This window comes from Schistocerca americana, chromosome 3, assembly GCF_021461395.2.
Source record: "Schistocerca americana isolate TAMUIC-IGC-003095 chromosome 3, iqSchAmer2.1, whole genome shotgun sequence".
NCBI lineage: Eukaryota > Metazoa > Arthropoda > Insecta > Orthoptera > Acrididae > Schistocerca > Schistocerca americana.
Genome location: NC_060121.1, coordinates 75,624,475 through 75,768,653, shown reverse-complemented (window position 1 = coordinate 75,768,653; position 144,179 = coordinate 75,624,475).

Genomic DNA, 144,179 nt, shown 5'->3' with positions numbered 1-144,179 from the left:
CCGAAATTAATACAAAAGGCACAATGCCGACTTAAGTACAAGAGGAATGACACTCTAACTTTCGATGATTTGAACCTCCCCTGCGAGTCCAGTGTTAGATTCCGATGCTACACTTCAGTTTTACTGTAATCCTAGGACCTTCTAATTGACGATGAAACACAGAAATTGCATCCGAATTTAATACAAAAGGCTCAATGACGACATAAGTACAAGAGAACTGACACTCTAACTTTCTATGATTTGAACCTCTCCTGTGAGTGCAGTTTTAGATTCCGATGCTTCACTTCAGGTTTTATGTAATGCTAGGACCTTCTTCTTGACTATGAAACACAGAAATTGCATCCGAATTTAATACTAAAGGCACAATGCCGACTTAAGTACAAGAGGACAGACACTCTAACTTTCGACGATTTGAACCTCTCCTGTGAGTCCAGTTTTAGATTCCGATGCTACACTTCAGGTTTTATGTAATGCTAGGACCTTATTATTGACGATGAAACACAGAAATTGCATCCGAATTTAATACAAAAGGCACAATGTCGCCTTAAGTACAAGAGGACTGACACTCTAACTTTCTGTGGTTTGAACCTCTCCTGTGGGTCCAGTTTTAGATTCCGATGCTTCACTTCAGGTTTACTGTATACCTTGGACATTTTTATTGACGATGAAACACAGAAATAGCATCCGAATTTAATACAAAAGGCACAATGCCGACTTAAGTACAAGAGGACTGGCACTCTAACTTTCTGTGATTTGAACCTCTCCTGTGAGTCCAGTCTTAGATTCCGATGCTTCACTTCAGGTTTACTGTATACCTTGGACCTTCTTATTGACGATGTAACACAGAAATTGCATCCGAATTTAAAACAAAAGGCACAATGCCGACTTAAGTACAAGAGGACTGACACTCTAACATTCGATGATTTGAACCTCCCCTGTGAGTCCAGTGTTAGATTCCAATGCTACACTTCAGTTTTACTGTAGTCCTAGGACCTTCTTATTGACGATGAAACACAGAAATTTCATCCGTATTAAATAAAAAAGGCACAATGATGACTTAAATACAATAGGACTGACACTCTAACTTTCTGTGATTTGAACCTCTCCTGTGAGTCCAGTTTTAGATTCCGATGCTTCACTTCAGGTTAACTGTATCCCTTGGACCTTCTTCTTGACTATGAAACACAGAAATTGCATCCGAATTTAATACTAAAGGCAAAATGCCGACTTAAGTACAAGAGTACTAACACTCTAACTTTCTATGATTTGAACCTCTCCTGTGAGTCCAGTTTTAGATTCCGATGCTTCACTTCAGGTATACTGTATACCTTGGACCTTCTTATTGACGATGAAACACAGAAATAGCATCCGAATTTAATACAAAAGGCACAATGCCGACTTAAGTACAAGATGACTGATCCTCTAACTTTCTATCATTTGAACCTCTCCTGTGAGTCCAGTTTTAGATTCCGATGCTTCAATTCAGGTTTACTGTATCCCTTGGACCTTCTTATTGACGATGAAACACAGAAATTGCATCCGAATTTAAAACAAAAGGCACAATGCCGACTCAAGTACAAGAGGACTGACACTCTAATTTTCTATGATTTGAACCTCTCCTGTGAGTCCAGTTTTAGATTCCGATGCTTCACTTCAGGGTTACTGTATACCTTGGACCTTCTTATTGACGATGAAATACAGAAATAGCATCCGAATTTATTGGAAAAGGCACAGTGCCGACTTAAGTACAAGATGACTGACGCTGTAACTTTCTGTAATTTGAACCTCTTCTGTGAGTGCAGTTTTAGATTCCGATGCTTCACTTCAGGATTACTGTATACCTTGGACCTTCTTATTGACGATGAAACACAGAAATTGCATCCGAATTTAATACAAAAGGCACAATGACGACATAAGTGCAAGAGGTCTGACACTCTAATTTTCTATGATTTGAACCTCTCCTGTGAGTGCAGTTTTAGATTCCGATGCTTCACTTCAGGTTTACTGTATACCTTGGACCTTATTATTGACGATGAAGCGCAGAAATTGTATCGGAATTAAATTGAAAAGGCACAATGCCGACTTAAGTACAAGAGGACTGACACTCTAACTTTCAATGATTTGAACCTCTCCTGTGAGTCCAGTTTTACATTCCGATGCTTCACTTCAGGTTTACAGTATACCTTGGACCTTCTTATTGACGATGTAACACAGAAATTGCATCCGAATTTAATACAAAAGGCACAATGCCGACTTAAGTACAAGATGACTGACCCCCTAACTTTCTATGATTTGAACCTCTCCTGTGAGTCCAGTTTTAGATTCCGATGCTTCAATTCAGGTTTACTGTATCCCTTGGACCTTCTTATTGACGATGAAACACAGAAATTGCATCCGAATTTAAAACAAAAGGCACAATGCCGACTTAAGTACAAGAGGACTGACACTCTAACTTTCTATGATTTGAACCTCTCCTGTGAATCCAGTTTTAGATTCCGATGCTTCACTTCAGGTTTACTGTATCCCTTGGACCTTCTTCTTGACTATGAAATACAGAAATTGCATCCGAATTTAATACTAAAGGCACAATGCCGACTTAAGTACAAGAGGACTGACACTCTAATTTTCTATGATTTGAACCTCTCCTGTGAGTCCAGTTTTAGATTCCGATGCTTCACTTCAGGCTTACTGTATACCTTGGACCTTCTTGTTGACGATGAAATACAGAAATAGCATCCGAATTTATTGGAAAAGGCACAGTGCCGACTTAAGTACAAGATGACTGACGCTGTAACTTTCTGTAATTTGAACCTCTTCTGTGAGTGCAGTTTTAGATTCCGATGCTTCACTTCAGGTTTACTGTATACCTTGGACCTTCTTATTGACGATGAAACACAGAAATTGCATCCGAATTTAATACAAAAGCACAATGCCGACATAAGTACAAGAGGACTGACACTCTAACTTTCTATGATGTGAACCTCTCCTGTGTGTGCAGTTTTAGATTCCGATGCTTCACTTCAGGTTTACTGTATACCTTGTACCTTCTTATTGACGATGAAACACAGAAATTGCATCCGAATTTAATACAAAAGGCACAATGCCGACTTAAGTACAAGAGGACTAACACTCCAACTTTCTATGATTTTAACCTCTCCTGTGAGACCAGTTATAGATTCCGATGCTTCACTTCAGGTTTACTGTATCCCTTGGACCTTCGTATTGACGATGAAACACAGAAATTACATCCGAATTTAATACAAAAGGCACAATTTCGACTTAAGTACAAGAGGTCTAACACTCTAACTTTGTATGATTTGAAACTCTCCTGTGAGTCCAGTTTTAGATTCCGATGCTTCAATTCAGGTTTACTGTTTGCCTTGACCTTCATATTGACGATGAGATACAGAAATTGCATCCGAATTTAATACAAAAGGCACAAGCCGGCTTAAGTACAAGAGAACTGACACTCTAACTTTCGATGATTTGAACGTCCCCTGTGAGTCCAGTGTTAGGTTCCGATGCTACACTTCAGGTTTACTGTAATCCTAGGACCTTCTTATTGACGATGAAACACAGAAATTGCATCCGAATTTAATACAAAAGGCACAATGCCGAATTAAGTACAAGAGTACTAACACTCTAACTTTCTATGATTTGAACCTCTCCTGTGAGTCCAGTTTTAGATTCCGATGCTTCACTTCAGGTTTACTGTATACCTTGGACCTTCTTATTGACGATGAAACACAGAAATTGCATCCGAATTTAAAACAAAAGGCACAATGCCGACTTAAGTACAAGAGGACTGACACTCTAACTTTCTATGATTTGAACCTCTCCTGTGAATCCAGTTTTAGATTCCGATGCTTCACTTCAGGTTTACTGTATCCCTTGGACCTTCTTATTGACGATGTAACACAGAAATTGCATCCGAAATTAATACAAAAGGCACAATGCCGACTTAAGTACAAGAGGATTGACACTCTAACTTTCGATAATTTGAACCTCCCCTGCGAGTCCAGTGTTAGATTCCGATGCTACACTTCAGTTTTACTGTAATCCTAGGACCTTCTAATTGACGATGAAACACAGAAATTGCATCCGAATTTAATACAAAAGGCTCAATGACGACATAAGTACAAGAGAACTGACACTCTAACTTTCTATGATTTGAACCTCTCCTGTGAGTGCAGTTTTAGATTCCGATGCTTCACTTCAGGTTTTATGTAATGCTAGGACCTTCTTCTTGACTATGAAACACAGAAATTGCATCCGAATTTAATACTAAAGGCACAATGCCGACTTAAGTACAAGAGGACAGACACTCTAACTTTCGACGATTTGAACCTCTCCTGTGAGTCCAGTTTTAGATTCCGATGCTACACTTCAGGTTTTATGTAATGCTAGGACCTTATTATTGACGATGAAACACAGAAATTGCATCCGAATTTAATACAAAAGGCACAATGTCGCCTTAAGTACAAGAGGACTGACACTCTAACTTTCTGTGGTTTGAACCTCTCCTGTGGGTCCAGTTTTAGATTCCGATGCTTCACTTCAGGTTTACTGTATACCTTGGACATTTTTATTGACGATGAAACACAGAAATAGCATCCGAATTTAATACAAAAGGCACAATGCCGACTTAAGTACAAGAGGACTGGCACTCTAACTTTCTGTGATTTGAACCTCTCCTGTGAGTCCAGTCTTAGATTCCGATGCTTCACTTCAGGTTTACTGTATACCTTGGACCTTCTTATTGACGATGTAACACAGAAATTGCATCCGAATTTAAAACAAAAGGCACAATGCCGACTTAAGTACAAGAGGACTGACACTCTAACATTCGATGATTTGAACCTCCCCTGTGAGTCCAGTGTTAGATTCCAATGCTACACTTCAGTTTTACTGTAGTCCTAGGACCTTCTTATTGACGATGAAACACAGAAATTTCATCCGTATTAAATAAAAAAGGCACAATGATGACTTAAATACAATAGGACTGACACTCTAACTTTCTGTGATTTGAACCTCTCCTGTGAGTCCAGTTTTAGATTCCGATGCTTCACTTCAGGTTAACTGTATCCCTTGGACCTTCTTCTTGACTATGAAACACAGAAATTGCATCCGAATTTAATACTAAAGGCAAAATGCCGACTTAAGTACAAGAGTACTAACACTCTAACTTTCTATGATTTGAACCTCTCCTGTGAGTCCAGTTTTAGATTCCGATGCTTCACTTCAGGTATACTGTATACCTTGGACCTTCTTATTGACGATGAAACACAGAAATAGCATCCGAATTTAATACAAAAGGCACAATGCCGACTTAAGTACAAGATGACTGATCCTCTAACTTTCTATCATTTGAACCTCTCCTGTGAGTCCAGTTTTGGATTCCGATGCTTCAATTCAGGTTTACTGTATCCCTTGGACCTTCTTATTGACGATGAAACACAGAAATTGCATCCGAATTTAAAACAAAAGGCACAATGCCGACTCAAGTACAAGAGGACTGACACTCTAATTTTCTATGATTTGAACCTCTCCTGTGAGGCCAGTTTTAGATTCCGATGCTTCACTTCAGGCTTACTGTATACCTTGGACCTTCTTGTTGACGATGAAATACAGAAATAGCATCCGAATGTATTGGAAAAGGCACAGTGCCGACTTAAGTACAAGATGACTGACGCTGTAACTTTCTGTAATTTGAACCTCTTCTGTGAGTGCAGTTTTAGATTCCGATGCTTCACTTCAGGTTTACTGTATACCTTGGACCTTCTTATTGACGATGAAACACAGAAATTGCATCCGAATTTAATACAAAAGCACAATGCCGACATAAGTACATGAGGACTGACACTCTAACTTTCTATGATGTGAACCTCTCCTGTGTGTGCAGTTTTAGATTCCGATGCTTCACTTCAGGTTTACTGTATACCTTGTACCTTCTTATTGACGATGAAACACAGAAATTGCATCCGAATTTAATACAAAAGGCACAATGCCGACTTAAGTACAAGAGGACTAACACTCCAACTTTCTATGATTTTAACCTCTCCTGTGAGACCAGTTATAGATTCCGATGCTTCACTTCAGGTTTACTGTATCCCTTGGACCTTCGTATTGACGATGAAACACAGAAATTACATCCGAATTTAATACAAAAGGCACAATTTCGACTTAAGTACAAGAGGTCTAACACTCTAACTTTGTATGATTTGAAACTCTCCTGTGAGTCCAGTTTTAGATTCCGATGCTTCAATTCAGGTTTACTGTTTGCCTTGACCTTCATATTGACGATGAAATACAGAAATTGCATCCGAATTTAATACAAAAGGCACAAGCCGGCTTAAGTACAAGAGAACTGACACTCTAAATTTCGATGATTTGAACGTCCCCTGTGAGTACAGTGTTAGATTCCGATGCTACACTTCAGGTTTACTGTAATCCTAGGACCTTCTTATTGACGATGAAACACAGAAATTGCATCCGAATTTAATACAAAAGGCACAATGCCGAATTAAATACAAGAGTACTAACACTCTAACTTTCTATGATTTGAACCTCTCCTGTGAGTCCAGTTTTACATTCCGATGCTTCACTTCAGGTATACTGTATACCTTGGACCTTCTTATTGACGATGAAACACAGAAATAGCATCCGAATTTAATACAAAAGGCACAATGCCGACTTAAGTACAAGATGACTGACCCTCTAACTTTCTATGATTTGAACCTCTCCTGTGAGTCCAGTTTTAGATTCCGGTGCTTCAATTCAGGTTTACTGTATCCCTTGGACCTTCTTATTGACGATGAAACACAGAAATTGCATCCGAATTTAAAACAAAAGGCACAATGCCGACTTAAGTACAAGAGGACTGACACTCTAATTTTCTATGATTTGAACCTCTCCTGTGAGTCCAGTTTTAGATTCCGATGCTTCACTTCAGGCTTACTGTATACCTTGGACCTTCTTATTGACGATGAAATACAGAAATAGCATCCGAATTTATTGGAAAAGGCACAGTGCCGACTTAAGTACAAGATGACTGACGCTGTAACTTTCTGTAATTTGAACCTCTTCTGTGAGTGCAGTTTTAGATTCCGATGCTTCACTTCAGGTTTACTGTATACCTTGGACCTTCTTACTGACGATGAAACACAGAAATTGCATCCGAATTTAATACAAAAGCACAATGCCGACATAAGTACAAGAGGACTGACACTCTAACTTTCTATGATGTGAACCTCTCCTGTGAGTGCAGTTTTAGATTCCGATGCTTCACTTCAGGTTTTCTGTATACCTTGGACCTTCTTATAGACGATGAAACACAGAAATTGCATCCGAATTTAATACAAAAGGCACAATGCCGACTAAGTACAAGAGGACTAACACTCCAACTTTCTATGATTTTAACCTCTCCTGTGAGACCAGTTATAGATTCCGTTGCTTCACTTCAGGTTTACTGTATCCCTTGGACCTTCGTATTGACGATGAAACACAGAAATTACATCCGAATTTAATACAAAAGGCACAATTTCGACTTAAGTACAAGAGGTCTAACACTCTAACTTTGTATGATTTGAAACTCTCCTGTGAGTCCAGTTTTAGATTCCGATGCTTCAATTCAGGTTTACTGTTTGCCCTGACCTTCATATTGACGATGAAATACAGAAATTGCATCCGAATTTAATACAAAAGGCACAATGCCGACTTAAGTACAAGATGACTGACCCTCTAACTTTCTATGATTTGAACCTCTCCTGTGAGTCCAGTTTTAGATTCCGATGCTTCAATTCAGGTTTACTGTATCCCTTGGACATTCTTATTGACGATGAAACACAGAAATTGCATCCGAATTTAAAACAAAAGGCACAATGCCGACTTAAGTACAAGAGGACTGACACTCTAATTTTCTATGATTTGAACCTCTCCTGTGAGTCCAGTTTTAGATTCCGATGCTTCACTTCAGGCTTACTGTATACCTTGGACCTTCTTATTGACGATGAAATACAGAAATAGCATCCGAATTTATTGGAAAAGGCACAGTGCCGACTTAAGTACAAGATGACTGACGCTGTAACTTTCTGTAATTTGAACCTCTTCTGTGAGTGCAGTTTTAGATTCCGATGCTTCACTTCAGGTTTACTGTATACCTTGGACCTTCTTACTGACGATGAAACACAGAAATTGCATCCGAATTTAATACAAAAGCACAATGCCGACATAAGTACAAGAGGACTGACACTCTAACTTTCTATGATGTGAACCTCTCCTGTGAGTGCAGTTTTAGATTCCGATGCTTCACTTCAGGTTTACTGTTTGCCTTGGACCTTCATATTGACGATGAGATACAGAAATTGCATCCGAATTTAATACAAAAGGCACAAGCCGGCTTAAGTACAAGAGAACTGACACTCTAACTTTCGATGATTTGAACGTCCCCTGTGAGTCCAGTGTTAGATTCCGATGCTACACTTCGGGTTTACTGTAATCCTAGGACCTTCTTATTGACGATGAAACACAGAAATTGCATCCGAATTTAATACAAAAGGCACAATGCCGAATTAATTACAAGAGTACTAACACTCTAACTTTCTATGATTTGAACCTCTCCTGTGAGTCCAGTTTTAGATTCCGATGCTTCACTTCAGGTTTACTGTATACCTTGGACCTTCTTATTGACGATGAAACACAGAAATTGCATCCGAATTTAAAACAAAAGGCACAATGCCGACTTAAGTACAAGAGGACTGACACTCTAACTTTCTATGATTTGAACCTCTCCTGTGAATCCAGTTTTAGATTCCGATGCTTCACTTCAGGTTTACTGTATCCCTTGGACCTTCTTATTGACGATGTAACACAGAAATTGCATCCGAATTTAATACAAAAGGCACAATGCCGACTTAAGTACAAGAGGATTGACACTCTAACTTTCGATGATTTGAACCTCCCCTGTGAGTCCAGTGTTAGATTCCGATGCTACACTTCAGTTTTACTGTAATCCTAGGACCTTCTAATTGACGATGAAACACAGAAATTGCATCCGAATTTAATACAAAAGGCTCAATGACGACATAAGTACAAGAGGACTGACACTCTAACTTTCTATGATTTGAACCTCTCCTGTGTGTGCAGTTTTAGATTCCGATGCTTCACTTCAGGTTTTATGTAATGCTAGGACCTTCTTCTTGACTATGAAACACAGAAATTGCATCCGAATTTAATACTAAAGGCACAATGCCGACTTAAGTACAAGAGGACAGACACTCTAACTTTCGACGATTTGAACCTCTCCTGTGAGTCCAGTTTTGATTCCGATGCTACACTTCAGGTTTTATGTAATGCTAGGACCTTATTATTGACGATGAAACACAGAAATTGCATCCGAATTTAATACAAAAGGCACAATGTCGCCTTAAGTACAAGAGGACTGACACTCTAACTTTCTGTGGTTTGAACCTCTCCTGTGGGTCCAGTTTTAGATTCCGATGCTTCACTTCAGGTTTACTGTATACCTTGGACATTTTTATTGACGATGAAACACAGAAATAGCATCCGAATTTAATACAAAAGGCACAATGCCGACTTAAGTACAAGAGGACTGCCACTCTAACTTTCTGTGATTTGAACCGCTCCTGTGAGTCCAGTTTTAGATTCCGATGCTTCACTTCAGGTTTACTGTATACCTTGGACCTTCTTATTGACGATGAAACACAGAAATTGCATCCGAATTTAAAACAAAAGGCACAATGCCGACTTAAGTACAAGAGGACTGACACTCTAACATTCGATGATTTGAACCTCCCCTGTGAGTCCAGTGTTAGATTCCGATGCTACACTTCAGTTTTACTGTAATCCTAGGACCTTCTTATTGACGATGAAACACAGAAATTGCATCCGTATTTAATACAAAATGCACAATGATGACTTAAATACAATAGGACTGACACTCTAACTTTCTGTGATTTGAACCTCTCCTGTGAGTACAGTTTTAGATTCCGATGCTTCACTTCAGGTTAACTGTATCCCTTGGACCTTCTTCTTGACTATGAAACACAGAAATTGCATCCGAATTTAATACTAAAGGCAAAATGCCGACTTAAGTACAAGAGTACTAACACTCTAACTTTCTATGATTTGAACCTCTCCTGTGAGTCCAGTTTTAGATTCCGATGCTTCACTTCAGGTATACTGTATACCTTGGACCTTCTTATTGACGATGAAACACAGAAATAGCATCCGAATTTAATACAAAAGGCACAATGCCGACTTACGTACAAGATGACTGACCCTCTAACTTTCTATCATTTGAACCTCTCCTGTGAGTCCAGTTTTAGATTCCGATGCTTCAATTCTGGTTTACTGTATCCCTTGGACCTTCTTATTGACGATGAAACACAGAAATTGCATCCGAATTTAAAACAAAAGGCACAATGCCGACTCAAGTACAAGAGGACTGACACTCTAATTTTCTATGATATGAACCTCTCCTGTGAGTCCAGTTTTAGATTCCGATGCTTCACTTCAGGGTTACTGTATACCTTGGACCTTCTTATTGACGATGAAATACAGAAATAGCATCCGAATTTATTGGAAAAGGCACAGTGCCGACTTAAGTACAAGATGACTGACGCTGTAACTTTCTGTAATTTGAACCTCTTCTGTGAGTGCAGTTTTAGATTCCGATGCTTCACTTCAGGATTACTGTATACCTTGGACCTTCTTATTGACGATGAAACACAGAAATTGCATCCGAATTTAATACAAAAGGCACAATGACGACATAAGTACATGAGGACTGACACTCTAACTTTCTATGATGTGAACCTCTCCTGTGTGTGCAGTTTTAGATTCCGATGCTTCACTTCAGGTTTACTGTATACCTTGTACCTTCTTATTGACGATGAAACACAGAAATTGCATCCGAATTTAATACAAAAGGCACAATGCCGACTTAAGTACAAGAGAACTAACACTCCAACTTTCTATGATTTTAACCTCTCCTGTGAGACCAGTTATAGATTCCGATGCTTCACTTCAGGTTTACTGTATCCCTTGGACCTTCGTATTGACGATGAAACACAGAAATTACATCCGAATTTAATACAAAAGGCACAATTTCGACTTAAGTACAAGAGGTCTAACACTCTAACTTTGTATGATTTGAAACTCTCCTGTGAGTCCAGTTTTAGATTCCGATGCTTCAATTCAGGTTTACTGTTTGCCTTGACCTTCATATTGACGATGAAATACAGAAATTGCATCCGAATTTAATACAAAAGGCACAAGCCGGCTTAAGTACAAGAGAACTGACACTCTAAATTTCGATGATTTGAACGTCCCCTGTGAGTACAGTGTTAGATTCCGATGCTACACTTCAGGTTTACTGTAATCCTAGGACCTTCTTATTGACGATGAAACACAGAAATTGCATCCGAATTTAACACAAAAGGCACAATGATGACTTAAATACAATAGGACTGACACTCTAACTTTCTGTGATTTGAACCTCTCCTGTGAGTACAGTTTTAGATTCCGATGCTTCACTTCAGGTTAACTGTATCCCTTGGACCTTCTTCTTGACTATGAAACACAGAAATTGCATCCGAATTTAATACTAAAGGCAAAATGCCGACTTAAGTACAAGAGTACTAACACTCTAACTTTCTATGATTTGAACCTCTCCTGTGAGTCCAGTTTTAGATTCCGATGCTTCACTTCAGGTATACTGTATACCTTGGACCTTCTTATTGACGATGAAACACAGAAATAGCATCCGAATTTAATACAAAAGGCACAATGCCGACTTAAGTACAAGATGACTGACCCTCTAACTTTCTATCATTTGAACCTCTCCTGTGAGTCCAGTTTTAGATTCCGATGCTTCAATTCAGGTTTACTGTATTCCTTGGACCTTCTTATTGACGATGAAACACAGAAATTGCATCCGAATTTAAAACAAAAGGCACAATGCCGACTCAAGTACAAGAGGACTGACACTCTAATTTTCTATGATTTGAACCTCTCCTGTGAGTCCAGTTTTAGATTCCGATGCTTCACTTCAGGGTTACTGTATACCTTGGACCTTCTTATTGACGATGAAATACAGAAATAGCATCCGAATTTATTGGAAAAGGCACAGTGCCGACTTAAGTACAAGATGACTGACGCTGTAACTTTCTGTAATTTGAACCTCTTCTGTGAGTGCAGTTTTAGATTCCGATGCTTCACTTCAGGATTACTGTATACCTTGGACCTTCTTATTGACGATGAAACACAGAAATTGCATCCGAATTTAATACAAAAGGCACAATGACGACATAAGTACAAGAGGTCTGACACTCTAACTTTCTATGATTTGAACCTCTCCTGTGAGTGCAGTTTTAGATTCCGATGCTTCACTTCAGGTTTACTGTATACCTTGGACCTTCTTATTGACGATGAAGCGCAGAAATTGTATCGGAATTAAATTGAAAAGGCACAATGCCGACTTAAGTACAAGAGGACTGACACTCTAACTTTCAATGATTTGAACCTCTCCTGTGAGTCCAGTTTTAGATTCCGATGCTTCACTTCAGGTTTACAGTATACCTTGGACCTTCTTATTGACGATGTAACACAAAAATTGCATCCGAATTTAATACAAAAGGCACAATGCCGACTTATGTACAAGATGACTGACCCTCTAACTTTCTATGATTTGAACCTTTCCTGTGAGTCCAGTTTTAGATTCCGATGCTTCAATTCAGGTTTACTGTATCCCTTGGACCTTCTTATTGACGATGAAACACAGAAATTGCATCCGAATTTAAAACAAAAGGCACAATGCCGACTTAAGTACAAGAGGACTGACACTCTAATTTTCTATGATTTGAACCTCTCCTGTGAGGCCAGTTTTAGATTCCGATGCTTCACTTCAGGCTTACTGTATACCTTGGACCTTCTTGTTGACGATGAAATACAGAAATAGCATCCGAATTTATTGGAAAAGGCACAGTGCCGACTTAAGTACATGATGACTAACGCTGTAACTTTCTGTAATTTGAACCTCTTCTGTGAGTGTAGTTTTAGATTCCGATGCTTCACTTCAGGTTTACTGTATACCTTGGACCTTCTTATTGACGATGAAACACAGAAATTGCATCCGAATTTAATACAAAAGCACAATGCCGACATAAGTACATGAGGACTGACACTCTAACTTTCTATGATGTGAACCTCTCCTGTGTGTGCAGTTTTAGATTCCGATGCTTCACTTCAGGTTTACTGTATACCTTGTACCTTCTTATTGACGATGAAACACAGAAATTGCATCCGAATTTAATACAAAAATCACAATGCCGACTTAAGTACAAGAGAACTAACACTCCAACTTTCTATGATTTTAACCTCTCCTGTGAGACCAGTTATAGATTCCGATGCTTCACTTCAGGTTTACTGTATCCCTTGGACCTTCGTATTGACGATGAAACACAGAAATTACATCCGAATTTAATACAAAAGGCACAATTTCGTCTTAAGTACAAGAGGTCTAACACTCTAACTTTGTATGATTTGAAACTCTCCTGTGAGTCCAGTTTTAGATTCCGATGCTTCAATTCAGGTTTACTGTTTGCCTTGACCTTCATATTGACGATGAAATACAGAAATTGCATCCGAATTTAATACAAAAGGCACAAGCCAGCTTAAGTACAAGAGAACTGACACTCTAAATTTCGATGATTTGAACGTCCCCTGTGAGTACAGTGTTAGATTCCGATGCTACACTTCAGGTTTACTGTAATCCTAGGACCTTCTTATTGACGATGAAACACAGAAATTGCATCCGAATTTAATACAAAAGGCACAATGCCGAATTAAGTACAAGAGTACTAACACCCTAACTTTCTATGATTTGAACCTCTCCTGTGAGTCCAGTTTTACATTCCGATGCTTCACTTCAGGTATACTGTATACCTTGGACCTTCTTATTGACGATGAAACACAGAAATAGCATCCGAATTTAATACAAAATGCACAATGCCGACTTAAGTACAAGATGACTGACCCTCTAACTTTCTATGATTTGAACCTCTCCTGTGAGTCCAGTTTTAGATTCCGATGCTTCAATTCAGGTTTACTGTATCCCTTGGACCTTCTTATTGACGATGAAACACAGAAATTGCATCCGAATTTAAAACAAAAGGCACAATGCCGACTTAAGTACAAGAGGACTGACACTCTAATTTTCTATGATTTGAACCTCTCCTGTGAGTCCAGTTTTAGATTCCGATGCTTCAGTTCAGGCTTACTGTATACCTTGGACCTTCTTATTGACGATGAAATACAGAAATAGCATCCGAATTTATTGGAAAAGGCACAGTGCCGACTTAAGTACAAGATGACTGACGCTGTAACTTTCTGTAATTTGAACCTCTTCTGTGAGTGCAGTTTTAGATTCCGATGCTTCACTTCAGGTTTACTGTATACCTTGGACCTTCTTACTGACGATGAAACACAGAAATTGCATCCGAATTTAATACAAAAGCACAATGCCGACATAAGTACAAGAGGACTGACACTCTAACTTTCTATGATGTGAACCTCTCCTGTGAGTGCAGTTTTAGATTCCGATGCTTCACTTCAGGTTTTCTGTATACCTTGGACCTTCTTATAGACGATGAAACACAGAAATTGCATCCGAATTTAATACAAAAGGCACAATGCCGACTAAGTACAAGAGGACTAACACTCCAACTTTCTATGATTTTAACCTCTCCTGTGAGACCAGTTATAGATTCCATTGCTTCACTTCAGGTTTACTGTATCCCTTGGACCTTCGTATTGACGATGAAACACAGAAATTACATCCGAATTTAATACAAAAGGCACAATTCTGACTTAAGTACAAGAGGACTAACACTCTAACTTTGTATGATTTGAACCTCTCCTGTGAGTCCAGTTTTAGATTCCGATGCTTCACTTCAGGTTTACTGTTTGCCTTGGACCTTCATATTGACGATGAAATACAGAAATTGCATCCGAATTTAATACAAAAGGCACAAGCCGGCTTAAGTACAAGAGAACTGACACTCTAACTTTCGATGATTTGAACGTCCCCTGTGAGTCCAGTGTTAGATTCCGATGCTACACTTCAGGTTTACTGTAATCCTAGGACCTTCTTATTGACGATGAAACACAGAAAATGCATCCTAATTTAATACAAAAGGCACAATGCCGAATTAAGTACAAGAGTACTAACACTCTAACTTTCTATGATTTGAACCTCTCCTGTGAGTCCAGTTTTAGATTCCGATGCTTCACTTCAGGTTTACTGTATACCTTGTACCTTCTTATTGACGATGAAACACAGAAATTGCATCCGAATTTAAAACAAAAGGCACAATGCCGACTGAAGTACAAGAGGACTGACACTCTAACTTTCTATGATTTGAACCTCTCCTGTGAATCCAGTTTTAGATTCCGATGCTTCACTTCAGGTTTACTGTATCCCTTGGACCTTCTTATTGACGATGTAACACAGAAATTGCATCCGAATTTAATACAAAAGGCACAATGCCGACTTAAGTACAAGAGGATTGACACTCTAACTTTCGATGATTTGAACCTCCCCTGTGAGTCCAGTGTTAGATTCCGATGCTACACTTCAGTTTTACTGTAATCCTAAGACCTTCTAATTGACGATGAAACACAGAAATTGCATCCGAATTTAATAAAAAAATCTCAATGACGACATAAGTACAAGAGGACTGACACTCTAACTTTCTATGATTTGAACCTCTCCTGTGAGTGCAGTTTTAGATTCCGATGCTTCACTTCAGGTTTTATGTAATGCTAGGACCTTTTTCTTGACTATGAAACACAGAAATTGCATCCGAATTTAATACTAAAGGCACAATGCCGACTTAAGTACAAGAGGACAGACACTCTAACTTTCGACGATTTGAACCTCTCCTGTGAGTCCAGTTTTAGATTCCGATGCAACACTTCAGGTTTTATGTAATGCTAGGACCTTATTATTGACGATGAAACACAGAAATTGCATCCGAATTTAATACAAAAGGCACAATGTCGCCTTAAGTACAAGAGGACTGACACTCTAACTTTCTGTGGTTTGAACCTCTCCTGTGGGTCCAGTTTTAGATTCCGATGCTTCACTTCAGGTTTACTGTATACCTTGGACATTTTTATTGACGATGAAACACAGAAATAGCATCCGAATTTAATACAAAAGGCACAATGCCGACTTAAGTACAAGAGGACTGGCACTCTAACTTTCTGTGATTTGAACCTCTCCTGTGAGTCCAGTTTTTGATTCCGATGCTTCACTTCAGGTTTACTGTATACCTTGGACCTTCTTATTGACGATGTAACACAGAAATTGCATCCGAATTTAAAACAAAAGGCACAATGCCGACTTAAGTACAAGAGGACTGACACTCTAACATTCGATGATTTGAACCTCCCCTGTGAGTCCAGTGTTAGATTCCGATGCTACACTTCAGTTTTACTGTAATCCTAGGACCTTCTTATTGACGATGAAACACAGAAATTGCATCCGAATTTAATACAAAAGGCACAATGATGACTTAAATACAATAGGACTGACACTCTAACTTTCTGTGATTTGAACCTCTCCTGTGAGTCCAGTTTTAGATTCCGATGCTTCACTTCAGGTTAACTGTATCCCTTGGACCTTCTTCTTGACTATGAAACACAGAAATTGCATCCGAATTTAATACTAAAGGCAAAATGCCGACTTAAGTACAAGAGTACTAACACTCTAACTTTCTATGATTTGAACCTCTCCTGTGAGTCCAGTTTTAGATTCCGATGCTTCACTTCAGGTATACTGTATACCTTGGACCTTCTTATTGACGATGAAACACAGAAATAGCATCTGAATTTAATACAAAAGGCACAATGCCGACTTAAGTACAAGATGACTGACCCTCTAACTTTCTATCATTTGAACCTCTCCTGTGAGTCCAGTTTTAGATTCCGATGCTTCAATTCAGGTTTACTGTATCCCTTGGACCTTCTTATTGACGATGAAACACAGAAATTGCATCCGAATTTAAAACAAAAGGCACAATGCCGACTCAAGTACAAGAGGACTGACACTCTAATTTTCTATGATTTGAACCTCTCCTGTGAGTCCAGTTTTAGATTCCGATGCTTCACTTCAGGGTTACTGTATACCTTGGACCTTCTTATTGACGATGAAATACAGAAATAGCATCCGAATTGATTGGAAAAGGCACAGTGCCGACTTAAGTACAAGATGACTGACGCTGTAACTTTCTGTAATTTGAACCTCTTCTGTGAGTGCAGTTTTAGATTCCGATGCTTCACTTCAGGATTACTGTATACCTTGGACCTTCTTATTGACGATGAAACACAGAAATTGCATCCGAATTTAATACAAAAGGCACAATGACGACATAAGTACAAGAGGTCTGACACTCTAACTTTCTATGATTTGAACCTCTCCTGTGAGTGCAGTTTTAGATTCCGATGCTTCACTTCAGGTTTACTGTATACCTTGGACCTTCTTATTGACGATGAAACACAGAAATTGCATCCGAATCTAATACAGAAGCACAATGCCGACTTAAGTATAAGAGGACTAACACTCTAACTTTCTATGATTTGAACCTCTCCTGTGAGTCCAGTTTTAGATTCCGATGCTACACTTCAGGTTTACTGTATACCTTGGACCTTCTTATTGACGATGAAACACAGAAATTGCATGCGAATTTAGTACAAAGGACACAATGCCGACTTAAGTACAAGAGTACTAACACTCTAACTTTCTATGATTTGAACCTCTCCTGTGAGTCCAGTTTTAGATTCCGATGCTTCACTTCAGGTTTACTGTATACCTTGGACCTTCTTATTGACGATGAAACACAGAAATAGCATCCGAATTTAATACAAAAGGCACAATGCCGACTTAAGTACAAGATGACTGACCCTCTAACTTTCTATGATTTGAACCTCTCCTGTGAGTCCAGTTTTAGATTCCGATGCTTCACTTCAGGTTTACTGTATACCTTGGACCTTCTTATTGACGATGAAACACAGAAATTGCATCCGAATTTAAAACAAAAGGCACATTGCCGACTTAAGGACAAGAGAGATGACACTCTAACTTTCTATGATTTGAACCTCTCCTGTGAGTCCAGTTTTAGATTCCGATGCTTCACTTCAGGTTTACTGTATACCTTGGACCTTCTTATTGACGATGAAACACAGAAATAGCATCCGAATTTAATACAAAAGGCACAATGCCGACTTAAGTACAAGATGACTGACCCTCTAACTTTCTATGATTTGAACCTCTCCTGTAAGTCCAGTTTTAGATTCCGATGCTTCACTTCAGGTTTACTGTATCCCTTGGACCTTCTTATTGACGATGTAACACAGAAATTGCATCCGAATTTAATACAAATGGCACAGTGCCGACTTAAGTACAAGAGGACTGACACTCTAATTTTCTGTGATTGAACCTCTTCTGTGAGTGCAGTTTTGGATTCCGATGCTTCACTTCAGGTTTACTGTATACCTTGTACCTTCTTACTGACGATGAAACACAGAAATTGCATCCGAATTTAATACAAAAGACACAATGACGACATAAGTACAAGAGGACTGACACTCTAACTTTCTATGATTTGAACCTCTCCTGTGAGTGCAGTTTTAGATTCCGATGCTTCACTTCAGGGTTACTGTATCCCTTGGACCTTCTTCTTGACTATGAAACACAGAAATTGCATCGGAATTTAATACTAAAGGCACAATGCCGACTTAAGTACAAGAGGACAGACACTCTAACTTTCGATGATTTGAACCTCTCCTGTGAGTCCAGTTTTAGATTCCGATGCTTCACTTCAGGTTTACTGTATATCTTGGACATTTTTATTGACGATGAAACACAGAAATTGCATCCGAATTTAATACTAAAGGCAAAATGCCGACTTAAGTACAATAGTACTAACACTCTAACTTTCTATGATTTGAACCTCTCCTGTGAGTCCAGTTTTAGATTCCGATGCTTCACTTCAGGTATACTGTATACCTTGGACCTTCTTATTGACGATGAAACACAGAAATAGCATCCGAATTTAATACAAAAGGCACAATGCCGACTTAAGTACAAGATGACTGACCCTCTAACTTTCTACCATTTGAACCTCTCCTGTGAGTCCAGTTTTAGATTCCGATGCTTCAATTCAGGTTTACTGTATCCCTTGGACCTTCTTATTGACGATGAAACACAGAAATTGCATCCGAATTTAAAACAAAAGGCACAATGCCGACTCAAGTACAAGAGGACTGACACTCTAATTTTCTATGATTTGAACCTCTCCTGTGAGTCCAGTTTTAGATTCCGATGCTTCACTTCAGGCTTACTGTATACCTTGGACCTTCTTATTGACGATGAAATACAGAAATAGCATCCGAATTTATTGGAAGAGGCACAGTGCCGACTTAAGTACAAGATGACTGACGCTGTAACTTTCTGTAATTTGAACCTCTTCTGTGAGTGCAGTTTTAGATTCCGATGCTTCACTTCAGGATTACTGTATACCTTGGACCTTCTTGTTGACGATGAAACACAGAAATTGCATCCGAATTTAATACAAAAGGCACAATGACGACATAAGTACAAGAGGTCTGACACTCTAACTTTCTATGATTTGAACCTCTCCTGTGAGTGCAGTTTTAGATTCCGATGCTTCACTTCAGGTTTACTGTATACCTTGGACCTTCTTATTGACGATGAAACACAGAAATTGCATCCGAATCTAATACAAAAGCACAATGCCGACTTAAGTATAAGAGGACTAACACTCTAACTTTCTATGATTTGAACCTCTCCTGTGAGTCCAGTTTTAGATTCCGATGCTTCACTTCAGGTTTACTGTATACCTTGGACCTTCTTATTGACGATGAAACACAGAAATTGCATGCGAATTTAGTACAAAGGACACAATGCCGACTTAAGTACAAGAGTACTAACACTCTAACTTTCTATGATTTGAACCTCTCCTGTGAGTCCAGTTTTAGATTCCGATGCTTCACTTCAGGTTTACTGTATACCTTGGACCTTCTTATTGACGATGAAACACAGAAATAGCATCCGAATTTAATACAAAAGGCACAATGCCGACTTAAGTACAAGATGACTGACCCTCTAACTTTCTATGATTTGAACCTCTCCTGTGAGTCCAGTTGTAGATTCCGATGCTTCACTTCAGGTTTACTGTATACCTTGGACCTTCTTTTTGACGATGAAACACAGAAATTGCATCCGAATTTAAAACAAAAGGCACAATGCCGACTTAAGGAAAAGAGAGATGACACTCTATCTTTCTATGATTTGAACCTCTCCTGTGAGTCCAGTTTTAGATTCCGATGCTTCACTCCAGGTTTACTGTATACCTTGGACCTTTTTATTGACGATGAAACACAGAAATAGCATCCGAATTTAATACAAAAGGCACAATGCCGACTTAAGTACAAGATGACTGACCCTCTAACTTTCTATGATTTGAACCTCTCCTGTAAGTCCAGTTTTAGATTCCGATGCTTCACTTCAGGTTTACTGTATCCCTTGGACCTTCTTATTGACGATGTATCACAGAAATTGCATCCGAATTCAATACAAATGGCACAGTGCCGACTTAAGTACAAGAGGACTGACACTCTAATTTTCTGTGATTGAACCTCTTCTGTGAGTGCAGTTTTTTACTCAGATGCTTCACTTCAGGTTTACTGTATACCTTGGACCTTCTTACTGTCGATGAAACACAGAAATTGCATCCGAATTTAATACAAAAGGCACAATGACGACATAAGTCCAAGAGGACTGACACTCTAACTTTCTATGATTTGAACCTCTCCTGTGAGTGCAGTTTTAGATTCCGATGCTTCACTTCAGGGTTACTGTATCCCTTGGACCTTCTTCTTGACTATGAAACACAGAAATTGCATCCGAATTTAATACTAAAGGCACAATGCCGACTTAAGTACAAGAGGACAGACACTCTAACTTTCGATGATTTGAACCTCTCCTGTGAGTCCAGTTTTATATTCAGATGCTACACTTCAGGTTTACTGTTATGCTAGGACCTTCTTATTGACGATGAAACACAGAAATTGCATCCGAATTTAATACAAAAGGCACAATGTCGACTTAAGTACAAGAGGACTGACACTCTAACTTTCTGTGGTTTGAACCTCTCCTGTGAGTCCAGTTTTAGATTCCGATGCTTCACTTCAGGTTTACTGTATACCTTGGACATTTTTATTGACGATGAAACACAGAAATTGCATCCGAATTTAATACAAAAGGCACAATGCCGACTTAAGTACAAGAGGACTGACACTCTAACTTTCTGTGATTTGAACCTGTCCTGTGTGTCCAGTTTTAGATTCCGATGCTTCACTTCAGGTTTACTGTATACCTTGGACCTTCTTATTGACGATGAAACACGGAAATTGCATCCGAATTTAATACAAAAGGCACAATGACGACATAAGTACAAGAGGTCTGACACTCTAACTTTCTAAGATTTGAACCTCTCCTGTGAGTGCAGTTTTAGATTCCGATGCTTCACTTCAGGTTTACTGTATACCTTATACCTTCTTATTGACGATGAAACACAGAAATTGCATCCGAATCTAATACAAAAGCACAATGCAGACTTAAGTACAAGTGGACTAACACTCTAACTTTCTATGATTTGAACCTCTCCTGTGAGTCCAGTTTTAGATTCCGATGCTTCACTTCAGGTTTACTGTATACCTTGGACCTTCTTATTGACGATGAAACACAGAAATAGCATCCGAATTCAATACAAATGGCACAATGCCGACTTAAGTACAAGATGACTGACCCTCTAACTTTCTTTGATTTGAACCTCTCCTGTGAGTCCAGTTTTAGATTCCGATGCTTCACTTCAGGTTTACTGTATACCTTGGACCTTCTTATTGACGATGAAACACAGAAATTGCATCCGAATTTAAAACAAAAGGCACAATGCCGACTTAAGGACAAGAGAGATGACACTCTAACTTTCTATGATTTGAACCTCTCCTGTGAGTCCAGTTTTAGATTCCGATGCTTCACTTCAGGTTTACTGTATACCTTGGACCTTCTTATTGACGATGAAACACAGAAATAGCATCCGAATTTAATACAAAAGGCACAATGCCGACTTAAGTACAAGATGACTGACCCTCTAACTTTCTATGATTTGAACCTCTCCTGTAAGTCCAGTTTTAGATTCCGATGCTTCACTTCAGGTTTACTGTATCCCTTGGACCTTCTTATTGACGATGTATCACAGAAATTGCATCCGAATTTAATACAAATGGCACAGTGCCGACTTAAGTACAAGAGGACTGACACTCTAATTTTCTGTGATTGAACCTCTTCTGTGAGTGCAGTTTTGGACTCCGATGCTTCACTTCAGGTTTACTGTATACCTTGGACCTTCTTACTGACGATGAAACACAGAAATTGCATCCGAATTTAATACAAAAGGCACAATGACGACATAAGTACAAGAGGACTGACACTCTAACTTTCTATGATTTGATCCTCTCCTGTGAGTGCAGTTTTAGATTCCGATGCTTCACTTCAGGGTTACTGTATCCCTTGGACCTTCTTCTTGACTATGAAACACAGAAATTGCATCCGAATTTAATACTAAAGGCACAATGCCGACTTAAGTACAAGAGGACAGACACTCTAACTTTCGATGATTTGAAAATCTCCTGTGAGTCCAGTTTTAGATTCAGATGCTACACTTCAGGTTTACTGTAATGCTAGGACCTTCTTATTGACGATGAAACACAGAAATTGCATCCGAATTTAATACAATAGGCACAATGTCGACTTAAGTACAAGAGGACTGACACTCTAACTTTCTGTGGTTTTAACCTCTCCTGTGAGTCCAGTTTTAGATTCCGATGCTTCACTTCAGGTTTACTGTATACCTTGGACATTTTTATTGACGATGAAACACAGAAATTGCATCCGAATTTAATACAAAAGGCACAATGCCGACTTAAGTACAAGAGGACTGACACTCTAACTTTCTGTGATTTGAACCTGTCCTGTGTGTCCAGTTTTAGATTCCGATGCTTCACTTCAGGTTTACTGTATACCTTGAACCTTCTTATTGACGATGAAACACGGAAATTGCATCCGAATTTAATACAAAAGGCACAATGACGACATAAGTACAAGAGGTCTGACACTCTAACTTTCTATGATTTGAACGTCTCCTGTGAGTGCAGTTTTAGATTCCGATGCTTCACTTCAGGTTTACTGTATACCTTGGACCTTCTTATTGACGATGAAACACAGAAATTGCATCCGAATCTAATACAAAAGCACAATGCAGACTTAAGTACAAGAGGACTAACACTCTAACTTTCTATGATTTGAACCTCTCCTGTGTGTCCAGTTTTAGATTCCGATGCTTCACTTCAGGTTTACTGTATACCTTGGACCTTCTTATTGACGATGAAACACAGAAATTGCATGGGAATTTAGTACAAAGGACACAATGCCGACTTTAGTACAAGAGTACTAACACTCTAACTTTCTATGATTTGAACCTCTCCTGTGAGTCCAGTTTTAGATTCCGATGCTTCACTTCAGGTTTACTGTATACCTTGGACCTTCTTATTGACGTTGAAACACAGAAACAGCATCCGAATTTAATACAAAAGTCTCAAAGCCGACTTAAGTACAAGATGACCGACCCTCTAACTTTCTATGATTTGAACCTCTCCTGTGAGTCCAGTTTTAGATTGCGATGCTTCACTTCAGGTTTACTGTATACCTTGGATCGTCTTATTGGCGATGAAACACAGAAATTGCATCCGAATTTAAAACAAAAGGCACAATGCCGACTTAAGTACAAGAGGACTGACACTCTAACTTTCGATGATTTGAACCTCTCCTGTGAGTCCACTTTTAGATTCCGATGCTACACTTCAGGTTTACTGTAATCCTAGGACCTTCTTATTGACGATGAAACACAGAAATAGCATCCGAATTTAATACAAAAGGCACAATGCCGACTTAAGTACAAGATGACTGACCCTCTAACTTTCTATGATTTGAACATCTCCTGTGAGTCCAGTTTTAGATTCCGATGCTTCACTTCAGGTTTACTGTATCCCTTGGACCTTATTATTGACGATGTAACACAGAAATTGCATCCGAATTTAATACAAAAGGCACAGTGCCGACTTAAGTACAAGAGGACTGACACTCTAACTTTCGATGATTTGAACGTCCCCTGTGAGTCCAGTGTTAGATTCCGATGCTACACTTCAGGTTTATTGTAGTCCTAGGACCTTCTTATTGACGATGAAACACAGAAATTGCATCCGAATTTAATACAAAAGGCACAATGCCGAATTAAGTACAAGAGTACTAACACTCTAACTTTCTATGATTTGAACCTCTCCTGTGAGTCCAGTTTTAGATTCCGATGCTTCACTTCAGGTTTACTGTATACCTTGGACCTTCTTATTGACGATGAAACACAGAAATTGCATCCGAATTTAAAACAAAAGGCACAATGCCGACTTAAGTACAAGAGGACTGACACTCTAACTTTCTATGATTTGAACCTCTCCTGTGAATCCAGTTTTAGATTCCGATGCTTCACTTCAGGTTTACTGTATCCATTGGACCTTCTTATTGACGATGCAACACAGAAATTGCATCCGAATTTAATACAAAAGGCACAATGCCGACTTAAGTACAAGAGGACTGACACTCTAACTTTCGATGATTTGAACCTCCCCTGTGAGTCCAGTGTTAGATTCCGATGCTACACTTCAGTTTTACTGTAATCCTAGGACCTTCTTATTGACGATGAAACACAGAAATTGCATCCGAATTTAATACAAAAGGCACAATGACGACATAAGTACAAGAGGACTGAAACTCTAACTTTCTATGATTTGAACCTCTCTTGTGAGTGCAGTTTTAGATTCCGATGCTTCACTTCAGGTTTACTGTATCCCTTGGACCTTCTTCTTGACTATGAAACACAGAAGTTGCATCCGAATTTAATACTAAAGGCACAATGCCGACTTAAGTACAAGAGGACAGAAACTCTAACTTTCGATGATTTGAACCTCTCCTGTGAGTCCAGTTTTAGATTCCGATGCTACACTTCAGGTTTAATGTAATGCTAGGACCTTATTATTGACGATGAAACACAGAAATTGCATCCGAATTTAATTTAAAAGGCACAATGTCGCCTTAAGTACAAGAGGACTGACACTCTAACTTTCTGTGGTTTGAACCTCTCCTGTGAGTCCAGTTTTAGATTCCGATGCTTCACTTCAGGTTTACTGTATACCTTGGACATTTTTATTGACGATGAAACACAGAAATAGCATCCGAATTTAATACAAAAGGCACAATGCCGACTTAAGTACAAGAGGACTGACACTCTAACTTTCTGTGATTTGAACCTCTCCTGTGAGTCCAGTTTTAGATTCCGATGCTTCACTTCAGGTTTACCGTATACCTTGGACCTTCTTATTGACGAAGTAACACAGAAATAGCATCCGAATTTAAAACAAAAGGCACAATGCTGGTTTAAGTACAAGAGGACTGACACTCTAACTTTTGATGATTTGAACCTCCCCTGTGAGTCCAGTGTTAGATTCCGATGCTACCCTTCAGTTTTACTGTAATCCTAGGACCTTCTTATTGACGATGAAACACAGAAATTGCATCCGAATTTAATACAAAAGGCACAATGATGACTTGAATACAATAGGACTGACACTCTAACTTTCTGTGATTTGAACCTCTCCTGTGAGTCCAGTTTTAGATTCCGATGCTTCACTTCAGGTTAACTGTATCCCTTGGACCTTCTTCTTGACTATGAAACACAGAAATTGCATCCAAATTTAATACTAAAGGCAAAATGCCGACAAAAGTACAAGAGTACTAACACTCTAACTTTCTATGATTTGAACCTCTCCTGTGAGTCCAGTTTTAGATTCCGATGCTTCACTTCAGGTATACTGCATACCTTGGACCTTCTTATTGACGATGAAACACAGAAATAGCATCCGAATTTAATACAAAAGGCACAATGCCGACTTAAGTACAAGATGACTGACCCTCTAACTTTCTATCATTTGAACCTCTCCTGTGAGTCCAGTTTTAGATTCCGATGCTTCAATTCAGGTTTACTGTATCCCTTGGACCTTCTTATTGACGATGAAACACAGAAATTGCATAAGAATCTAATACAAAAGCACAATGCCGACTTAAGTATAAGAGGACTAACACTCTAACTTTCTATGATTTGAACCTCTCCTGTGAGTCCAGTTTTAGATTCCGATGCTTCACTTCAGGTTTAGTGTATACCTTGGACCTTCTTATTGACGATGAAACACAGAAATTGCATGCGAATTTAGTACAAAGGACACAATGCCGACTTAAGTACAAGAGTACTAACACTCTAACTTTCTATGATTTGAACCTCTCCTGTGAGTCCAGTTTTAGATTCCGATGCTTCACTTCAGGTTTACTGTATACCTTGGACCTTCTTATTGACGATGAAACACAGAAATAGCATCCGAATTTAATACAAAAGGCACAATGCCGACTTAAGTACAAGATGACTGACCCTCTAACTTTCTATGATTTGAACCTCTCCTGTGAGTCCAGTTTTAGATTCCGATGCTTCACTTCAGGTTTACTGAATACCTTGGACCTTCTTATTGACGATGAAACACAGAAATTGCATCCGAATTTAAAACAAAAGGCACAATGCCGACTTAAGGACAAGAGGACTGACACTCTAACTTTCTATGATTTGAACCTCTCCTGTGAGTCCAGTTTTACATTCCGATGCTTCACTTCAGGTTTACTGTATACCTTGGACCTTCTTATTGACGATGAAACACAGAAATAGCATCCGAATTTAATACAAAAGGCACAATGCCGACTTAAGTACAAGATGACTGACCCTCTAACTTTCTATGATTTGAACCTCTCCTGTAGTCCAGTTTTAGATTCCGATGCTTCACTTCAGGTTTACTGTATCCCTTGGACCTTCTTATTGACGATGTAACACAGAAATTGCATCCGAATTTAATACAAATGGCACAGTGCCGACTTAAGTACAAGAGGACTGACACTCTAATTTTCTGTGATTGAACCTCTTCTGTGAGTGCAGTTTTGGATTCCGATGCTTCACTTCAGGTTAACTGTAATACTAGGACCTTCTTATTGACGATGAATCACAGAAATTGCATCCGAATTTAATACAAAAGGCACAATGATGACTTGAATACAATAGGACTGACACTCTAACTTTCTGTGATTTTAACCTCTCCTGTGAGTCCAGTTTTAGATTCCGATGCTTCACTTCAGGTTAACTGTATCCCTTGGACCTTCTTCTTGACTATGAAACACAGAAATTGCATCCGAATTTAATACTAAAGGCAAAATGCCGACTTAAGTACAAGAGTACTAACACTCTAACTTTCTATGATTTGAACCTCTCCTGTGAGTCCAGTTTTAGATTCCGATGCTTCACTTTAGGTATACTGTATACCTTGGACCTTCTTATTGACGATGAAACACAGAAATAGCATCCGAATTTAATACAAAAGGCACAATGCCGACTTAAGTACAAGATGACTGACCCTCTAACTTTCTATCATTTGAACCTCTCCTGTGAGTCCAGTTTTAGATTCCGATGCTTCAATTCAGGTTTACTGTATCCCTTGGACCTTCTTATTGACGATGAAACACAGAAATTGCATCCGAATTTAAAACAAAAGGCACAATGCCGACTTAAGTACAAGAGAACTGACACTCTAATTTTCTATGATTTGAACCTCTCCTGTGAGTCCAGTTTTAGACTCCGATTTTTCACTTCAGGCTTACTGTATACCTTGGACCTTCTTATTGACGATGAAATACAGAAATAGCAACCGAATTTATTGGAAAAGGCACAGTGCCGACTTAAGTACAAGATGACTGACGCTGTAACTTTCTGTAATTTGAACCTCTTCTGTGAGTGCAGTTTTAGATTCCGATGCTTCACTTCAGGTTTACTGTATACCTTGGACCTTCTTATTGACGATGAAACACAGAAATTGCGTCCGAATTTAATACAAAAGGCACAATGACGACATAAGTACAAGAGGTCTGACGCTCTAACTTTCTATGATTTGAACCTCTCCTGTGAGTGCAGTTTTAGATTCCGATGCTTCACTTCAGGTTTACTGTATACCTTGGACCTTCTTATAGACGATGAAACACAGAAATTGCATCCGAATCTAATACAAAAGCACAATGCCGACTTAAGTATAAGAGGACTAACACTCTAACTTTCTATGATTTGAACCTCTCCTGTGAGTCCAGTTTTACATTCCGATGCTTCACTTCAGGTTTACTGTATACCTTGGACCTTCTTATTGACGATGAAACACAGAAATTGCATGCGAATTTAGTTCAAAGGACACAATGCCGACTTAAGTACAAGAGTACTAACACTCTAATTTTCTATGATTTGAACCTCTCCTGTGAGTCCAGTTTTAGATTCCGATGCTTCACTTCAGGTTTACTGAATACCTTGGACCTTCTTATTGACGATGAAACACAGAAATAGCATACAAATTTAATACAAAAGGCACAATGCCGACTTAAGTACAAGATGACTGACCCTCTAAGTTTCTATGATTTGAACCTCTCCTGTGAGTCCAGTTTTAGATTCCGATGCTTCACTTCAGGTTTACTGAATACCTTGGACCTTCTTATAGACGATGAAACACAGAAATTGCATCCGAATCTAATACAAAAGCACAATGCCGAATTAAGTATAAGAGGACTAACACTCTAACTTTCTATGATTTGAACCTCTCCTGTGAGTCCAGTTTTACATTCCGATGCTTCACTTCAGGTTTACTGTATACCTTGGACCTTCTTATTGACGATGAAACACAGAAATTGCATGCGAATTTAGTTCAAAGGACACAATGCCGACTTAAGTACAAGAGGACTGACACTCTAACTTTCTGTGATTTGAACCTCTCCTGTGAGTCCAGTTTTAGATTCCGATGCTTCACTTCAGGTTTACCGTATACCTTGGACCTTCTTATTGACGAAGTAACACAGAAATAGCATCCGAATTTAAAACAAAAGGCACAATGCTGGTTTAAGTACAAGAGGACTGACACTCTAACTTTTGATGATTTGAACCTCCCCTGTGAGTCCAGTGTTAGATTCCGATGCTACCCTTCAGTTTTACTGTAATCCTAGGACCTTCTTATTGACGATGAAACACAGAAATTGCATCCGAATTTAATACAAAAGGCACAATGATGACTTGAATACAATAGGACTGACACTCTAACTTTCTGTGATTTGAACCTCTCCTGTGAGTCCAGTTTTAGATTCCGATGCTTCACTTCAGGTTAACTGTATCCCTTGGACCTTCTTCTTGACTATGAAACACAGAAATTGCATCCGAATTTAATACTAAAGGCAAAATGCCGACAAAAGTACAAGAGTACTAACACTCTAACTTTCTATGATTTGAACCTCTCCTGTGAGTCCAGTTTTAGATTCCGATGCTTCACTTCAGGTATACTGCATACCTTGGACCTTCTTATTGACGATGAAACACAGAAATAGCATCCGAATTTAATACAAAAGGCACAATGCCGACTTAAGTACAAGATGACTGACCCTCTAACTTTCTATCATTTGAACCTCTCCTGTGAGTCCAGTTTTAGATTCCGATGCTTCAATTCAGGTTTACTGTATCCCTTGGACCTTCTTATTGACGATGAAACACAGAAATTGCATAAGAATCTAATACAAAAGCACAATGCCGACTTAAGTATAAGAGGACTAACACTCTAACTTTCTATGATTTGAACCTCTCCTGTGAGTCCAGTTTTAGGTTCCGATGCTTCACTTCAGGTTTAGTGTATACCTTGGACCTTCTTATTGACGATGAAACACAGAAATTGCATGCGAATTTAGTACAAAGGACACAATGCCGACTTAAGTACAAGAGTACTAACACTCTAACTTTCTATGATTTGAACCTCTCCTGTGAGTCCAGTTTTAGATTCCGATGCTTCACTTCAGGTTTACTGTATACCTTGGACCTTCTTATTAACGATGAAACACAGAAATAGCATCCGAATTTAATACAAAAGGCACAATGCCGACTTAAGTACAAGAGGACTGACCCTCTAACTTTCTATGATTTGAACCTCTCCTGTGAGTCCAGTTTTAGATTCCGATGCTTCACTTCAGGTTTACTGAATACCTTGGACCTTCTTATTGACGATGAAACACAGAAATTGCATCCGAATTTAAAACAAAAGGCACAATGCCGACTTAAGGACAAGAGGACTGACACTCTAACTTTCTATGATTTGAACCTCTCCTGTGAGTCCAGTTTTACATTCCGATGCTTCACTTCAGGTTTACTGTATACCTTGGACCTTCTTATTGACGATGAAACACAGAAATAGCATCCGAATTTAATACAAAAGGCACAATGCCGACTTAAGTACAAGATGACTGACCCTCTAACTTTCTATGATTTGAACCTCTCCTGTAGTCCAGTTTTAGATTCCGATGCTTCACTTCAGGTTTACTGTATCCCTTGGACCTTCTTATTGACGATGTAACACAGAAATTGCATCCGAATTTAATACAAATGGCACAGTGCCGACTTAAGTACAAGAGGACTGACACTCTAATTTTCTGTGATTGAACCTCTTCTGTGAGTGCAGTTTTGGATTCCGATGCTTCACTTCAGGTTAACTGTAATACTAGGACCTTCTTATTGACGATGAATCACAGAAATTGCATCCGAATTTAATACAAAAGGCACAATGTTGACTTGAATACAATAGGACTGACACTCTAACTTTCTGTGATTTTAACCTCTCCTGTGAGTCCAGTTTTAGATTCCGATGCTTCACTTCAGGTTAACTGTATCCCTTGGACCTTCTTCTTGACTATGAAACACAGAAATTGCATCCGAATTTAATACTAAAGGCAAAATGCCGACTTAAGTACAAGAGTACTAACACTCTAACTTTCTATGATTTGAACCTCTCCTGTGAGTCCAGTTTTAGATTCCGATGCTTCACTTTAGGTATACTGTATACCTTGGACCTTCTTATTGACGATGAAACACAGAAATAGCATCCGAATTTAATACAAAAGGCACAATGCCGACTTAAGTACAAGATGACTGACCCTCTAACTTTCTATCATTTGAACCTCTCCTGTGAGTCCAGTTTTAGATTCCGATGCTTCAATTCAGGTTTACTGTATCCCTTGGACCTTCTTACTGACGATGAAACACAGAAATTGCATCCGAATTTAAAACAAAAGGCACAATGCCGACTTAAGTACAAGAGAACTGACACTCTAATTTTCTATGATTTGAACCTCTCCTGTGAGTCCAGTTTTAGACTCCGATTTTTCACTTCAGGCTTACTGTATACCTTGGACCTTCTTATTGACGATGAAATACAGAAATAGCAACCGAATTTATTGGAAAAGGCACAGTGCCGACTTAAGTACAAGATGACTGACGCTGTAACTTTCTGTAATTTGAACCTCTTCTGTGAGTGCAGTTTTAGATTCCGATGCTTCACTTCAGGTTTACTGTATACCTTGGACCTTCTTATTGACGATGAAACACAGAAATTGCGTCCGAATTTAATACAAAAGGCACAATGACGACATAAGTACAAGAGGTCTGACGCTCTAACTTTCTATGATTTGAACCTCTCCTGTGAGTGCAGTTTTAGATTCCGATGCTTCACTTCAGGTTTACTGTATACCTTGGACCTTCTTATAGACGATGAAACACAGAAATTGCATCCGAATCTAATACAAAAGCACAATGCCGACTTAAGTATAAGAGGACTAACACTCTAACTTTCTATGATTTGAAACTCTCCTGTGAGTCCAGTTTTACATTCCGATGCTTCACTTCAGGTTTACTGTATACCTTGGACCTTCTTATTGACGATGAAACACAGAAATTGCATGCGAATTTAGTTCAAAGGACACAATGCCGACTTAAGTACAAGAGTACTAACACTCTAACTTTCTATGATTTGAACCTCTCCTGTGAGTCCAGTTTTAGATTCCGATGCTTCACTTCAGGTTTACTGTATACCTTGGACCTTCTTATTGACGATGAAACACAGAAATAGCATACAAATTTAATACAAAAGGCACAATGCCGACTTAAGTACAAGATGACTGACCCTCTAAGTTTCTATGATTTGAACCTCTCCTGTGAGTCCAGTTTTAGATTCCGATGCTTCACTTCAGGTTTACTGAATACCTTGGACCTTCTTATTGACGATGAAACACAGAAATTGCATCCGAATTTAAAACAAAAGGCACAATGCCGACTTAAGGACAAGAGGACTGACACTCTAACTTTCTATGATTTGAACCTCTCCTGTGAGTCCAGTTTTACATTCCGATGCTTCACTTCAGGTTTACTGTATACCTTGGACCTTCTTATTGACGATGAAACACAGAAATAGCATCCGAATTTAATACAAAAGGCACAATGCCGACTTAAGTACAAGATGACTGACCCTCTAACTTTCTATGATTTGAACCTCTCCTGTAGTCCAGTTTTAGATTCCGATGCTTCACATCAGGTTTACTGTATCCCTTGGACCTTCTTATTGACGATGTAACACAGAAATTGCATCCGAATTTAATACAAATGGCACAGTGCCGACTTAAGTACAAGAGGACTGACACTCTAATTTTCTGTGATTGAACCTCTTCTGTGAGTGCAGTTTTGGATTCCGATGCTTCACTTCAGGTTAACTGTAATACTAGGACCTTCCTATTGACGATGAATCACAGAAATTGGATCCGAATTTAATACAAAAGGCACAATGATGACTTGAATACAATAGGACTGACACTCTAACTTTCTGTGATTTTAACCTCTCCTGTGAGTCCAGTTTTAGATTCCGATGCTTCACTTCAGGTTAACTGTATCCCTTGGACCTTCTTCTTGACTATGAAACACAGAAATTGCATCCGAATTTAATACTAAAGGCAAAATGCCGACTTAAGTACAAGAGTACTAACACTCTAACTTTCTATGATTTGAACCTCTCCTGTGAGTCCAGTTTTAGATTCCGATGCTTCACTTTAGGTATACTGTATACCTTGGACCTTCTTATTGACGATGAAACACAGAAATAGCATCCGAATTTAATACAAAAGGCACAATGCCGACTTAAGTACAAGATGACTGACCCTCTAACTTTCTATCATTTGAGCCTCTCCTGTGAGTCCAGTTTTAGATTCCTATGCTTCAATTCAGGTTTACTGTATCCCTTGGACCTTCTTATTGACGATGAAACACAGAAATTGCATCCGAATTTAAAACAAAAGGCACAATGCCGACTTAAGTACAAGAGAACTGACACTCTAATTTTCTATGATTTGAACCTCTCCTGTGAGTCCAGTTTTAGACTCCGATTTTTCACTTCAGGCTTACTGTATACCTTGGACCTTCTTATTGACGATGAAATACAGAAATAGCAACCGAATTTATTGGAAAAGGCACAGTGCCGACTTAAGTACAAGATGACTGACGCTGTAACTTTCTGTAATTTGAACCTCTTCTGTGAGTGCAGTTTTAGATTCCGATGCTTCACTTCAGGTTTACTGTATACCTTGGACCTTCTTATTGACGATGAAACACAGAAATTGCGTCCGAATTCAATACAAAAGGCACAATGACGACATAAGTACAAGAGGTCTGACGCTCTAACTTTCTATGATTTGAACCTCTCCTGTGAGTGCAGTTTTAGATTCCGATGCTTCACTTCAGGTTTACTGTATACCTTGGACCTTCTTATAGACGATGAAACACAGAAATTGCATCCGAATCTAATACAAAATCACAATGCCGACTTAAGTATAAGAGGACTAACACTCTAACTTTCTATGATTTGAACCTCTCCTGTGAGTCCAGTTTTACATTCCGATGCTTCACTTCAGGTTTACTGTATACCTTGGACCTTCTTATTGACGATGAAACACAGAAATTGCATGCGAATTTAGTTCAAAGGACACAATGCCGACTTAAGTACAAGAGTACCAACACTCTAACTTTCTATGATTTGAACCTCTCCTGTGAGTCCAGTTTTAGATTCCGATGCTTCACTTCAGGTTTACTGTATACCTTGGACCTTCTTATTGACGATGAAACACAGAAATAGCATACAAATTTAATACAAAAGGCACAATGCCGACTTAAGTACAAGATGACTGACCCTCTAAGTTTCTATGATTTGAACCTCTCCTGTGAGTCCAGTTTTAGATTCCGATGCTTCACTTCAGGTTTACTGAATACCTTGGACCTTCTTATTGACGATGAAACACAGAAATTGCATCCGAATTTAAAACAAAAGGCACAATGCCGACTTAAGGACAAGAGGACTGACACTCTAACTTTCTATGATTTGAACCTCTCCTGTGAGTCCAGTTTTAGATTCCGATGCTTCACTTCAGGTTTACTGAATACCTTGGACCTTCTTATTGACGATGAAACACAGAAATAGCATCCGAATTTAATACAAAAGGCACAATGCCGACTTAAGTACAAGATGACTGACCCTCTAACTTTCTATGATTTGAACCTCTCCTGTAGTCCAGTTTTAGATTCCGATGCTTCACTTCAGGTTTACTGTATCCCTTGGACCTTCTTATTGACGATGTAACACAGAAATTGCATCCGAATTTAATACAAATGGCACAGTGCCGACTTAAGTACAAGAGGACTGACACTCTAATTTTCTGTGATTGAACCTCTCCTGTGAGTGCAGTTTTGGATTCCGATGCTTCACTTCAGGTTTACTGTATACCTTGGACCTTCTTATTGACGATGAAACACAGAAATAGCATCCGAATTTAAAACAAAATTCACAATGCCGACTTAAGTACAAGAGGACTGACACTCTAACTTTCGATGATTTGAACCTCTCCTGTGAGTCCACTTTTAGATTCCGATGCTACACTTCAGGTTTACTGTAATCCTAGGACCTTCTTATTGACGATGAAACACAGAAATTGCATGGGAATTTAGTACAAAGGACACAATGCCGACTTAAGTACAAGAGTACTAACACTCTAACTTTCTATGATTTGAACCTCTCCTGTAAGTGCAGTTTTAGATTCCGATGCTTCACTTCAGGTTTACTGTATACCTTGGACATTCTTATTGACGATGATACACAGAAATAGCATCCAAATTTAATACAAAAGGCTCAAAGCCGACTTAAGTACAAGATGACTGACCCTTTAACTTTCTATGAATTGAACCTCTCCTGTGTGTCCAGTTTTAGATTCCGATGCTTCACTTCAGGTTTACTGTATACCTTGGACCTTCTTATAGGCGATGAAACACAGAAATTGCATCCGAATTTAAAACAAAAGGCACAATGCCGACTTAAGTGCAAGAGGACTGACCCTCTAACTGTCGATGATTTGAACCTCTCCTGTGAGTCCACTTTTAGATTCCGATGCTACACTTTAGGTTTACTGTAATCCTAGGACCTTCTCATTGACGATGAAATACAGAAATAGCATCCGAATTTAATACAAAAGTCACAATGCCGACATAAGTACAAGATGACTGACCCTCTAACTTTCTATGATTTGAACCTCTCCTGTAAGTCCAGTTTTAGATTCCGATGCTTCACTTCAGGTTTAGTGTATCCCTTGGACATTATTATTGACGATGTAACACAGAAATTGCATCCGAATTTAATACAAAAGGCACAGTGCCGACTTAAGTACAAGAGGACTGACACTCAAACTTTCGATGATTTGAACGTCCCCTGTGAGTCCAGTGTTAGATTCCGATGCTACACTTCAGGTTTACTGTAATCCTAGGACCTTCTTATTGACGATGAAACACAGAAATTGCATCCGAATTTAATACAAAAGGCACAATGCCGAATTAAGTACAAGAGTACTAACACTCTAACTTTCTATGATTTGAACCTCTCCTGTGAGTCCAGTTTTAGATTCCGATGCTTCACTTCAGGTTTACTGTATACCTTGGACCTTCTTATTGACGATGAAACACAGAAATTGCATCCGAATTTAAAACAAAAGGCACAATGCCGACTTAAGTACAAGAGGACTGACACTCTAACTTTCTATGATATGAACCTCTCCTGTGAATCCAGTTTTAGATTCCTATGCTCCACTTCAGGTTTACTGTATCCCTTGGACCTTCTTATTGACGATGTAACACAGAAATTGCATCCGAATTAAATACAAAAGGCACAATGCCGACTTAAGTACAAGAGGACTGACACTCTAACTTTCGATGATTGGAACCTCCCCTGTGACTCCAGTGTTAGATTCCGATGCTACACTTCAGTTTTCCTGTAATCCTAGGACCTTCTTATTGACGATGAAACACAGAAATTGCATTCGAATTTAATACAAAAGGCACAATGACGACATAAGTACAAGAGGACTGACACTCTAACTTTCTATGATTTGAACCTCTCCTGTGAGTGCAGTTTTAGATTCCGATGCTTCACTCCAGGTTTACTGTATCCCTTGGACCTTCTTCTTGACTATGAAACACAGAAATTGCATCCGAATTTAATACTAAAGGCACAATGCCGACTTAAGTACAAGAGGACAGACACTCTAACTTTCGATGATTTGAACCTCTCCTGTGAGTCCAGTTTTAGATTCCGATGCTACACTTCAGGTTTTATGTAATGCTAGGACCTTATTATTGACGATGAAACACAGAAATTGCATCCGAATTTAATACAAAAGGCACAATGACGCCTTAAGTACAAGAGGACTGACACTCTAACTTTCTGTGGTTTGAACCTCTCCTGTGAGTCCAGTTTTAGATTCCGATGCTTCACTGCAGGTTTACTGTATACCTTGGACATTTTTATTGACGATGAAACACAGAAATAGCATCCGAATTTAATACAAAAGGCACAATGCCGAATTAAGTACAAGAGTACTAACACTCTAACTTTCTATGATTTGAACCTCTCCTGTGAGTCCAGTTTTAGATTCCGATGCTTCACTTCAGGTTTACTGTATACCTTGGACATTCTTATTGACGATGAAACACAGAAATTGCATCCGAATTTAAAACAAAAGGCACAATGCCGACTTAAGTACAAGAGGACTGAGACTCTAACTTTCTATGATTTGAACCTCTCCTGTGAATCCAGTTTTAGATTCCGATGCTTCACTTCAGGTTTACTGTATCCCTTGGACCTTCTTATTGACGATGTAACACAGAAATTGCATCCGAATTTAATAAAAAAGGCACAATGCCAACTTAAGTACAAGAGGACTGACACTCTAACTTTCGATGATTTGAACCTCCCCTGTGAGTCCAGTGTTAGATTCCGATGCTACACTTCACTTTTACTGTAATCCTAGGACCTTCTTATTGACGATGAAACACAGAAATTGCATCCGAATTTAATACAAAAGGCACGATGACGATATAAGTACAAGAGGACTGACACTCTAACTTTCTATGATTTGAACCTCTCCTGTGAGTGCAGTTTTAGATTCCGATGCTTCACTTCAGGTTTACTGTATCCCTTGGACCTTCTTCTTGACTATGAAACACAGAAGTTGCATCCGAATTTAATACTTAAGGCACAATTCCGACTTAAGTACAAGAGGACAGACACTCTAACTTTCGATGATTTGAACCTCTCCTGTGAGTCCAGTTTTAGATTCCGATGCTACACTTCAGGATTTATGTAATGCAAGGACCTTATTATTGACGATGAAACACAGAAATTGCATCCGAATTTAATACAAAAGGCACAATGTCGCCTTAAGTACAAGAGGACTGACACTCTAACTTTCTGTGGTTTGAACCTCTCCTGTGAGTCCAGTTTTAGATTCTGATGCTTCACTTCAGGTTTACTGTATACCTTGGACATTTTTATTGTCGATGAAACACAGAAATAGCATCCGAATTTAATACAAAAGGCACAATGCCGACTTAAGTACAAGAGGACTGACACTCTAACTTTCTGTGATTTGAACCTCTCCTGTGAGTCCAGTTTTAGATTCCGATGCTTCACTTCAGGTTTACTGTATACCTTGGACCTTCTTATTGACGATGTAACACAGAAATTGCATCCGAATTTAAAACAAAAGGCACAATGCCGACTTAAGTACAAGAGGACTGACACTCTAACTTTCGATGATTTGAACCTCCCCTGTGAGTACAGTGTTAGATTCCGATGCTACACTTCAGTTTTACTGTAATCCTAGGACCTTCTTATTGACGATGAAACACAGAAATTGCATCCGAATTTAATACAAAAGGCACAATGATGACTTAAATACAATAGGACTGACACTCTAACTTTCTGTGATTTGAACCTCTCCTGTGAGTCCAGTTTTAGATTCCGATGCTTCACTTCAGGTTAACTGTATCCCTTGGACCTTCTTCTTGACTATGAAACACAGAAATTGCATCCGAATTTAATACTAAAGGCAAAATGCCGACTTAAGTACAAGAGTACTAACACTCTAACTTTCTATGATTTGAACCTCTCCTGTGAGTCCAGTTTTAGATTCCGATGCTTCACTTCAGGTATACTGTATACCTTGGACCTTCTTATTGACGATGAAACACAGAAATAGCATCCGAATTTAATACAAAAGGCACAATGCCGACTTAAGTACAAGATGACTGACCCTCTAACGTTCTATCATTTGAACCTCTCCTGTGAGTCCAGTTTTAGATTCCGATGCTTCAATTCAGGTTTACTGTATCCCTTGGACCTTCTTATTGACGATGAAACACAGAAATTGCATCCGAATTTAAAACAAAAGGCACAATGCCGAATTAAGTACAAGAGTACTAACACTCTAACTTTCTATGATATGAACCTCTCCTGTGAATCCAGTTTTAGATTCCTATGCTCCACTTCAGGTTTACTGTATCCCTTGGACCTTCTTATTGACGATGTAACACAGAAATTGCATCCGAATTAAATACGAAAGGCACAATGCCGACTTAAGTACAAGAGGACTGACACTCTAACTTTCGATGATTGGAACCTCCCCTGTGAGTCCAGTGTTAGATTCCGATGCTACACTTCAGTTTTCCTGTAATCCTAGGACCTTCTTATTGACGATGAAACACAGAAATTGCATTCGAATTTAATACAAAAGGCACAATGACGACATAAGTACAAGAGGACTGACACTCTAACTTTCTATGATTTGAACCTCTCCTGTGAGTGCAGTTTTAGATTCCGATGCTTCACTCCAGGTTTACTGTATCCCTTGGACCTTCTTCTTGACTATGAAACACAGAAATTGCATCCGAATTTAATACTAAAGGCACAATGCCGACTTAAGTACAAGAGGACAGACACTCTAACTTTCGATGATTTGAACCTCTCCTGTGAGTCCAGTTTTAGATTCCGATGCTACACTTCAGGTTTTATGTAATGCTAGGACCTTATTATTGACGATGAAACACAGAAATTGCATCCGAATTTAATACAAAAGGCACAATGTCGCCTTAAGTACAAGAGGACTGACACTCTAACTTTCTGTGGTTTGAACCTCTCCTGTGAGTCCAGTTTTAGATTCCGATGCTTCACTGCAGGTTTACTGTATACCTTGGACATTTTTATTGACGATGAAACACAGAAATAGCATCCGAATTTAATACAAAAGGCACAATGCCGAATTAAGTACAAGAGTTCTAACACTCAAACTTTCTATGATTTGAACCTCTCCTGTGAGTCCAGTTTTAGATTCCGATGCTTCACTTCAGGTTTACTGTATACCTTGGACATTCTTATTGACGATGAAACACAGAAATTGCATCCGAATTTAAAACAAAAGGCACAATGCCGACTTAAGTACAAGAGGACTGACACTCTAACTTTCTATGATTTGAACCTCTCCTGTGAATCCAGTTTTAGATTCCGATGCTTCACTTCAGGTTTACTGTATCCCTTGGACCTTCTTATTGACGATGTAACACAGAAATTGCATCCGAATTTAATACAAAAGGCACAATGCCAACTTAAGTACAAGAGGACTGACACTCTAACTTTCGATGATTTGAACCTCCCCTGTGAGTCCAGTGTTAGATTCCGATGCTACACTTCACTTTTACTGTAATCCTAGGACCTTCTTATTGACGATGAAACACAGAAATTGCATCCGAATTTAATACAAAAGGCACAATGACGACATAAGTACAAGAGGACTGACACTCTAACTTTCTATGATTTGAACCTCTCCTGTGAGTGCAGTTTTAGATTCCGATGCTTCACTTCAGGTTTACTGTATCCCTTGGACCTTCTTCTTGACTATGAAACAAAGAAGTTGCATCCGAATTTAATACTTAAGGCACAATTCCGACTTAAGTACAAGAGGACAGACACTCTAACTTTCGATGATTTGAACCTCTCCTGTGAGTCCAGTTTTAGATTCCGATGCTACTCTTCAGGATTTATGTAATGCTAGGACCTTATTATTGACGATGAAACACAGAAATTGCATCCGAATTTAGTACAAAAGGCACAATGTCGACTTAAGTACAAGAGGACTGACACTCTAACTTTCTGTGGTTTGAACCTCTCCTGTGAGTCCAGTTTTAGATTCTGATGCTTCACTTCAGGTTTACTGTATACCTTGGACATTTTTATTGACGATGAAACACAGAAATAGCATCCGAATTTAATACAAAAGGCACAATGCCGACTTAAGTACAAGAGGACTGACACTCTAACTTTCTGTGATTTGAACCTCTCCTGTGAGTCCAGTTTTAGATTCCGATGCTTCACTTCAGGTTTACTGTATACCTTGGACCTTCTTATTGACGATGTAACACAGAAATTGCATCCGAATTTAAAACAAAAGGCACAATGCCGACTTAAGTACAAGAGGACTGACACTCTAACTTTCGATGATTTGAACCTCCCCTGTGAGTCCAGTGTTAGATTCCGATGCTACACTTCAGTTTTACTGTAATCCTAGGACCTTCTTATTGACGATGAAACACAGAAATTGCATCCGAATTTAATACAGAAGGCACAATGATGACTTAAATACAATAGGACTGACACTCTAACTTTCTGTGATTTGAACCTCTCCTGTGAGTCCAGTTTTAGATTCCGATGCTTCACTTCAGGTTAACTGTATCCCTTGGACCTTCTTCTTGACTATGAAACACAGAAATTGCATCCGAATTTAATACTAAAGGCAAAATGCCGACTTAAGTACAAGAGTACTAACACTCTAACTTTCTATGATTTGAACCTCTCCTGTGAGTCCAGTTTTAGATTCCGATGCTTCACTTCAGGTATACTGTATACCTTGGACCTTCTTATTGACGATGAAACACAGAAATAGCATCCGAATTTAATACAAAAAGCACAATGCCGACTTAAGTACAAGATGACTGACCCTCTAACGTTCTATCATTTGAACCTCTCCTGTGAGTCCAGTTTTAGATTCCGATGCTTCAATTCAGGTTTACTGTATCCCTTGGACCTTCTTATTGACGATGAAACACAGAAATTGCATCCGAATTTAAAACAAAAAGCACAATGCCGACTTAAGTACAAGAGGACTGACACTCTAATTTTCTATGATTTGAACCTCTCCTGTGAGTCCAGTTTTAGATTCCGATGCTTCACTTCAGGCTTACTGTATACCTTGGACCTTCTTATTGACGATGAAATACAGAAATAGCATCCGAATTTATTGGAAAAGGCACAGTGCCGACTTGAGTACAAGATGACTGACGCTGTAACTTTCTGTAATTTGAACCTCTTCTGTGAGTGCAGTTTTAGATTCCGATGCTTCACTTCAGGTTTACTGTATACCTTGGACCTTCTTATTGACGATGAAACACAGAAATTGCATCCGAATTTAATACAAAAGGCACAATGACGACATAAGTACAAGAGGTCTGACACTCAAACTTTCTATGATTTGAACCTCCCCTGTGAGTGCAGTTTTAGATTTCGATGCTTCACTTTAGGTTTACTGTATACCTTGGACCTTCTTATTGACGATGAAACACAGAAATTGCATCCGAATCTAATACAAAAGCACAATGCCGACTTAAGTATAAGAGGACTAACACTCTAACTTTCTATGATTTTAACCTCTCCTGTGAGTCCAGTTTTAGATTCCGATGCTTCACTTCAGGTTTACTGTATACCTTGGACCTTCTTATTGACGATGAAAGACAGAAATTGCATGCGAATTTAGTACAAAGGACACAATGCCGACTTAAGTACAAGAGTACTAACACTCTAACTTTCTATGATTTGAACCTCTCCTGTGAGTCCAGTTCTAGATTCCGATGCTTCACTTCAGGTTTACTGTATACCTTGGACCTTCTTATTGACGATGAAACACAGAAATTGCATCCGAATTTAATACAAAAGGCACAATGCCGACTTAAGTACAAGATGACTGACCCTCTAACTTTCTATGATTTGAACCGCTCCTGTGAGTCCAGTTTTAGATTCCGATGCTTCACTTCAGGTTTACTGTATACCTTGGACCTTCTTATTGACGATGAAACACAGAAATTGCATCCGAATTTAAAACAAAAGGCACAATGCCGACTTAAGGACAAGAGGACTGACACTCTAACTTTCTATGATTTGAACCTCTCCTGTGAGTCCAGTTTTAGATTCCGATGCTTCACTTCAGGTTTACTGTATACCTTGGACCTTCTTATTGACGATGAAACACAGAAATAGCATCCGAATTTAATACAAAAGGCACAATGCCGACTTAAGTACAAGATAACTGACCCTCTAACTTTCTATGATTTGAACCTCTCCTGTGAGTCCAGTTTTAGATTCCGATGCTTCACTTCAGGTTTACTGTATACCTTGGACCTTCTTATTGACGATGAAACACAGAAATAGCATCCGAATTTAATACAAAAGGCACAAAGCCGACTTAAGTACAAGATAACTGACCCTCTAACTTTCTATGATTTGAACCTCTCCTGTGAGTCCAGTTTTAGATTCCGATGCTTCACTTCAGGTTTACTGTATACCTTGGACCTTCTTATTGACGATGAAACACAGAAATTGCATCCGAATTTAATACAAAAGGCACAATGCCGACTTAAGTACAAGATAACTGACCCTCTAACTTTCTATGATTTGAACCTCTCCTGTGAGTCCAGTTTTAGATTCCGATGCTTCACTGCAGGTTTACTGTATACCTTGGACATTTTTATTGACGATGAAACACAGAAATAGCATCCGAATTTAATACAAAAGGCACAATGCCGAATTAAGTACAAGAGTTTTAACACTCAAACTTTCTATGATTTGAACCTCTCCTGTGAGTCCAGTTTTAGATTCTGATGCTTCACTTCAGGTTTACTGTATACCTTGGACATTCTTATTGACGATGAAACACAGAAATTGCATCCGAATTTAAAACAAAAGGCACAATGCCGACTTAAGTACAAGAGGACTGACACTCTAACTTTCTATGATTTGAACCTCTCCTGTGAATCCAGTTTTAGATTCCGATGCTTCACTTCAGGTTTACTGTATCCCTTGGTCCTTCTTATTGACGATGTAACACAGAAATTGCATCCGAATTTAATACAAAAGGCACAATGCCAACTTAAGTACAAGAGGACTGACACTCTAACTTTCGATGATTTGAACCTCCCCTGTGAGTCCAGTGTTAGATTCCGATGCTACACTTCACTTTTACTGTAATCCTAGGACCTTCTTATTGACGATGAAACACAGAAATTGCATCCGAATTTAATACAAAAGGCACAATGACGACATAAGTACAAGCGGACTGACACTCTAACTTTCTATGATTTGAACCTCTCCTGTGAGTGCAGTTTTAGATTCCGATGCTTCACTTCAGGTTTACTGTATCCCTTGGACCTTCTTCTTGACTATGAAACAAAGAAGTTGCATCCGAATTTAATACTTAAGGCACAATTCCGACTTAAGTACAAGAGGACAGACACTCTAACTTTCGATGATTTGAACCTCTCCTGTGAGTCCGGTTTTAGATTCCGATGCTACTCTTCAGGATTTATGTAATGCTAGGACCTTATTATTGACGATGAAACACAGAAATTGCATCCGAATTTAGTACAAAAGGCACAATGTCGACTTAAGTACAAGAGGACTGACACTCTAACTTTCTGTGGTTTGAACCTCTCCTGTGAGTCCAGTTTTAGATTCTGATGCTTCACTTCAGGTTTACTGTATACCTTGGACATTTTTATTGACGATGAAACACAGAAATAGCATCCGAATTTAATACAAAAGGCACAATGCCGACTTAAGTACAAGAGGACTGACACTCTAACTTTCTGTGATTTGAACCTCTCCTGTGAGTCCAGTTTTAGATTCCGATGCTTCACTTCAGGTTTACTGTATACCTTGGACCTTCTTATTGACGATGTAACACAGAAATTGCATCCGAATTTAAAACAAAAGGCACAATGCCGACTTAAGTACAAGAGGACTGACACTCTAATTTTCGATGATTTGAACCTCCCCTGTGAGTCCAGTGTTAGATTCCGATGCTACACTTCAGTTTAACTGTAATCCTAGGACCTTCTTATTGACGATGAAACACAGAAATTGCATCCGAATTTAATACAAAAGGCACAATGATGACTTAAATACAATAGGACTGACACTCTAACTTTCTGTGATTTGAACCTCTCCTGTGAGTCCAGTTTTAGATTCCGATGCTTCACTTCAGGTTAACTGTATCCCTTGGACCTTCTTCTTGACTATGAAACACAGAAATTGCATCCGAATTTAATACTAAAGGCAAAATGCCGACTTAAGTACAAGAGTACTAACACTCTAACTTTCTATGATTTGAACCTCTCCTGTGAGTCCAGTTTTAGATTCCGATGCTTCACTTCAGGTATACTGTATACCTTGGACCTTCTTATTGACGATGAAACACAGAAATAGCATCCGAATTTAATACAAAAAGCACAATGCCGACTTAAGTACAAGATGACTGACCCTCTAACGTTCTATCATTTGAACCTCTCCTGTGAGTCCAGTTTTAGATTCCGATGATTCAATTCAGGTTTACTGTATCCCTTGGACCTTCTTATTGACGATGAAACACAGAAATTGCATCCGAATTTAAAACAAAATGCACAATGCCGACTTAAGTACAAGAGGACTGACACTCTAATTTTCTATGATTTGAACCTCTCCTGTGAGTCCAGTTTTAGATTCCGATGCTTCACTTCAGGCTTACTGTATACCTTGGACCTTCTTATTGACGATGAAATACAGAAATAGCATCCGAATTTATTGGAAAAGGCACAGTGCCGACTTGAGTACAAGATGACTGACGCTGTAACTTTCTGTAATTTGAACCTCTTCTGTGAGTGCAGTTTTAGTTTCCGATGCTTCACTTCAGGTTTACTGTATACCTTGGACCTTCTTATTGACGATGAAACACAGAAATTGCATCCGAATTTAATACAAAAGGCACAATGACGACATAAGTACAAGAGGTCTGACACTCTAACTTTCTATGATTTGAACCTCCCCTGTGAGTGCAGTTTTAGATTCCGATGCTTCACTTTAGGTTTACTGTATACCTTGGACCTTCTTATTGACGATGAAACACAGAAATTGCATCCGAATCTAATACAAAAGCACAATGCCGACTTAAGTATAAGAGGACTAACACTCTAACTTTCTATGATTTTAACCTCTCCTGTGAGTCCAGTTTTAGATTCCGATGCTTCACTTCAGGTTTACTGTATACCTTGGACCTTCTTATTGACGATGAAAGACAGAAATTGCATGCGAATTTAGTACAAAGGACACAATGCCGACTTAAGTACAAGAGTACTAACACTCTAACTTTCTATGATTTGAACCTCTCCTGTGAGTCCAGTTCTAGATTCCGATGCTTCACTTCAGGTTTACTGTATACCTTGGACCTTCTTATTGACGATGAAACACAGAAATTGCATCCGAATTTAATACAAAAGGCACAATGCCGACTTAAGTACAAGATGACTGACCCTCTAACTTTCTATGATTTGAACCGCTCCTGTGAGTCCAGTTTTAGATTCCGATGCTTCACTTCAGGTTTACTGTATACCTTGGACCTTCTTATTGACGATGAAACACAGAAATTGCATCCGAATTTAAAACAAAAGGCACAATGCTGACTTAAGGACAAGAGGACTGACACTCTAACTTTCTATGATTTGAACCTCTCCTGTGAGTCCAGTTTTAGATTCCGATGCTTCACTTCAGGTTTACTGTATACCTTGGACCTTCTTATTGACGATGAAACACAGAAATAACATCCGAATTTAATACAAAAGGCACAATGCCGACTTAAGTACAAGATAACTGACCCTCTAACTTTCTATGATTTGAACCTCTCCTGTGAGTCCAGTTTTAGATTCCGATGCTTCACTTCAGGTTTACTGTATCCCTTGGACCTTCTTATTGACGATGTAACACAGAAATTGCATCCGAATTTAATACAAATGGCACAGTGCCGACTTAAGTACAAGAGGACTGACACTCTAATTTTCTGTGATTTAACCTCTTCTGTGAGTGCAGTTTTGGATTCCGATGCTTCACTTCAGGTTTACTGTATACCTTGAACCTTCTTATTGACGATGAAACACAGAAATTGCATCCGAATTTAATACAAAAGGCACAATAACGACATAAGTACAAGAGGACTGACACTCTAAATTTCTATGATTTGAACCTCTCCTGTGAGTGCAGTTTTAGATTCCGATGCTTCACTTCAGGTTTACTGTATCCCTTGGACCTTCTTCTTGACTATGAAACACAGAAATTGCATCCGAATTTAATACTAAAGGCACAATGCCGACTGAAGTACAAGAGGACAGACACTCTAACTTTCGATGATTTGAACCTCTCCTGTGAGTCCAGTTTTAGATTCAGATGCTACACTTCAGGTTTACTGTAATGCTAGGACCTTCTTATTGACGATGAAACACAGAAATTGCATCCGAATTTAATACAAAAGGCACAATGCCGACTTAAGTACAAGAGGACTGACACTCTAACTTTCTGTGGTTTGAACCTCTCCTGTGAGTCCAGTTTTAGATTCCGATGCTTCACTTCAGGTTTACTGTATACCTTGGACATTTTTATTGACGATGAAACACAGAAATTGCATCCGAATTTAATACAAAAGGCACAATGCCGACTTAAGTACAAGAGGAATGACACTCTAACTTTCTGTGATTTGAACCTGTCCTGTGTGTCCAGTTTTAGATTCTGATGCTTCACTTCAGTTTTACTGTATACCTTGGACCTTCTTATTGACGATGAAACACAGAAATTGCATCCGAATTTAATACAAATGGCACAATGACGACATAAGTACAAGAGGTCTGACACTCTAACTTTCTATGATTTGAACCTTTCCTGTGAGTGCAGTTTTAGATTCCGATGCTTCACTTCAGGTTTACTGTATACCTTGGACCTTCTTATTGACGATGAAACACAGAAATTGCATCCGAATCTAATACAAAAGCACAATGCAGACTTAAGTACAAGAGGACTAACACTCTAACTTTCTATGATTTGAACCACTTCTGTGAGTCCAGTTTTAGATTCCGATGCTTCACTTCAGGTTTACTGTATACCTTGGACCTTCTTATTGACGATGAAACAAAGGAATTGCATGGGAATTTAGTACAAAGGACACAATGCCGACTTAAGTACAAGAGTACTAACACTCTAACTTTCTATGATTTGAACCTCTCCTGTGAGTCCAGTTTTAGATTCCGATGCTTCACTTCAGGTTTACTGTATACCTTGGACCTTCTTATTGACGATGAAACACAGAAATAGCATCCGAATTTAATACAAAAGGCTCAAAGCCGACTTAAGTACAAGATGACTGACCCTCTAACTTTCTATGATTTGAACCTCTCCTGTGAGTACAGTTTTAGATTCCGATGCTTCACTTTAGGTTTACTGTATACCTTGGACCTTCTTATTGGCGATGAAACACAGAAATTGCATCCGAATTTAAAACAAAAGGCACAATGCCGACTTAAGTACAAGAGGACTGACATTCTAACTTTCGATGATTTGAACCTCTCCTGTGAGTCCACTTTTAGATTCCGATGCTACACTTCAGGTTTACTGTAATCCTAGGACCTTCTTATTGACGATGAAACACAGAAATAGCATCCGAATTTAATACAAAAGGAACAATGCCGACTTAAGTACAATAGTACTAACACTCTAACTTACTATGATTTGAACCTCTCCTGTGAGTCCAGTTTTAGATTCCGATGCTTTACTTCAGGTTTACTGTATACCTTGGACCTTCTTATTGACTATGAAACACAGAAATTGCATCCGAATTTAATACTAAAGGCCCAGTGCCGACTTAAGTACAAGAGGACAGACACTCTAACTTTCGATGATTTGAACCTCTCCTGTGAGTCCAGTTTTAGATTCCGATGCTACACTTCAGGTTTACTGCAATGCTAGGACCTTCTTATTGACGATGAAACACAGAAATTGCATCCGAATTTAATACAAAAGGCACAATGTCGACTTAAGTACAAGATTACTGACACTCTTATTTTCTGTGGTTTGAACCTCTCCTGTGAGTCCAGTTTTAGATTCCGATGCTTCACTTCAGGTTTACTGTATACCTTGGACATTTTTATTGACGATGAAACACAGAAATTGCATCCGAATTTAATATAAAAGGCACAATGCCGACTTCAGTACAAGAGGACTGACACTCTAAGTTTCTATGATTTGAACCTCTCCTGTGAGTGCGGTTTTAGATTCCGATGCTTCACTTCAGGTTTACTGTATACCTTGGACCTTCTTATTGACGTTGAAACATAGAAATTGCATCCGAATTTAATACAAAAGGCACAATGACGACATAAGTACAAGAGGACTGACACTCTAACTTTCTATGATTTGAACCTCTCCTGTGAGTGCAGTTTTAGATTCCGATGCTTCACTTCAGGTTTACTGTATCCCTTGGACCTTCTTCTTGACTATGAAACACAGACATTGCATCCGAATTTAATACTAAAGGCACAATGCCGACTTAAGTACAAGAGGACAGACACTCTCACTTTCGATGATTTGAACCTCTCCTGTGAGTCCAGTTTTAGATTCCGATGCTTCACTTCAGGTTTACTGTATACCTTGGACCTTCTTATTGACGATGAAACACAGAAATAGCATCCGAATTTAATACAAAAGGCACAATGCCGACTTAAGTACAAGATGACTGACCCTCTAACTTTCTATGATTTGAACCTCTCCTGTGAGTCCAGTTTTAGATTCCGATGCTTCACTTCAGGCTTACTGTATACCTTGGACCTTCTTGTTGACGGTGAAACACAGAAATAGCATCCGAATTTAATAGAAAAGGCACAATGCCGACTTAAGTACAAGATGACTGACGCTCTAACTTTCTATGAGTTGAACCTCTTCTGTGAGTGCAGTTTTAGATTCCGACGCTTCACTTCAGGTTTACTGTATACCTTGGACCTTCTTATTGACGATGAAACACAGAAATAGCATCCGAATTTAATACAAAAGGCACAATGCCGACTTAAGTACAAGATGACTGACCCTCTAACTTTCTATGATTTGAACCTCTCCTGTGAGTCCAGTTTTAGATTCCGATGCTTCACTTCAGGTTTACTGTATACCTTGGACCTTCTTATTGACGATGAAATACAGAAATTGCATCCGAATTTAAAACAAAAGGCACAATGCCGACTTAAGTACAAGAGGACTGACACTCTAACTTTCTATGATTTGAACCTCTCCTGTGAGTCCAGTTTTAGATTCCGATGCTTCACTTCAGGTTTACTGTAAACCTTGGACCTTCTTATTGTCGATGAAACACAGAAATTGCATGCGAATTTAGTACAAAGGACACAATGCCGACTTAAGTACAAGAGTACTAACACTCTAACTTTCTATGATTTTAACCTCTCATGTGAGTCCAAGTTTTGGATTCCGATGCTTCACTTCAGGTTTACTGTATACCTTGGACCTTCTTATTGACGATGAAACACAGAAATAGCATCTGAATTTAATACAAAAGGCACAATACCGACTTAAGTACAAGATGACTGACCCTCTAACTTTCTATGATTTGAACCTCTCCTGTGAGTCCAGTTTTAGATTCCGATGCTTCACTTCAGGTTTACTGTATACCTTGGACCTTCTTATTGACGATGAAACACAGAAATTGCATCCGAATTTAAAACAAAAGGCACAATGCCGCCTTAAGTACAAGAGGACTGACACTCTAACTTTCTATGATTTGAACCTCTCCTGTGAGTCCAGTTTTAGATTCCGATGCTTCACTTCAGGTTTACTGTATACCTTGGACCTTCTTATTGACGATCAAACACAGAAATAGCATCCGAATTTAATACAGAAGGCACAATGCCGACTTAAGTACAAGATGACTGACCCTCTAACTTTCTATGATTTGAACCTCTCCTGTGAGTCAAGTTTTAGATTCCGATGCTTCACTTCAGGTTTACTGTATCCCTTGGACCTTCTTATTGACGATGTAACACAGAAATTGCATCCGAATTTAAAACAAAAGGCACAATGCCGACTTAAGTACAAGAGGACTGACACTCTAACTTTCTATGATTTGAACCTCTCCTGTGAGTCCAGTTTTAGATTCCGATGCTTCACTTCAGGTTTACTGTAAACCTTGGACCTTCTTATTGTCGATGAAACACAGAAATTGCATGCGAATTTAGTACAAAGGACACAATGCCGACTTAAGTACAAGAGTACTAACACTCTAACTTTCTATGATTTTAACCTCTCCTGTGAGTCCAAGTTTTGGATTCCGATGCTTCACTTCAGGTTTACTGTATACCTTGGACCTTCTTATTGACGATGAAACACAGAAATAGCATCTGAAATTAATACAAAAGGCACAATGCCGACTTAAGTACAAGTTGACTGACCCTCTAACTTTCTATTATTTGAACCTCTCCTGTGAGTCCAGTTTTAGATTCCGATGCTTCACTTCAGGTTTACTGTATACCTTGGACCTTCTTATTGACGATGAAACACAGAAATTGCATCCGAATTTAAAACAAAAGGCACAATGCCGACTTAAGTACAAGAGGACTGACACTCTAACTTTCTATGATTTGAACCTCTCCTGTGAGTCCAGTTTTAGATTCCGATGCTTCACTTCAGGTTTACTGTATACCTTGGACCTTCTTATTGACGATGAAACACAGAAATAGCATCCGAATTTAATACAGAAGGCACAATGCCGACTTAAGTACAAGATGACTGACCCTCTAACTTTCTATGATTTGAACCTCTCCTGTGAGTCCAGTTTTAGATTCCGATGCTTCACTTCAGGTTTACTGTATCCCTTGGACCTTCTTATTGACGATGTAACACAGAAATTGCATCCGAATTTAATACAAAAGGCACAGTGCCGACTTAAGTACAAGAGGACTGACACTCTAATTTTCTATAATTGAACCTCTTCTGTGAGTGCAGTTTTTGATTCCGATGCTTCACTTCAGGTTTACTGTATACCTTGGACCTTCTTATTGACGATGAAACACAGAAATTGCATCCGAATTTAATACAAAAGGCACAATGACGACATAAGTATAAGAGGACTGACACTCTAACTTTCTATGATTTGAACCTCTCCTGTGAGTGCAGTTTTAGATTCCGATGCTTCACTTCAGGTTTACTGTATCCCTTGGACCTTCTTCTTGACTATGAAACACAGAAATTGCATCCGAATTTAATACTAAAGGCACAATGCCGACTTAAGTACAAGAGGACAGACACTCTAACTTTCGATGATTTGAACCTCTCCTGTGAGTCCAGTTTTAGATTCCGATGCTACACTTCAGGTTTACTGCAATGCTGGGACCTTCTTATTGACGATGAAACACAGAAATTGCATCCGAATTTAATACAAAAGGCACAATGCCGACTTAAGTACAAGATTACTGACACTCTAACTTTCTGTGGTTTGAACCTCTAATGTGAGTCCAGTTTTAGATTCCGATGCTTCACTTCAGGTTTACTGTATAACTTGGACATTTTTATTGACGATGAAACACAGAATTTGCATCCGAATTTAATACAAAACGCACAATGCCGACTTAAGTACAAGAGGACTGACACTCTAACTTTCTGTGATTTGAACCTGTCCTGTGTGTCCAGTTTTAGATTCCGGTGCTTCACTTCAGGTTTACTGTATACCTTGGACCTTCTTATTGACGATGAGACACAGAAATTGCATCCGAATTTAATACAAAAGGCACAATGCCGACTTAAGTACAAGAGTACTAACACTCTAACTTTCTATGATTTGAACCTCTCCTGTGAGTCCAGTTTTACATTCCGATGCTTCACTTCAGGTTTACTGTATACCTTGGACCTTCTTATTGACGATGTAACACAGAAATTGCATCCGAATTTAAAACAAAAGGCATAATGCCGACTTAAGTACAAGAGGACTGACACTCTAACTTTCTATGATTTGAACCTCTCCTGTGAGTGCACTTTTAGATTCCGATGCTTCACTTCAGGTTTACTGTATACCTTGGACCTTCTTATTGACGTTGAAACACAGAAATTGCATCCGAATTTAATACAAAAGGCACAATGACAACATAAGCACAAGAGGACTGACACTCTAACTTTCTATGATTTGAACCTCTCCTGTGGGTGCAGTTTTAGATTCCGATGCTTCACTTCAGGTTTACTGTATCCCTTGGACCTTCTACTTGACTATGAAACACAGAAATTGCATCCGAATTTAATACTAAAAGCACAATGCCGACTTAAGTACAAGAGGACAGACACTCTAACTTTCGATGATTTGAACCTCTCCTGTAAGTCCAGTTTTAGATTCCGATGCTACACTTCAGGTTTACTGTAATGCTAGGACCTTCTTATTGACGATGAAACACAGAAATTGCATCCGAATTTAATACAAAAGGCACAATGTCACCTTAAGTACAAGAGGACTGACACTCTAACTTTCTGTGGTTTGTACCTCTGCTGTGAGTCCAGTTTTAGATTCCGAAGCTTCACTTCAGGTTTACTGTATACCTTGGAGCTTCTTATTGACGATGAAACACAGAAATTGCATCCGAATGTAATACAAAAGGCACAATGCCGACTTAAGTACAATAGTACTAACACTCTAACTTTCTATGATTTGAACCTCCCTGTGAGTCCAGTTTTAGATTCCGATGCTTCACTTCAGGTTTACTGTATACCTTGGACCTTCTTATTGACGATGTAACACAGAAATTGCACCCGAATTTAAAACAAAACGCACAATGCCGACTTAAGTACAAGAGGACTGACACTCTAACTTTCGATGATTTGAACCTCCCCTGTGAGTCCAGTGTTAGTTTCCGATGCTACACTTCAGTTTTACTGTAATCCTAGGACCTTCTTATTGACTATGAAACACAGAAATTGCAACCGAATTTAATACAAATGGCACAATGATGACTTAAGTACAATAGGACTGACACACTAACTTTCTATGATTTGAACCTCTCCTGTGAGTCCAGTTTTAGATTCCGTTGCTTCACTTCAGGTTTACTGTATACCTTGGACCTTCTTATTGACGATGAAACACAGAAATAGCATCCGAATTTAATACAAAAGGCAAAATGCCGACTTAAGTACAAGAGTAGTAACACTCTAACTTTCTATGATTTGAACCTCTCCTGTGAGTCCAGTTTTAGATTCCGATGCTTAACTTCAGGTTTACTGTATACCTTGGACCTTCTTATTGACGATGAAACACAGAAATTGCATCCGAATCTAATACAAAAGGCACAATGCCGACTTAAGTACAAGAGGACTAACACTCTAACTTTCTATGATTTGAACCTCTCCTGTGAGTCCAGGTTTAGATTCCGATGTTTCACTTCAGGTTTACTGTATACTTTGGAACTTCATATTGACGATGAAATACAGAAATTGCATCCTAATTTAATACAAAAGGCACAATGCCGGCTTAAGTACAAGAGGACTGACAGTCTAACTTTCGATGATTTGAACCTCCCCTGCGAGTCCAGTGTTAGATTCCGATGCTACACTTTAGCTTTACTGTAATCCTAGGACCTTCTTATTGACGATCAAACACAGAAATTTGATTCCGAATTTAATACTAAAGGCACAATGCCGACTTACGTACAAGAGGACAGACACTCTAACTTTCGATGATTTGAACCTCTCCTGTGAGTCAAGTTTTAGATTCCGATGCTACACTTCAGGTTTACTGCAATGCTAGGACCTTCTTATTGACGATGAAACACAGAAATTGCATCCGAATTTAATACAAAAGGCACAATGCCAACTTAAGTACAAGAGGACTGACACTCTAATTTGCTATGATTTGAACCTCTTCTGTGAGTGCAGTTTTAGATTCCGATGGTTCACTTCAGGTTTACTGTATACCTTGGACCTTCTTATTGACGATGAAACACAGAAATTGCATCCGAATTTAATACAAAAGGCACAATGACGACATAAGTACAAGAGGTCTGACACTCTAACTTTCTATGATTTGAACCTCTCCTGTGAGTGCAGTTTTAGATTCCGATGCTTCACTTCAGGTTTACTGTATACCTTGGACCTTCTTATTGACGATGAAACACAGAAATTGCTTCCAAATCTAATACAAAAGGCACAATGCCGACTTATCTACAAGAGGACTAACACTCTAACTTTCTATGTATTGAACCTCTCCTGTGAGTCCAGTTTTAGATTCCGATGTTCACTTCAGCTTTACTGTATACTTTGGAACTTCATATTGACGACGAAATACAGAAATTGCATCCGAGTTTAATACAAAAGGCACAATGCCGGCTTAAGTACAAGAGGACTGACAGTCTAACTTCCGATGATTTGAACCTCCCCTGCGAGTGCAGTGTTAGATTCCGATGCTACACTTTAGCTTTTCTGTAATCCTAGGACCTTCTTATTGACGATCAAACACAGAAATTGCATCCGAATTTAATACAAAAGGCACAATGCCGACTTAAGTACAAGAGGTCTGACACTCTAACTTTCTGTGATTTGAACCTGTCCTGTGTGTCCAGTTTTAGATTCCGATGCTTCACTTCAGGTTTACTGTATACCTTGGACCTTCTTATTGACGATGAAACACAGAAATTGCATTCGAATTTAATACAAGAGGCACAATGCCGACTTAAGTACAATAGTACTAACACTCTAACTTTCTATGATTTGAACCTCCCTGTGAGTCCAGTTATAGATTCCGATGCTTCACTTCAGGTTTACTGTATACCTTGGACCTTCTTATTGACGATGTAACACAGAAATTGCATCCGAATTTAAAACAAAAGGCACAATGCCGACTTAAGTACAAGAGGACTGACACTCTAACTTTCGATGATTTGAACTTCCCCTGTGAGTCCAGTGTTAGTTTCCGATGCTACACTTCAGTTTTACTGTAATCCTAGGACCTTCTTATTGACTATGAAACACAGAAATTGCAACCGAATTTAATACAAATGGCACAATGATGACTTAAGTACAATAGGACTGACACACAAACTTTCTATGATTTGAACCTCTCCTGTGAGTCCAGTTTTAGATTCCGATGCTTCACTTCAGGTTTACTGTATACCTTGGACTTTCTTATTGACGATGAAACACAGAAATAGCATCCGAATTTAATACAAAAGGCACAATGCCGACTTAAGTACAAGAGTACTAACACTCTAACTTTCTATGATTTGAACCTCTCCTGTGAGTCCAGTTTTAGATTCCGATGCTTAACTTCAGGTTTACTGTATACCTTGGACCTTCTTATTGACGATGAAACACAGAAATTGCATCCGAATCTAATACAAAAGGCACAATGCCGACTTAAGTACAAGAGGACTAACACTCTAACTTTCTACGATTTGAACCTCTCCTGTGAGTCCAGTTTTAGATTCCGATGTTTCACTTCAGGTTTACTGTAAACTTTGGAACTTCATATTGTCGATGAAATACAGAAATTGCATCCGAATTTAATACAAAAGGCACAATGCCGGCTTAAGTACAAGAGGAATGACAGTCTAACTTTCGATGATTTGAACCTCCCCTGCGAGTCCAGTGTTAGATTCCGATGCTACACTTTAGCTTTACTGTAATCCTAGGACCTTCTTATTGACGATCAAACACAGAAATTTGATTCCGAATTTAATACTAAAGGCACAATGCCGACTTAAGTACAAGAGGACAGACACTCTAACTTTCGATGATTTGAACCTCTCCTGTGAGTCCAGTTTTAGATTCCGATGCTACACTTCAGGTTTACTGCAATGCTAGGACCTTCTTATTGACGATGAAACACAGAAATTGCATCCGAATTTAATACAAAAGGCACAATGCCGACTTAAGTACAAGAGGACTGACACTCTAATTTTCTATGATTTGAACCTCTTCTGTGAGTGCAGTTTTAGATTCCGATGCTTCACTTCAGGTTTACTGTATACCTTGGACCTTCTTATTGACGATGAAACACAGAAATTGCATCCGAATTTAATACAAAAGGCACAATGACGACATAAGTACAAGAGGTCTGACACTCTAACTTTCTATGATTTGAACCTCTCCTGTGAGTGCAGTTTTGGATTCCGATGCTTCACTTCAGGTTTACTGTATACCTTGGACCTTCTTATTGACGATGAAACACAGAAATTGCATCCGAATCTAATACAAAAGGCACAATGCCGACTTATCTACAAGAGGACTAACACTCTAACTTTCTATGATTTGAACCTCTCCTGTGAGTCCAGTTTTAGATTCCGATGTTCACTTCAGCTTTACTGTATACTTTGGAACTTCATATTGACGACGAAATACAGAAATTGCATCCGAGTTTAATACAAAAGGCACAATGCCGGCTTAAGTACAAGAGGACTGACAGTCTAACTTCCGATGATTTGAACCTCCCCTGCGAGTGCAGTGTTAGATTCCGATGCTACACTTTAGCTTTTCTGTAATCCTAGGACCTTCTTATTGACGATCAAACACAGAAATTGCATCCGAATTTAATACAAAAGGCACAATGCCGACTTAAGTACAAGAGGACTGACACTCTAACTTTCTGTGATTTGAACCTGTCCTGTGTGTCCAGTTTTGGATTCCGATGCTTCACTTCAGGTTTACTGTATACCTTGGACCTTCTTATTGACGATGAAACACAGAAATTGCATCCGAATTTAATACAAAAGGTACAATGCCGACTTAAGTACAAGAGTACTAACACTCTAACTTTCTATGATTTGAACTTCTCCTGTGAGTCCAGTTTTAGATTCCGATGCTTCACTTCAGGTTTACTGTATACCTTGGACCTTCTTATTGACGATGTAACACCGAAATTGCATCCGAAGTTAAAACAAAAGGCACAATGCCGACTTAAGTACAAGAGGACTGACACTCTAACTTTTTGTGATTTGAACCTGTCCTGTGTGTCCAGTTTTAGATTCCGATGCTTCACTTCAGGTTTACTGTATACCTTGGACCTTCTTATTGACGATGAAACACAGAAATTGCATCCGAATTTAATACAAAAGGCACAATGCCGACTTAAGTACAAGAGTACTAACACTCTAACTTTCTATGATTTGAACTTCTCCTGTGAGTCCAGTTTTAGATTCCGATGCTTCACTTCAGGTTTACTGTATCCCTTGGACCCTCTTCTTGACTATGAAACACAGAAATTGCATCCGAATTTAATACTAAAGCCACAATGCCGACTTAAGTACAAGAGGACAGACACTCTGACTTTCGATGATTTGAACCTCTCCTGTGAGTCCAGTTTTAGATTCCGATGCTACACTTCAGGTTTACTGTAATGCTAGGACCTTCTTATTGACGATGAAACACAGAAATTGCATCCGAATTTAATACAAAAGGCACAATGTCGACTTAAGTACATGAGGACTGACACTCTAATTTTCTGTGGTTTGAACCTCTATTGTGAGTCCAGTTTTAGATTACGATGCTTCACTTCAGGTTTACTGTATACCTCGGACATTTTTATTGACGATGAAACACAGAAATTGCATCCCAATTTAATACAAAAGGCACAATGCCGACTTAAGTACAAGAGGACTGACACTCTAACTTTCTGTGATTTGAACCTGTCCTGTGTGTCCAGTTTTAGGTTCCGATGCTTCACTTCAGGTTTACTGTATACCTTGGACCTTCTTATTGACGATGAAACACAGAAATTGCATCCGAATTTAATACAAAAGGCACAATGCCGACTTAAGTACAAGAGTACTAACACTCTAACTTTCTATGATTTGAACCTCTCCTGTGAGCCCAGTTTTAGATTCCAATGCTTCACTTCAGGTTTACTGGATACCTTGGACCTTCTTATTGACGATGAAACACAGAAATAGCATCCGAATTTAGTACAAAAGGCACAATGCCGACTTAAGTACAAGAGGACTAACACTGTAATTTTCTATGATTTGAACCTCTTCTGTAAGTGCAGTTTTAGATTCCGATGCTTCACTTCAGGTTTACTGTATACCTTGGACCTTCTTATTGACGATGAAACACAGAAATTGCATCCGCATTTAATACAAAAGGCACAATGACGACACAAGTACAAGAGGTCTGACACTCTAACTTTCTATGATTTGAACCTCTCCTGTGAGTGCAGTTTTAGATTCCGATGCTTCACTTCAGGTTTACTGTACACCTTGGACCTTCTTATTGACGATGAAACACAGAAATTGCATCCGAATCTAATACAAAGGGCACAATGCCGACTTAAGTACAAGAGGACTAACACTCTAACTTTCTATGATTTGCATATCTCCTGTGAGTCCAGTTTTAGATTCCGATGCTTCACTTCAGGTTTACTGTATACTTTGGACTTTCATATTGACGAAGAAATACAGTAATTGCATCCGAATTTAATACAAAAGGCACAATGCCGGCTTAAGTACAAGTGGACTGACACTCTAACTTTCGATGATTTGAACCTCCCCTGCGAGTGCAGTGTTAGATTCCGATGCTACACTTCAGGTTTACTGCAATGCTAGGACCTTCTTATTGACGATGAAACACAGAAATTGCATCCGAATTTAATACAAAAGGCACAATGCCGACTTAAGTACAAGAGGACTGACACTCTAATTTTCTATGATTTGAACCTCTTCTGTGAGTGCAGTTTTAGATTCCGATGCTTCACTTCAGGTTTACTGTATACCTTGGACCTTCTTATTGACGATGTAACACAGAAATTGCATCCGAATCTAATACAAAAGGCACAATGCCGACTTAAGTGCAAGAGGACTAACACTCTAACTTTCTATGATTTGAACCTCTCCTGTGAGTCCAGTTTTAGATTCCGATGTTTCACTTCAGGTTTACTGTATACTTTGGAACTTCATATTGACGATGAAATACAGAAATTGCATCCGAATTTAATACAAAAGGCACAATGCCGGCTTAAGTACAAGAGGACTGACAGTCTAACTTTCGATGATTTGAACCACCCCTGCGAGTCCAGTGTTAGATTCCGATGCTACACTTTAGCTTTACTGTAATCCTAGGACCTTCTTATTGACGATCAAACACAGAAATTTGATTCCGAATTTAATACTAAAGGCACAATGCCGACTTAAGTACAAGAGGACAGACACTCTAACTTTCGATGATTTGAACCTCTCCTGTGAGTCCAGTTTTAGATTCCGATGCTACACTTCAGGTTTACTGCAATGCTAGGACCTTCTTATTGACGATGAAACACAGAAATTGCATCCGAATTTAATACAAAAGGCACAATGCCGACTTAAGTACAAGAGGACTGACACTCTAATTTTCTATGATTTGAACCTCTTCTGTGAGTGCAGTTTTAGATTCCGATGCTTCACTTCAGGTTTACTGTATACCTTGGACCTTCTTATTGACGATGAAACACAGAAATTGCATCCGAATCTAATACAAAAGGCACAATGCCGACTTAAGTACAAGAGGACTAACACTCTAACTTTCTATGATTTGAACCTCTCCTGTGAGTCCAGTTTTAGATTCCGATGTTTCACTTCAGGTTTACTGTATACTTTGGAACTTCATATTGACGATGAAATACAGAAATTGCATCCGAATTTAATACAAAAGGCACAATGCCGGCTTAAGTACAAGAGGACTGACAGTCTAACTTTCGATGATTTGAACCACCCCTGCGAGTCCAGTGTTAGATTCCGATGCTACACTTTAGCTTTACTGTAATCCTAGGACCTTCTTATTGACGATCAAACACAGAAATTTGATTCCGAATTTAATACTAAAGGCACAATGCCGACTTAAGTACAAGAGGACAGACACTCTAACTTTCGATGATTTGAACCTCTCCTGTGAGTCCAGTTTTAGATTCCGATGCTACACTTCAGGTTTACTGCAATGCTAGGACCTTCTTATTGACGATGAAACACAGAAATTGCATCCGAATTTAATACAAAAGGCACAATGCCGACTTAAGTACAAGAGGACTGACACTCTAATTTTCTATGATTTGAACCTCTTCTGTGAGTGCAGTTTTAGATTCCGATGCTTCACTTCAGGTTTACTGTATACCTTGGACCTTCTTATTGACGATGAAACACAGAAATTGCATCCGAATTTAATACAAAAGGCACAATGACGACATAAGTACAAGAGGTCTGACACTCTAACTTTCTATGATTTGAACCTCTCCTGTGAGTGCAGTTTTAGATTCCGATGCTTCACTTCAGGTTTACTGTATACCTTGGACCTTCTTATTGACGATGAAACACAGAAATTGCATCCGAATCTAATACAAAAGGCACAATGCCGACTTAACTACAAGAGGACTAACACTCTAACTTTCTATGATTTGAACCTATCCTGTGAGTCCAGTTTTAGATTCCGATGTTCACTTCAGCATTACTGTACACTTTGGAACTTCATATTGACGACGAAATACAGAAATTGCATCCGAGTTTAATACAAAAGGCACAATAACGGCTTAAGTACAAGAGGACTGACAGTCTAACTTCCGATGATTTGAACCTCCCCTGCGAGTGCAGTGTTAGATTCCGATGCTACACTTTAGCTTTTCTGTAATCCTAGGACCTTCTTATTGACGATCAAACTCAGAAATTGCATCCGAATTTAATACAAAAGGCACAATGCCGACTTAAGTACAAGAGGAATGACACTCTAACTTTCTGTGATTTGAACCTGTCCTGTGTGTCCAGTTTTAGATTCCGATGCTTCACTTCAGGTTTACTGTATACCTTGGACCTTCTTATTGACGATGAAACACAGAAATTGCATCCGAATTTAATACAAAAGGTACAATGCCGACTTAAGTACAAGAGTACTAACACTCTAACTTTCTATGATTTGAACTTCTCCTGTGAGTCCAGTTTTAGATTCCGATGCTTCACTTCAGGTTTACTGTATACCTTGGACCTTCTTATTAACGATGTAACACAGAAATTGCATCCGAATCTAATACAAAAGGCACAATGCCGACTTAAGTACGAGAGGACTAACACTCTAACTTTCTATGATTTGAACCTCTCCTGTGAGTCCAGTTTTAGATTCCGATGTTTCACTTCAGGTTTACTGTATACTTTGGAACTTCATATTGACGATGAAATACAGAAATTGCATCCGAATTTAATACAAAAGGCACAATGCCGGCTTAAGTACAAGAGGACTGACAGTCTAACTTTCGATAATTTGAACCTCCCCTGCGAGTCCAGTGTTAGATTCCGATGCTACACTTTAGCTTTACTGTAAACCTAGGACCTTCTTATTGACGATCAAACACAGAAATTTGATTCCGAATTTAATACTAAAGGCACAATGCCGACTTAAGTACAAGAGGACAGACACTCTAACTTTCGATGATTTGAACCTCTCCTGTGAGTCCAGTTTTAGATTCCGATGCTACACTTCAGGTTTACTGCAATGCTTGGACCTTCTTATTGACGATGAAACACAGAAATTGCATCCGAATTTAATACAAAAGGCACAATGTCGACTTAAGTACAAGAGGACTGACACTCTAACTTTCTGTGGTTTGAACCTCTCCTGTGAGTCCAGTTTTAGATTCCGATGCTTCACTTCAGGTTTACTGTATACCTTGGACATTTTTATTGACGATGAAACACAGAAATTGCATCCGAATTTAATACAAAAGGCACAATGCCGACTTAAGTACAAGAGGACTGACACTCTAACTTTCTGTGATTTGAACCTGTCCTGTGTGTCCAGTTTTAGATTCCGATGCTTCACTTCAGGTTTACTGTATACCTTGGACCTTCTTATTGACGATGAAACACAGAAATTGCATCCGAATTTAATACAAAAGGCACAATGCCGACTTAAGTACAAGAGTACTAACACTCTAACTTCCTATGATTTGAACCTCTCCTGTGAGTCCAGTTTTAGATTCCGATCCTTCACTTCAGGTTTACTGTATCCCTTGGACCTTCTTATTGACGATGTAACACAGAAATTGCATCCGAATTTAAAACAAAAGGCACAATGCCGACTTAAGTACAAGAGGACTGACACTCTAACTTTCGATGATTTGAACCTCCCCTGTGAGTCCAGTGTTAGTTTCCGATGCTACACTTTAGTTTTACTGTAATTCTAGGACCTTCTTATTGACGATGAAACACAGAAATTGCATCCGAATTTAATACAAAAGGCACAATGCCGACTTAAGTACAAGAGTACTAACACTCTTACTTTCTATGATTTGAACCTCTCCTGTGAGCCCAGTTTTAGATTCCGATGCTTCACTTCAGGTTTACTGTATACCTTGGACCTTCTTATTGACGATGAAACACAGAAATAGCATCCGAATTTAGTACAAAAGGCACAATGCCGACTTAAGTACAAGATTACTGACCTTCTAACTTTCTATGATTTGAACCTCTCCTGTGAGTCCAGTTTTAGATTCCGATGCTTCACTTCAGGTTTACTGTATCCCTTGGACCTTCTTATTGACGATGTAACACAGAAATTGCATCCGAATTTAATACAAAAGGCACAATGCCGACTTAAGTACAAGAGGACTGGCACTGTAATTTTCTATGATTTGAACCTCTTCTGTATGTGCAGTTTTAGATTCCGATGCTTCACTTCAGGTTTACTGTATACCTTGGACCTTCTTATTGACGATGAAACACAGAAATTGCATCCGCATTTAATACAAAAGGCACAATGACGACACAAGTACAAGAGGTCTGACACTCTAACTTTCTATGATTTGAACCTCTCCTGTGAGTGCAGTTTTAGATTCCGATGCTTCACTTCAGGTTTACTGTACACCTTGGACCTTCTTATTGACGATGAAACACAGAAATTGCATCCGAATCTAATACAAAAGGCACAATGCCGACTTAAGTACAAGAGGACTAACACTCTAACTTTCTATGATTTGCATATCTCATGTGAGTCCAGTTTTAGATTCCGATGCTTCACTTCAGGTTTACTGTATACTTTGGACCTTCATATTGACGATGAAATACAGAAATTGCATCCGAATTTAATACAAAAAGCACAATGCCGGCTTAAGTACAAGAGGACTGACACTCTAACTTTCGATGATTTGAACCTACCCTGCGAGTGCAGTGTTAGATTCCGATGCTACACTTCAGCTTTACTGTAATCCTAGGACCCTCTTATTGACGATCAAACACAGAAATTGCATCCGAATTTAATACAAAAGGCACAATGCCGACTTAAGTACAAGAGGACTGACACTCTAACTTTCTGTGATTTGAACCTGTCCTGTGTGCCCAGTTTTAGATTCCGATGCTTCACTTCAGGTTTACTGTATACCTTGGACCTTCTTATTGACGATGAAACACAGAAATTGGATCCGAATTTAATACTAAAGGCACAATGCCGACTTAAGTACAAGAGTACTAACACTCTAACTTTCTATGATTTGAACCTCTCCTGTGTGTCCAGTTTTAGATTCCGATGCTTCACTTCAGGTTTACTGTATACCTTGGACCTTCTTATTGACGATGTAATACAGAAATTGCATCCGAATTTAAAACAAAAGGCACAATGCCGACTTAAGTACAAGAGGACTGACACTCTAACTTTCTATGATTTGAACCTCTCCTGTGAGTGCAGTTTTAAAATCCGATGCTTCACTTCAGGTTTACTGTATACCTTGGACCTTGTTATTGACGTTGAAACACAGAAATTGCATCCGAATTTAATACAAAAGGCACAATGACGACATAAGTACAATAGGACTGACACTCTAACTTTCTATGATTTGAACCTCTCCTGTGAGTGCAGTTTTAGATTCCGATGCTTCACTTCAGGTTTACTGTATCCTTCGGACCTTCTTATTGACGATGAATCACAGAAATTGCATCCGAATTTAATACAAAAGGCACAAAGACGACATAAGTACAAGAGGACTGACTCTCTAACTTTCTATGATTTGGACCTCTCCTGTGAGTCCAGTTTTAGATTCCGATGCTTCACTTCAGGTTTACTGTATCCCTTGGACCTTCTCCTTGACTATGAAACACAGAAATTGCATCCGAATTTAATACTAAAGGCACAATGCCTGACTTAAGTACAAGAGTACTAACACCCTAACTTTCTATGATTTGAACCTCTCCTGTGAGTCCAGTTTTAGATTCCGATGCTTCACTTCACGTTTACTGTATACCTTGGACCTTCTTATTGACGATGAAACACAAAAATAGCATCCGAATTTAATACAAAAGGCACAATGCCGACTTAAGTACAAGATGACTGACCCTCTAACTTTCTATGATTTGAACCTCTCCTGTGAGTCCAGTTTTAGATTCCGATGCTTCACTTCAGGTTTACTGTATCTCTTGGACCTTCTTATTGACGATGTAACACAGAAATTGCATCCGAATTTAATACAAAAGGCACAATGCCGACTTAAGTACAAGAGGACTGACACCCTAATTTTCTATGATTTGAACCTCTTCTGTGAGTGCAGTTTTGGATTCCGATGCTTCACTTCAGGTTTACTGTATACCTTGGACCTTCTTAATGACGATGAAACACAGAAATTGCATCCGAATTTAATACAAATGGCACAATGACGACATAAGTACAAGAGTACTAACACTCTAACTTTCTTTGATTTGAACCTGCCCTGTGAGTCCAGTTTTAGATTCCGATGCTCCACTTCAGGTTTACTGTATACCTTGGACCTTCTTATTGACGATGAAACACAGAAATTGCATCCTAATTTAAAACAAAAGGCACAATGCCGACTTAAGTACAAGGGTACTAACACTCTAACTTTCTTTGATTTGAACCTGCCCTGTGAGTCCAGTTTTAGATTCCGATGCTCCACTTCAGGTTTACTGTATACCTTGGACCTTCTTATTGACGATGAAACACAGAAATTGCATCCGAATTTAATACAAAAGGCACAATGTCGACTTAAGTACAAGAGGACTGACACTCTGACTTTCTGTGGTTTGAACCTCTCCTGTGAGTCCAGTTTTAGATTCCGATGTTCACTTCAGGTTTACTGTATACCTTGGACATTCTTATTGACGATGAAACACAGAAATTGCATCCGAATTTAATACAAAAGGCACAATGCCGACTTAAGTACAAGAGGACTGACACTCTAACTTTCTGTGATTTGAACCTCTCCTGTGAGTCCAGTTTTAGATTCCGATGCTTCACTTCAGGTTTACTGTATACCTTGGACCTTCATATTGTCGATGAAACACAGAAATTGCATCTGAATTTAATACAAAAGGCACAATGCCGACTTAAGTACAAGAGTACTAACACTCTAACTTTCTATGATTTGAACCTCTCCTGTGAGTCCAGTTTTAGATTCCGATGCTTCACTTCAAGTTTACTGTATCCCATGGACCTTCTTATTGACGATGTAACAAAGAAATTGCATCCGAATTTAATACAAAAGGCACAATGCCGACTTAAGTACAAGAGGACTGACACTCTAATTTTTTATGATTTGATCCTCTTCTGTGAGTGCAGTTTTGGATTCCGATGCTTCACTTCAGGTTTACTGTATACCTTGGACCTTCTAATTGACGATGAAACACAGAAATTGCATCCGAATGTAATACAAAAGCACAATGACGACATAAGTACAAGAGGACTGACACTCTAACTTTCTGTGGTTTGAACCTCTCCTGTGCGTCCAGTTTTAGATTCCGATGCTTCACTTCAGGTTTACTGTATCCCTTGGACCTTCTTATTGACGATGTAACACAGAAATAGCATCCGAATTTAATACAAAAGGCACAATGCCGTCTTAAGTACAAGAGGACTGACACTCTAATTTTCTATGATTTGAACCTCTTCTGTGAGTGCAGTTTTGGATTCAGATGCTTCACTTCAGGTTTACTGTATACCTTGGACCTTCTTATTGACGATGAAACACAGAAATTGCTTCCGAATTTAATACAAAAGGCAGAATGACGGCATAAGTACAAGAGGACTGACACTCTAACTTTCGGGGATTTGAACCTCTCCTGTGAGTGCAGTTTTAGACTCCGATGCTTCACTTCAGGTTTACTGTATCCCTCGTACCTTCTTCGTGACTATGAAACACAGAAATTGCATCCGAATTTAATACTAAAGGCACAATGCCAATTTGTGTACAAGAGGACAGACACTCTAACTTTCGATGATTTGAACCTCTCCTGTGAGTCCAGATTTAGATTCCGATGCTACACTTCAGGTTTACTGTAATGCTAGGACCTTCTTATTGACGATGAAACACAGAAATTGCATCCGAATTTAATACAAAAGGCACAATGTCGACTTAAGTACAAGAGGACTGACACTCTAAATTTCTGTGGTTTGAACCTCTCCTGTGAGTCCAGTTTTAGATTCCGATGCTTCACTTCAGGTTTACTGTATACCTTGGACATTCTTATTGACGATGAAACACAGAAATTGCATCCGAATTTAATACAAAAGGCACAATGCCGACATAAGTACAAGAGGACTGACACTCTAACTATCTGTGATTTGAACCTCTCCTGTGAGTCCAGTTTTAGATTCCGATGCTTCACTTCAGGTTTACTGTATACCTTGGACCTTCATATTGACGATGAAACACAGAAATTGCATCTGAATTTAATACAAAAGGCACAATGCCGACTTAAGTACAAGAGTACAAACACTCTAACTTTCCTTGATTTGAACCGGCCCTGTGAGTCCAGTTTTAGATTCCGATGCTCAACTTCAGGTTTACTGTATACCTTGGACCTTCTTATTGACGTTGAAACACAGAAATTGTATCCGAATTTAATACAAAAGGCACAATGACGACATAAGTACAAGAGGACTGACACTCTAACTATCTGTGATTTGAACCTCTCCTGTGAGTCCAGTTTTAGATTCCGATGCTTCACTTCATGTTTACTGTATACCTTGGACCTTCTTATTGACGATGAAACACAAAAATAGCATCCGAATTTAATACAAAAGGCACAATGCCGACTTAAGTACAAGATGGCTGACCCTCTAACTTTCTATGATTTGAACCTTTCCTGTGAGTCCAGTTTTAGATTCCGATGCTTCACTTCAGGTTTACTGTATCCCTTGGACCTTCTTATTGACGATGTAACACAGAAATTGCATCCGAATTTAATACAAAAGGCACAATGCCGACTTAAGTACAAGAGGACTGACACCCTAATTTTCTATGATTTGAACCTCTTCTGTGAGTTCAGTTTTGGATTCCCATGCTTCACTTCAGGTTTACTGTATACCTTGGACCTTCTTATTGACGATGAAACACAGAAATTGCATCCGCATTTAATACAAAAGGCACAATGACGACACAAGTACAAGAGGTCTGACACTCTAACTTTCTATGATTTGAACCTCTCCTGTGAGTGCAGTTTTAGATTCCGATGCTTCACTTCAGGTTTACTGTACACCTTGGACCTTCTTATTGACGATGAAACACAGAAATTGCATCCGAATCTAATACAAAAGGCACAATGCCGACTTAAGTACAAGAGGACTAACACTCTAACTTTCTATGATTTGCATATCTCCTGTGAGTCCAGTTTTAGATTCCGATGCTTCACTTCAGGTTTACTGTATACTTTGGACCTTCATATTGACGATGAAATACAGAAATTGCATCCGAATTTAATACAAAAAGCACAATGCCGGCTTAAGTACAAGAGGACTGACACTCTAACTTTCGATGATTTGAACCTCCCCTGCAAGTGCAGTGTTAGATTCCGATGCTACACTTCAGCTTTACTGTAATCCTAGGACCTTCTTATTGACGATCAAACACAGAAATTGCATCCGAATTTAATACAAAAGGCACAATGCCGACTTAAGTACAAGAGGACTGACACTCTAACTTTCTGTGATTTGAACCTGTCCTGTGTGCCCAGTTTTAGATTCCGATGCTTCACTTCAGGTTTACTGTATACTTTGGACCTTCTTATTGACGATGAAACACAGAAATTGCATCCGAATTTAATACTAAAGGCACAATGCCGACTTAAGTACAAGAGTACTAACACTCTAACTTTCTATGATTTGAACCTCTCCTGTGTGTCCAGTTTTAGATTCCGATGCTTCACTTCAGGTTTACTGTATACCTTGGACCTTCTTATTGACGATGTAATACAGAAATTGCATCCGAATTTAAAACAAAAGGCACAATGGAGACTTAAGTACAAGAGGACTGACACTCTAACTTTCTATGATTTGAACCTCTCCTGTGAGTGCAGTTTTAAAATCCGATGCTTCACTTCAGGTTTACTGCATACCTTGGACCTTGTTATTGACGTTGAAACACAGAAATTGTATCCGAATTAAATACAAAAGGCACAATGACGACATAAGTACAATAGGACTGACACTCTAACTTTCTATGATTTGAACCTCTCCTGTGAGTGCAGTTTTAGATTCCGATGCTTCACTTCAGGTTTACTGTATCCTTTGGACCTTCTTATTGACGATGAATCACAGAAATTGCATCCGAATTTAATACAAAAGGCACAATGCCGACTTAAGTACAAGAGGACTGACACTCTAACTTTCTATGATTTGAACCTCTCCTGTGAGTGCAGTTTTAGATTCCGATGCTTCACTTCAGGTTTACTGTATACCTTGGACCTTCTTATTGACGTTGAAACACAGAAATTGCATCCGAATTTAATACAAAAGGCACAAAGACGACATAAGTACAAGAGGACTGACTCTCTAACTTTCTATGATTTGGACCTCTCCTGTGAGTCCAGTTTTAGATTCCGATGCTTCACTTCAGGTTTACTGTATCCCTTGGACCTTCTCCTTGACTATGAAACACAGAAATTGCATCCGAATTTAATACTAAAGGCACAATGCCTGACTTAAGTACAAGAGTACTAACACCCTAACTTTCTATGATTTGAACCTCTCCTGTGAGTCCAGTTTTAGATTCCGATGCTTCACTTCATGTTTACTGTATACCTTGGACCTTCTTATTGACGATGAAACACAAAAATAGCATCCGAATTTAATACAAAAGGCACAATGCCGACTTAAGTACAAGATGACTGACCCTCTAACTTTCTATGATTTGAACCTCTCCTGTGAGTCCAGTTTTAGATTCCGATGCTTCACTTCAGGTTTACTGTATCCCTTGGACCTTCATATTGACGATGTAACACAGAAATTGCATCCGAATTTAATACAAAAGGCACAATGCCGACTTAAGTACAAGAGGACTGACACCCTAATTTTCTATGATTTGAACCTCTTCTGTGAGTGCAGTTTTGGATTCCGATGCTTCACTTCAGGTTTACTGTATACCTTGGACCTTCTTAATGACGATGAAACACAGAAATTGCATCCGAATTTAATACAAATGGCACAATGACGACATAAGTACAAGAGTACTAACACTCTAACTTTCTTTGATTTGAACCTGCCCTGTGAGTCCAGTTTTAGATTCCGATGCTGCACTTCAGGTTTACTGTATACCTTGGACCTTCTTATTGACGATGAAAAACAGAAATTGCATCCTAATTTAAAACAAAAGGCACAATGCCGACTTAAGTACAAGGGTACTAACACTCTAACTTTCTTTGATTTGAACCTGCCCTGTGAGTCCAGTTTTAGATTCCGATGCTCCACTTCAGGTTTACTGTATACCTTGGACCTTCTTATTGACGATGAAACACAGAAATTGCATCCGAATTTAATACGAAAGGCACAATGTCGACTTAAGTACAAGAGGACTGACACTCTGACTTTCTGTGGTTTGAACCTCTCCTGTGAGTCCAGTTTTAGATTCCGATGTTCACTTCAGGTTTACTGTATACCTTGGACATTCTTATTGACGATGAAACACAGAAATTGCATCCGAATTTAATACAAAAGGCACAATGCCGACTTAAGTACAAGAGGACTGACACTCTAACTTTCTGTGATTTGAACCTCTCCTGTGAGTCCAGTTTTAGATTCCGATGCTTCACTTCAGGTTTACTGTATACCTTGGACCTTCATATTGACGATGTAACAAAGAAATAGCATCCGAATTTAATACAAAAGGCAGAATGACGGCATAAGTACAAGAGGACTGACACTCTAACTTTCGGTGATTTGAACCTCTGCTGTGAGTGCAGTTTTAGATTCCGATGCTTCACTTCAGGTTTACTGTATCCCTCGTACCTTCTTCGTGACTATGAAACACAGAAATTGCATCCGAATTTAATACTAAAGGCACAATGCCAATTTGTGTACAAGAGGACAGACACTCTAACTTTCGATGATTTGAACCTCTCCTGTGAGTCCAGTTTTAGATTCCGATGCTACACTTCAGGTTTACTGTAATGCTAGGACCTTCTTATTGACGATGAAACACAGATATTGCATCCGAATTTAATACAAAAGGCACAATGTCGACTTAAGTACAAGAGGACTGACACTCTAAATTTCTGTGGTTTGAACCTCTCCTGTGAGTCCAGTTTTAGATTCCGATGCTTCACTTCAGGTTTACTGTATACCTTGGACATTCTTATTGACGATGAAACACAGAAATTGCATCCGAATTTAATACAAAAGGCACAATGCCGACTTAAGTACAAGAGGACTGACACTCTAACTATCTGTGATTTGAACCTCTCCTGTGAGTCCAGTTTTAGATTCCGATGCTTCACTTCAGGTTTACTGTATACCTTGGACCTTCATATTGACGATGAAACACAGAAATTGCATCTGAATTTAATACAAAAGGCACAATGCCGACTTAAGTACAAGAGTCCAAACACTCTAACTTTCTTTGATTTGAACCGGCCCTGTGAGTCCAGTTTTAGATTCCGATGCTCCACTTCAGGTTTACTGTATACCTTGGACCTTCTTATTGACGTTGAAACACAGAAATTGTATCCGAATTTAATACAAAAGGCACAATGACGACATAAGTACAAGAGGACTGACACTCTAACTATCTGTGATTTGAACCTCTCCTGTGAGTCCAGTTTTAGATTCCGATGCTTCACTTCATGTTTACTGTATACCTTGGACCTTCTTATTGACGATGAAACACAAAAATAGCATCCGAATTTAATACAAAAGGCACAATGCCGACTTAAGTACACGATGACTGACCCTCTAACTTTCTATGATTTGAACCTCTCCTGTGAGTCCAGTTTTAGATTCCGATGCTTCACTTCAGGTTTACTGTATCCTTTGGACCTTCTTATTGACGATGTAACACAGAAATTGCATCCGAATTTAATACAAAAGGCACAATGCCGACTTAAGTACAAGAGGACTGACACCCTAATTTTCTATGATTTGAACCTCTTCTGTGAGTTCAGTTTTGGATTCCGATGCTTCACTTCAGGTTTACTGTATACCTTGGACATTCTTAATGACGATGAAACACAGAAATTGCATCCGAATTTAATACAAATGGCACAATGACGACATAAGTACAAGAGTACTAACACTCTAACTTTCTTTGATTTGAACCTGCCCTGTGAGTCCAGTTTTAGATTCCGATGCTCCACTTCAGGTTTACTGTATACCTTGGACCTTCTTATTGACGATGAAACACAGAAATTGCATCCTAATTTAAAACAAAAGGCACAATGCCGACTTAAGTACAAGGGTACTAACACTCTAACTTTCTTTGATTTGAACCTGCCCTGTGAGTCCAGTTTTAGATTCCGATGCTCCACTTCAGGTTTACTGTATACCTTGGACCTTCTTATTGACGATGAAACACAGAAATTGCATCCGAATTTAATACAAAAGGCACAATGTCGACTTAAGTACAAGAGGACTGACACTCTGACTTTCTGTGGTTTGAACCTCTCCTGTGAGTCCAGTTTTAGATTCCGATGTTCACTTCAGGTTTACTGTATACCTTGGACATTCTTATTGACGATGAAACACAGAAATTGCATCCGAATTTAATACAAAAGGCACAATGCCGACTTAAGTACAAGAGGACTGACATTCTAACTTTCTGTGATTTGAACATCTCCTGTGAGTCCAGTTTTAGATTCCGATGCTTCACTTCAGGTTTACTGTATACCTTGGACCTTCATATTGACGATGAAACACAGAAATTGCATCTGAATTTAATACAAAAGGCACAATGCCGACTTAAGTACAAGAGTACTAACACTCTAACTTTCTATGATTTGAACCTCTCCTGTGAGTCCAGTTTTAGATTCCGATGCTTCACTTCAGGTTTACTGTATCCCATGGACCTTCTTATTGACGATGTAACAAAGAAATTGCATCCGAATTTAATACAAAAGGCACAATGCCGGCTTAAGTACAAGAGGACTGACACTCTAATTTTTTATGATTTGATCCTCTTCTGTGAGTGCAGTTTTGGATTCCGATGCTTCACTTCAGGTTTACTGTATACCTTGGACCTTCTTATTGACGATGAAACACAGAAATTGCATCCGAATGTAATACAAAAGCACAATGACGACATAAGTACAAGAGGACTGACACTCTAACTTTCTGTGGTTTGAACCTCTCCTGTGCGTCCAGTTTTAGATTCCGATGCTTCACTTCAGGTTTACTGTATCCCTTGGACCTTCTTATTGACGATGTAACACAGAAATTGCATACGAATTTAATACAAAAGGCACAATGCCGTCTTAAGTACAAGAGGACTGACACTCTAATTTTCTATGATTTGAACCTCTTCTGTGAGTGCAGTTTTGGATTCCGATGCTTCACTTCAGGTTTACTGTATACCTTGGACCTTCTTATTGACGATGAAACACAGAAATTGCTTCCGAATTTAATACAAAAGGCAGAATGACGGCATAAGTTTAAGAGGACTGACACTCTAACTTTCGGTGATTTGAACCTCTCCTGTGAGTGCAGTTTTAGATTCCGATGCTTCACTTCAGGTTTACTGTATCCCTCGTACCTTCTTCGTGACTATGAAACACAGAAATTGCATCCGAATTTAATACTAAAGGCACAATGCCAATTTGTGTACAAGAGGACAGACACTCTAACTTTCGATGATTTGAACCTCTCCTGTGAGTCCAGTTTTAGATTCCGATGCTACACTTCAGGTTTACTGTAATGCTAGGACCTTCTTATTGACGATGAAACACAGAAATTGCATCCGAATTTAATACAAAAGGCACAATGTCGACTTAAGTACAAGAGGACTGACACTCTAACTTTCTGTGGTTTGAACCTCTCCTGTGAGTCCAGTTTTAGATTCCGATGCTTCACTTCAGGTTTACTGTATACCTTGGACATTCTTATTGACGATGAAACACAGAAATTGCATCCGAATTTAATACAAAAGGCACAATGCCGACTTAAGTACAAGAGGACTGACACTCTAACTATCTGTGATTTGAACCTCTCCTGTGAGTCCAGTTTTAGATTCCGATGCTTCACTTCAGGTTTACTGTATACCTTGGACCTTCATATTGACGATGAAACACAGAAATTGCATCTGAATTTAATACAAAAGGCACAATGCCGACTTAAGTACAAGAGTACAAACACTCTAACTTTCTTTGATTTGAACCGGCCCTGTGAGTCCAGTTTTAGATTCCGATGCTCCGCTTCAGGTTTACTGTATACCTTGGACCTTCTTATTGACGTTGAAACACAGAAATAGTATCCGAATTTAATACAAAACGCACAATGGCGACATAAGTACAAGAGGACTGACACTCTAACTTTCTATGATTTGAACCTCTCCTGTGAGTGCAGTTTTAGATTCCGATGCTTCACTTCAGGTTTACTGTATCCTTTGGACCTTCTTATTGACGATGAATCACAGAAATTGCATCCGAATTTAATACAAAAGGCACAATGCCGACTTAAGTACAAGAGGACTGACACTCTAACTTTCTATGATTTGAACCTCTCCTGTGAGTGCAGTTTTAGATTCCGATGCTTCACTTCAGGTTTACTGTATACCTTGGACCTTCTTATTGACGTTGAAACATAGAAATTACATCCGAATTTAATACAAAGGGCACAAAGACGACATAAGTACAAGAGGACTGACTCTCTAACTTTCTATGATTTGAACCTCTCCTGTGAGTCCAGTTTTAGATTCCGATGCTTCACTTCAGGTTTACTGTATCCCTTGGACCTTCTCCTTGACTATGAAACAAAGAAATTGCATCCGAATTTAATACTAAAGGCACAATGCCTGACTTAAGTACAAGAGTACTAACACCCTAACTTTCTATGATTTGAACCTATCCTGTGAGTCCAGTTTTAGATTCTGATGCTTCACTACATGTTTACTGTATACCTTGGACCTTCTTATTGACGATGAAACACAAAAATAGCATCCGAATTTAATACAAAAGGCACAATGCCGACTTAAGTACAAGATGACTGACCCTCTAACTTTCTATGATTTGAACCTCTCCTGTGAGTCCAGTTTTAGATTCCGATGCTTCACTTCAGGTTTACTGTATCCCTTGGACCTTCTTATTGACGATGTAACACAGAAATTGCATCCGAATTTAATACAAAAGGCACAATGCCGACTGAAGTAGAAGAAGACTGACACCCTAATTTTCTATGATTTGAACCTCTTCTGTGAGTGCAGTTTTAGATTCCGATGCTTCACTTCAGGTTTACTGTATACCTTGGACCTTCTTAATGCCGATGAAACACAGAAATTGCATCCGAATTTAATACAAATGGCACAATGACGACATAAGTACAAGAGTACTAACACTCTAACTTTCTTTGATTTGAACCTGCCCTGTGAGTCCAGTTTTAGATTCCGATGCTCCACTTCAGGTTTACTGTATACCTTGGACCTTCTTATTGACGATGAAACACAGAAATTGCATCCTAATTTAAAACAAAAGGCACAATGCCGACTTAAGTACAAGAGTACTAACACTCTAACTTTCTTTGATTTGAACCTGCCCTGTGAGTCCAATTTTAGATTCCGATGCTCCACTTCAGGTTTACTGTATACCTTGGACCTTCTTATTGACGATGAAACACAGAAATTGCATCCGAATTTAATACAAAAGGCACAATGTCGACTTAAGTACAAGAGGACTGACACTCTAACTTTCTGTGGTTTGAACCTCTCCTGTGAGTCCAGTTTTGGATTCCGATGTTCACTTCAGGTTTACTGTATACCTTGGACATTCTTATTGACGATGAAACACAGAAATTGCATCCGAATTTAATACAAAAGGCACAATGCCGACTTAAGTACAAGAGGACTGACACTCTAACTTTCTGTGATTTGAACCTCTCCTGTGAGTCCAGTTTTAGATTCCGATGCTTCACTTCAGGTTTACTGTATACCTTGGACCTTCATATTGACGATGAAACACAGAAATTGCATCTGAATTTAATACAAAAGGCACAATGCCGACTTAAGTACAAGAGTACTAACACTCTAACTTTCTATGATTTGAACCTCTCCTGTGAGTCCAGTTTTAGATTCCGATGCTTCACTTCAGGTTTACTGTATCCCATGGACCTTCTTATTGACGATGTAACAAAGAAATTGCATCCGAATTTAATACAAAAGGCACAATGCCGACTTAAGTACAAGAGGACTGACACTCTAATTTTTTATGATTTGATCCTCTTCTGTGAGTGCAGTTTTGGATTCCGATGCTTCACTTCAGGTTTACTGTATACCTTGGACCTTCTTATTGACGATAAAACACAGAAATTGCATCCGAATGTAATACAAAAGCACAATGACGACATAAGTACAAGAGGACTGACACTCTAACTTTCTGTGGTTTGAACCTCTCCTGTGCGTCCAGTTTTAGATTCCGATGCTTCACTTCAGGTTTACTGTATCCCTTGGACCTTCTTATTGACGATGTAACACAGAAATAGCATCCGAATTTAATACAAAAGGCACAATGTCGTCTTAAGTACAAGAGGACTGACACTCTAATTTTCTATGATTTGAACCTCTTCTGTGAGTGCAGTTTTGGATTCCGATGCTTCACTTCAGGTTTACTGTATACCTTGGACCTTCTTATTGACGATGAAACACAGAAATTGCTTCCGAATTTAATACAAAAGGCAGAATGACGGCATAAGTACAAGAGGACTGACACTCTAACTTTCGGTGATTTGAACCTCTCCTGTGAGTGCAGTTTTAGCTTCCGATGCTTCACTTCAGGTTTACTGTATCCCTCGTACCTTCTTCGTGACTATGAAACACAGAAATTGCATCCGAATTTAATACTAAAGGCACAATGCCAATTTGTGTACAAGAGGACAGACACTCTAACTTTCGATGATTTGAACCTGTCCTGTGAGTCCAGTTTTAGATTCCGATGCTACACTTCAGGTTTACTGTAATGCTAGGACCTTCTTATTGACGATGAAACACAGAAATTGCATCCGAATTTAATACAAAAGGCACAATGTCGACTTAAGTACAAGAGGACTGACACTCTAACTTTCTGTGGTTTGAACCTCTCCTGTGAGTCCAGTTTTAGATTCCGATGCTTCACTTCAGGTTTACTGTATACCTTGGACATTCTTATTGACGATGAAACACAGAAATTGCATCCGAATTTAATACAAAAGGCACAATGCCGACTAAAGTACAAGAGGACTGACACTCTAACTATCTGTGATTTGAACCTCTCCTGTGAGTCCAGTTTTAGATTCCGATGCTTCACTTCAGGTTTACTGTATACCTTGGACCTTCATATTGACGATGAAACACAGAAATTGCATCTGAATTTAATACAAAGGGCACAATGCCGACTTAAGTACAAGAGTACAAACACTCTAACTTTCTTTGATTTGAACCGGCCCTGTGAGTCAGTTTTAGATTCCGATGCTCCACTTCAGGTTTACTGTATACCTTGGACCTTCTTATTGACGTTGAAACACAGAAATTGTATCCGAATTTAATACAAAAGGCACAATGACGACATAAGTACAAGAGGACTGACACTCTAACTTTCTATGATTTGAACCTCTCCTGTGAGTGCAGTTTTAGATTCCGATGCTTCACTTCAGGTTTACTGTATCCTTTGGACCTTCTTATTGACGATGAATCACAGAAATTGCATCCGAATTTAATACAAAAGGCACAATGCCGACTTAAGTACAAGAGGACTGGCACTCTAACTTTCTATGATTTGAACCTCTCCTGTGAGTGCAGTTTTAGGTCCGGTGCTTCACTTCAGGTTTACTGTATACCTTGGACCTTCTTATCGACGTTGAAACACAGAAATTGCATCCGAATTTAATACAAAATGCACAAAGACGACATAAGTACAAGAGGACTGACTCTCTAACTTTCTATGATTTGAACCTCTCCTGTGAGTCCAGTTTTAGATTCCGATGCTTCACTTCAGGTTTACTGTATCCCTTGGACCTTCTCCTTGACTATGAAACACAGAAATTGCATCCGAATTTAATACTAAAGGCACAATAACTGACTTAAGTACAAGAGTACTAACACCCTAACTTTCTATGATTTGAACCTCTCCTATGAGTCCAGTTTTAGATTCCGATGCTTCACTTCATGTTTACTGTATACCTTGGACCTTCTTATTGACGATGAAACACAAAAATAGCATCCGAATTTAATACAAAAGGCACAATGCCGACATAAGTACAAGATGACTGACCCTCTAACTTTCTATGATTTGAACCTCTCCTGTGAGTCCAGTTTTAGATTCCGATGCTTCACTTCAGGTTTACTGTATCCCTTGGACCTTCTTATTGACGATGTAACACAGAAATTGCATCCGAATTTAATACAAAAGGCACAATGCCGACTTAAGTAGAAGAGGACTGACACCCTAATTTTCTATGATTTGAACCTCTTCTGTGAGTGCAGTTTTAGATTCCGATGCTTCACTTCAGGTTTACTGTATACCTTGGACCTTCTTAATGACGATGAAACACAGAAATTGCATCCGAATTTAATACAAATGGCACAATGACGACATAAGTACAAGAGTACTAACACTCTAACTTTCTTTGATTTGAACCTGCCCTGTGAGTCCAGTTTTAGATTCCGATGCTCCACTTCAGGTTTACTGTATACCTTGGACCTTCTTATTGACGATGTAACACAGAAATTGCATCCTAATTTAAAACAAAAGGCACAATGCCGACTTAAGTACAAGAGTACTAACACTCTAACTTTCTTTGATTTGAACCTGCCCTGTGAGTCCAGTTTTAGATTCCGATGCTCCACTTCAGGTTTACTGTATACCTTGGACCTTCTTATTGACGATGAAACACAGAAATTGCATCCGAATTTAATACAAAAGGCACAATGTCGACTTAAGTACAAGAGGACTGACACTCTAACTTTCTGTGGTTTGAACCTCTCCTGTGAGTCCAGTTTTAGATTCCGATGTTCACTTCAGGTTTACTGTATACCTTGGACATTCTTATTGACGATGAAACACAGAAATTGCATCCGAATTTAATACAAAAGGCACAATGCCGACTTAAGTACAAGAGGACTGACACTCTAACTTTCTGTGATGTGAACCTCTCCTGTGAGTCCAGTTTTAGATTCCGATGCTTCACTTCAGGTTTACTGTATCCCATGGACCTTCTTATTGACGATGTAACAAAGAAATTGCATCCGAATTTAATACAAAAGGCACAATGCCGTCTTAAGTACAAGAGGACAGACACTCTAATTTTTTATGATTTGATCCTCTTCTGTGAGTGCAGTTTTGGATTCCGATGCTTCACTTCAGGTTTACTGTATACCTTGGACCTTCTTATTGACGATGAAACACAGAAATTGCATCCGAATGTAATACAAAAGCACAATGACGACATAAGTACAAGAGGACTGACACTCTAACTTTCTGTGGTTTGAACCTCCCCTGTGCGTCCAGTTTTAGATTCCGAAGCTTCACTTCAGGTTTACTGTATCCCTTGGACCTTCTTATTGACGATGTAACACAGAAATAGCATCCGAATTTAATACAAAAGGCACAATGCCGTCTTAAGTACAAGAGGACTGACACTCTAATTTTCTATTATTTGAACCTCTTCTGTGAGTGCAGTTTTGGATTCCGATGCTTCACTTCAGGTTTACTGTATACCTTGGACCTTCTTATTGACGATGAAACACAGAAATTGCTTCCGAATTTAATACAAAAGGCAGAATGACGGCATAAGTACAAGAGGACTGACACTCTAACTTTCGGTGATTTGAACCTCTCCTGTGAGTGCAGTTTTAGATTCCGATGCTTTACTTCAGGTTTACTGTATCCCTCGTACCTTCTTCGTGACTATGAAACACAGAAATTGCATCCGAATTTAATACTAAAGGCACAATGCCAATTTGTGTACAAGAGGACAGACACTCTAACTTTCGATGATTTGAACCTCTCTTGTGAGTCCAGTTTTAGATTCCGATGCTTCACTTCAGGTTTACTGTATACTTTGGACCTTCATATTGACGATGAAATACAGAAATTGCATCCGAATTTAATACAAAAGGCACAATGCCGACTTAAGTACAAGAGGACTGACACTCTAACTTTCGATGATTTGAACCTCCCCTGCGAGTGCAGTGTTAGATTCCGATGCTACACTTCAGCTTTACTGTAATCCTAGGACCTTCTTATTGACGATCAAACACAGAAATTGCATCCGAATTTAATACAAAAGGCACAATGCCGACTTAAGTACAAGAGGACTGACACTCTAACTTTCTGTGATTTGAACCTGTCCTGTGTGCCCAGTTTTAGATTCCGATGCTTCACTTCAGGTTTACTGTATACCTTGGACCTTCTTATTGACGATGAAACACAGAAATTGCATCCGAATTTAATACAAAAGGCACAATGCCGACTTAAGTACAAGAGTACTAACACTCTAACTTTCTATGATTTGAACCTCTCCTGTGTGTCCTGTTTTAGATTCCGATGCTTCACTTCAGGTCTACTGTATACCTTGGACCTTCTTATTGACGATGTAATACAGAAATTGCATCCGAATTTAAAACAAAAGGCACAATGCCGACTTAAGTACAATAGGACTGACACTCTAACTTTCTATGATTTGAACCTCTCCTGTGAGTGCAGTTTTAGAATCCGATGCTTCACTTCAGGTTTACTGTATACCGTGGACCTTCTTATTGACGTTGAAACACAGAAATTGTATCCGAATTTAATACAAAAGGCACAATGACGACATAAGTACAAGAGGACTGACACTCTAACTTTCTATGATTTGAACCTCTCCTGTGAGTGCAGTTTTAGATTCCGATGCTTCACTTCAGGTTTACTGTATCCTTTGGACCTTCTTATTGACGATGAATCAAAGAAATTGCATCCGAATTTAATACAAAAGGCACAATGCCGACTTAAGTAGAAGAGGACTGACACTCTAACTTTCTATGATTTGAACCTCTCCTGTGAGTGCAGTTTTAGATTCCGATGCTTCACTTCAGGTTTACTGTATACCTTGGACCTTCTTATTGACGTTGAAACACAGAAATTGCATCCGAATTTAATACAAAAGGCACAAAGAAGACATAAGTACAAGAGTACTAACACTCTAACTTTCTATGATTTGAACCTCTCCTGTGAGTCCAGTTTTAGATTCCGATGCTTCACTTCAGGTTTACTGTATCCCTTGGACCTTCTCCTTGACTATGAAACACAGAAATTGCATCCGAATTTAATACTAAAGGCACAATGCCTGACTTAAGTACAAGAGTACTAACACCCTAACTTTCTAGGATTTGAACCTCTCCTGTGAGTCCAGTTTTAGATTCCGATGCTTCACTTCATGTTTACTGTATACCTTGGACCTTCTTATTGACGATAAAACACAAAAATAGCATCCGAATTTAATACAAAAGGCACAATGCCGACTTAAGTACAAGATGACTGACCCTCTAACTTTCTATGATTTGAACCTCTCCTGTGAGTCCAGTTTTAGATTCCGATGCTTCACTTCAGGTTTACTGTATCCCTTGGACCTTCTTATTGGCGATGTAACACAGAAATTGCATCCGAATTTAATACAAAAGGCACAATGCCGACTTAAGTACAAGAGGACTGACACCCTAATCTTCTATGATTTGAACCTCTTCTGTGAGTGCAGTTTTAGATTCCGATGCTTCACTTCAGGTTTACTGTATACCTTGGACCTTCTTAATGACGATGAAACACAGAAATTGCATCCGAATTTAATACAAATGGCACAATGACGACATAAGTACAAGAGTACTAGCACTCTAACTTTCTTTGATTTGAACCTGCCCTGTGAGTCCAGTTTTAGATTCTGATGCTCCACTTTAGGTTTACTGTATACCTTGGACCTTCTTATTGACGATGAAACACAGAAATTGCATCCTAATTTAAAACAAAAGGCACAATGCCGACTTAAGTACAAGAGTACTAACACTCTAACTTTCTTTGATTTGAACCTGCCCTGTGAGTCCAGTTTTAGATTCCGATGCTCCACTTCAGGTTTACTGTATACCTTGGACCTTCTTATTGACGATGAAACACAGAAATTGCATCCGAATTTAATACAAAAGGCACAATGTCGACTTAAGTACAAGAGGACTGACACTCTAACTTTCTGTGGTTTGAACCTCTCCTGTGAGTCCAGTTTTAGATTCCGATGTTCACTTCAGGTTTACTGTATACCTTGGACACTCTTATTGACGATGAAACACAGAAATTGCATCCGAATTTAATACAAAAGGCACAATGCCGACTTAAGTACAAGAGGACTGACACTCTAACTTTCTGTGATTTGAACCTCTCCTGTGAGTCCAGTTTTAGATTCCGATGCTTCACTTCAGGTTTACTGTATACCTTGGACCTTCATATTGACGATGAAACACAGAAATTGCATCTGAATTTAATACAAAAGGCACAATACTGACTTAAGTACAAGAGTACTAACACTCTAACTTTCTATGATTTGAACCTCTCCTGTGAGTCCAGTTTTGGATTCCGATGCTTCACTTCAGGTTTACTGTATCCCATGGACCTTCTTATTGACGATGTAACAAAGAAATTGCATCCGAATTTAATACAAAAAGCACAATGCCGACTTAAGTACAAGAGGACTGACACTCTAATTTTTTATGATTTGATCCTCTTCTGTGAGTGCAGTTTTGGATTCCGATGCTTCACTTCAGGTTTACTGTATACCTTGGACCTTCTTATTGACGATGAAACACAGAAATTGCATCCGAATGTAATACAAAAGCACAATGACGACATAAGTAGAAGAGGACTGACACTCTAACTTTCTGTGGTTTGAACCTCTCCTGTGCGTCCAGTTTTAGATTCCGATGCTTCACTTCAGGTTTACTGTATCCCTTAGACCTTCTTATTGACGATGTAACACAGAAATAGCATCCGAATTTAATACAAAAGGCACAATGCCGTCTTAAGTACAAGAGGACTGACACTCTAATTTTCTATGATTTGAACCTCTTCTGTGAGTGCAGTTTTGGATTCCGATGCTTCACTTCCGGTTTACTGTATACCTTGGACCTTCTTATTGACGATGAAACACAGAAATTGCTTCCGAATTTAATACAAAAGGCAGAATGACGGCATAAGTACAAGAGGACTGACTCTCTAACTTTCGGTGATTTGAACCTCTCCTGTGAGTGCAGTTTTAGATTCCGATGCTTCACTTCAGGTTTACTGTATCCCTCGTACCTTCTTCGTGACTATGAAACACAGAAATTGCATCCGAATTTAATACTAAAGGCACAATGCCAATTTGTGTACATGAGGACAGACACTCTAACTTTCGATGATTTGAACCTCTCCTGTGAGTCCAGTTTTAGATTCCGATGCTACACTTCAGGTTTACTGTAATGCTGGGACCTTCTTATTGACGATGAAACACAGAAATTGCATCCGAATTTAATACAAAAGGCACAATGTCGACTTAAGTACAAGAGGACTGACACTCTAACTTTCTGTGGTTTGAACCACTCCTGTGAGTCCAGTTTTAGATTCCGATGCTTCACTTCAGGTTTACTGTATACCTTGGACATTCTTATTGACGATGAAACACAGAAATTGCATCCGAATTTAATACAAAAGGCACAATGCCGACTTAAGTACAAGAGGACTGACACTCTAACTTTCTGTGATTTGAACCTCTCCTGGGAGTCCAGTTTTAGATTCCGATGCTTCACTTCAGGTTTACTGTATACCTTGGACCTTCATATTGACGATGAAACACAGAAATTGCATCTGAATTTAATACAAAAGGCACAATGCCGACTTAAGTACAAGAGTACAAACACTCTAACTTTCTTTGATTTGAACCGGCCCTGTGAGTCCAGTTTTAGATTCCGATGCTCCACTTCAGGTTTACTGTATACCTTGGACCTTCTTATTGACGATGAAACACAGAAATTGCATCCTCATTTAAAACAAAAGGCACAATGCCGACTTAAGTACAAGAGGACTAACACTCTAACTTTCTTAGATTTTAACCTCTCCTGTGGGTCCAGTTATAGATTCCAATGCTTCACTTCAGGTTTACTGTATCCCTTGGACCTTCTTATTGACGATGAAACACAGAAATTACATCCGAATTTAATACAAAATCACAATTCCGTTTTAAGTACAAGAGGACTGACACTCTAACTTTGTATGATTTGAACCTCTCCTGTGAGTCCAGTTTTAGATTCCGATGCTTCACTTCAGGTTTACTGTATACCTTAGACCTTCATATTGACGATGAAATACAGAAATTGCATCCGAATTTAATACAAAAGGCACAATACCGGCGGAAGTACAAGAGGACTGACACTCTAACTTTCGATGATTTGAACCTCCCCTGTGAGTCCATTGTTAGATTCCGATGCGACACTTCAGGTTTACTGTAATCCTAGGACCTTCTTATTGACGATGAAACACAGAAATTGCATCCGAATTTAAAACAAAAGGCACAATGCCAATTTATGTACAAGACGACAGACAGTCTAACTTTCGATGATTTGAACCTCTCCTGTGAGTCCAGTTTTTGATTCCGATGCTACACTTCAGGTTTACTGTAATGCTAGGACCTTCTTATTGACGATGAAACACAGAAATTGCATCCGAATTTAATACAAAAGGCACAATGTCGACTTAAGTACAAGAGGACTGACACTCTAACTTTCTGTGGTTTGAACCTCTCTTGTGAGTCCAGTTTTACATTCCGCTGCTTCACTTCAGGTTTACTGTATACCTTGGACCTTCTTATTGACGATGAAACACAGAAATTTGCATCCTAATTTAAAACAAAAGGCACAATGCCGACTTAAGTACAAGAGGACTGACACTCTATCTTTCTATGATTTGAACCTCTCCTGTGAGTCCAGTTTTAGATTCCGATGCTTCACTTCAGGTTTACTGTAATCCTTGGACCTTCTTATTGACGATGAAATACAGAAATACAATCCGAATTTAATACAAAAGGCACAATGCCGACTTAAGTACAAGATGACTGACCCTCTAACTTTCTATGATTGGAACCTCTCCTGTGAGTCCAGTTTTAGATTCCGATGCTTCACTTCAGGTTTGCTGTAACCCCTGGGACCTTCTTATTGACGATGAAACACAGAAATTGCATCCGAATTTAATACAAAAGGCACAATGACGACATAAGTACAAGAGGAGTGACACTCTAACTTTCTATGATTTGAACCTCTCCTGTGAGTGCTGTTTTAGATTCCGATGCTTCACTTCAGGTTTACTGTATACCTTGGACCTTCTTATTGACGATGAAACACAGAAATTGCATCCGAATTTAATACAAAAGGCACATGCCGACTTAAGTACAAGAGGACTGACACTCTAAGTTTCTATGATTTGAACCTCTTCTGTGAGTGCAGTTTTAGATTCCGATGCTTCACTTCAGGTTTACTGTATACCTTGGACCTTCTTATTGACGATGAAACACAGAAATTGCATCCGAATTTAATACAAAAGGCACAATGACGACATAAGTACAATAGGAGTGACACTCTAACTTTCTATGATTTGAACCTCTCCTGTGAGTGCTGTTTTAGATTCCGATGCTTCACTTCAGGTTTACTGTATACCTTGGACCTTCTTATTGACGATGAAACACAGAAATTGCATCCGAATTTAATACAAAAGGCACAATGGCGACTTAAGTACAAGAGGACTAACACTCTAACTTTCTTATATTTTAACCTCTCCTGTGGGTCCAGTTATAGATTCCGATGCTTCACTTCAGGTTTACTGTATCCCTTGGACCTTCTTATTGACGATGAAACACAGAAATTACATCCGAATTTGATACAAAAGGCACAATTCCGACTTAAGTACAAGAGGACTGACACTCTAAATTTGTGTGATTTGAACCTTTCCTGTGAGTCCAGTTTTAGATTCCGATGCTTCACTTCAGGTTTACTGTATACCTTAGACCTTCATATTGACGATGAAATACAGAAATTGCATCCGAATTTAATACAAAAGGCACAATGCCGACTTAAGTACAAGATGACTGACACTCTAACTTTCTATGATTTTGACCTCTCCTGTGAGTCCAGAATTTGATTCCGATGCTTCACTTCAGGCTTACTGTATCAGTTGGTCCTTCTTATTGACGATGTAACACAGACATTGCATCCGAATGTAATACAAAAGCACAATGACGACATAAGTACAAGAGGACTGACACTCTAATTTTCAATGATTTGAACCTCTTCTGTGAGTGCTGTTTTGGATTTCGATGCTTCACTTCAGGTTTACTGTATACCTTGGACCTTCTTAGTGACGATGAAACATAGAAATAGCATCCGAATTTAATACAAAAGGCACAATGCCGACTTATGTACAAGATGACTCACCCTCTAACTTTCTATGATTTGAACCACTCCTGTGAGTCCAGTTTTAGATTCCGATGCTTCACTTCAGGTTTAATGTATCCCTTGGACCTTCTTATTGACGATGTAACACAGAAATTGCATCTGAATTTAATACAAAAGGCACAGTGCCGACTTAAGTACAAGAGGACTGACACTCTAATTTTCAATGATTTGAACCTCTTCTGTGAGTGCTGTTTTGGATTTCGATGCTTCACTTCAGGTTTACTGTATACCTTGGACCTTCTTATTGACGATGAAACACAGAAATTGCATCCGAATTTAATACAAAAGGCACAATGACGACGTAAGTACAAGAGGACTGACACTCTAACTTTCTATGATTTGAACCTCTCCTGTGAGTGCAGTTTTAGATTCCGTTGCTTCACTTCAGGTTTACTGTATACCTTGGACCTTCTTATTGACGATGAAACACAGAAATAGCATCCGAATTTAATACAAAAGGCACAATGCCGACTTAAGTACAAGAGGACTAACACTCTAACTTTCTATGATTTTAACCTCTCCTGGGAGTCCAGTTATAGATTCCGATGCTCCACTTGAGGTTTACTGTATCCCTTGGACCTTCGTGTTGACGATGTTACACAGGAATTATATCCAATTTAATACAAAAGGCACAATCCCGACTTAAGTACAAGAGGACTGACACTCTAACTTTGTATGATTTGAACCTCTCCTGTGAGTCCAGTTTTAGATACCGCTGCTTCTCTTCAGGTTTACTGTATGCCTTGGACCTTCATATTGACGATGAAATACAGAAATTGCATCCGAATGTAATACAAAAGTCACAATGCCGGCGTAAGTACGAGAGGACTGACACTCTAACTTTCGATGATTTGAACCTTCCCTGTGAGCCCAGTGTTAGATTCCGATGCTACACTTCAGGTTTACTGTAATCCTAGGACCTTCTTATTGACGATGAAACACAGAAATTGAATCCGAATTTAATACAAAAGGCACAATGCCGACTTAAGTACAAGAGTACTAACACTCTAACTTTCTATGATTTGAACCTCTCCTGTGAGTCCAGTTTTAGATTCCGATGCTTCACTTCAGGTTTACTGTATACCTTGGACCTTCTTATTGACGATGAAACACAGAAATTGCATCCGAATTTAAAACAAAAGGCACAATGCCGACTTAAGTACAAGAGGACTGACACTCTAACTTTCTATGATTTGAACCTATCCTGTGAGTCCAGTTTTAGATTCCGATGCTTCACTTCAGGTTTACTGTATCCCATGGACCCTCTTATTGACGATGTAACACAGAAATTGCATCCGAATTTAATACAAAAGGCACAATGCCGACTTAAGTACAAGAGGACTGACACTCTAATTTTCTATGATTTGATCCACTTCTGTGAGTGCAGTTTTGGATTCCATCCTTCACTTCTGGTTTACTGTATACCTTGGACCTTCTTATTGACGATGAAACACAGAAATTGCATCCGAATGTAATACAAAAGCACAATGACGACATAAGTACAAGAGGACTGACACTCTAACTTTCTGTGGTTTGAACCTCTCCTGTGAGTCCAGTTTTAGATTCCGATGCTTCACTTCAGGTTTACTGTATCAATTGGACCTTCTTATTGACGATGTAACACAGAAATTGCATCCGAATTTAATACAAAAGGCACAATGCCGTCTTAAGTACAAGAGGACTGACACTCTAATTTTCTATGATTTGAACCTCTTCTGTGAGTGCAGTTTTGGATGCCGATGCTTCACTTCAGGTTTACTGTATACGTTGGACCTTCTTATTGACGATGAAACACAGAAATTGCTTCCGAATTTAATACAAAAAGCACAATGACGGCATAAGTACAAGAGGACTGACACTCTAACTTTCTGTGATTTGAACCTCTCCTGTGAGTGCAGTTTTAGATTCCGATGCTTCACTTCAGGTTTACTGTATCCCTCGTACCTTCTTCGTGACTATGAAACACAGAAATTGCACCCGAATTTAATACTAAAGGCACAATGCCAATTTATGTACAAGAGGACAGACACTCTAACTTTCGATGATTTGAACCTCTCCTGTGAGTCCAGTTTTAGATTCCGATGCTACACTTCAGGTTTACTGTAATGCTAGGACCGTCTTATTGACGATGAAACACAGAAATCGCATCCGAATTTAATACAAAAGGCACAATGTCGACTTAAGTACAAGAGGACTGACACTCTAACTTTCTATGATTTGAACCTCTCCTGTGAGTCCAGTTTTAGATTCCGATGCTTCACTTCAGGTTTACTGTAATCCTTGGACCTTCTTATTGACGAAGAAATACAGAAATACAATCCGAATTTAATACAAAAGGCACAATGCCGACTTAAGTACAAGATGACTGACCCTCTAACTTTCTATGATTTGAACCTCTCCAGTGAGTCCAGTTTTAGATTCCGATGCTTCACTTCAGGTTTGCTGTATCCCTTGGACCTTCTTATTGACGATGTAACGCAGAAATTGCATCCAAATTTAATACAAAAGGCACAATGCCGACTTAAGTACAAGAGGACTGACACTCTAAGTTTCTATGATTTGAACCTCTTCTGTGAGTGCAGTTTTAGATTCCGGTGCTTCACTTCAGGTTTACTGTATACCTTGGACCTTCTTATTGACGATGAAACACAGAATTATCATCCGAATTTAATACAAAAGGCACAATGACGACATAAGTACAAGAGGAGTGACACTCTAACTTTCTATGATTTGAACCTCTCCTGTGAGTGCTGTTTTAGATTCCGATGTTTCACTTCAGGTTTACTGTATACCTTGGACCTTCTTATTGACGATGAAACACAGAAATTACATCGGAATTTAATACAAAAGGCACAATGCCGACTTAAGTACAAGAGGACTGACGCTCTAATTTTTTATGATTTGATCCTCTTCTGTGAGTGCAGTTTTGGATTCCATGCTTCACTTCAGGTTTACTGTATACCTTCGACCATCTTATTGACGATGAAACACAGAAATTGCATCCGAATTTAACACAAAAGGCACAATGCCGACTTAAGTACAAGAGTACTAACACTCTAACTTTCTATGATTTGAACCTCTCCTGTGAGTGCAGTTTTAGATTCCGATGTTTCACTTCAGGTTTATTGTACACCTTGGACCTTCTTATTGACGATGAAACACAGAATTTGCATCCGAATTTAAAAAAAAAGGCACAATGCCGACTTAAGTACAAGGGGGCTGACACTCTAACTTTCTACGATTTTAACCTCTCCTGGGAGTCCAGATTTACATTCCGATCCTTCACTTCAGGTTTACTGTAATCCTCGGACCTTCTTATTGACGATGAAACACAGAAATAGCATCCGAATTTAATACAAAAGGCACTATGCCGACTTAAGTACAAGAGGACTGGCTCTCTAACTTTCTATGATTTGAACCTCTCCGGTGAGTACAGTTTTAGATTCTGATGCTTCACTTCAGGTTTACTGTATCCCTTGGACCTTCTTATTGACGATGAAACACAGAAATTGCTTCCGAATTTAATACAAAAGGCACAATGACGACTTAAGTACAAGAGGAGTGACACTCTAACTTTCTATGATTTGAACCTCTCCTGTGAGTGCTGTTTTAGATTCCGATGCTTCACTTCAGGATTACTGTATACTTTGGACCTTCTTATTGACGATGAAACACAGAGTTTGCATCCGAATTTAATCCAAAAATCACAATGCCGACTTAAGTACAAGAGGACTAACACTCTACCTTTCTATGATTTGAACCTCTCCTGTGTGTCCAGTTTTAGATTCCGATGCTTCACTTCAGGTTTACTGTTTACCTTGGACCTTCGTATTGACGATGAAACACAGAAATTGCATCCGAATTTAATACAAAAGGCACAATGCCGACTTAAGTACAAGAGGACTGACACTTTAACTTTCTATGATTTGAACCTCTCCTGTGAGTCCAGTTTTAGATTCCGATGCTTCACTTCAGGATTACTGTATCCCTCGGACCTTCTTATTGACGATGAAACACAGAAATTGCATCCGAATTTAGTACAAAAGGCACAATGCCGACTTAAGTACAAGAGGACTGACACTATAAATTTCTATGATTTGAACCTCTCCTGTGAGTCCAGTTTTAGATTCCGATGCTTCACTTCAGGTTTACTGCATCCCTTCTACCTTCTTATTGACTATGAAACACAGAAATTGCACCGGAATTAAATACGAAAGGCACAATGCCGACTTAAGTACAAGAGGACTGACACTCTAACTTTCGATGATTTGAACCTCTCCTGTGAGTCCACTTTTAGATTCCGATGCTACTCTTCAGGTTTACTGTAATCCTAGGACCTTCTTATTGACGATGAAACACAGAAATAGCGTCCGAATTTAATACAAAAGGCACAATGCCGACTTAAGTACAAGAGGACTGACACTCTAATTTTCTGTGATTTGAACCTCTCCTGTGAGTCCAGTTTTAGATTCCGATGCTTCACTTCATGTTTACTGTATACCTTGGACATTCTTATTGACGATGAAACACAGGAATTGCATCCGAATTTAATACAAAAGGCACAATGAAGACTTAATTACAAGAGGACTAACACTCTGACTTTCTATGATTTGAACCTCTCCTGTGAGTCCAGTTTTAGATTCCGATGCTTCACTTCAGGATTACTGTATACTTTGGACCTTCTTATTGACGATGAAACACAGAAATTGCATCCGAATTTAATACAAAAGAACAATGCCGACTTAAGTACTAGAGGACTGACACTCTAACTTTCTATGATTTGAACCTCTCCTGTGACTCCTGTTTTAGATTCCGATGCTTCACTTCAGGTTCACTGTATACCGTGGACCTTCTTATTGACGATGAAACACAGAAATAGCATCCGAAATTATTACAAAAGGCACAGTGCCGACTTAAGTACAAGAGGACTAACACTCTAAGTTTCTATGATTTGAACCTCTTCTGTGAGTGCAGTTTTAGATTCCGATGCTTCACTTCAGGTTTACTGTATACCTTGGACCTTCTTATTGACGATGAAACACAGAAATTGCATCCGAATTTAATACAAAAGGCACAACGACGACATAAGTACAAGAGGAGTGACACTCTAACTTTCTATGGTTTGAACCTCTCCTGTGAGTGCTGTTTTAGATTCCGATGCTTCACTTCAGGTTTACTATATACCTTGGACCTCCTTATTGACGATGAAACACAGAAATTACATCGGAATTTAATACAAAAGGCACAATGCCGACTTAAGTACAAGAGGACTGACACTCTAATTTTCTATGATTTGATCCTCTTCTGTGAGTGCAGTTTTGGATTCCATGCTTCACTTCAGGTTTACTGTATACCTTCGACCTTCTTATTGACGATGAAACACAGAAATTGCATCCGAATTTAACACAAAAGGCACAATGCCGACTTAAGTGCAAGAGTACTAACACTCTAACTTTCTATGATTTGAACCTCTCCTGTGAGTGCAGTTTTAGTTTCCGATGTTTCATTTCAGGTTTACTGTACACCTTGGACCTTCTTATTGACGATGAAACACAGAATTTGCATCCGAATTTAAAAAAAAAGGCACAATGCCGACTTAAGTACAAGGGGGCTGACACTCTAACTTTCTACGATTTGAACCTCTCCTGTGAGTCCAGTTTTACATTCCGATCCTTCACTTCAGGTTTGCTGTAATCCTTGGACCTTCTTATTGACGATGAAACACAGAAATAGCATCCGAATTTAATACAAAAGGCACTATGCCGACTTAAGTACAAGAGGACTGGCTCTCTAACTTTCTATGATTTGAACCTCTCCGGTGAGTACAGTTTTAGATTCCGATGCTTCACATCAGGTTTACTGTATCCCTTGGACCTTCTTATTGACGATGAAACACAGAATTTGCATCCGAATTTAATACAAAAGGCACAATGCCGACTTAAGTTTAAGAGGAATGACACTTCAACTCTCTATGATTTGAATCTCTCCTGTGAGTCCAGTTTTAGATTCCGATGCTTCACTTCAGGTTTACTGTTTACCTTGGACCTTCGTATTGACGATGAAACACAGAAATTGCATCCGAATTTAATACAAAAGGCACAATGCCGACTTAAGTACAAGAGGACTGACACTCTAACTTTCTATGATTTGAACCTCTCCTGTGAGTCCAGTTTTAGATTCCGATGCTTCACTTCAGGATTACTGTATCCCTCGGACCTTCTTATTGACGATGAAACACAGAAATTGCATCCGAATTTAGTACAAAAGGCACAATGCCGACTTAAGTACAAGACGACTGACACTATAAATTTCTATGATTTGAACCTCTCCTATGAGTCCAGTTTTAGATTCCGATGCTTCACTTCAGGTTTACTGCATCCCTTCTACCTTCTTATTGACTATGAAACACAGAAATTGCATCGGAATTAAATACGAAAGGCACAATGCCGACTTAAGTACAAGAGGACTAAAACTCTAACTTTCGATGATTTGAACCTCTCCTGTGAGTCCACTTTTAGATTCCGATGCTACTCTTCAGGTTTACTGTAATCCTAGGACCTTCTTATTGACGATGAAACACAGAAATAGCGTCCGAATTTAATACAAAAGGCACAATGCCGACATAAGTACAAGAGGACTGACACTCTAATTTTCTGTGATTTGAACCTCTCCTGTGAGTCCAGTTTTAGATTCCGATGCTTCACTTCATGTTTACTGTATACCTTGGACCTTCTTATTGACGATGAAACACAGAAATTGCATCCGAATGTAATACAAAAGGCACAATGAAGACTTAATTACAAGACGACTAACACTCTGACTTTCTATGATTTGAACCTCTCCTGTGAGTCCAGTTTTAGATTCCGATGCTTCACTTCAGGATTACTGTATACTTTGGACCTTCTTATTGACGATGAAACACAGAAATTGCATCCGAATTTAATACAAAAGAACAATGCCGACTTAAGTACTAGAGGACTGACACTCTAACTCTCTATGATTTGAACCTCTCCTGTGACTCCTGTTTTAGATTCCGATGCTTCACTTCAGGTTTACTGTATACCGTGGACCGTCTTATTGACGATGAAACACAGAAATTGCATCCGAAATTATTACAAAAGGCACAGTGCCGACTTAAGTACAAGAGGACTAACACTCTAACTTTCTATGATTTGAACCTCTCCTGTGAGTCCAGTTTTGGATTCCGATGCTTCACTTCAGGTTCACTGTATCCCTCGGACCTTCTTATTGACGATGAAACACTGAAATTGCATCCGAATTTAATACAAAAGGCACAATGCCGACTTAAGTACAAGAGGACTGACACTATAACTTTCGATGATTTGAACCTCTCCTGTGAGTCCAGATTTAGATTCCAATGCTACACTTCAGGTTTACTGTAATCCTAGGACCATCTTATTGACGATGAAACACAGAAATTGCATCCGAATTTAATACAAATGCACAATGCCGACTTAAGTACTAGAGGACTGACACTCTAACTTTCTATGATTTGAACCTCTCCTGTGACTCCTGTTTTAGATTCCGATGCTTCACTTCAGGTTTACTGTATACCGTGGACCTTCTTATTGACGATGAAACACAGAAATTGCATCCGAAATTAATACAAAAGGCACAATGCCGACTTAAGTACAACAGGACTAACACTCTAACTTTTTATGATTTGAATCTCTCCTGTGAGTCCAGTTTTAGATTCCAATGCTTCACTTCAGGTTTACTGTATCCCTTGGACCTTCTTATTGACTATGAAACACAGAAATTGCATCCGAATTTAATAGAAAAGGCACAATGCCGACTTAAGTACAACAGGACTGACACTCTAACTTTCGATGATTTGAAACTCTCCTGTGAGTCCAGTTTTAGATTCCAATGCTACACTTCAGGTTTACCGTAATCCTAGGACCTTCTTATTGACGATGAAACACAGATATAGCATCTGAATTTAATACAATAAGCACAATGCCGACTTAAGTACAAGAGGACTGACACTCTAACTCTCTATGATTTTAACCTCTCCCCTGAGTCCAGTTATAGATTCCGATGCTACACTTCAGGTTTACTGTATACCTTGGACCTTCTCATTGACGGTGAAATACAGATATAGCATCTGAATTTAATACAATAAGCACAATGCCGACTTAAGTACAAGAGGACTGACACTATAACTTTCTATGACTTGTACCTCTCCTTTGAGTCCAGTTTTAGATTCCGATGCTTCACTTCAGGTTTACTGTATCCCTTGGACCTTCTTATTGACGATGAAACACAGAAATTGCTTCCGAATTTAATACAAAAGGCACAATGACGACATAAGTACAAGAGGAGTGACACTCTAACTTTCTATGATTTGAACCTCTCCTGTGAGTGCTGTTTTAGATTCCGATGCTTCACTTCAGGATTACTGTATACTTTGTACCTTCTTATTGACGATGAAACACAGAGTTTGCATCCGAATTTAATCCAAAAAGCACAATGCCGACTTAAGTACAAGAGGACTAACACTCTAACTTTCTATGATTTGAACCTCTCCTGAGTGTCCAGTTTTAGATTCCGATGCTTCACTTCAGGTTTACTGTTTACCTTGGACCTTCGTATTGACGATGAAACACAGAAATTGCATCCGAATTTAATACAAAAGGCACAATGCCGACTTAAGTACAAGAAGACTGACACTCTAACTTTCTATGATTTGAACCTCTCCTGTGAGTCCAGTTTTAGATTCCGATGCTTCACTTCAGGATTACTGTATCCCTCGGACCTTGTTATTGACGATGAAACACAGAAATTGCATCCGAATTAAGTACAAAAGGCACAATGCCGACTTAAGTACAAGAGGACTGACACTATAAATTTCTATGATTTGAACCTCTCCTGTGAGTCCAGTTTTAGATTCCGATGCTTCACTTCAGGTTTACTGCATCCCTTCTACCTTCTTATTGACTATGAAACACAGAAATTGCATCGGAATTAAATACGAAAGGCACAATGCCGACTTAAGTACAAGAGGACTGACACTCTAACTTTCGATGATTTGAACCTCTCCTGTGAGTCCACTTTTAGATTCCGATGCTACTCTTCAGGTTTACTGTAATCCTAGGACCTTCTTATTGACGATGAAACACAGAAATAGCGTCCGAATTTAATACAAAAGGCACAATGCCGACTTAAGTACAAGAGGACTGACACTCTAATTTTCTGTGATTTGAACCTCTCCTGTGAGTCCAGTTTTAGATTCCGATGCTTCACTTCATGTTTACTGTAAACCTTGGACCTTCTTATTGACGATGAAACACAGAAATTGCATCCGAATTTAATACAAAAGGCACAATGAAGACTTAATTACAAGAGGACTAACACTCTGACTTTCTATGATTTGAACCTCTCCTGTGAGTCCAGTTTTAGATTCCGATGCTTCACTTCAGGATTACTGTATACTTTGGACCTTCTTGTTGACGATGAAACACAGAAATTGCATCCGAATTTAATACAAAAGAACAATGCCGACTTAAGTACTAGAGGACTGACACTCTAACTTTCTATGATTTGAACCTCTCCTGTGACTCCTGTTTTAGATTCCGATGCTTCACTTCAGGTTTACTGTATACCGTGGACCTTCTTATTGACGATGAAACACAGAAATTGCATCCGAAATTATTACAAAAGGCACAATGCCGACTTAAGTACAAGAGGACTAACACTCTAACTTTCTATGATTTGAACCTCTCCTGTGAGTCCAGTTTTGGATTCCGATGCTTCACTTCAGGTTTACTGTATCCCTCGGACCTTCTTATTGACGATGAAACACAGAAATTGCATCCGAATTTAATACAAAAGGCACAATGCCGACTTAAGTACAAGAGGACTGACACTATAACTTTCGATGATTTGAACCTCTCCTGTGAGTCCAGATTTAGATTCCAATGCTACACTTCCGGTTTACTGTAATCCTAGGACCATCTTATTGACGATGAAACACAGAAATTGCATCCGAATTTAATACAAATGCACAATGCCGACTTAAGTACTAGAGGACTGACACTCTAACTTTCTATGATTTGAACCTCTCCTGTGACTCCTGTTTTAGATTCCGATGCTTCACTTCAGGTTTACTGTATACCGTGGACCATCTTATTGACGATGAAACACAGAAATTGCATCCGAAATTAATACAAAAGGCACAATGCCGACTTAAGTACAACAGGACTAAAACTCTAACTTTCTATGATTTGAATCTCTCCTGTGAGTCCAGTTTTAGATTCCAATGCTTCACTTCAGGTTTACTGTATCCCTTGGACCTTCTTATTGACTATGAAACACAGAAATTGCATCCGAATTTAATAGAAAAGGCACAATGCCGACTTAAGTACAACAGGACTGACACTCTAACTTTCGATGATTTGAAACTCTCCTGTGAGTCCAGTTTTAGATTCCAATGCTACACTTCAGGTTTACCGTAATCCTAGGACCTTCTAATTGACGATGAAACACAGAAATTGCATCCGATTTTAATACAAAAGGCACAATGCCGACTTAAGTACAAGAGGACAGACACTCTAACTTTCTGTGATTTGAACCTCTTCAGTGAGTCCAGTTTTAGATTCCGATGCTTCAATTCAGGTTTACTGTATCCCTTGGACATTCTTATTGACGGCGAAATACAGATATTGCATCTGAATTTAATACAATAAGCACAATGCCGACTTAAGTACAAGAGGACTGACACTCTAACTCTCTATGATTTTAACCTCTCCCCTGAGTCCAGTTTTAGATTCCGATGCTACACTTCAGGTTTACTGTATACCTTGGACCTTCTCATTGACGATGAAACACAGAAATTGCATCCGAATTTAATACAAAAGGCACAATGCCGACTTAAGTACAAGAGGACTGACACTATAACATTCTATGACTTGTACCTCTCCTTTGAGTCCAGTTTTAGATTCCGATGCTTCACTTCAGGTTTACTGTATCCCTTGGACCTTCTTATTGACGATGAAACACAGAAATTGCTTCCGAATTTAATACAAAAGGCACAATGAAGACCTAATTACAAGAGGACTAACACTCTGACTTTCTATGATTTGAACCTCTCCTGTGAGTGTTGTTTTAGATTCCGATGCTTCACTTCAGGATTACTGTATACTTTGGACCTTCTTATTGACGATGAAACACAGAGTTTGCATCCGAATTTAATCCAAAAAGCACAATGCCGACTTAAGTACAAGAGGACTAACACTCTAACTTTCTATGATTTGAACCTCTCCTGTGTGTCCAGTTTTAGATTCCGATGCTTCACTTCAGGTTTACTGTTTACCTTGGACCTTCGTATTGACGATGAAACACAGAAATTGCATCCGAATTTAATACAAAAGGCACAATGCCGACTTAAGTACAAGAGGACTGACACTCTAATTTTCTGTGATTTGAACCTCTCCAGTGAGTCCAGTTTTAGATTCCGATGCTTCACTTCATGTTTACTGTATACCTTGGACCTTCTTATTGACGATGAAACACAGAAATTGCATCCGAATATAATACAAAAGGCACAATGAAGACTTAATTACAAGAGGACTAACACTCTGACTTTCTATGATTTGAACCTCTCCTGTGAGTCCAGTTTTAGATTCCGATGCTTCACTTCAGGATTACTGTATACTTTGGACCTTCTTATTGACGATGAAACACAGAAATTGCATCCGAATTTAATACAAAAGAACAATGCCGACTTAAGTACTAGAGGACTGACACTCTAACTTTCTATGATTTGAACCTCTCCTGTGACTCCTGTTTTAGATTCCGCTGCTTCACTTCAGGTTTACTGTATACTGTGGACCTTCTTATTGACGATGAAACACAGAAATTGCATCCGAAATTATTACAAAATTCACAGTGCCGACTTAAGTACAAGAGGACTAACACTCTAGCTTTCTATGATTTGAACCTCTCCTGTGAGTCCAGTTTTGGATTCCGATGCTTCACTTCAGGTTTACTGTATCCCTCGGACCTTCTTATTGACGATGAAACACAGAAATTGCATCCGAATTTAATACAAAAGGCACAATGCCGACTTAAGTACAAGAGGACTGACACTATAACTTTCGATGATTTGAACCTCTCCTGTGAGTCCAGATTTAGATTCCAATGCTACACTTCAGGTTTACTGTAATCCTAGGACCATCATATTGACGATGAAACACAGAAATTGCATCCGAATTTAATACAAATGCACAATGCCGACTTGAGTACTAGAGGACTGACACTCTAACTTTCTATGATTTGAACCTCTCCTGTGACTCCTGTTTTAGATTCCGATGCATCACTTCAGGTTTACTGTATACCGTGGACCTTCTTATTGACGATGAAACACAGAAATTGCATCCGAAATTAATACAAAAGGCACAATGCCGACTTAAGTACAACAGGACTAACACTCTAACTTTCTATGATTTGAATCTCTCCTGTGAGTCCAGTTTTAGATTCCAATGCTACACTTCAGGTTTACCGTTATCCTAGGACCTTCTTATTGACGATGAAACACAGAAATTGCATCCGATTTTAATACAAAAGGCACAATGCCGACTTAAGTACAAGAGGACAGACACTCTAACTTTCTGTGATTTGAACCTCTTCAGTGAGTCCAGTTTTAGATTCCGATGCTTCACTTCAGGTTTACTGTATCCCTTGGACATTCTTATTGACGGTGAAATACAGATATTGCATTTGAATTTAATACAATAAGCACAATGACGACTTAAGTACAAGAGGACTGACACTCTAACTCTCTATGATTTTAACCTCTCCCCTGAGTCCAGTTTTAGATTCCGATGCTATACTTCAGGTTTACTGTATACCTTGGACCTTCTCATTGACGATGAAACACAGAAATTGCATCCGAATTTAATACAAAAGGCACAATGCCGACTTAAGTACAAGAGGACTGACACTATAACTTTCTATGACTTGTACCTCTCCTTTGAGTCCAGTTTTAGATTCCGATGCTTCACTTCAGGTTTACTGTATCCCTTGGACCTTCTTGTTGTCCATGAAACACAGAAATTGCATCCGAAATTAATACAAAGGGCACAATGCCGACTTAAGTACAAGAGGACTGACACTCTAACTTTCGATGATTTGAACCTCTCCTGTGAGTCCAGTTTTAGATTCCGATGCTTCACTTCAGGATTACTGTATACTTTGGACCTTCTTATTGACGATGAAACACAGAAATTGCATCCGAATTTGATACAAATGCACAATGCCGACATAAGTACTAGAGGACTGACACTCTAACTTCCTATGATTTGAACTTCTCCTGTGACTCCTGTTTTAGATTCCGATGCTTCACTTCAGGTTTATTGTATACCGTGGACCTTCTTATTGACGATGAAACACAGAAATTGCATCCGAAATTATTACAAAAGGCACAGTGCCGATTTAAGTACAAGAGGACTAACACTCAAACTTTCTATGATTTGAACCTCTCCTGTGAGTCCAGTTTTAGATTCCGATGCTTCACTTCAGGTTTACTGTATCACTCGGACCTTCTTATTGACGATGAAACACAGAAATTGCATCCGAATTTAATACAAAAGGCACAATGCCGACTTAAGTACAAGAGGACTGACACTAGAACTTTCGATGATTTGAACCTCTCCTGTAGTGCAGTTTTAGACTCCGATGCTACACTTCAGGTTTACTGTAATCCTAGGACCATCTTATTGACGATGAAACACAGAAATTGCATCCGAATTTAATACAAATACACAATGCCGACTTAAGTACAAGAGGACTGACGCTCTAATTTTCTATGATTTGAACCTCTTCTGTTTGTCCAGTTTTAGATTCCGATACTTCACTTCAGGTTTACTGTATTCCCCGGAACTTCTTATTGACGATGAGACACAGAAATTGCATCCGAATTTAATGGAAAAGGCACAATGCCAACTTAAGTACAAGAGGACTGACACTCTAACTTTCTATGATTTGAACCTCTCCTGTGAGTCCAGTTATAGATTCCCATGCTTCACTTCAGGTTTGCTGTATCCCTTGGACCTTCCTATTGACGATGAAACACAGAAATTGCATCCGAATTTAATACAAAAGTCACAATGCCGACTTAAGTTTAAGAGGAATGACACTCTAACTTTGTATGATTTGAACCTCTCCTGTGAGTCCAGTTTTAGATTCCGATGCTTCACTTCAGGTTTACTGTATACCTTGGACCTTCGTATTCACGATGAAACACAGAAATTGCATCCGAATTTAATACAAAATGCACAATGCCGACTTAAGTACAAGTGGACTAACACTCCAACTTTCTATGATTTGAACCTCTCCTGTGAGTCCAGTTTTAGATTCCGATGCTTCACTTCATGTTTACTGTATCCCTCGGACCTTCTTATTGACGATGAAACACAGAAATTGCATCCGAATTTAGTACAAAATTCACAATGCCGACTTAAGTACAAGAGGACTGACACTATACCTTTCTATGATTTGAACCTCTCCTGTGAGTCCAGTTTTAGATTCCGATGATTCACTTCAGATTTACTGTATCCCTTGGACCGTGTTATTGACTATGAAACACAGAAATTGCATCCGAATTTAATACAAAAGGCACAATGCCGACTTAAGTACAAGAGGACTTACACTCTAACTTTCTATGATTTGAACCTCTCCAGTGAGTCCAGTTTTAGATTCCGATGCTTCACTTCAGGATTACTGTATACCTTGGACCTTCTTATTGACGATGAAACACAGAAATTGCATCCGAATTTAATACAAAAGGCACAATGCCGACTTAAGTACAAGAGGACTAACACTCCAACTTTCTATGATTTCAACCTCTCCTGTGAGTCCAGTTTTAGATTCCGATGCTTCACTTCATGTTTACTGCATCCCTCGGACCTTCTTATTGACAATGAGACAGAGTATTTGCATCCGAATTTAGTACAAGAGGCACAATGCCGACTTAAGTACAAGAGGACTGACACTATAACTTTCTTTGATTTGAACCTCTCCTGTGAGTCCAGTTTTAGATTCCGATGATTCACTTCAGGTTTACTGTATCCCTTCTACCTTCTTATTGACTATGAAACACAGAAATTGCATCGGAATTAAATACGAAAGGCACAATGCCGACTTAAGTACAAGAGGACTGACACTCTAACTTTCGATGATTTGAACCTCTCCTGTGAGTCCAGTTTTAGATCCCGATGCTACACTTCAGGTTTACTGTAATCCTAGGACCCTCTTATTGACGATGAAACATAGAAATAGCATCCGAATTTAATACAAAAGGCACAATGCCGACTTAAGTACATGAGGACTGACACTCTAATTTTCTGTGATTTGAACGTCTCCTGTGAGTCCAGTTTTAGATTCCGAAGCTTCACTTTAGGTTTACTGTATACCATGGACTTTCTTATTGACGATGAAACACAGAAATTGCATCCGAATTTAATACAAAAGACACAATGCCGAATTAAGTACAAGAGGACTAACACTCTGACTTTCTATGATTTTAACCTCTCCTGTGAGTCCAGTTTTAGATTCCGATGCTTCACTTCAGGTTTACTGTATACCGTGGACCTTCTTATTGACGATGAAACACAGAAATTGCATCCGAAATTAATACAAAAGGCACAATGCCGACTTAAGTACAACAGGACTAACACTCTAACTTTCTATGATTTGAATCTCTCCTGTGAGTCCAGTTTTAGATTCCAATGCTTCACTTCAGGTTTACTGTATCCCTTGGACCTTCTTATTGACTATGAATCACAGAAATTGCATCCGAATTTAATACGAAAGGCACAATGCCGACTTAAGTACAAGAGCTCTGACCCTCTAACTTTCGATGATTTGAACCTCTCCTGTGAGTCCAGTTTTAGATTCCGATGCTTCACTTCAGGATTACTGTATCCCTTGGACCCTCTTATTGACGACGAAACACAGAAATTGCATCCGAATTTAATACAAAAGAACAATGCCGACTTAAGTACTAGAGGACTGACACCTTAACTTTCTATGATTTGAACCTCTCCTGTGAATCCTGTTTTAGATTCCGATGCTTCACTCCAGGTTTACTGTATACCGTGGACCCTCTTATTGATGATGAAACACAGAAATTGCATCCGAATTTAATACAAAAGGCACAATGCCGACTTAAGTACAAGAGGACTGACACCATAACTTTCGATGATTTGAACCACTCCTGTGAGTCCAGTTGTAGATTCCAATGCTACACTTCAGGTTTTCCGTAATCCTAGGGCCTTCTTATTGACGATGAAACACAGAAATAGCATCCGATTTTAATACAAAAGGCACAATGCCGACTTAAGTACAAGTGGACTGACACTCCAACTTTCTGTGATTTGAACCTCTTCTGTGAGTCCAGTTTTAGATTCCGATGCTTCACTTCAGGTTTACTGTATCCACTGGACATTCTTATTGACGGTGAAATACAGATATTGCATCTGAATCTAATACAATAGGCACAATGCCGACTTAATTACAAGAGGACTGACACTCTAACTTTCTATGATTTTAACCTCTCCTGTGAGTCCAGTTTTAGATTCCGATGCTTCACTTCAGGTTTACTGTATACCGTGGACCTTCTTATTGACGATGAAACACAGAAATTGCATCCGAAATTAATACAAAAGGCACAATGCCGACTTAAGTACAACAGGACTAACACTCTAACTTTCTATGATTTGAATCTCTCCTGTGAGTCCAGTTTTAGATTCCAATGCTTCACTTCAGGTTTACTGTATCCCTTGGACCTTCTTGTTGACTATGAAACACCGAAATTGCATCCGAATTTAATGAAAATGGCACAATGCCGACTTAAGTACAACAGGACTGACACTCTAACTTTCGATGATTTGAAACTCTCCTGTGAGTCCAGTTTTAGATTCCAATGCTACACTTCAGGTTTACCGTAATCCTAGGACCTTCTTATTGACGATGAAACACAGAAATTGCATCCGATTTTAATACAAAAGGCACAATGCCGACTTAAGTACAAGAGGACAGACACTCAAACTTTCTGTGATTTGAACCTCTTCTGTGAGTCCAGTTTTAGATTCCGATGCTTCACTTCAGGTTTACTGTATCCCTTGGACATTCTTATTGACGGTGAAATACAGATATTGCATCTGAATTTAATACAATAAGCACAATGCCGGCTTAAGTACAAGAGGATTGACACTCTAATTCTCTATGATTTGAACCTCTCCTGTGACTCCTGTTTTAGATTCCGATGCTTCACTTCAGGTTTATTGTATACCGTGGACCTTCTTATTGACGATGAAACACAGAAATTGCATCCGAAATTATTACAAAAGGCACAGTGCCGATTTAAGTACAAGAGGACTAACACTCTAACTTTCTGTGATTTGAACCTCTCCTGTGAGTCCAGTTTTAGATTCCGATGCTTCACTTCAGGTTTACTGTATCCCTCGGACCTTCTTATTGACGATGAAACACAGAAATTGCATCCGAATTTAATACAAAAGGCTCAATGCCGACTTAAGTACAAGAGGACTGACACTAGAACTTTCGATGATTTGAACCTCTCCTGTAGTCCAGTTTTAGACTCCGATGCTACACTTCAGGTTTACTGTAATCCTAGGACCATCTTATTGACGATGAAACACAGAAATTGCATCCGAATTTAATACAAATGCACAATGCCGACTTAAGTACAAGAGGACTGACGCTCTAATTTTCTATGATTTGAACCTCTTCTGTTTGTTCAGTTTTAGATTCCGATACTTCACTTCAGGTATACTGTATTCCCCGGACCTGCTTATTGACGATGAGACACAGAAATTGCATCCGAATTTAATACAAAAGGCACAGTGCCGACTTAAGTACAAGAGGACTGACACTCTAACTTTCTATGATTTGAACCTCTCCTGTGAGTCCAGTTATAGATTCCGATGCTTCACTTCAGGTTTGCTGTATCGCTTGGACCTTGTTATTGACGATGAAACACAGAAATTGCATCCGAATTTAATACAAAAGTCACAATGCCGACTTAAGTTTAAGAGGAATGACACTCCAACTTTGTATGATTTGAACCTCTCCTGTGAGTTCAGTTTTAGATTCCGATGCTTCACTTCAGGTTTACTGTATACCTTGGACCTTCGTATTCATGATGAAACACAGAAATTGCATCCGAATTTAATACAAAATGCACAATGCCGACTTAAGTACAAGTGGACTAACACTCCAACTTTCTATGTTTTGAACCTCTCCTGTGAGTCCAGTTTCAGATTCCGATGCTTCACTTCATGTTTACTGTATCCCTCGGACCTTCTTATTGACGATGAAACACAGAAATTGCATCCGAATTTAGTACAAAAGTCACAATGCCGACATAAGTACAAGAGGACTGACACTATACCTTTCTATGATTTGAACCTCTCCTGTGAGTCCAGTTTTAGATTCCGATGATTCACTTCAGATTTACTGTATCCCTTGGACCTTGTTATTGACTATGAAACACAGAAATTGCATCCGAATTTAATACAAAAGGCACAATGCCGACTTAAGTACAAGAGGACTTACACTCTAACTTTCTATGATTTGAACCTCTCCAGTGAGTCCAGTTTTAGATTCCGATGCTTCACTTCAGGATTACTGTATACCTTGGACCTTCTTATTGACGATGAAACACAGAAATAACATTCGAATTTAATACAAAAGCACAATGCCGACTAGAGGACTGACACTCTAATTTTCAATGATTTGAACCTCTCCTGTGACTCCAGTTTTAGATTCCGATGCTTCACTTCAGGTTTACTGTATACCTTGGACCTTCTCATTGACGATGAAACACAGCATCCGAATTTAATATAAAAGGCAAAATGCCGACTTAAGTACAAGAGGACTAACACTCCAACTTTCTATGATTCCAACCTCTCCTGTGAGTCCAATTTTAGATTCCGATGCTTCACTTCATGTTTACTGTATCCCTCGGACCTTCTTATTGACGATGAGACAGAGAATTTGCATCCGAATTTAGTACAAGAGGCACAATGCCGACTTAAGTACAAGAGGACTGACACTATAACTTTCTATGATTTGAACCACTCCTGTGAGTCCAGTTTTAGATTCCGATGCTTCACTTCAGGTTTACTGTATCCCTTCTACCTTCTTATTGACTAAGAATCACAGAAATTGCATCGGAATTAAATACGAAAGGCACAATGCCGACTTAAGTACAAGAGGACTGACACTCTAAGTTTCGATGATTTGAACCTCTCCTGTGAGTCCAGTTTTAGATCCCGATGCTACACTTCAGGTTTACTGTATTCCTAGGACCCTCTTATTGACGATGAAACACAGAAATAGCATCCGAATTTAATACAAAAGGCACAATGCCGACTTAAGTACAAGAGGACTGACACTCTAATTTTCTGTGATTTGAACCTCTCCTGTGAGTCCAGTTTTAGATTCCGATGCTTCACTTTAGGTTTACTATATACCATGGACCTTCTTATTGACGATGAAACACAGAAATTGCATCCGAATTTAATACAAAAGACACAATGCCGAATTAAGTACAAGAGGACTAACACTCTGACTTTCTATGATTTCAACCTCTCCTGTGAGTCCAGTTTTAGATTCCGATGCTTCACTTCAGGATTACTGTATCCCTCGGACCCTCTTATTGACGACGAAACACAGAAATTGCATCCGAATTTAATACAAAAGGCACAATGCCGACTTAAGTACAAGAGGACTGACACTATAACTATCTATGATTTGAACCTCTCCTGTGAATCCAGTATTAGATTCCGATGCTTCACTTCAGATTTACTGTATCCCTTGGACCTTCTTATTGACTATGAAACACAGAAATTGCATCCGAATTTAGTACAAAAGGCACAATGCCGACTTAAGTACAAGAGGACTGACACTCTAACTCTCGATGATTTGAACCTCTCCTGTGAGTCCAGTTTTAGATTCCGATGCTTCACTTCAGGATTACTGTATACTTTGGACCTTCTTATTGACGATGAAACACAGAAATTGCATCCGAATTTAATACAAAAGAACAATGCCGACTTAAGTACTAGAGGACTGACACTCTAACTTTCTATGATTTGAACCTCTCCTGTGAATCCTGTTTTAGATTCCGATGCTTCACTTCAGGTTTACTGTATCCCGTGGACCCTCTTATTGATGATGAAACACAGAATTTGCATCCGAATTTAATACAAAAGGCACAATGCCGACTTAAGTACAAGAGGACTGACACCATAACTTTCGATGATTTGAACCACTCCTGTGAGTCCAGTTTTAGATTCCAATGCTACACTTCAGGTTTTCCGTAATCCTAGGGCCTTCTTATTGACGATGAAACACAGAAATTGCATCCGATTTTAATACAAAAGGCACAATGCCGACTTAAGTACAAGAGGACTGACACTCTAACTTTCTGTGATTTGAACCTCTTCTGTGAGTCCAGTTTTAGATTCCGATGCTTCACTTCTGGTTTACTGTATCCACTGGACATTGTTATTGACGGTGAAATACAGATATTGCATCTGAATCTAATACAATAGGCACAATGCCGACTTAATTACAAGAGGACTGACACTCTAACTTTGTATGATTTTAACCTCTCCTGTGAGTCCAGTTTTAGATTCCGATGCTACACTTCAGGTTTACTGTATACCTTGGACCTTCTTATTGACGATGAAACACAGAAATTGCATCCGAATTTGATACAAAAGGCACAATGCCGACTTAAGTACAAGAGGACTGACACTATAACTTTCTATGATTTGAACCTCTCCTGTGAGTCCAGTTTTAGATTCCGATGCTTCGCTTCAGGTTTACTGTATCCCTTGGACCTTCTTATTGACTATGAATCACAGAAATTGCATCCGAATTTAATACGAAAGGCACAATGCCGACTTAAGTACAAGAGCTCTGACCCTCTAACTTTCGATGATTTGAACCTCTCCTGTGAGTCCAGTTTTAGATTCCGATGCTTTACTTCAGGTTTACTGTATACTTTGGACCTTCTTATTGACGATGAAACACAGAAATTGCATCCGAATATAATACAAAAGCACAATGCCGACTTAAGTACTAGAGGACTGACACTCTAAACTTTCTATGATTTGAACCTCTCCCGTGACTCCTGTTTTAGATTCCGATGCTTCACTTCAGGTTTACAGTATACCGTGGACCTTCCTATTGACGATGAAACACAGAATTTGCATCCGAAATTAGTACAAAAGGCATAGTGCCGACTTAAGTAAAAGAGACTAACACTCTAACTTTCTATGATGTGAACCTCTCCTGTGAGTCCACTATTAGATTCCGATGCTTCACTTCAGGTTTACTGTATCCCTCGGACCTTCTTATTGACGATGAAACACAGAAATTGCATCCGAATTTAATACAAAAGGCACAATGCCGAGTTAAGTAAAAGAGGACTGACACTATAACTTTCGATGATTTGAACCTCTCCTGTGTGTCCAGTTTTAGATTCCGATGCTACACTTCAGGTTTACTGTAATCCTAGGACTATCTTATTGACGATGAATCACAGAAATTGCATCCGAATTTAATACAAAAGGCACAATGCCGACTTGAGTACAAGAGGACTGAACCTCTAGCTTTTCTGTAATTTGAACCTCTCCTGTGAGTCCAGTTCCAGATTCCGATGCTTCACTTCAGGTTTACTGTATACCTTGAACCTTCTTATTGACTATGAAACACAGAAATTGCATCCGAATTTAATAGAAAATGCACAATGCCGAGTTTGGTACAAGAGGACTGACACTCTAACTTTCGATGATTTGAACATCTACTGTGCGTCCAGCTTTAGATTCCAATGCTACACTTCAGGTTTACCGTAATCCTAGGACCTTCTTATTGACGATGAAACACAGAAATTGCATCCGATTTTAATACAAAAATCACAATGCCGACTTACGTACAAGAGGACTGAAACTCTAACTTTCGATGATTTGAACCTCTCCTGTGAGTCCAGTTTTATATTCCGATGCTGCATTTCAGGTTTACTGTATCCCTTGGACATTCTTATTGATGATGAAACACATAAATTGCATCCGAGTTTAATACAAAATGCAAAATGCCGACTTAAAAGCAAGAGGACCGACACTCGAACTTTCGTTGATTTGAACCTCTCCTGTGAGTCCAGTTTTAGATTCCGATGCTTCACTTCAGGTTTACTGTATCATTTGGACCATCTTATTGACGATGAAACACAGAAATTGCATCGGAGTTACATTCAAAAGACACAGTGCCGACTTAAGTACAAGAGGACTGACACTCTAACTTTCTATGATTTGAACCTCTCCTGTGAGTCCAGTTTTCGATTCCGATGCTTCACTTCAGGTTTACTGTATACCTTGTACCTTCTTATTGACGATGAAACACAGAAATTGCATCGGAATTAAATTAAAAATCACAATGCCGACTTAAGTACAAGACGACTGAACTGTAACTTTCTATGAATTGAACCTCTCCTGTGAGTCCAGTTTTAGATTCCGATGCTTCACTTCAGGTTTACTGTATACCGTGGACCTTTTTATTGACGATGAAACACAGAAATTGCATCCGAAATTATTACAAAAGGCACAGTGCCGTCTTAAGTACAAGAGGACTAACACTCTAACTTTCTATGATTTGAACCTCTCCTGTGAGTCCAGTTTTGGATTCCGATGCTTCACTTCAGGTTTACTGTATCCCTCGGACCTTCTTATTGACGATGAAACACAGAAATTGCATCCGAATTTAATACAAAAGGCACAATGCCGACTTAAGTACAAGAGGACTGACACTATAACTTTCGATGATTTGAACCTCTCCTGTGAGTCCAGATTTAGATTCCAATGCTACACTTCAGGTTTACTGTAATCCTAGGACCATCTTATTGACGATGAAACACAGAAATTGCATCCGAATTTAATACAAATGCACAATGCCGACTTAAGTACTAGAGGACTGACAGTCTAACTTTCTATGATTTGAACCTCTCCTGTGACTCCTGTTTTAGATTCCGATGCTTCACTTCAGGTTTACTGTATACCGTGGACCTTCTTATTGACGATGAAACACAGAAATTGCATCCGAAATTAATACAAAAGGCACAATGCCGACTTAAGTACAACAGGACTAACACTCTAACTTTCTATGATTTGAATCTCTCCTGTAAGTCCAGTTTTAGATTCCAATGCTTCACTTCAGGTTTACTGTATCCCTTGGACCTTCTTATTGACTATGAAACACAGAAATTGCATCCGAATTTAATAGAAAAGGCACAATGCCGACTTAAGTACAACAGGACTGACACTCTAACTTTCGATGATTTGAAGCTCTCCTGTGAGTCCAGTTTTAGATTACAATGCTACACTTCAGGTTTACCGTAATCCTAGGACCTTCTTATTGACGATGAAACACAGAAATTGCATCCGATTTTAATACAAAAGGCACAATGCCGACTTAAGTACAAGAGGACAGACACTCTAACTTTCTGTGATTTGAACCTCTTCTGTGAGTCCAGTTTTAGATTCCGATGCTTCACTTCAGGTTTACTGTATCCCTTGGACATTCTTATTGACGGTGAAATACAGATATTGCATCTGAATTTAATACAATAAACACAATGCCGACTTAAGCACAAGAGGACTGACACTCTAACTCTCTATGATTTTAACCTCTCCCCTGAGTCCAGTTTTAGATTCCGATGCTACACTTCAGGTTTACTGTATACCTTGGACCTTCTCATTGACGATGAACACAGAAATTGCATCCGAATTTAATACAAAAGGCACAATGCCGACTCAAGTACAAGAGGACTGACACTATAACTTTCTATGACTTGTACCTCTCCTTTGAGTCCAGTTTTAGATTCCGAAGCTTCACTTCAGGTTTACTGTATCCCTTGGACCTTCTTATTGACCATGAAACACAGAAATTGCATCCGAAATTAATACAAAAGGCACAATGCCGACTTAAGTACAAGAGGACTTACACTCTAACTTTCGATGATTTGAACCTCTCCTGTGAGTCCAGTTTTAGATTCCGATGCTTCACTTCAGGATTACTGTATACTTTGGACCTTCTTATTGACGATGAAACACAGAAATTGCGTCCGAATTTGATACAAATGCACAATGCCGACTTAAGTACTAGAGGACTGACACTCTAACATTCTATGATTTGAACCTCTCCTGTGACTCCTGTTTTAGATTCCGATGCTTCACTTCAGGTTTATTGTATACCGTGGACCTTCTTATTGACGATGAAACACAGAAATTGCATCCGAAATTATTACAAAAGGCACAGTGCCGATTTAAGTACAAGAGGACTAACACTCTAACTTTCTATGATTTGAACCTCTCCTGTGAGTCCAGTTTTAGATTCCGATGCTTCACTTCAGGTTTACTGTATCCCTCGGACCTTCTTATTGACGATGAAACACAGAAATTGCATCCGAATTTAATACAAAAGGCACAATGCCGACTTAAGTACAAGAGGACTGACACTAGAACTTTCGATCATTTGAACCTCTCCTGTAGTCCAGTTGTAGACTCCGATGCTACACTTCAGGTTTACTGTAGTCCTAGGACCATCTTATTGACGATGAAACACAGAAATTGCATCCGAATTTAATACAAATGCACAATGCCGACTTAAGTACAAGAGGACTGACGCTCTAATTTTCTATGATTTGAATCTCTTCTGTTTGTCCAGTTTTAGATTCCGATACTTCACTTCAGGTTTACTGTATTCCCCGGACCTTCTTATTGACGATGAGAAACAGAAATTGCATCCGAATTTAATACAAAAGGCACGATGCCGACTTAAGTACAAGAGGACTGACACTCTAACTTTCTATGATTTGAACCTCTCCTGTGAGTCCAGTTATATATTCCGATGCTTCACTTCAGGTTTGCTGTATCCCTTCGACCTTCTTTTTGACGATGAAACACAGAAATTGCATCCGAATTTAATACAAAAGTCACAATGCCGACTTAAGTTTAAGAGGAACGACACTCTAACTTTGTATGATTTGAACCTCTCCTGTGAGTCCAGTTTTAGATTCCGATGCTTCACTTCAGTTTTACTGTATACCTTGGACCTTCGTATTCACGATGAAACACAGAAATTGCATCCGAATTTAATACAAAATGCACAATGCCGACTTAAGTACAAGTGGACTAACACTCCAACTTTCTATGATTTGAACCTCTCCTGTGAGTCCAGTTTTAGATTCCGATGCTTCACTTCATGTTTACTGTATCCCTCGGACCTTCTTATTGACGATGAAACACAGAAATTGCATCCGAATTTAATACAAAAGACACAATGCCGACTTAAGTACAAGAGGGCTGACACTCTAACTTTCTATGATTTGAACCTCTCCTGTGAGTCCAATTTTGGATTCCGATGCTTCACTTCAGGTTTACTGTATCCCTCGGACCTTCTTATTGACGATGAAACACAGAAATTGCATCCGAATTTAATACAAAAGGCACAATGCCGACTTAAGTACAAGAGGACTGACACTATAACTTTCGATGATTTAAACCTCTCCTGTGAGTCCAGATTTAGATTCCAATGCTACACTTCAGGTTTACTGTAATCCTAGGACCATCTTATTGACGATGAAACACAGAAATTGCATCCGAATTTAATACAAATGCACAATGCCGACTTAAGTACTAGAGGACTGACAGTCTAACTTTCTATGATTTGAACCTCTCCTGTGACTCCTGTTTTAGATTCCGATGCTTCACTTCAGGTTTACTGTATACCGTGGACCTTCTTATTGACGATGAAACACAGAAATTGCATCCGAAATTAATACAAAAGGCACAATGCCGACTTAAGTACAACAGGACTAACACTCTAACTTTCTATGATTTGAATCTCTCCTGTAAGTCCAGTTTTAGATTCCAATGCTTCACTTCAGGTTTACTGTATCCCTTGGACCTTCTTATTGACTATGAAACACAGAAATTGCATCCGAATTTAATAGAAAAGGCACAATGCCGACTTAAGTACAACAGGACTGACACTCTAACTTTCGATGATTTGAAACTCTCCTGTGAGTCCAGTTTTAGATTCCAATGCTACACTTCAGGTTTACCGTAATCCTAGGACCTTCTTATTGACGATGAAACACCAAAATTGCATCCGATTTTAATACAAAAGGCACAATGCCGACTTAAGTACAAGAGGACAGACACTATAACTTTGTATGATTTGAACCTCTCCTGTGAGTCCAGTTTTAGATTCCGATGCTTCACTTCAGTTTTACTGTATACCTTGGACCTTCGTATTCACGATGAAACACAGAAATTGCATCCGAATTTAATACAAAATGCACAATGCCGACTTAAGTACAAGTGGACTAACACTCCAACTTTCTATGATTTGAACCTCTCCTGTGAGTCCAGTTTTAGATTCCGATGCTTCACTTCATGTTTACTGTATCCCTCGGACCTTCTTATTGACGATGAGACACAGAAATTGCATCCGAATTTAATACAAAAGACACAATGCCGACTTAAGTACAAGAGGACTGACACTCAAACTTTCTATGATTTGAACCTCTCCTGTGAGTCCAGTTATAGATTCCGATGCTTCACTTCAGGTTTGCTGTATCCCTTGGACCTTCTTATTGGCGATGAAACACAGAAATTGCATCCGAATTTAATACAAAAGTCACAATGCCGACTTAAGTTTAAGAGGAATGACACTCTAACTTTGTATGATTTGAACCTCTCCTGTGAGTCCAGTTTTAGATTCCGATGCTTCACTTCAGGTTTACTGTATACCTTGGACCTTCGTATTCACGATGAAACACAGAAATTGCATCCGAATTTAATACAAAAGGCACAATGCCGACTTAAGTACAAGAGGACTAACACTCCAACTTTCTATGATTTCAACCTCTCCTGTGAGTCCAGTTTTAGATTCCGATGCTTCAATTCATGTTTACTGTATCCCTCGGACCTTCTTATCGACGATGAGACAGAGAATTTGCATCCGAATTTAGTACAAGAGGCACAATGCCGACTTAAGTACAAGAGGACTGACACTATAACTTTCTATGATTTGAACCTCTCCTGTGAGTCCAGTTTTAGATTCCGATGCTTCACTTCAGGTTTACTGTATCCCTTCTACCTTCTTATTGACTATGAAACACAGAAATTGCATCGGAATTAAATACGAAAGGCACAATGCCGACTTAAGTACAAGAGGACTGACACTCTAACTTTCGATGATTTGAACCTCTCCTGTGAGTCCAGTTTTAGATCCCGATGCTACACTTCAGGTTTACTGTAATCCTAGGACCCTCTTATTGACGATGAAACACAGAAATAGCATCCGAATTTAATACAAAAGGCACAATGCCGACTTAAGTACAAGAGGACTGACACTCTAATTTTCTGTGATTTGAACCTCTCCTGTGAGTCCAGTTTTAGATTCCGAAGCTTCACTTTAGGTTTACTGTATACCATGGACCTTCTTATTGACGATGAAACACAGAATTTGCATCCCAATTTAATACAAAAGACACAATGCCGAATTAAGTACAAGTGGACTAACACTCTGACTTTCTATGATTTCAACCTCTCCTGTGAGTCCAGTTTTAGATTCCGATGCTTCACTTCAGGATTACTGTATCCCTCGACCCCTCTTATTGACGACGAAACACAGAAATTGCATCCGAATTTAATACAAAAGGCACAATGCCGACTTAAGTACAAGAGGACTGACACTATAACTATCTATGATTTGAACCTCTCCTGTGAATCCAGTATTAGATTCCGATGCTTCACTTCAGATTTACTGTATCCCTTGGACCTTCTTAGTGACTATGAAACACAGAAATTGCATCCGAATTTAGTACAAAAGGCACAATGCCGACTTAAGTACAAGAGGACTGACACTCTAACTCTCGATGATCTGAACCTCTCCTGTGAGTCCAGTTTTAGATTCCGATGCTTCACTTCAGGATTACTGTATACTTTGGACCTTCTTATTGACGATGAAACACAGAAATTGCATCCGAATTTAATACAAAAGAACAATGCCGACTTAAGTACTAGAGGACTGACACTCTAACTTTCTATGATTTGAACCTCTCCTGTGAATCCTGTTTTAGATTCCGATGCTTCACTTCAGGTTTACTGAATAACGTGGACCCTCTTATTGATGATGAAACACAGAAATTGCATCCGAATTTAATACAAAAGGCACAATGCCGACTTAAGTACAAGAGGACTGACTCCATAACTTTCGATGATTTGAACCACTCCTGTGAGTCCAGTTTTAGATTCCAATGCTACACTTCAGGTTTTCCGTAATCCTAGGGCCTTCTTATTGATGATGAAACACAGAAATTGCATCCGATTTTAATACAAAAGGCACAATGCCGACTTAAGTACAAGAGGACTAACACTCTAACTTTCTGTGATTTGAACCTCTTCTGTGAGTCCAGTTTTAGATTCCGATGCTTCACTTCAGGTTTACTGTATCCACTGGACATTCTTATTGACAGTGAAATACAGATATTGCATCTGAATCTAATACAATAGGCACAATGCCGACTTAATTACAAGAGGACTGACACTCTAACTTTCTATGATTTTAACCTCTCCTGTGAGTCCAGTTTTAGATTCCGATGCTTCACTTCAGGTTTACTGTATACCGTGGACCTTCGTATTGACGATGAAACACAGAAATTGCATCCGAAATTAATACAAAAGGCACAATGCCGACTTAAGTACAACAGGACTAACACTCTAACTTTCTATGATTTGAATCTCTCCTGTGAGTCCAGTTTTAGATTCCAATGCTTCACTTCAGGTTTACCGTATCCCTTGGACCTTCTTATTGACTATGAAACACAGAAATTGCATCCGAATTTAATAGAAAAGGCACAACGCCGACTTAAGTACAACAGGACTGACACTCTAACTTTCGATGATTTGAAACTCTCCTGTGGGTCCAGTTTTAGATTCCAATGCTACACTTCAGGTTTACCGTAATCCTAGGACCTTCTTATTGACGATGAAACACAGAAATTGCATCCGATTTTAATACAAAAGGCACAATGCCGACTTAAGTACAAGAGGACAGACACTCTAACTTTCTGTGATTTGAACCTCTTCTGCGAGTCCAGTTTTAGATTCCGATGCTTCACTTCAGGTTTACTGTATCCCTTGGACATTCTTATTGACGTTGAAATACAGATATTGCATCTGAATTTAATACAATAAGCACAATGCCGACTTAAGTACAAGAGGACTGACACTATAACTTTCTATGACTTGTACCTCTCCTTTGAGTCCAGTTTTAGATTCCGACGCTTCACTTCAGGTTTACTGTATCCCTTGGACCTTCTTATTGACCATGAAACACAGAAATTGCATCCGAAATTAATACAAAAGGCACAATGCCGACGTAAGTACAAGAGGACTGACACTCTAACTTTCGATGATTTGAACCTCTCCTGTGAGTGCAGTTTTAGATTCCGATGCTTCACTTCAGGATTACTGTATACTTTGGAACTTCTTATTGACGATGAAACACAGAAATTGCATCCGAATTTGATACAAATGCACAATGCCGACTTAAGTACTAGAGGACTGACACTCTAACTTTCTATGATTTGAACCTCTCCTGTGACTCCTCTTTTAGATTCCGATGCTTCACTTCAGGTTTATTGTATACCGTGGACCTTCTTATTGACGATGAAACACAGAAATTGCATCCGAAATTATTACAAAAGGCACAGTGCCGATTTAAGTACAAGAGGACTAACACTCTAACTTTCTATGATTTGAACCTCTCCTGTGAGTCCAGTTTTAGATTCCGATGCTTCACTTCAAGTTTACTGTATCCCTCGGACCTTCTTATTGACGATGAAACACAGAAATTGCATCCGAATGTAATTGAAAAGGCACAAAGCCGACTTAAGTACAAGAGGACTGACACTAGAACTTTCGATGATTTGAACCTCTCCTGTAGTCCAGTTTTAGACTCCGATGCTACACTTCAGGTTTACTGTTATCCTAGGACCATCTTATTGACGATGAAACACAGAAATTGCATCCGAATTTAATACAAATGCACAATGCCGACTTAAGTACAAGAGGACTGACACTCTAACTTTCTGTGATTTGAACCTCTTCTGTGAGTCCAGTTTTAGATTCCGATGCTTCACTTCAGGTTTACTGTATCCCTTGGACATTCTTATTGACGTTGAAATACAGATATTGCATCTGAATTTAATACAATAAGCACAATGCCGACTTAAGTACAAGAGGACTGACGCTCTAATTTTCTATGATTTGAACCTCTTCTGTTTGTCCAGTTTTAGATTCCGATACTTCACTTCAGGTTTACTGTATTCCCCGGACCTGCTTATTGACGATGAGACACAGAAATTGCATCCGAATTTAATACAAGAGGCACAATGCCGACCTAAGTACAAGAGGACTGACACTCTAATTTTCTATGATTTGAACCTCTCCTGTGAGTCCAGTTATAGATTCCGATGCTTCACTTCAGGTTTACTTTATCCCTTGGACCTTCGTATTGACGATGAAACACTGAAATTGCATCCGAATTTAATACAAAAGTCACAATGCCGTCTTAAGTTTAAGAGGAATGACACTCTAACTTTGTATGATTTAAACCTCTCCTGTGAGTACAGTTTTAGATTCCGATGCTTCACTTCAGGTTTACTGTATACCTTGGACCTTCGTATTCACGATGAAACACAGAAATTGCATCCGAATTTAATACAAAATGGACAATGCCGACATAAGTACATGTGGACTAACACTCCAACTTTCTATGATTTGAACCTCTCCTGTGAGTCCAGTTTTAGATTCCGATGCTTCACTTCATGTTTACTGTATCCCTCGGACCTTCTTATTGACGATGAAACACAGAAATTGCATCCGAATTTAGTACAAAAGGCACAATGCCGACTTAAGTACAAGAGGACTGACACTATACCTTTCTATGATTTGAACCTCTCCTGTGAGTCCAGTTTTAGATTCCGATGATTCACTTCAGATTTACTGTATCCCTTGGACCTTGTTATTGACTATGAAACACAGAAATTGCATCCGAATTTAATACAAAAGGCACAATGCCGACTTAAGTACAAGAGGACTTACACTCTAACTTTCTATGATTTGAACATCTCCAGTGAGTCCAGTTTTAGATTCCGATGCTTCACTTCAGGATTACTGTATACTTTGGACCTTCTTATTGACGATGAAACACAGAAATTGCATACGAATTTGATACAAATGCACAATGCCGACTTAAGTACTAGAGGACTGACACTCTAACCTTCTATGATTTGAACCTCTCCTGTGACTCCTGTTTTAGATTCCGATGCTTCACTTCAGGTTTATTGTATACCGTGGACCTTCTTATTGACGATGAAACACAGAAATTGCATCCGAAATTATTACAAAAGGCACAGTGCCGATTTAAGTACAAGAGGACTAACACTCTAACTTTCTATGATTTGAACCTCTCCTGTGAGTCCAGTTTTAGATTCCGATGCTTCACTTCAGGTTTACTGTATCCCTCGGACCTTCTTATTGACGATGAAACACAGAAATGGCATCCGAATTTAATACAAAAGGCACAATGCCGACTTAAGTACAAGAGGACTGACACTAGAACTTTCGATGATTTGAACCTCTCCTGTAGTCCAGTTTTAGACTCCGATGCTAAACTTCAGGTTTACTGTGATCCTAGGACCATCTTATTGACGATGAAACACAGAAATTGCATCCGAATTTAATACAAATGCACAATGCCGACTTAAGTACAAGAGGACTGACGCTCTAATTTTCTATGATTTGAACCTCTTCTGTTTGTCCAGTTTTAGATTCCGATACTTCACTTCAGGTTTACTGCATTCCACGGACCTTCTTATTGACGATGAGACACAGAAATTGCATCCGAATTTAATACAAAGGGCACAATGCCGACTTAAGTACAAGAGGACTGACACTCTAACTTTCTATGATTTGAACCTCTCCTGTGAGTCCAGTTATAGATTCCGATGCTTCACTTCAGGTTTGCTGTATCCCTTGGACCTTCTTATTGGCGATGAAACACAGAAATTGCATCCGAATTTAATACAAAAGTCACAATGCCGACTTAAGATTAAGAGGAATGACACTCTAACTTTGTATGATTTGAACCTCACCTGTGAGTCCAGTTTTAGATTCCGATGCTTCACTTCAGGTTTACTGTATACCTTGGACCTTCGTATTCACGATGAAACACAGAAATTGCATCCGAATTTAATACAAAAGGCACAATGCCGACTTAAGTACAAGAGGACTAACACTCCAACTTTCTATGATTTCAACCTCTCCTGTGAGTCCAGTTTTAGATTCCGATGCTTCACTTCATGTTTACTGTATCCCTCGGACCTTCTTATTGACGATGAGACAGAGAATTTGCATCCGAATTTAGTACAAGAGGCACAATGCCGACATAAGTACAAGAGGACTGACACTATAACTTTCTATGATTTGAACCTCTCCTGTGAGTCCAGTTTTAGATTCCAATGCTTCACTTCAGGTTTACTGTATCCCTTCTACCTTCTTATTGACTATGAAACACAGAAATTGCATCGGAATTAAATACGAAAGGCACAATGCCGACTTAAGTGCAAGAGTACTGACACTCTAACTTTCGATGATTTGAACCTCTCCTGTGAGTCCAGTTTTAGATCCCGATGCTACACTTCAGGTTTACTGTAATCCTAGGACCCTCTTATTGACGTTGAAACACAGAAATAGCATCCGAATTTAATACAAAAGGCACAATGCCGACTTAAGTACAAGAGGACTGACACTCTAATTTTCTGTGATTTGAACCTCTCCTGTGAGTCCAGTTTTAGATTCCGAAGCTTCACTTTAGGTTTACTGTATACCATGGACCTTCTTATTGACGATGAAACACAGAAATTGCATCCCAATTTAATACAAAAGACACAATGCCGAATTAAGTACAAGCGGACTAACACTCTGACTTTTTTTGATTTCAACCTCTCCTGTGAGTCCAGTTTTAGATTCCGATGCTTCACTTCAGGATTACTGTATCCCTCGGACCCTCTTATTGACGACGAAACACAGAATTTGCATCCGAATTTAATACAAAAGGCACAATGCCGACTTAAGTACAAGAGGACTGACACTATAACTATCTATGATTTGAACCTCTCCTGTGAATCCAGTATTAGATTCCGATGCTTCACTTCAGATTTACTGTATCCCTTGGACCTTCTTATTGACTATGAAACACAGAAATTGCATCCGAATTTAGTACAAAAGGCACAATGCCGACTTAAGTACAAGAGGACTGACACTCTAACTCTCGATGATTTGAACCTCTCCTGTGAGTCCAGTTTTAGATTCCGATGCTTCACTTCAGGATTACTGTATACTTTGGACCTTCTTATTGACGATGAAACACAGAAATTGCATCCGAATTTCATACAAAAGAACAATGCCGACTTAAGTACTAGAGGACTGACACTCTAACTTTCTATGATTTGAACCTCTCCTGTGAATCCTGTTTTAGATTCCGATGCTTCACTTCAGGTTTACTGTATACCGTGGACCCTCTTATTGATGATGAAGCACAGAAATTGCATCCGAATTTAATACGAAAGGCACAATGCCGACTTAAGTACAAGAGGACTAACACTCTAACTTTCTGTGGTTTGAACCTCTTCTGTGAGTCCAGTTTTAGATTCCGATGCTTCACTTCAGGTTTACTGTATCCACTGGACATTCTTATTGACGGTGAAATACAGATATTGCATCTGAATCTAATACAATAGGCACAATGCCGACTTAATTACAAGAGGACTGACACTCTAACTTTCTATGATTTTAACCTCTCCTGTGAGTCCAGTTTTAGATTCCGATGCTTCACTTCAGGTTTACTGTATACCGTGGACCTTCGTATTGACGATGAAACACAGAAATTGCATCCTAAATTAATACAGAAGGCACAATGCCGACTTAAGTACAACAGGACTAACACTCTAACTTTCTATGATTTGAATCTCTCCTGTGAGTCCAGTTATAGATTCCAATGCTTCACTTCAAGTTTACTGTATCCCTTGGACATTCTTATTGACTATGAAACACAGAAATTGCATCCGAATTTAATAGAAAAGGCACAATGCCGACTTAAGTACAACAGGACTGACACTCTAACTTTCGATGATTTGAAACTCTCCTGTGAGTCCAGTTTTAGATTCCAATGCTACACTTCAGGTTTACCGTAATCCTAGGACTTCTTATTGACGATGAAACACAGAAATTGCATCCGATTTTAATACAAAAGGCACAATGCCGACCTAAGTACAAGAGGACAGACACTCTAACTTTCTGTGATTTGAACCTCTTCTGTGAGTCCAGTTTTAGATTCCGATGCTTCACTACAGGTTTACTGTATCCCTTGGACATTCTTATTGAGGTTGAAATACAGATATTGCATCTGAATTTAATACAATAAGCACAATGCCGACTTAAGTACAAGAGGACTGACACTCTAACTCTCTATGATTTTAACCTCTCCCCTGAGTCCAGTTTTACATTCCGATGCTACACTTCAGGTTTACTGTATACCTTGGACCTTCTCATTGACGATGAAACACAGAAAGTGCATCCGAATTTAATACAAAAGGCACAATGCCGACTTAAGTACAAGAGGACTGACACTATAACTTTCTATGACTTGTACCTCTCCTTTGAGTCCAGTTTTAGATTCCGACGCTTCACTTCAGGTTTACTGTATCCCTTGGACCTTCTTATTGACCATGAAACACAGAAATTGCATCCGAAATTAATACAAAAGGCACAATGCCGACTTAAGTACAAGAGGACTGACACTATAACTTTCTATGATTTGAACCTCTCCTGTGAGTCCAGTTTTAGATTCCGATGCTTCGCTTCAGGTTTACTGTATCCCTTCTACCTTCTTATTGACTATGAAACACAGAAATTGCATCGGAATTAAATACGAAAGGCACAATGCCGACTTAAGTACAAGAGCACTGACACTCTAACTTTCGATGATTTGAACCTCTCCTGTGAGTCCAGTTTTAGATTCCGATGCTTCACTTCAGGATTACTGTATGCTTTGGAACTTCTTATTGACGATGAAACACAGAAATTGCATCCGAATTTGATACAAATGCACAATGCCGACTTAAGTACTAGAGGACTGACACTCTAACTTTCTATGATTTGAACCTCTCCTGTGACTCCTGTTTTAGATTCCGATGCTTCACTTCAGGTTTGTTGTATACCGTGGACCTTCTTATTGATGATGAAACACAGAAATTGCATCCGAATTTAATACAAGAGGCACAATGCCGACTTAAGTACAAGAGGACTTACACTCTAACTTTCTATGATTTGCACCTCTCCAGTGAGTCCAGTTTTAGATTCCGATGCTTCACTTCAGGATTACTGTATACCTTGGACCTTCTTATTGACGATGAAACACAGAAATAACATTCGAATTTAATACAAAAGCACAATGCCGACTAGAGGACTGACACTCTAATTTTCAATGATTTGAACCTCTCCTGTGACTCCAGTTTTAGATTCCGATGCTTCACTTAAGGTTTACTGTATACCTTGGACCTTCTCATTGACGATGAAACACAGAAATTGCATCCGAATTTAATACAAAAGGCACAATGCCGACTTAAGTACAAGAGGACTAACACTCCAACTTTCTATGATTTCAACCTCTACTGTGAGTCCAGTTTTAGATTCCGATGCTTCACTTCATGTTTACTGTATCCCTCGGACCTTCTTATTGACGATGAGACAGAGAATTTGCATCCGAATGTAGTACAAGAGGCACAATGCCGACTTAAGTACAAGAGGACTGACACTATAACTTTCTATGATTTGAACCTCTCCTGTGAGTCCAGTTTTAGATTCCGATGCTTCACTTCAGGTTTACTGTATCCCTTCTACCTTCTTATTGACTATGAAACACAGAAATTGCATCGGAATTAAATACGAAAGGCACAATGCCGACTTAAGTACAAGAGCACTGACACTCTAACTTTCGATGATTTGAACCTCTCCTGTGAGTCCAGTTTTAGATCCCGATGCTACACTTCATGTTTACTGTAATCCTAGGACCCTCATATTGACGATGAAACACAGAAATAGCATCCGAATTTAATACAAAAGGCACAATGCCGACTTAAGTACAAGAGGACTGACACTCTAATTTTCTCTGATTTGAACCTCTCCTGTGAGTCCAGTTTTAGATTCCGATGCTTCACTTTAGGTTTACTGTATACCATGGACCTTCTTATTGACGATGAAACACAGAAATTGCATCCGAATTTAATACAAAAGACACAATGCCGAATTAAGTACAAGAGGACTAACACTCTGACTTTCTATGATTTCAACCTCTCCTGTGAGTCCAGTTTTAGATTCCGATGCTTCACTTCAGGATTACTGTATCCCTCGGACCCTCTTATTGACGACGAAACACAGAAATTGCATCCGAATTTAATACAAAAGGCACAATGCCGACTTAAGTACAAGAGGACTGACACTATAACTATCTATGATTTGAACCTCTCCTGTGAATGCAGTATTAGATTCCGATGCTTCACTTCAGATTTACTGTATCCCTTGGACCTTCTTATTGACAATGAAACACAGATATTGCATCCGAATTTAGTACAAAAGGCACAATGCCGACTTAAGTACAAGAGGACTGACACTCTAACTCTCGATGATTTGAACCTCTCCTGTGAGTCCAGTTTTAGATTCCGATGCTTCACTTCAGGATTACTGCATACTTTGGACCTTCTTATTGACGATGAAACACAGAAATTGCATCCGAATTTAATACAAAAGAACAATGCCGACTTAAGTACTAGAGGACTGACACTCTAACTTTCTATGATTTGAACCTCTCCTGTGAATCCTGTTTTAGATTCCGATGCTTCACTTCAGGTTTACTGTATACCGTGGACCCTCTTATTGATGATGAAACACAGAAATTGCATCCGAATTTAATACAAAAGGCACAATGCCGACTTAAGTACAAGAGGACTGACACCATAACTTTCGATGATTTGAACCACTCCTGTGAGTCCAGTTTTAGATTCCAATGCTACACTTCAGGTTTTCCGTAATCCTAGGGCATTCTTATTGACGATGAAACACAGAAATTGCATCCGATTTTAATACAAAAGGCACAATGCCGACTTAAGTACAAGAGGACTGACACTCTAACTTTCTGTGATTTGAACCTCTTCTGTGAGTCCAGTTTTTGGTTCCGATGCTTCACTTCAGGTTTACTGTATCCACTGGACATTCTTATTGACGGTGAAATACAGATATTGCATCTGAATCTAATACAATAGGCACAATGCCGACTTAATTACAAGAGGACTGACACTCTAACTTTCTATGATTTTAACCTCTCCTGTGATTCCAGTTTTAGATTCCGATGCTACACTTCAGGTTTACTGTATACCTTGGACCTTCTTATTGGCGATGAAACACAGAAATTGCATCCGAATTTGATACAAAAGGCACAATGCCGACTTAAGTACAAGAGGACTGACACTATAACTTTCTATGATTTGAACCTCTCCTGTGAGTCCAGTTTTAGATTCCGATGCTTCACTTCAGGTTTACTGTATCCCTTGGACCCTCTTATTGACTATGAATCACAGAAATTGCATCCGAATTTAATACAAAAGGCACAATGCCGACTTAAGTACAAGAGCTCTGACCCTCTAACTTTCGATGATTTGAACCTCTCCTGTGAGTCCAGTTTTAGATTCCGATGCTTCACTTCAGGTTTACTGTATACCTTGGATCTTCTTATTGACTATGAAACACAGAAATTGCATCCGAATTTAATAGAAAATGCACAATGCCGAGTTTAGTACAAGAGGACTGACACTCTAACTTTCGATGATTTGAACCTCTACTGTGCGTCCAGTTTTAGATTCCAATGCTACACTTCAGGTTTACCGTAATCCTAGGACCTTCTTATGGACGATGAAACACAGAAATTGCATCCGATTTTAATACAAAAGGCACAATGCCGACTTACGTACAAGAGGACTGAAACTCTAACTTTCGATGATTTGAACCTCTCCTGTGAGTCCAGTTTTATATTCCGATGCTGCATTTCAGGTTTACTGTATCCCTTGGACATTCTTATTGATGATGAAACACATAAATTGCATCCGAGTTTAATACAAAATGCAAAATGCCGACTTAAGTGCAAGAGGACTGACACTCGAACTTTCGTTGATTTGAACCTCTCCTGTGAGTCCAGTTTTAGATTCCGATGCTTCACTTCAGGTTTACTGTATCATTTGGACCATCTTATTGACGATGAAACACAGAAATTGCATCCGAATTTAATACAAAAGGCACAATGACGACATAAGTACAGGAGGACTGACAGTCTAACTTTCTATGATTTGAACCTCTCCTGTGAGTCCAGTTTTAGAATCCAATGCTTCACTTCAAGTTTACTGTATACCTTGGACCTTCTTATTGACGATGAAACACAGAAATTGCATCCTAATTAAATACAAAAGGCACAATGCCGTCTTAAGTACAAGAGGACTGACACTCTAAGTTTCTATTATTTGAACCTCTCCTGTGAGTCCACTTACAGATTCCGATGCTTCACTTCAGGTTTAATGTATACCTTGGACCTTCTTCTTGACGATGAAACACAGTAATTGCATCCGAATTTAATACAAAAGGCACAATGCCGACTTAAGTACAAGAGGACTGAAACTCTAACTTTCTATCATTTCAACCGCTCCTGTGAGTCCAGTTTTAGATTCCGATGCTTCACTTCAGGTTTACTGTATCATTTGGACCATCTTATTGACGATGAAACACAGAAATTGCATCGGAATTAAATTCAAAAGACACAGTGCCGACTTAAGTACAAGAGGATTGACACTCTAACTTTCTATGATTTGAACCTCTCCTGTGAGTCCAGTTTTCGATTCCGATGCTTCACTTCAGGTTTACTGTATACCTTGTACCTTCTTATTGACGATGAAACACAGAAATTGCATCGTAATTATATTAAAAATCACAATGCCGACTTAAGTAAATGAGGACTGAACTGTAACTTTCTATGAATTGAACCTCTCCTGTGAGTCCAGTTTTAGATTCCGATGCTTCACTTCAGGTTTACTGTATCCCTTGGACCTTCTTATTGACGATGAAACACAGAAATTGAATCCGAATTTAATGCAAAAGGCACAATGCCGACTTATGTACAATGGGACTGGCACTCTAACTTTCTATGATTTGAACCTCTCCTGTGAGTCCAGTTTTAGATTCCGATGCTTCACTTAAGGTTTACTATATCCCTTGGACCTTCTTATTGACGATGAAACACTGAAATTGCATCCGAATTTAATACAAAAGGCACAATGCCGACTTAAGTACAAAGAACGGACACTCCAAATTGCTATGATTTGAACCTCTCCTGTGAGTCCAGTTTTAGATTCCGATGCTTCACTTCAGGTTTACTGTATACCTTGGACCTTCTTATTGACGATGAAACACAGAAATTGCATCCTATTTTAATACAAAAGGCACAATGCCGGCTTAAGTACAAGAGGACTGACAATCTATCTTTATATGATTTCAACCTCTCCTGTGAGTCCAGTTTTAGATTCCGATGCTTCACTTCAGGTTTACTGTATACCTTGGACCTTCTTATCGACGATGAAACACAGAAATTGTATCCGAATTTAATACAAAAGGCACAGTGCCGACTTAGGTACTAGAGGACTGACACTCTAACTTTCTATGATTTGAACCTCTCCTGTGAGTCCAGATTTAGATTCCGATGATTCACTTCAGGTTTACTGTATACCTTGGACCTTCTAATTGACGATGAAGCACAGAAATTGCAACGGAATTAAATTCAAAAGGCACAATGCCTACTTTAGTACAAGAGGACTGACGCTCTAACTTTCTATGATTTGAACCTCTCCTGTTGGTCCAGTTTTAGATTCCGATGGTTCACTTCAGGTGTACTGTATCCCTTGGACCGTCTTATTGACGATGAAATACAGAAATTGCATCCAAATTTAATACAAAAGGCACAATGCCGACTTAAGTACAATAGGACTGACACTCTAACTTTCTATGATTTCAACCTCTCCTGTGAGTCCAGTTTTAGATTCCGATGCTTCACTTCAGGTTTACTGTATCCCTAGGACATTCTTATTGACGATGAAACACAGAAATTGCATCCGAATTTCATACAAAAGGCACAATACCGACTTAAGTACAAGAGGACTGACACTCTAACGTCCTATGATTTGAACCTCTCCTGTGAGACCTGTTTTCGCTTACGATGCTTCACTTCAGGTTTACTGTATACCTTGGACCATCTTATTGACGATGAAACACAGAAAATGCATCCGAATGTAATACAAAAGGCACAATGCCATCTTAAATACAAGAGGACTGACACTCTATCTTTCTATGATTTCAACCTCTCCTGTGAGCCCAGTTTTAGATTCCGATGCTTCACTTTAGGTTTACTGTATACCTTGGACATACTTATTGACGATGGAACACAGAAACTGCATCTGAATTTAATACAAAAGGCACAATGCCGACATAAGTACAAGAGGACTGACACTCTAACTTTCTATGATTTGAAACTCTCCTGTGATTCCAGTTTTAGATTCCGATGCTTCACTTCAGGTTACTGTATACCTTGGACCTTCTTATTGACGATGAAACACAGACATTGAATCCGAATTTAATACAAAAGGCACAATGCCGACTTAAGTACAAGGGGACTGACACTCTAACTTTCTATGATTTGAACCGCTCCTGTGAGTCCAGTTTTAGATTCCAATGCTTCACTTCAGGTTTACTGTAGCCCTAGGACATTCTTATTGACGATGAAACACAGAAATTGCATCCGAATTTAATACAAAAGGCACAATGCCGACGTAAGTGCAAGAGGACTGACACTCTAACATTCTATGATTTGTCTCTCCTGTGAGTCCAGTTTTAGATTCCGATGCTTCAATTCTGGTTTAATGTATCCCGTGGACCATCGTATTGACGATGAAGCACAGAAATAGCATCGGAATTTAATACAAAATGCACAATGCCGACTTAAGTACAAAACGACTGACACTCTAACTTTCTATGATTTGAACCCCTCCAATGAGTCCAGTTTTAGATTCCGACGCTTCACTTCAGGTTTACTGTATTCCTTGGACCTTCTTATTGACGATGATACACAGAAATTGCATCCGAATTTAATACAAAATGCACAATGCTGACTTAAGTGCAAGAGGACTGACACTAACTTTCTATGATTTGAACCTCTCCTGTGAGTCCAGTTTTAGATTCCGATGCTTAACTACAGGTTTGCTGTATGCCTTGGACCTTCTTATTGACGATGAGACACAGAAATTGCATCCTAATTTAATACAAAAGCACAATGCCGACTTAGGTACAAGAGGACTGACACTCTAACTTTCGATGATTTGAACCTCTACTGTGCGTCCAGTTTTAGATTCCAATGCTACACTTCAGGTTTACCGTAATCCTAGGACCTTCTTATGGACGATGAAACACAGAAATTGCATCCGATTTTAATACAAAAGGCACAATGCCGACTTACGTACAAGAGGACTGAAACTCTAACTTTCGATGATTTGAACCTCTCCTGTGAGTCCAGTTTTATATTCCGATGCTGCATTTCAGGTTTACTGTATCCCTTGGACATTCTTATTGATGATGAAACACATAAATTGCATCCGAGTTTAATACAAAATGCAAAATGCCGACTTAAGTGCAAGAGGACTGACACTCGAACTTTCGTTGATTTGAACCTCTCCTGTGAGTCCAGTTTTAGATTCCGATGCTTCACTTCAGGTTTACTGTATCATTTGGACCATCTTATTGACGATGAAACACAGAAATTGCTTCGGAATTAAATTCAAAAGACACAGTGCCGACTTAAGTACAAGAGGATTGACACTCTAACTTTCTATGATTTGAACCTCTTCTGTGAGTCCAGTTTTCGATTCCGATGCTTCACTTCAGGTTTACTGTATACCTTGTACCTTCTTATTGACGATGAAACACAGAAATTGCATCGTAATTATATTAAAAATCACAATGCCGACTTAAGTAAATGAGGACTGAACTGTAACTTTCTATGAATTGAACCTCTCCTGTGAGTCCAGTTTTAGATTCCGATGCTTCACTTCAGGTTTACTGTATCCCTTGGACCTTCTTATTGACGATGAAACACAGAAATTGAATCCGAATTTAATGCAAAAGGCACAATGCCGACTTATGTACAATGGGACTGGCACTCTAACTTTCTATGATTTGAACCTCTCCTGTGAGACCAGTTTTAGATTCCGATGCTTCACTTAAGGTTTACTATATCCCTTGGACCTTCTTATTGACGATGAAACACTGAAATTGCATCCGAATTAAATACAAAAGGCACAATGCCGACTTAAGTACAAAGAACGGACACTCCAAATTGCTATGATTTGAACCTCTCCTGTGAGTCCAGTTTTAGATTCCGATGCTTCACTTCAGGTTTACTGTATACCTTGGACCTTCTTATTGACGATGAAACACAGAAATTGCATCCTATTTTAATACAAAAGGCACAATGCCGGCTTAAGTACAAGAGGACTGACAATCTATCTTTATATGATTTCAACCTCTCCTGTGAGTCCAGTTTTAGATTCCGATGCTTCACTTCAGGTTTACTGTATACCTTGGACCTTCTTATCGACGATGAAACACAGAAATTGTATCCGAATTTAATACAAAAGGCACAGTGCCGACTTAGGTACTAGAGGACTGACACTCTAACTTTCTATGATTTGAACCTCTCCTGTGAGTCCAGATTTAGATTCCGATGATTCACTTCAGGTTTACTGTATACCTTGGACCTTCTAATTGACGATGAAGCACAGAAATTGCAACGGAATTAAATTCAAAAGGCACAATGCCTACTTTAGTACAAGAGGACTGACGCTCTAACTTTCTATGATTTGAACCTCTCCTGTTGGTCCAGTTTTAGATTCCGATGGTTCACTTCAGGTGTACTGTATCCCTTGGACCTTCTTATTGACGATGAAATACAGAAATTGTATCCAAATTTAATACAAAAGGCACAATGCCGACTTAAGTACAATAGGACTGACACTCTAACTTTCTATGATTTCAACCTCTCCTGTGAGTCCAGTTTTAGATTCCGATGCTTCACTTCAGGTTTACTGTATCCCTAGGACATTCTTATTGACGATGAAACACAGAAATTGCATCCGAATTTCATACAAAAGGCACAATACCGACTTAAGTACAAGAGGACTGACACTCTAACGTCCTATGATTTGAACCTCTCCTGTGAGACCTGTTTTCGCTTACGATGCTTCACTTCAGGTTTACTGTATACCTTGGACCATCTTATTGACGATGAAACACAGAAAATGCATCCGAATGTAATACAAAAGGCACAATGCCATCTTAAATACAAGAGGACTGACACTCTATCTTTCTATGATTTCAACCTCTCCTGTGAGCCCAGTTTTAGATTCCGATGCTTCACTTTAGGTTTACTGTATACCTTGGACATACTTATTGACGATGGAACACAGAAACTGCATCTGAATTTAATACAAAAGGCACAATGCCGACATAAGTACAAGAGGACTGACACTCTAACTTTCTATGATTTGAAACTCTCCTGTGATTCCAGTTTTAGATTCCGATGCTTCACTTCAGGTTACTGTATACCTTGGACCTTCTTATTGACGATGAAACACAGACATTGAATCCGAATTTAATACAAAAGGCACAATGCCGACTTAGGTACAAGGGGACTGACACTCTAACTTTCTATGATTTGAACCGCTCCTGTGAGTCCAGTTTTAGATTCCAATGCTTCACTTCAGGTTTACTGTAGCCCTAGGACATTCTTATTGACGATGAAACACAGAAATTGCATCCGAATTTAATACAAAAGGCACAATGCCGACGTAAGTGCAAGAGGACTGACACTCTAACATTCTATGATTTGTCTCTCCTGTGAGTCCAGTTTTAGATTCCGATGCTTCAATTCTGGTTTAATGTATCCCGTGGACCATCGTATTGACGATGAAGCACAGAAATAGCATCGGAATTTAATACAAAATGCACAATGCCGACTTAAGTACAAAACGACTGACACTCTAACTTTCTATGATTTGAACCCCTCCAATGAGTCCAGTTTTAGATTCCGATGCTTCACTTCAGGTTTACTGTATTCCTTGGACCTTCTTATTGACGATGATACACAGAAATTGCATCCGATTTTAATACAAAAGGCACAATGCCGACTTACGTACAAGAGGACTGAAACTCTAACTTTCGATGATTTGAACCTCTCCTGTGAGTCCAGTTTTATATTCCGATGCTGCATTTCAGGTTTACTGTATCCCTTGGACATTCTTATTGATGATGAAACACATAAATTGCATCCGAGTTTAATACAAAATGCAAAATGCCGACTTAAGTGCAAGAGGACTGACACTCGAACTTTCGTTGATTTGAACCTCTCCTGTGAGTCCAGTTTTAGATTCCGATGCTTCACTTCAGGTTTACTGTATCATTTGGACCATCTTATTGACGATGAAACACAGAAATTGCATCCGAATTTAATACAAAAAGCACAATGACGACTTAAGTACAAGAGGACTGACAGTCTAACTTTCTATGATTTGAACCTCTCCTGTGAGTCCAGTTTTAGAATCCAATGCTTCACTTCAGGTTTACTGTATACCTTGGACCTTCTTATTGACGATGAAACACAGAAATTGCATCCTAATTAAATACAAAAGGCACAATGTCGTCTTAAGTACAAGAGGACTGACACTCTAAGTTTCTATGATTTAAACGTCTCCTGTGAGTCCAGTTTTAGATTCCGATGCTTCACTTCAGGTTTACTGTATACCTTGGACCTTCTTATTGACGATGAAACACAGAAATTGCATCCTAATTTAATACAAAAGGCACAATGCCGACTTAAGTACAAGAGGACTGACACTCTAAATTTCTATTATTTGAACCTCTCCTGTGAGTCCACTTACAGATTCCGATGCTTCACTTCAGGTTTAATGTATACCTTGGACCTTCTTCTTGACGATGAAACACAGTAATTGCATCCGAATTTAATACAAAAGGCACAATGCCGACTTAAGTACAAGAGGACTGAAACTCTAACTTTCTATCATTTCAACCGCTCCTGTGAGTCCAGTTTTAGATTCCGATGCTTCACTTCAGGTTTACTGTATCATTTGGACCATCTTATGACGATGAAACACAGAAATTGCATCGGAATTAAATTCAAAAGACACAGTGCCGACTTAAGTACAAGAGGATTGACACTCTAACTTTCTATGATTTGAACCTCTCCTGTGAGTCCAGTTTTCGATTCCGATGCTTCACTTCAGGTTTACTGTATACCTTGTACCTTCTTATTGACGATGAAACACAGAAATTGCATCGTAATTATATTAAAAATCACAATGCCGACTTAAGTAAAAGAGGACTGAACTGTAACTTTCTATGAATTGAACCTCTCCTGTGAGTCCAGTTTTAGATTCCGATGCTTCACTTCAGGTTTACTGTATCCCTTGGACCTTCTTATTGACGATGAAACACAGAAATTGCATCCGAATTTAATGCAAAAGGCACAATGCCGACTTATGTACAATGGGACTGGCACTCTAACTTTCTATGATTTGAACCTCTCCTGTGAGTCCAGTTTTAGATTCCGATGCTTCACTTAAGGTTTACTATATCCCTTGGACCTTCTTATTGACGATGAAACACTGAAATTGCATCCGAATTTAATACAAAAGGCACAATGCCGACTTAAGTACAAAGAACGGACACTCCAAATTTCTATGATTTGAACCTCTCCTGTGAGTCCAGTTTTAGATTCCGATGCTTCACTTCAGGTTTACTGTATACCTTGGACCTCCTTATTGACGATGAAACACAGAAATTGCATCCTATTTTAATACAAAAGGCACAATGCCGGCTTAAGTACAAGAGGACTGACAATCTATCTTTATATGATTTCAACCTCTCCCGTGAGTCCAGTTTTAGATTCCGATGCTTCACTTCAGGTTTACTGTATACCTTGGACCTTCTTATTGACGATGAAACACAGAAATTGTATCCGAATTTAATACAAAAGGCACAGTGCCGACTTAGGTACTAGAGGACTGACACTCTAACTTTCTATGATTTGAACCTCTCCTGTGAGTCCAGATTTAGATTCCGATGATTCACTTCAGGTTTACTGTATACCTTGGACCTTCTAATTGACGATGAAGCACAGAAATTGCAACGGAATTAAATTCAAAAGGCACAATGCCTACTTTAGTACAAGAGGACTGACGCTCAAACTTTCTATGATTTGAACCTCTCCTGTGAGTCCAGTTTTAGATTCCGATTGTTCACTTCAGGTGTACTGTATCCCTTGGACCTTCTTATTGACGATGAAATACAGAAATTGCATCCAAATTTAATACAAAAGGCACAATGCCGACTTAAGTACAATAGGACTGACACTCTAAGTTTCTATGATTTAAACGTCTCCTGTGAGTCCAGTTTTAGATTCCGATGCTTCACTTCAGGTTTACTGTATACCTTGGACCTTCTTATTGACGATGAAACACAGAAATTGCATCCTAATTTAATACAAAAGGCACAATGCCGACTTAAGTACAAGAGGACTGACACTCTAAATTTCTATTATTTGAACCTCTCCTGTGAGTCCACTTACAGATTCCGATGCTTCACTTCAGGTTTAATGTATACCTTGGACCTTCTTCTTGACGATGAAACACAGTAATTGCATCCGAATTTAATACAAAAGGCACAATGCCGACTTAAGTACAAGAGGACTGAAACTCTAACTTTCTATCATTTCAACCGCTCCTGTGAGTAGAGTTTTAGATTCCGATGCTTCACTTCAGGTTTACTGTATCATTTGGACCATCTTATTGACGATGAAACACAGAAATTGCATCGGAATTAAATTCAAAAGACACAGTGCCGACTTAAGTACAAGAGGATTGACACTCTAACTTTCTATGATTTGAACCTCTCCTGTGAGTCCAGTTTTCGATTCCGATGCTTCACTTCAGGTTTACTGTATACCTTGTACCTTCTTATTGACGATGAAACACAGAAATTGCATCGTAATTATATTAAAAATCACAATGCCGACTTAAGTAAAAGAGGACTGAACTGTAACTTTCTATGAATTGAACCTCTCCTGTGAGTCCAGTTTTAGATTCCGATGCTTCACTTCAGGTTTACTGTATCCCTTGGACCTTCTTATTGACGATGAAACACAGAAATTGCATCCGAATTTAATGCAAAAGGCACAATGCCGACTTATGTACAATGGGACTGGCACTCTAACTTTCTATGATTTGAACCTCTCCTGTGAGTCCAGTTTTAGATTCCGATGCTTCACTTAAGGTTTACTATATCCCTTGGACCTTCTTATTGACGATGAAACACTGAAATTGCATCCGAATTTAATACAAAAGGCACAATGCCGACTTAAGTACAAAGAACGGACACTCCAAATTTCTATGATTTGAACCTCACCTGTGAGTCCAGTTTTAGATTACGATGCTTCACTTCAGGTTTACTGTATACCTTGGACCTTCTTATTGACGATGAAACACAGAAATTGCATCCTATTTTAATACAAAAGGCACAATGCCGGCTTAAGTACAAGAGGACTGACAATCTATCTTTATATGATTTCAACCTCTCCTGTGAGTCCAGTTTTAGATTCCGATGCTTCACTTCAGGTTTACTGTATACCTTGGACCTTCTTATTGACGATGAAACACAGAAATTGTATCCGAATTTAATACAAAAGGCACAGTGCCGACTTAGGTACTAGAGGACTGACACTCTAACTTTCTATGATTTGAACCTCTCCTGTGAGTCCAGATTTAAATTCCGATGATTCACTTTAGGTTTACTGTATACCTTGGACCTTCTAATTGACGATGAAGCACAGAAATTGCAACGGAATTAAATTCAAAAGGCACAATGCCTACTTTAGTACAAGAGGACTGACGCTCAAACTTTCTATGATTTGAACCTCTCCTGTGAGTCCAGTTTTAGATTCCGATGGTTCACTTCAGGTGTACTGTATCCCTAGGACATTCTTATTGACGATGAAACACAGAAATTGCATCCGAATTTCATACAAAATACACAATACCGACTTAAGTACAAGAGGACTGACACTCTAACGTCCTATGATTTGAACCTCTCCTGTGAGACCTGTTTTCGCTTACGATGCTTCACTTCAGGTTTACTGTATACCTTGGACCATCTTATTGACGATGAAACACAGAAAATGCATCCGAATGTAATACAAAAGGCACAATGCCATCTTAAATACAAGAGGACTGACACTCTATCTTTCTATGATTTCAACCTCTCCTGTGAGCCCAGTTTTAGATTCCGATGCTTCACTTCAGGTTTACTGTATACCTTGGACATACTTATTGACGATGGAACACAGAAACTGCATCTGAATTTAATACAAAATGCACAATGCCGACTTAAGTACAAAACGACTGACACTCTAACTTTCTATGATTTGAACCCCTCCAATGAGTCCAGTTTTAGATTCCGATGCTTCACTTCAGGTTTACTGTATTCCTTGGACCTTCTTATTGACGATGATACACAGAAATTGCATCCGAATTTAATACAAAATGCACAATGCTGACTTAAGTGCAAGAGGACTGACACTAACTTTCTATGATTTGAACCTCTCCTGTGAGTCCAGTTTTAGATTCCGATGCTTAACTACAGGTTTGCTGTATGCCTTGGACCTTCTTATTGACGATGAGACACAGAAATTGCATCCTAATTTAATACAAAAGCACAATGCCGCCTTAGGTACAAGAGGACTGACACTCTAACTTTCGATGATTTGAACCTCTACTGTGCGTCCAGTTTTAGATTCCAATGCTACACTTCAGGTTTACCGTAATCCTAGGACCTTCTTATTGACGATGAAACACAGAAATTGCATCCGATTTTAATACAAAAAGCACAATGCCGACTTACGTACAAGAGGACTGAAACTCTAACTTTCGATGATTTGAACCTCTCCTGTGAGTCCAGTTTTATATTCCGATGCTGCATTTCAGGTTTACTGTATCCCTTGGACATTCTTATTGATGATGAAACACATAAATTGCATCCGAGTTTAATACAAAATGCAAAATGCCGACTTAAGTGCAAGAGGACTGACACTCGAACTTTCGTTGATTTGAACCTCTCCTGTGAGTCCAGTTTTAGATTCCGATGCTTCACTTCAGGTTTACTGTATCATTTGAACCATCTTATTGACGATGAAACACAGAAATTGCATCCGAATTTAATACAAAAGGCACAATGACGACTTAAGTACAAGAGGACTGACAGTCTAACTTTCTATGATTTGAACCTCTCCTGTGAGTCCAGTTTTAGAATCCAATGCTTCACTTCAGGTTTACTGTATACCTTGGACCTTCTTATTGACGATGAAACACAGAAATTGCATCCTAATTAAATACAAAAGGCACAATGCCGTCTTAAGTACAAGATGACTGACACTCTAAGTTTCTATGATTTAAACGTCTCCTGCGAGTCCAGTTTTAGATTCCGATGCTTCACTTCAGGTTTACTGTATACCTTGGACCTTCTTATTGACGATGAAACACAGAAATTGCATCCTAATTTAATACAAAAGGCACAATCCCGACTGAAGTACAAGAGGACTGACACTCTAAATTTCTATTATTTGAACCTCTCCTGTGAGTCCACTTACAGATTCCGATGCTTCACTTCAGGTTTAATGTATACCTTGGACCTTCTTCTTGACGATGAAACACAGTAATTGCATCCGAATTTAATACAAAAGGCACAATGCCAACTTAAGTACAAGAGGACTGAAACACTAACTTTCTATCATTTCAACCGCTCCTGTGAGTCCAGTTTTAGATTCCGATGCTTCACTTCAGGTTTACTGTATCATTTGGACCATCTTATTGACGATGAAACACAGAAATTGCATCGGAATTAAATTCAAAAGACACAGTGCCGACTTAAGTACAAGAGGATTGACACTCTAACTTTCTATGATTTGAACCTCTCCTGTGAGTCCAGTTTTCGATTCCGATGCTTCACTTCAGGTTTACTGTATACCTTGTACCTTCTTATTGACGATGAAACACAGAAATTGCATCGTAATTATATTAAAAATCACAATGCCGACTTAAGTAAAAGAGGACTGAACTGTAACTTTCTATGAATTGAACCTCTCCTGTGAGTCCAGTTTTAGATTCCGATGCTTCACTTCAGGTTTACTGTATCCCTTGGACCTTCTTATTGACGATGAAACACAGAAATTGCATCCGAATTTAATGCAAAAGGCACAATGCCGACTTATGTACAATGGGACTGGCACTCTAACTTTCTATGATTTGAACCTCTCCTGTGAGTCCAGTTTTAGATTCCGATGCTTCACTTAAGGTTTACTATATCCCTTGGACCTTCTTATTGACGATGAAACACTGAAATTGCATCCGAATTTAATACAAAAGGCACAATGCCGACTTAAGTACAAAGAACGGACACTCCAAATTTCTATGATTTGAACCTCTCCTGTGAGTCCAGTTTTAGATTCCGATGCTTCACTTCAGGTTTACTGTATACCTTGGACCTTCTTATTGACGATGAAACACAGAAATTGCATCCTATTTTAATACAAAAGGCACAATGCCGGCTTAAGTACAAGAGGACTGACAATCTATCTTTATATGATTTCAACCTCTCCTGTGAGTCCAGTTTTAGATTCCGATGCTTCACTTCAGGTTTACTTTATACCTTGGACCTTCTTATTGACGATGAAACACAGAAATTGTATCCGAATTTAATACAAAAGGCACAGTGCCGACTTAGGTACTAGAGGACTGACACTCTAACTTTCTATGATTTGAACCTCTCCTGTGAGTCCAGATTTAGATTCCGATGATTCACTTCAGGTTTACTGTATACCTTGGACCTTCTAATTGACGATGAAGCACAGAAATTGCAACGGAATTAAATTCAAAAGGCACAATGCCTACTTTAGTACAAGAGGACTGACGCTCAAACTTTCTATGATTTGAACCTCTCCTGTGAGTCCAGTTTTAGATTCCGATGGTTCACTTCAGGTGTACTGTATCCCTTGGACCTTCTTATTGACGATGAAATACCGAAATTGCATCCAAATTTAATACAAAAGGCACAATGCCGACTTAAGTACAATAGGACTGACACTCTAACTTTCTATGATTTCAACCTCTCCTGTGAGTCCAGTTTTAGATTCCGATGCTTCACTTCAGGTTTACTGTATCCCTAGGACATTCTTATTGACGATGAAACACAGAAATTGCATCCGAATTTCATACAAAAGGCACAATACCGACTTAAGTACAAGAGGACTGACACTCTAACGTCCTATGATTTGAACCTCTCCTGTGAGACCTGTTTTCGCTTACGATGCTTCACTTCAGGTTTACTGTATACCTTGGACCATCTTATTGACGATGAAACACAGAAAATGCATCCGAATGTAATACAAAAGGCACAATGCCATCTTAAATACAAGAGGACTGACACTCTATCTTTCTATGATTGCAACCTCTCCTGTGAGCCCAGTTTTAGATTCCGATGCTTCACTTCAGGTTTACTGTATACCTTGGACATACTTATTGACGATGGAACACAGAAACTGCATCTGAATTTAATACAAAAGGCACAATGCCGACATAAGTACAAGAGGACTGACACTCTAACTTTCTATGATTTGAAACTCTCCTGTGATTCCAGTTTTAGATTCCGATGCTTCACTTCAGGTTACTGTATACCTTGGACCTTCTTATTGACGATGAAACACAGACATTGTATCCGAATTTAATACAAAAGGCACAATGCCGACTTAGGTACAAGGGGACTGACACTCTAACTTTCTATGATTTGAACCGCTCCTGTGAGTCCAGTTTTAGATTCCAATGCTTCACTTCAGGTTTACTGTAGCCCTAGGACATTCTTATTGACGATGAAACACAGAAATTGCATCCGAATTTAATACAAAAGGCACAATGCCGACGTAAGTGCAAGAGGACTGACACTCTAACATTCTATGATTTGACCTCTCCTGTGAGTCCAGTTTTAGATTCCGATGCTTCAATTCTGGTTTAATGTATCCCGTGGACCATCGTATTGACGATGAAGCACAGAAATAGCATCGGAATTTAATACAAAATGCACAATGCCGACTTAAGTACAAAACGACTGACACTCTAACTTTCTATGATTTGAACCCCTACAACGAGTCCAGTTTTAGATTCCGATGCTTCACTTCAGGTTTACTGTATTCCTTGGACCTTCTTATTGACGATGATACACAGAAATTGCATCCGAATTTAATACAAAATGCACAATGCCGACTTAAGTGCAAGAGGACTGACCCTAACTTTCTATGATTTGAACCTCTCCTGTGAGTCCAGTTTTAGATTCCGATGCTTAACTACAGGTTTGCTGTATGCCTTGGACCTTCTTATTGACGATGAGACACAGAAATTGCATCCTAATTTAATACAAAAGCACAATGCCGACTTAGGTACAAGAGGACTGACACTCTAACTTTCTCTGATTTGAACCTCTCCTGTGGGTCCAGTTTTAGATTCCGTCGCTTCACTTCAGGTTTACTGTATACCTTGGACCTTCTTATTGACGATGAAACACAGAAATTGCATCGGAATGTAATACAAAAGGCACAATGCCGACTTAAGTACAAGAAGACTGACACCCCAACTTTCTATGATTTGAACCTCTCCTGTGAGTCCAGTTTTAGATTCCGATGCTTCACTTCAGGTTTTATATATACCTTAGACCTTGTTATGGACGATGAAGCACAGATATTGCATCGGAATTAAATTCAATAATCACAATGCCGACTTAAGTACAAGAGGACTGACACTCTTACTTTCTATGATTTGAACCTCTCCTGTGAGTACAGTTTTAGATTCCGATGCTTCACTTTAGGATTATTGTATACCTTGGACCTTCTTACCGACGATGAAGCACAGAAATTGCATCGGAATTAAATGCAAAAGGCACAATGCCGACTTATGTACAAGACGACTGACACTCTAGCTTTCTATTATTTGAACCTCTCCTGTGAGTCCAGCTTTAGATTCCGATGCTTCACTTCAGGGTTACTGTATACATCGGTTCTTCTAATTGACGATAAAGCACAGAAATTGCAACGGAATTAAATTCAAAAGGCACAATGCCTACTTTAGTACAAGAGGACTGACACTCTAACTTTCTATGATTTGAACCTCTCCTGTGAGTCCAGTTTTAGATTCCGATGGTTCACTTCAGGTTTACTGTATCCCTTGGACCTTCTTATTGACAATGAAATACCGAAATTGCATCCGAATTTAATACAAAAGGCACAATGCCGACTTAAGTACAAGAGGACTGACAGTCTAACTTTCTATGATTTGAACCTCTCCTGTGAGTCCAGTTTTAGAATCCGATGCTTCACTTCAGGTTTACTGTATACCTTGGACCTTCTTATTGACGATGAAACACAGAAATTGCATCCTAATTAAATACAAAAGGCACAATGCCGACTTAAGTACAAGAGGACTGACACTCTAAGTTTCTATGATTTAAACGTCTCCTGTGAGTCCAGTTTTAGATTCCAATGCTTCACTTCAGGTTTACTGTATACCTTGGATATTCTTAATGACGATGAAACACAGAATTTGCATCTGAATTTAGTACAAAAGGCATAATGCCGACTTAAGTAAATGAGGACTGACACTCAAACTTTCTATGATTAGAAGCGCTCCTGTGAGTCCAGTTTTAGATTCTGATGCTTCACTTGAGGTTTACTGTATACCGTGGACCGTCTTATTGACGATGAAACACAGAGATTGCATCCTAATTTAATACAAAAGGCACAATGCCGACTTAAGTACAAGAGGACTGACACTCTAAATTTCTATTATTTGAACCTCTCCTGTGAGTCCACTTACAGACTCCGATGCTTCACTTCAGGTTTATTGTATACCTTGGACCTTCTTCTTGACGATGATACACAGTAATAGCATCCGAATTTAATACAAAAGGCACAATGCCGACTTAAGTACAAGAGGACTGAAACTCTAACTTTCTATCATTTGAACCGCTCCTGTGAGTCCAGTTTTAGATTCCGATGCTTCACTTCAGGTTTACTGTATACCTTGGACCATCTTATTGACGATGAAACACTGAAATTGCATTCTAATTTTATACAAAATGCACAATGCCGACTTAAGTACAAGAGGACTGACACTCTAACTTTTTATGATTTAAACCTCTCCTGTGGGTCCAGTTTTAGATTCCGATTCTTCACTTCAGGTTTACTGTATCCCTTGGACCTTCTTATTGACGATGAAACACAAAAATTCCATCCGAATTTAATACAAGAGGCACAATGCCGACTTAAGTACAAGAGGACTGACACACTAACTTTCTATGATTTGAACCTCTCCTATGAGTCCAGTTTTAGGTTCCGATGCTTCACTTCAGGTTTACTGTATACCTTGGACCATCTTATAGACGATGCAACACAGAATTTGCATCCAAATGTAATACAAAAGGCACAATGCCGACTTAAGTACATGAGGACTGACGCTCTAGCATTTTATGATTTGAACCTCTCCTGTGAGTCTAGTTTTGGATTCCGATGCTTCACTTCAGGTTTACTGTATACCTTGGTCCATCTTATTGACGACGAAACACAGAAATTGCATCGGAATTAAATTCAAAAGACACAGTGCCGACTTAAGTACAAGAGGACTGTCACTCTAACTTTCTATGATTTAAACCTCTCCTGAGAGTCCAGATTTAGATTACGATGCTTCAGTTCAGGTTTACTGTATACCTTGGACCTTCTTATTGACGATGAAACACAGAAATTGCAACGGAATTACATTCAAAAGCACTATGCCGACCTAAGTACAAGAGGACTGACACTCTAATTTTCTATGATTTGAACCTCTCCTGTGAGTCCAGTTTTCGATTCCGATGCTTCACTTCTGGTTTACTGTATACCTTGTACCTTCTTATTGACGATGAAACACAGAAATTGCATCGGAATTAAATTAAAGATCACAATGCCGACTTAAGTACAAGAGGACTGAACTGTAACTTTCTATGAATTGAACCTCTCCTGTGTGTCCAGTTTTAGATTCCGATGCTTCACTTCAGGTTTACTGTATCCCTTGGACCTTCTTATTGACGATGAAACACAGAAATTGCATCCGAATTTAATACAAAATGCACAATGCCGACTTATGTACAATGGGACTGGCACTCTAACTTTATATGATTTCATCCTCTCGTGTGAGCCCAGTTTTAGATTCCGATGCTTCACTTCAGGTTTACTGTATACCTTGGACCTTCTAATTGACGATGAAGCATAGAAATTGCAACGGAATTAAATTCAAAAGGCACAATGCCTACTTTAGTACAAGAGGACTGACACTCTAACGTCCTATGATTTGAACCTCTCCTGTGAGACCTGTTTTCGATTACGATGCTTCACTTCAGGTTTACTGTATACCTTGGACCATCTTATTGACGATGAAACACAGAAAATGCATCCGAATGTAATACAAAAGGCACAATGCCATCTTAAATACAAGAGGACAGACACTCTAACTTTCTATGATTTGAAACTCTCCTGTGATTCCAGTTTTAGATTCCGATGCTTCACTTCAGGTTACTGTATACCTTGGACCTTCTTATTGACGATGAAACACAGATATTGTATCCGAATTTAATACAAAAGGCACAATGCCGACTTATGTACAATGGGACTGGCACTCTAACTTTCTATGATTTTAACCTCTCCTGTGAGTCCAGTTTTAGATTCCGATGCTTCACTTAAGGTTTACTGTATCCCTTGGACCTTCTTATTGACGATGAAACACAGAAATTGCATCGGAATTAAATTAAAAATCACAATGCCGACTTAAGTACAAGTGGACTGAACTGTAACTTTCTATGAATTGAACCTCTCCTGTGAGTCCAGTTTTTAATTCCGATGCTTCACTTCAGGTTTACTGAATCCCTTGGACCTTCTTATTGACGATGAAACACAGAAATTGCATCCGAATTTAATACAAAAGGCACAAGGCCGACTTATGTACAATGGGACTGGCACTCTAACTTTCTATGATTTTAACCTCTCCTGTGAGTCCAGTTTTAGATTCCGATGCTTCACTACAGGTTTACTATATACCTTGGACATTCTTATTGACGATGATACACAGAAATTGCATCCGAATTTAATACAAAATGCACAATGCCGACTTAAGTGCAAGAGGACTGACACTAACTTTCTATGATTTGAATCTCTCCTGTGAGTCCAGTTTTACATTCAGATGCTTAAGGGGATACGGAATCACCCATCCCCGCAATGTTAATATATGCCTACTATAGGGAACATTTTCTCACAAACTACTGGAGTCAGAGAGGTAAAAATTTTACTGTATGTGCATTCATATGTTACAACAATACTGAAACAACAGTTTATTGTCAAAGTATTTTCTTACAGAGATATTGTACATTTATTTTTAAGTAAATTTTTTCCATCGCTTTTTACTAGACTATCACCCCTAAGTCTTTTGTAAATCAAGTAATTAAAAAATCGTTGTTTCAGTATGTAATAGGGACCTATGTCACTACGTCATAAAAATTTCAGACTTCTAGGTTGACCAGTACCTGAGATAATGTTCCTAGATGAAGTAAAAAGTAAACTTACGGGAAACGGAGAAAGAAAATTAAAACATTCCTGATCCGTAGCTAACACCCCCTTCACAGTCTTCATAATCATCTTCAAGTCTTCTTTTGGCACCCCTCTGCACCTGTCTTGCTTTTTTCACTAATGTCTTGATTATATTATCAGCATGCCTTAGTCTGTGCTGATCTAAAAAGAACATAGCACGTACCGTACGGGAACCAACACACATACCCAACTTTTGAAGGACCTGGCATTTAGTTATATTTCCAAGATTGAAGGTTGCCACAGCATCATACACACCAAAATGTAGTGTATTAATTCCGACAAACACTGTTTTTGGGAGACGATGCCATATCACACTATTCAAGCACTCGTTGGGGTTCTGCGTTTTTCCGTGAAGACATTTCATCGGAAGACTTCTGTCAGCCAGATCTCTGAAAATGGGCTTTATTTCTGCCATGATGGCTGATGGTAGACTGTGGTGGTGAATGTATTTCTCTCCTGTTGTTAGTCCCCTATTGTATTTACACCAGCTGTTTTCACCTTTGGGGCACAAACCATGTTGTGGATGCTC